The sequence below is a fragment of the Arvicola amphibius genome, chromosome 5 (genome assembly GCF_903992535.2).
Source record: "Arvicola amphibius chromosome 5, mArvAmp1.2, whole genome shotgun sequence".
NCBI lineage: Eukaryota > Metazoa > Chordata > Mammalia > Rodentia > Cricetidae > Arvicola > Arvicola amphibius.
The window spans coordinates 134,958,700-135,082,945 of record NC_052051.1 but is presented as its reverse complement, the minus strand read 5'-3'; the positions used below and the strand labels follow the sequence as shown (position 1 = coordinate 135,082,945).

Sequence of the window (124,246 nt, the reverse complement as noted above, 5' to 3'; positions counted from 1 at the left end):
TAGGGACGAGATCTATAAGGCAGTTGAATCCTGACAGCTGAGAGCAAAGGGTCATGGAACAGAAGAACTCTGGGTGGGTAGGTGAGATTTCAGAAACTTCCCAGAGGACTTGAACCAGATCTCAGAGAAGGAATGGGAGCCCACCAAGGAAAGGAGTGACGAGAGGGTGTTTTTGGCATGTGTTGAGGTGGGAATTTGAAGAGGTAAGGTGTTTTGGAGACGGGAGAGGCTGTGATGGAGTGAGACAGCGGCTCTACTGGGAAAAGGAGGAAGAGGCTAGCGATGGCCTCACTGGTTGCTGTGTGGGGCCCTGGAGTGATGCTGGAAGCAGGAAGTCCACAAGGGGCAAGGCCTAGAAAAGGAGGGGAGAAAAAAGGGGGCTCAGCCAGTGACAGCCTTTACTTTACAGACACAAAGTGGAACTTACACCTTCCCATTCTCCCTGCTGAATAGATCCTAGTTCAAGCGGTGATGGTGTTGTGTGAAAGGGTCTTGGTGGTTCTCTCCATACTGTTCTATAGATGTGGACATCCAGTCTCTAAAATGAGTAGTGTGGAGGGATCAGGGCCCAGCAAGGACTCCGCCCACTCCACTAGCCGAGTTGATGCCTCCTCATTCTGGAACATTGTGGAACAGTGTCGTGTCTTGTGGATTTAGAGTTTAAGTGATTGTGGGGATTGGGGGCACCCCACTAGATTGGCTTTGATTTACTCTGAGTGGCATGAACTTGGGGAAGCCATTTCCCACTGAGCCTCTGCATCACAATCCCTGACTTCACACTCTACTACAGAGCTACAGCACTCAAGACAGTCTGGCATTGGCATAAGAACAGATAGGAGGACCAATGGAACCGAATAGAAGACCCGGATATCAATCCACACATCTTTGAACACCTAATATTTGATAAAGAAGCAAAAAATATCAAATGGAAAAAAGAAAGCATATTTAACAAGTGGTGCTGGCATAACTGGGTATCAACATGTAGAAAAATGAAAACAGACCCATATCTATCACCATGCACAAAACTCAAGTCCAAATGGATCAAAGATCTCAACATAAAGCCAGGCACACTGAACCTTATAGAAGAGAAAGTGGGAAGTACACTTGAATGCATTGGTACAGGAGACCACTTCCTAAATATAACCCCAGCAGCACAGACACTGAGAGAAACAATTAATAAATGGGACCCCCGAAACTGAAAAGCTTCTGTAAAGCAAAGGACACGGTCAACAAGACAAAACGACAGCCTACAGAATGGGAAAAGATCTTCACTAACCCTACATCAGACAGAGGTCTGATCTCCAAAATATACAAAGAACTCAAGAAATTGGACACCAAAAGATTACATAATCCAATAAAAAAATGGAGTACAGACCTAAACAGAGAACTCTCAAAAGAGGAATCTAAAATGGCTGAAAGACACTTGAGGAAATGTTCAACATCCTTAGTCATCAGAGAAATGCAAATCAAAACAACTCTGAGATTCTATCTTACACCTGTAAGAATGGCCAAGATCAAAAACACTGATGACAACTTATGCTGGAGAGGCTGTGGGGTAAAGGGAACACTCCTGCATTGCTGGTGGGAATGCAAGCTGGTACAGCCCCTTTGGATGTCAGTGTGGCGATTTCTCAGAAAATTAGGAAACAACCTTCCTCAAGACCCAGTAATACCACTTTTGGGTATATATCCAAAGGATGCTCAATCGTGCCACAAGGACACATGCTCAACTATGTTCATAGCAGCTTTGTTTGTCATAGCCAGAACCTGGAAAAAACCTAAATGCCCCTTGACCGAAGAATGGATAAGAAAAACGTGGTATATTTACACAATGGAGTACTACACAGCAGAAAAAAATAACGACAGCTTGAATTTTGCAGGAAAATGGATGGAGCTAGAAAACATTATTTTGAGTGAGGTAACCCAGACATACAAAGACAATTATTACATGTACTCACTCATAGGTGGTTTTGAAACATAAAGCAAAAAAAGCCAGCCCACAAATCACAATCCCAGAGAACTTAGACAAACAACGAGGACACTAAGAGAGACTTACATAGATCAAATCTACATGGGAAGTAGAAAGTATAAAAAGACAAGATCTCCTGAGTAAATTGGGAGCATGGGGACCTTGGGGGAAGGCTGAAGGGGGGAAGGGAGAGGCAGGGAGGGGGACAGAGAAAAATGTAGAGCTCAATAAATATCAATAAAAATGTATAAAAAAGATGGAAAGTATAGGAAAAGACACAAAGAACAAAAAACAGCTTGTAACTATTACTAGCAACACTTTCTAGTGGCAATGGCAAACAAGTCATGTGTTGCTCATCTCAGTCAGCGTGGCTGCAGAGGGAAGCTCACAGAACCTGGATAGATGCTTCTGGGTTTGCCTGTGAGGGGTTTTCAGAGAAGCCTCGGGTGCAGGCCAGTGAATTAGGTGAAGACCTGTCTATAATGTGGGTGACACTGTCCAATTAGCTGGGTATCTGGGTGACTGGAAAAGGGGGAAATGGCCTAATTCTTGTTTTACAAGTTACACATGTAAGCTCTGAAGTATAGACTTTAGCTAAAAAAATGGCATCAAATATATTTTAGATTGTGTTGTTTCCTTTACCATGGCTTGTGTAAGAACCACTCAAAATTACCATATATCAAAAGCCTTAGACAAGACAATTTAAAATTTTTTTTTTTTTTTTTTGACAGGGTCTCACTATGTCTTGTTGTCTTAGAACTCACTATGTAGCCCTGGCTAGCCTCAAACTCAAACTCAAAAGAGATCTGCCTGCTTCTGCCCCCACCCCCTGAATGCTAAGATTAAAGGCGTGCACTACCACACTCAGCTTTCTGTCTGTTTTTATTTCAACCCTACTACCAACTTCTTAGTACTAAAAAGGTGGAGTATTTTTACCACCATGGAATGGACAAAAAAAAAAAAAACAAACAAAAAAAAAACAACTTAATCCCAGTCCTCAAGGGACTGATAAGACTAGCCTGAGCTCTATGGAGATTATCTGAAACTGCATGCTGCCCACCTCCTGCCAGATTTAAAAATTCACATGCATATAATTTGTTTCTTTTACCAATTTCAAGTTTAATACCAAAGGTAAAAGAAACAGAAATCCAGGAACATTTGGAAAATTGACCCGTTTTAATTATTTAAAAACAAAAAATACAATACAACATCAAATTTCCCTTACCATCTACAATTCAGTTAAATTCAAACATCCTAAGACTGAACAGTCTCCTGCCCAGAGGCAGCGAATGACGAACGGCTGAAGACACACAGGTGAATGCTGAAGATGCATGTTCCAGCTGCAGGGGCCAGGCTCCGGGGAAACGCACTCCAAGTCTCTTCCTTTCAGTTTGTTGAAGTGTTTTACACCAAGTTCATTAAAACCATTTCATCTCAGGTACCAGGTTTCATCAATGATATGCAGCGCCATAAAATTTGGGTTTCTACCCAATAGGAATAAAATGCAAGTTTTTATTTTTGTCTTTTTCTGACAGTGTGGAGAAGTAAAATTATCAGTTGACTCCTTTAGTAACGTATGAAGTTTTAAAAGCAAAGAAAATATCGGCTGTGCTGAGTTCTGGTCTCTGCTTCTCTCTCTGAGGGTATGACTTCAAATTAGTTAAATCACATTTACGCCACTACAATGATTAGTACTAAATTTTTTTAGATGATGAAAAAGAAAATACCAAGTAGACATAAAAATGGTCAAAAGTTTTTTTTTTCCCCCAAACCTCAGGTCAATTTTTGCCTCCCACCCAAAGAGATACAAAACAAACATATTGGGATAGTAACTCCATTAGTTACTCCAATTCGCCCATGTGCAAGTTCCTCACAAGGGGAAGGGAACAGACACAGGCTATCTTAGTACTGCTCTAGTGGTAAGCAGCTGTGTTCATGGCAGCTTGTTTTGGGCCTGCTGATCCTCTGATACATGTGGGGAAGCATAGCTGTGTTCTCTGGCTGCCCACATCTGAACACATTCAGCTACCATGGAAACTACAAAGCAAGGAAAATTATACTGATCCCAGGAGTCATTTACTGGGATTTTACAGCGCCCTTTCTTCCTCAGAGCCCGAGTGGTGATGCTGTGCTAGGGGCTGCTGTGTTTCCCAGCATGAGCTCCCATCCTTTGAGGGTCCTGAGAAGGGTAGTGGATTGGTCCGGGAGCCCTCATGAAAGGAGGCGGCGGTCCCATTGGGTGGAACATATGTGGTCCAAAACCTGATGTGGAAGAGAAAAAATTAAAACTTGCAGTTCCCTTGACAACCTTCCAAATCCCTGAATCTTTCTAAGATCAAAACCACCTACATATACATCAAGGCTGACATAATGTTAATGGCAGAGCACAGTCCCTGCTTAGGAATATCTATCTATATTCCTTAATTTTTCCTCTCAGCTCAAAAAACTTCAGACCCAACTGTCTGTTACTAATCAAACATAGCAAATCCTACCAGACAGGAGTCAATCAGGTTGTGGGCGACCAGAAAGAAACCAGGTTGATGCCAGGATCCCTTCTGTCATCATTAGCCTCGTTGCTTGACTCCAGAATGGAAAGACTTTCTTCAAACATACAGGCTCATCATCAAAAGAACACCAGCCACCCACTATTCCTACATTGTTCGCACTGTCATGGACAGTCACACGGCACTACTGCTCTCTTGAACTGACATGATAAAGAATGAGCCCAAATGTAACTCAAGTCCATAAACAATTCACGATAGTCTCTTTGTAGCAAGTTTTTTTTTTAAACGAAAGCAGTGTTTACCGATTCCCATCCTGACACAAGGCCCACATCTTGCTGTGGACAGGTAACAGGGCTCTAGGGTGTCAGTACAAAATTTACAATGCGAAACAGACTGGTGGCAGATGGCTGTTATGCATTAACTCTACCCTACGATACCTATGCCCAGGTTTACAGAGTGGTGCCTTTCTTCTCCGAGTCCAGAAGAGTAAAGAATCAGGACTCTCCATCAGAGCAAGCACAAAGGACCCAACTGTCTCAGACTCAACTCAGGTGCAGAACTTTTACAGGGACTTTTCTGGGCCAGGAAGGAAGAAGGTAGTTACCTGGGGGTGGGGGTGGGGCGATTCCAGGGGGTGGGGGCAGGGCAATGTTCACCACTGCTGGAGGGCCACTTGGGGGCAGGTTGAAGTAGTTGGCAGATGCCTCCTCTTCTGCAGCAGGAGGAGGTGGTAGAGCTGGAGAGGAAATAGCAGACACTTAGGAAGACAATCAATACCACATATCCACCATTTATATCCTGGGTTTGCTGCACCCCAGCTGACTGAGTTTCTATCAGCAAGAAGTCTGCACTTACCTCCAGGAAGCCCTGGGACAGGCTCTAGCTTGATCCCGGAGTCTGTGGTTCCGTCCTTCTCTTTTTCTTTTCCTCTGGCTGCTTGGGATCTGGAGACATACACGACAGGACATCAAGAACCCTGTCCAGTCTTCTTTCCTACCACTGCTTAACTCATTCTGTGGTAAAATGAGCCCCATCACTCCTTCCCCTTTTAGCAAACATTCTTTTCCCACAGATGACAAAATGTAGAGTGGTTAAAAGCAAGATTTTTGAAGGTGGCAAGTTTGATTCAAAACTGTCATTGGCCAGACATGGTGGCCCTTGCCTTTAATCGTAGCATCTGGGAGATAGAGGCAGGCAGATCTCTATGAGTTCCAGGATAGCCGGGTCTACACAGTGAGTTCCAGGACACCCAGGCCTACATAGAGAGTCCCTGTGTCAAAAAACTCAAACCCAAACCACGGTCACTGTTGAGCAGACAACATTCACGTGCAGAGCAAGTGCTCAGCACAGAGAAAGGACTGCACTCCACCAAGGGAAGCTGCTCTCAAACTGCTCCTCTCTGCTTCCAAGATGGAGACAGAGTCCCCTTTGAAACTTAGGGCATTTTATTTCTCTCTCTTATTGCAGTCAATTTCAAACTTAAAGCAGACATTCTTCTGTTTGAGGGGAGAATCTAAGTCTAAGTCAGTGGAACCCTTCAACATCTATCTTTGGTAACCTGGCATTATGCTTGGCTCATAGTGCTGGTAAAACATGAAGAATTTCAAAGGAGCAGGTCATAAGAGCAAGACCTTAAACACATTTCTAAAGCAAGACGCTTCCAAGCAGCCATAGAAATCAAATACTAAATAAGGGAGCTGGAGGGATGGCTCAGCAGTTAAGATCATGAGTGCCCTTTCAGAGGACACTGGTTTCATTCCCAGCACCCACACAGTGACTCATAATTAAGCTGTACCTCCAGTCCCAGGGGATCCAATACTCTCTTCTGGCACCAAGCACACAAGTGGTACAGAGACATACATGTATGCAAAATATCCATTCACATAAAGTCACTAAAATAAAAACACTAGAGAAGTAGCTTCTAAAGATGTTTAAAGGTCCTGTCAAACCTGTTTACCCAAGGCTTTCAGTGTCCAGACCAGAACTGTTCAGAATAATCTTATTCCTACCTTCCCCACTTCACATTGAGCCTGCGGCCATTCACGATGAGCTTATTGAAGGACTTCTCAGCAGCCACCTCAGCAGCCTGCCTGGTGGCAAACTGGATGAAGGCACACTGCTGCCTCTGCACAACTGTAATCGTGCGGATCTCTCCGAACTGGTAGAAGTGATTTCTGAAGGAATACAGCCAAGGGAAACAGGTTAGCAACCCAGACACTGCCTTGGGAAATGGAAAGGGCTATAAACTTACAATGTTCTGAGTCACCACTAGGCAGGTGGCCCCATGGACACATGCTTGTCTTTAGGCTTTCCTTGAACTTGGCCCTAATGTAGGGGTTGCTTATTGGAGATAAAAGGAAAATTAAGAAAGAGTTCTCATGTATCTCTGGATTTTTCTTGTGGAGGAGAGGAGGGGTTTTCCTTGGTTACTGAAGAGCCACACTTTCCTACCCCAAGTATAAGGCACTGGCAAACTACAGCTCTTACGGTCCATGAGTCAAGACTTTTTCCATTTGAAATGGAGCCCTGCTGTGTTACACAGGTTAATTTTGAACTCATGGGGTCAAATATCTTTCTGCCTCAGCTGGGACTGCAAGCAAATGCTACAATGCCAAGCCATGAGCAGAAAATGTTTCAAAACGTGTTTACGGGTTGAAGATTGTACGGCCCAGTGGCAGAGAACGCTGGTCTATTATGTGAGAGACCCTCAGTTCAATTCTTAGAACTGGAAAAATAATTTTTATCACTTTATTATTAATTCAATGAAATAAAAAATACTTAAAACTGAAAGAAGGAAAAAAATGGAAAACAAAGGAGAAAGCCAGTCATGGTGGCCCATGCACAGACCCTAGTGTCAAAGAGAGAGGAAGATCTTGAGTTTCAGGCCAATCCACGCTACATGACAAGACCCTGCCTCAAAAATAAATAAATAAATAAAACTAATCGAACAAAAAAGTCAGGTCTGGTACCTAATACGTATCAATGCAATACCTAGGAGAAGAAAGCAAGAGGATCAGGAGTTTAAGGTCATGTAAATTTTCCAAGATAGCCTGAGCTGTAGGAACTCTGTATCAAAACCTAAAACAACAAAAAGGGGAGCAATATCCAGAAGATATCATATGTGCTCCACTAAGCCCAAAGTATTTTCTTGAGCCCTTTCATAAAAAGTTAGCTGGCCCTTGAAGATTACTGGCTCAATGAGATAGGGTTTGATGGAGATAGGCTACCAAGAGCAGGAGTTTCTTCTCTATTTAATCTCACTGGAAAAGCTATATAGTTAAGCACAGAATAAGCCAGAAATACAAATTAAATCAGGACCTCTGCTTAAAAACAAACAAAATGCAATTTAAACCAAAATACATACATACATACATACACATATACATACATACATGCATAGGCTTAGAGCCACAGGGCTTGCTACCATCCATAATAATTGGATGTGTATGAGTATGTGTGTCATCCTTTAAGAATTCATACTAGGGGCTGGTGAAATGGCTCAGAGGTTAAGAGCACATATGTTGCTCTTGCAAAGGACTAAGTTTGATTTCCAGCACCCATGTCGAGGGGCTCACTACTTGTAACTCCAGCTCTAGGAGGCTCTAACACCTGTGGCCTCTTTGGGTACTTGCAGTCACTTGCACAAGCCTACACATACATCACAAACATACACAGTAATTAAAAAAAAATCCAGTCGACCACTAGGCCCATATTTATTTTCTAATGCAAACATGAAAAAGCACCCTTGAGAAATGGAACTACTGGCATCATAAAAAGGACTTTTATAAAACTTTCAGTCATCATTCATACCAATGATAGGCTGGCTAAAAAAAAATTAAACTTGATTTAGAATTATCATGTAAGGCGATGTTTTTTGCAAACTATTCCAACGCAGTTAAAAGCAAAGAAGAGTTCTGTAATGAAGCCCACCAACCTGAGATCTGTTTCAGTAATGGTGTCTCCCAGACCACCCACATATAGTGTGGTAATGGTCTTATCCTCTGGTGGGTCTAGACGAGGCATGGTTGAAGCCCGCTTTAGCAGCTTATCGGCTACAGGGTCATTAATTCCATAGTACCGGTCTTTTATATTCTGATCAGCAAGAGGGTCATCTGGATCGGTAGGCTTCTCATGTCTGAGATTCACAAATGAAAAAAGCACAAAGGTGAAACAAAGGGAAAAATGATCACTCTACAGTAGCTACATGATAAAGTCCCTCAATGCCTTTCAAACTAGAAACCATGTCCATATAAAAATACTGTTAATAAACAGAGCAAATACTAAGGGATTGCTATACCACATAAAGACTTCCTAAGTAATCCTATGTCTAAGTAATCTACTTACACTGCTGGAAGAGAATCTGACTAAAGCTATGGACTTCACTTTAGAAAAAGGGCACATGGTTTGATTTTTTTTTGGGGGGGGGGGGGGGGCAGGTATTACAGTTGACAAATCATTAGTTGGAACCCCTAGTTCTGATGTTTGGCAGTCTTGGTTGAAAAAAAAAGTAGCCTGTAGAAGTCTGGTCTATTTTGATTTTAACTATATGTTGCTATTCAAACTATTTAAATGATGACACTAAGTAATCTTAGAAACTTCAAGTCAGTATGTATTTTATGTGACATAGCAATTTAGTTTCTCTCAGTCATTACGTAGAAAATATAACTTAGCTAGGTTCTTATAAATGTAACAGTTCTAGGACAGGATATACTCTGCGGACCATAAGACCTTTAGACACTAAAGTATGAATTTAAACTGAAGCCTCCCACTAATCAGTTCCCTGAGAGTAAATACAGAAAGTGAGGCTCAGCTCTTACCTATATGGACACTCTTCTCCTCTCTTACACTCTCCTTTCACCCAGAAGGAACAAATGTGGGGCCGATTCCTTTTGTAGTACGGTGTGGTCCGGGCCAATTTGAGCAGCATGTCACTGGTGGATGTAGCTTTCCCCAGCATGCCAACTGGTCGTGTTCCATCAGAGTTAGAAATCTGCATGAAGAGGACAACTTTATAGTTGTCAATTCTTTAGGACTTTTATCAAATACAAACCACACCAATCACGAGGCCCTGGATTCAATTCCCAGAACGACATGTATACAATCTATCCCTGCCAGACAAACAATACATCAACAAAATGGTCAAAGGACCAGAAGTCTGGTATGAGATTGTGTTTCCTAGAAATGGCAGGGAAGCTATACCCATGATATCCTAAATAAAGATAAGAACCGATATACTAATTTGGGTATGTGGCGCATGTTTTTAACCCCAGAACTTAGGAAGAGACAGGTTGATCTCTGAGTTCAAGGTCACCCTGGTCTATAGAGCGAGTTCCAGGACAGTCAGGGACACAGAGAAACCCTCAAAAACATTCTAGATATACTAATTCAGAAAGGGGAAATCTTATGGGTCCTATTCCTAGAGAAAGAACTACAGGCAACTAATGACTGTTGAAAGAGAATTGGTCTCTTCTGGGGATAAACTCCTTAATTAGTTATCTAATAAAAGTGATCAGCCTTGAAATCATATACACATAAGCCACATTAAATGGACTCAGCAGGTTGTATTTATATGTTTGCACTGTGCACATACACAAACCAATAATAATCAAAGAAAAAGATGCCATCAATGGGGGTGTTGGAAGGGGTTGGAGGGAGAAGACATATATGAGGGGTAGGAGAGAGGAAGTGACGTAATTAGATTTTAATTAAAATAAAAAACATACTTCTCTTTCCATATTCTGTGTGTAATATTCTTTGTTGACATCTGATTTGGGCATGTCATCTTTAAATGACAATCCTGCATCACGAACTTGGATGGGTAGGCCTGGTATAAAGAAATGGAGGGGGAAAATCATATAGATTTGAAAAAAAATTCATATTGAATATGTACAAAAGGTACATAAACGACAACATTATCTTTCCCTTCTCTTTCCTACTTGGTGGGGACTAGAGTGCTACCCGTGACTGAGAGTGCACACTGTTCTTGCAGAGGACCAGAGTGCGGTCCTTATAACCGTGCAGGTAGCTCACTGTAACCCCAGCTCCAGAAGGTGACACTCTCTTCTGGACTCTGTTCTGCACTCACACGTGCACCCCACTCCTACATATATACATAATTAAAACAAAAATACATTTTTAAAATAAAAAGATCATCGACACACTTGGTGACAGCTTACATATTTTAAATCAAACTGTTTGTCAGGCTGAGAACTGCTGCAGAGCACCTTAAACTGTCCAAATTCCTGGGCTGTCACAGAATTGGGTGAGGTGAACGTTTTAGAAAATCGTTTCAAAGAATAGACTTTAGCCATGGCCAAATTAAGCTAATAATGTATCTAGCTTTACCAAATGTATTTAAAACACATATAACAAAATGGTTAATTGTTAGATTGGCCTTGAAGGCCCTATGGACAGCCAGTTATGTTAAGGGGTCACTGTACTCCAGGCCCGAACGCTCCTGACAAACATGAATAATATTAAACAATATGTAGTCAGAACAGAGAACAGATTAGCATTAATAACACACATATGCGCACGCATACTCACACACATACTCTCACACACACTTTCCCTTACTGGTAGATGACTTTTTTAAAAAGGAAAGTTTCATTTACATTTAAAAAAAAATCCCAGAAGCAAATGTTTTGAAATAGTAGCAATACCCAGTCCTAACAGTACGGTTAAAACGAAAGTCCACAGCATATACATTAGCCCAGGAACTTCTGGTTGGGACTATAAGAAAAGTTTCAGGCAAAGGAATAGCCTATTACATAGGAGCAATGCCTTTCACCCCAAATGGCTACACAGATGAGGTGCAGGTCAATTCTGGCTTCTTCCCAATTGCTCCTCAAGTTCCTACTGTTGCTCAGGGGGACTCTACAGAAGCCTAATTATAAGTGTATGCCTGGGAAAAGCAAAACCAGTAGGCATTCTACAATGGGATCAGAACCAGAGTAGTGGGAGGCATCGAGTCTAGTGGATGTGGCAAACATACCATACTCGAGGTCTAACAGGCAGGTCTGACAAACGTTCTTCAATTTACTGCAGGTTTGGCACACTTCAGTCTTCTTGAAGCGCATGCGGACCCCAGGGCACCAACGAAACACTGTGAATGGTCTGGCACAGATCTGAACACATCGAGAACCACAGAATGTTAATGGTCCTGACCTGGACTCAACCCAGATTTACTAAGTATGGAGAGCTGACTTTAGCAAGTACCTAATCTATATATGCCAGCTAACCCTCAATTCCATTTATTTTCTCTTTTCTGGTAGTTAAAAAGCTCACAAAATACAGAAATAAATATTCAGAAAATCAAAGTCCTCCCACCTAGAGGCAAACATTAAAAATCTGACTTATCTTTTTGGTGGGGAACAGGGAAAGCAAAGCAGGAAATATTATCTTTGAGAATACCATGACAGCCTCAACCCTTCTCCTCAGCTGAAACGCTCCTGGGTAGTAGCCAGACAACACCTGGCACAGAAACCCATGGCAGTCAGAGCAGATTCAGACACCTGTTAATGAATCTACAGTAGGAGGGTCCTTTTATTTCCCATACTAGTTGTCAGCTACCGACCATACCAACTACACATGAAAGTCATGAGCATGAATTCTGATCCAAGGATCTCAAAACTAAGTACAAAGCTAATCTGGTAGACTAAAGGGTAGAACAAAGATAAAAAAAAAGAAAAAAGAAAAAAAAAGAAATAGCTACTTCTTAACAGACACACTTACTTTGCACTCTTTTCCATATTTTTCTTTGGTCTGAAATAGAAAAGAATTGGAATTACAGCAGAGAAAACAAACAGATAAACAAACAAACAAAAGGGACTGTTTTTTAACCCCCAAACACAAAACAAGCTATATGTCTGGAGATCCCTGGCACTAAACAAAGATAACCAAACCAAACCTAAATCATCTTTAAACTGTTACAATAAGGGGCACTGTGAAGGTTAGATCTAACAGCCAACCTGCCATAACCTAGACTGAACTGGGAAGAGAGTCTTGATGATGGATTGTGTAGACCACATCAGCCTGTGGGCATGTCTATGGGAGTGTATCTTGGTTTCTTTAGGTGATGTGGGAAGAACCAGCCTGATCATGAGTGGCACCATTCCCTGGGTTTGGACCCTAGACCCTGTGAGTAAAGAAGGGGCTCAGCCCTAGCAAGCACACATGCATTCATTCTCTGCTCTTGACCTGAATGTGGTATGACCAGCTGCTTCAAGTTCCTGTTGCCCTGACTGCCCCCAAATGACAGACCGTTAACTATACACTGCAAGGCAAATAAACCTCTTCTCCTAAACTGCTTGTGTCAGGGTCTTTTATCACAGCAAGAGAAATGAAATTAAGACAGATATACCAACAAGGTCATATTCTCCCAAGAGAATGGACCTAATACCAAGCGTCTTCCCAGAGCCACAAATCTTAGATTTACTTCTGATTCCCAAGAACTAAAATTCCTAATGGAAACACTATATGTTTTCTTTTACATGTGAAACCTAGATTTCAGATTGTACTTCTGTGTGTGTAGATCATGAACCTAGAGAAGGGATCCTGAGTGGGAAGTGTGTGTGTGTTTGGAGGCTGGATAAGAAATCAGGTATTAGAAAGAAGGGCAGCTGGGCGTGGTGGCACCCGCCTTTAATCCCAGCACTTGGAAGGCAGGGGCAGGTGATCTCTGCATGCAAGGCCAGCTTGGTCTATAGACTGAGTTCTAGGACAGCCAAGGCTACACAGAGAAACCCTGTCTCCACTCCCCTCTCCCCAAAGAAGGGTATACTGGGGGAAATAAGAAAACTAACCAGAAAGGGGCAGGGAGAAAGGGAGAGGATAGCGGAGGAGGGAACAATTGAAAACAAAGTGTGACAGATGTATGAAAATGACAAAATGAAACCCATTACTTTGTACACTAACCTAAATTTTTTTAAAAATCAGTTCTGGGAGGTGGCTATTTCAAGGGCCACATTGTTTTCCAGGTGAAAACTTCCAATTTCTAGCATGTGTTTCCCTTTGAGGGACTCTTTGAGGAAACTGGTATAAATATCAATCCAACCATCTGGCTGGCCACCAAGCTTACGATTGGTATAGGAGAACCAAGCCTGGAGATGGTGGCACCTGAAACTAGAGCGGCTTTGCAAAGCATCTACTCATGAAATCTGGTTGACAGTCTTTTCTCAGCATAGTTCCCTAGGTCACTGGTTGGGAGGAGGCAGACAGTGGGGGGTGTGATATCTATGTGCGTTAGGAAAAGGACAAGGTCTCACTGCACAGTCCTGGACGGTCTGGAGCTTGATTTGTAGTCTGGAATGCCCCTGAACTCACAGAAATCCACTTGCCTAAAAGGCCGGGATTAAAGGCACGAATCACCATTCACGACTGGCTTAGGAATCTTTGTTTTACAACTAATTATGTCTAGCAATAAAAAAGTAGTCAATATATAAGAACTATTTTATATTAGAACATGGACATGCAACTTAATCTCTCATAATATATGTGTGAACTGATAGGATAAATATCAAATTCTTCCGGCGTGAAAACCGAAATCCCTAACGGTTTTCCCAGACCCCAGATCAAGCAGAATGAAGCCATGGCCAACTTTCTACAGTTTGCTCAGAAGGTAACTGTTCTGATGCACTATATATATCCAACATTCTGTCCCCATGAAACCAGTCAGTCAGCATCTCTGAGGCTGATCCCAACATATAATCTTAAAATAATCATGATGACTGTGGCCACTTTACCCTTTTTGAAAAGGACAGGTGAGCCAGGTGGTGGTGGCACAAGCCTTTAATCCCAGCACTTGGGAGGCAGAGGCAAGCGGATCTCTGGAAGTTCGAGGTCAGTCTGGTCTACAAGAGCTAGTTCCAGGATAGGCACCAAAGCTACAGAGAAACCTTGTCTCGAAACAAACAAACAAACGAAAAGGACAGGTGTATCTTAAACTAGAAAGACTACAAGCTGCAGTGGCTGAAAGACACTGACTGGGAATCAGGGAGTAGAGCCACATAAAGATAGACTCTCCCGTCAACAGACCTACTTTCTAGGAAGATGCTCAACAAGTATTAGCTGTTATGTTACAGCTCCTACATTACAGGATTATTGCTCAGTGTCTAGGAGAGGAAGTACGCATGGCATTACTTTGCAAGTTGCCCTGCTAGTAAAAGAGCATCAATCCTTCTAACGGCCAAGAGAAACACTTCACCATGAGCGTGCAAGGACAATATAATGTACAGTGAACTCCCGCGGCACAGGCAAGCACTCACCATTCGTATGTAAGGGTTTTCTCCAAGACACGTCTGACACAGTATGGGGAAGTCCTAAAGAAAATGGGAAATCTGATTGAAGATCAAGTCCCCAAGACCCTGTTCCCTCAGTCACTTTCTAGGGCGGGTAAGGGTGCAAGGTTGGCAGGAGCCCCAGCTCCGGCACTGACCGCGCGAAGCGGGAAGGGGCGCTGTCTGCATTTCCGGCAAGCGGAAAAAATGAAAGCCTCTGGGAAGTGTGGAGTCTCAGGGTGTACAGCGCTCGTCCCAGGACCCTGGTCCGCCGCACGAGGGCTCTCCTCCGGCTGCCCCGCCGAGCTAGGCCGCAGCGCGGCTCCGGCCGATCCCGCCGCAGCCTGGGACATGGCCTCCCATCGCGCCCGGCCTCGCCGCCCCCGCATCCTTCTCCGGCGCGTACTCACCGCGTCCTCCCAGTTTTGCCTGTTGTAGGTGTTGGAACCCAGAGAGGTCGCCATATCGGGAGTCCCGAGGCAGCACCAGCTTCCGATTCGGGAGCCCGACCGCCACAATCCCGACAGGCTCCGGGCGGGCGCCGCGCTACGTCTAATACACGCGCCTAGGGCGGCCGCGGGGCGGGACTGCGCGTCAGAACTCCGCCCAGCTGCCGTGCGCGCATCCTTGATGCGAAGGATGGAGGAACCGATCGAGGATCGCTAGACGAGGCTGGGGTCGAAAGGCGGTTAGTCGCAGCCAGGCACCGATGCCTGCGTCTCTCATGTTCCCAGTAGCTCTTCCGTTGTTATATTTAGCAAACAAAAGTACAAAACGTCTAGTAAGTTTACCGTAGAAGACAACGAATCCCTTCGGGGAGGTTCTTTATTCTTTATGACAGAAGCGGGGTCACTATTAGGAAATCACATTTAACTAGCTATCCTTTATCATATGTTGCCACCCTACCATTGTGGCTAGGATGTGGATTCCTCTTTTATAGAAAAGGAAATTGAGGTTAAGATGAATAAACCTTTTTTTTTTTTTTTCGGGGGTGGTGGTGGTGTCCTGGAGCTTAAAAACCGATGAAGCCACTGACCCAAGAAGTTAGTTTTTCTAACTTCTGACTGAAAAGGGTCGTGCGAGTCAGAGCTTTCCAGTTTTTAAACTCCTAACCATTCCTCGAATATTTTGAGATAGAGTTACACTATGTAGTTTTAAACTCACAATGTAGACTAGGCTGGCCTGGAACTAAGATCCACCTTCCTTTTGCCTCCCGAGTGCTGAGATTAAAGGCATACACTATAATATCCCTTTCTATATTTTTATTTATCTCTGGTTTGAACTTGAACTATCTCTGTAGCCCAGGAAGGCCCTGTCTGAATTTGTAATATTCTTTCCTCAGTCTCCCACTTAGCTGGGATTATAGGTCTGTGCCATCAGGCCTGATCATTTTAATATTTGACCTAATCAGCCACCAAACTGTTCAAAGATTTTCTTGTATAGTTATTATTTTTCTTACATACATTCACCATATAGTTTTATTATCCCAAAGTTTTGATGTGCTTGTAGGTGGTCAGCTCGGCCCCACATACAGCCTACAGTAATGACTGATTTATGGTCTGTCCCTATACAGATGCTCCTGGATTTAGGACGGATTGTGTCCTGTGGAGGCCCATTGTGTGAAGTTTGAATGATCCAGTTAACTGAACTGGATCTGGATTGTGTTTTGATGGTTCCCTTCAGTGTGTCACGGTTTTCCTATCCTCTGTCATTGTTCTTTAGGTTTCTCAAATGCCCATTCTTTTTTTTTTTTTTTAATTTATTTATTTATTATGTATACAATGTTCTGTCTACATGTATGCCTGCCCACCAGAAGAGGGCATCAGATCTCATAGATGGTTGTGAGCCATCATGTGGTTGCTGGGAATTGAACTCAGGACCTCTGGAAGAGCAGACAGTGCTCTTAACCTCTGAGCCATCTCTCTAGCCCTCAACTGCCCATTCTTCATCCTTAAGCTTATAGCTGTCCTGCCTGTCTGCACAGTAGGGATGTCCTTTTGTACCTTTGCCAAGCTTCCAGAAACTGAAGCATGTTCCTGTTTGCTAGATCGGGAGCACAGAGATAAAGGAGTTCTGTCTCTGTTGTTACAATTCAGTTTGTGTTTAGTAGGCTTTGTGCCTGAGTCTTAGAAACCCTTTTTAAGCATCCTCTTCCTCTTCTTATTCCTTACTTTCTTTATATTTTATTTCACCTCAGCGAATTGTTTCTGAATATTTACTACTCTTATTCCCTAGAAGTTAAAAAAATAATTAAAACTTTTTAATAACTGTCAACCAAGATAGACATTTCTCCAATGTGGAAAACCACCAAAGATCTCAAAAGTCTGGGTCTAGTGAAGACGGTAGGTAATTATCCAGGACACAGTTCTTTCGTTTGATGCTGACATCGTCTGTGTTTAGCTTCCGTGTTGGTAATACTTGGCTTTAGGCATCATATCTCACTTTGACTTATTTATATTGAACCTACATCATCTCCTTTCCAAAGCAGGACTTCTCTGCCCTTTCTGCAGCGGTGAACAGAGGGTGTTGGTGTAGAGTTGTCTCAGAACCGAGTCTTGTCTTTCCAGGGACTTTATGTATTTATTTATCCCTTGCTTCAGCAGCAGTGTGCCTTTACCTGGGGAGACAGATTATTTTTCTGAGTGGCTCAGGCTTTCTGTTCCTTTATGAGAGCCTGGGGAAGGAGGCAAAGTCTTATGTCTCTCCTATATTAAGCCTGCTATATTCCCCTAAACCAAGTAATGCTCTCTCAAAGTTCCCACCTCTGGAGGTTTTAGAACATGTGAGTGCAAAAGAAGTCAATTCTCTTCAAGTCTTAGGATCACAGGGTTACATGCTATCATATTAGCTCTTTTTTGATCTTTGATATTTAAGGCAATTCTTTAATATTTTGGTTGATTTCTTCACTCTTATCCATGTCTGCTAGGCCTTTGCTCCACCATCATGGACTCTAACCCACTGGATAGGCCCAATTAAACACTTATTTTTATTATTATATATACAGTGTTATGCCTGCATGTGTGCCTGCACCCCAGAAGAGGGCACCAGATCTTATCACAGATGGTTGTGAGCCACCTTGTGGTTTCTGGGAATTGAACTCAGGACCTCTGGAAGAACAATGCTTTTAACAGCTGACCCATCTCTCCAGCCCTCCAATTAAACACTTTTTTTTAAAAAATTAAACTTTTTTTTATAAGTCGTCTTGATCATAGTGTTTTATCATAGTGATAGAAAAGGAACTATCACTGCATGTCCTCTGTCTTCTCAGAAAATTACGTCCCTTCTTGGAATCCAGACATTTGGACTGCCCTGCCACTTCAGCTCTGATAGAAGAACATCCCCCCCCTCCCCCCCCAGACAGCGTTTCTCTGTAGCTTTGGAGTCTGTTCTGGAACTAGCTCTTATAGACCAGGCTGGCCTCGAAATCACAAAGATCTGCCTGCCTCTGCCTCCTGAGTGCTGGGATTAAAGGTGTATGCCACCACCGCCCAGCTGAACATTTGATTTTTAAGATTAGTTTAGAAATTTTAAATTATGTGTCTCTGTGTGGATTGTGCACAAGGTACCCAGAGGCCAGAGGCATCGGATCCCCTAGTAGCTGTAATTACTAGTAGCTATGAGCAACCCAGTGGTCCCTTGTAAGAGCAGCACATACAGGCATGACATAGCCAGGACTAAGGTAGCCAAGAAGATAGCAGAAATGGTGGGAGAGTCTCACTGATTATTAGGGGTTTTGTTGCAGTAGGGAGGACTTGGGAGGTGCAAGGGGCCAGGAGGCTTGTGGGGGCTTTGAGATGCAGAATAAGTGTGAGTAAGGCCTGAGGGAGCCTGGAGGTCATTATAGGCATTTGATATGTCAATGGAGAGCCAAATAACCCTTCTTTCAGAGGCAAGGGAGAGGATTCCTTGTGGGAAGAAACTCATTTCACAAGTTCTTGAGGAAGGCTGTTTTTTTTATCTAATTGACAGAAATCCTAGCCTTTAATCCCAGCACTCCGGAGGCAGAGGCAGGTAGATCTCTGTGAGTTTGAGGCCAACCTGGTCTACAGGAGGTAGTTCAAGGACAGCTCCAAAGCCATAGAGAAACCCTGTCTCGGAAAACCAAAAAAAAAAAAAAAAAAAAAAAAAAAAAAAAAAAAAAAAAATTCTTTTATAGTCCAGTTTGAGCTAAGCCAAGACTATAATTTCTGCATATATGCACATTCTGAGACCTAACATAATGGACCTGGATTTGATCTCAGGGAGTTTGCAATCCATTAAAGGGGCTACAGGTGTTCACAAAGTCCCACAATGCAAGGCAGAAAGATGTACCTGCCTTGGAGAGGCGCAGTATTGTGGATTAAAATTACTAATTCATTCATTCATTCCTTCATTTATTTATTTATTATTTTCCGAGATGAGGTTTCTCCTTATGTATCCCTGGCTATCATCAGAGAGGAGGGAGCTCAACTGAGAAAATGCCTCCAAAAGACTTGGCTGTAGGCAAGCCTGTTGGGCATATTCTTAATTAGTGATTCATGGGGGAGGACCCAACCCATTGTGGGTGAGAACACTGCTGGGTTGGTGGTCCTGGGCTCTGTAACAGGTTGAGCAAGCCACGAGAACAAGCCAGTAAGTAGCACTCCTCTTTAGCCTCTGCATCAGTCCTGCCTTAAGGTTCCTGCTGTTTGGAGTTCCTACCCTAGTTTCCTTCAATGATGAAGTGATTTGGAAACACCAAGGTACACCTGGATCTCATTTCTTTCCCTATGTTCAAAAGATGTCACCTGGATCTCCTTTAACCATACTTCAGCTTCCAGGTCCTTGGTTTTCCAAGCTGCTGTTGGGGCAGGAGCCTAGGGAAGAGTCAGAACCCAGGCAAATTGGGTCCCTGAGGGGGCCAGAGGACACTAGTAGGGCAAAGGCCCAGTCAGGAGTGGGTGGAAGGATGCTGAGGCTAGAAAGAGCTCTCCATGAAGGAATCAATGTTAGCTCACCTCTCAAGCACGAGGGATTCGTTCATATCGTATGTGCTGGGTCAATAGAGCAATGCACTGAAAACAGTGCATCTGGAAACATGTACAGAAGCTCAGGCAGCATCCACCTGTATGTTCCAGGGAATTACTTTTTTTTTTTTTTTTTTGAGACAGGGTCTTTGTATAAAGAGTGCTAGAATTCATTAATTTAGACTAGGCTGGCCTTGAACTCACAAAATATCCTCCTGCCTCTGCCTCCCTAGCACCACTGGCAATAAAGGCAGGAGCCACTACTAACCAGGGCTTGGTGAATTACTTGTCAAGTTAATTTACATAAAGAAATGAAGGGAGGGGCAGGAGAGAGCACCTGCAGAGAAGAGTTCAGTTCCCAGCAGGTGGCTCAGAACCACCTGGAACTCCAGCTCCAAATGACCTGCTGTCCTCTCTGGCCTATGTCCTACCAAATAAAAAATAAAAACGAGAGAAACGTGGAAGAGCGCCTACCACTGAGTCTTACCTACCAACTGACCTTGAGGCCCTGAGTTGTGCAGGTTCTAACCAGCATTTGTGAAATCAAACAGAAGACACACTCAAGCTTTGTCTGATTTATTTCACTACATTAAGCAATAAGGCAAAACAGTAACCTGTTATTAATAAGTCAAGGAGTGCCTCTCATCCCCAAAAGGGGCCAACAAAGATGCTTATTACAAAGACGCAATGGCATTTAGTGCAGTATGCCTTTAGCATATACTTGGAACAAAGGAAAATTTTGGTGTGTAAATCAATTCACAAATTCAAAAGTAACTTAACTAAGTTTCCAAATTGTAGTTTCAAGTGCTAAGGACGCCCGACTCTTGTGTCCTGGTGCATACTGACTAGTAATAAGAATCCTGCACCTGATCTAAAACCAGAAGGGTAATTGACAACTCCGAATTCACCAGATGCAGGTGTTGAATCTTTTCTAAGAACACAAGGCCAGCTTGCACTAAACTCATCCTGAAACAGCCAACAGCCGTTATTTGTAAGTTACCTTGACTTCTTAAAGAGAAATTGTATATTCAAAAGTGTTTTTGTGTTTCTCCGTCACCCAGGGGTAGACCCATTATGTCAACATTTCTCTAGGGAATAAGTATCAGTTTCGCTGCATAAAGGCATGCAGACAGCTGTGCCTGCCTCCACAATGTGTGAACTTATGAAGCCATCTGCACTTTGATTCCCCTGACCCCAAGCAGACATTGAGTAGTGGTTTCACAGAAGGCTCTAACTTGAGCCTTCATGAAGTTACAGGAAATCACTTTCTGTAGTTTGAAACTTGTAATTACCCAACTCCCTACTCCAGCTTCTAGGAGATTAAACATTAGTTACTGTTCCCATAATATTAGATCAGTATTTTCTTCTTATACCGTAGTAAATATATTACTATGTGGGAATATTGTTTCATAAAATTGGCTTGATTGTAAAGAACATAGTCTCTCTTTCAACAGCTTCCTAAATAGTTTCCTCTTTTAAGGGAAACTGACAAATACTATTTCCTATCTGTAGTCCAGGTTCTCTACACCTTAAAACAAAATAAAACCAAACAAAAACTTCTAAAGACATAAAATGAAAACCAAAGAAGGGTTTGTAAAGAGGAACTTTTTCTTCCAAGGTCTGTTGACCATGCACTAGGAATACTGTAAAGAAAAGTGGTATAGCTGGTCTACTCTGTCAATTCCTTTTAGAAAACATCACGGAAGTTAAGGTTTGCAACTCAAAAATTAGTATCTGAGAAAAGTGGCATGACTAGGTTAGGCCAGCCTTCTGGCTACTTGCTTACAATTAAATATTCTCACTTGATACAGCAGAAGTCATATACCCACAAAAGGAAAGGTTCCTTTTAACACCCAGTTTTGGATATAAGAGATAGTTAATTTCTCCTTCAACTCAGTGGAAAAAAAAAAAACCATTAGTTTGTATCATGCTAAAAATCCAAAATTTAAAATGTTCTTTGAATACCAGAAATGAGTATGTCCATTTAAAACTGTCTCAGCTCTCTTTTTAATGTCCCCAACATAAGGACAATTCCTTGAATTATAGAACAGAGTGGAGAGCTGGGCGTGATAGTCAAGTGTTTTTAATCACAGCAGGTGAGTTCAAGGCTAGCTTGGTATACAGATGGAGTTACAGGCCCGGGTTACTGGGAGGGAGCCAGTGAAAAAATAAACGGAAAAGAAAAAAAATCTGAAAAACAAAACCACAGTAGAGAAGGGCAGAGGGTGAGACTATAAAGGTCTCCCTGTGGCAGCATTAGCCCCTGGATACTGGGTAATGGTAAGACACATGGGACTTCATGGCAGGTATCGCTTCCATGTCCTACTGTGGAAAATGAAGAGCAACTGTAGGTATGCTGTAGTCCTTTACAAGAGACAAATGGCGCGCCTTAAGGAAGTCACATCTTGGCATCACAAAGTTAGACACCGTGACAATCCTACTTCTCTGTCAAATGGAAATTAATGGTAGAGTGAGAGCCATGGCAAGTGAATGGTTATAATTACTAGTGATCCTTACTGGAATGCAGAAAGCAGCTGGAACACTGAGACCAGTGCTGGGGCATGAACAGCAGGTCTGCTCTGGATTACCATTCTAAGTTTTTTTGGGTCAAACTGTGACAGGTTCATGGCCCATTTCTCAGGGGAGTAAATCTAATGACCCTCCGAGGAAGACCCATTTTACTGGGATGGAGTTAGGCTGTTACTCAACGTGCAGGGCTCATGTGGGAGACACAGACTTACAGGAGTCAACAGAGAGAGCAAGTGGAACAGCAGTCACCCTGTGCTCCGTATCCTGGTCTGGCCTCCACTCCTAGGAACAGGATTCAGTAGTGATGGGTACATCTTTATAAACACGTCTAATGAAGCAGCAGCTTCCACACTGTTACAGAGTTGCGGTGACAGCTGTGGGCAGCATCACCCACCAGATGATTTTGCTTTAAGGAAGAAGAGGGCCAAAGCTCAGTTCCACATGCTGAGTGAGCCAGATGACCTCTGTGCCCTGGTCACTTTCTTCCATCGGGCGGATGGGGGCAGCCAGGTTTTTAAAATCATGTTTCATCTTGAAGCACACGGTCACTTCACCTTCCTCACGCTGTGGGGTGACTTTGATGAAGATGCCCACTTTGTTGGCTTTTCTGAAAGCTACAATGCTATGGGAAGAAAAGCACAGTATTAGGATGAGAAGTCAACTGAATCAACATCAAGTCTCTTACTCATTTCATGGAACAATGGGAATCTCTGCTGTGACCACCATCCTACTGCCCAGCAAAGAAGGGTTTTAGAAAAAGCTGAGCTATTTATACTTTCCTTTAAAAATTTTTATTTATTTAACGTGTATAGGTGTTTTGCCTGCTTATAAGTCTGTGTATCATGTATATGCCTGGTGCCTGCAGAGGCCAGAAAAGGGCATTTGATCCCTTAGAACTGGAGTTACAGAGGTTGTGTGAGCTACCATTTGGGTGCTAGGAATTGAACCTGGGTCCTCTGGAAGAAGAAAGGAAATTCCTAACTGCTGAGTCATTACTCCAGCCCTTTTTAGTAATTATTTCATAATACATGATAGGGAAAAATTAGTTTTAAAACCCAGGCAAAGAAACAGACACCTAAGTGTGCATCCTTAGGATCTGACTCTGAAATAGCTCACAGAAGCTCATGTCTTCAATGTTCAGTTCCTAGCCCGTCGTGCTATTTTGGAGGCCATGGAACTGGAAGATGGAGGGCCTACCTGAAGGAATAAAGGCACACAGTGAAGGATGTCCTCCCATTTCCAGTCCAGTTGTTTTGAGTGTTCTCTGCAACATGTGACTAGCTTGTGGCCTCACCTCATGCATCCACTGTAGAAGCTAATTAACCTTTTCTTCCTAAGTTGCTCCTATCACACATCTGGTCACAGCCAACACAAAAAGGACGAATCCAGGCTTCTGGATCAGCTGACTGTGGTCTGAGGACCACAGAAAGATCACTTACTCAGGGTCATCCTGAAAGTCCTGGGGCTCTGCCAGTTCATCATACTCAGCTGCGGCATCCTTGCCGGCTAAAACGAGTTCTTTGGGAGGCACCACCACCTGAGTACAAAAGGGACAGATCCAGACAGAGGTGAGCATCACGTTTCTGGACAGTTATACTCCCGATAGCCTTAAAACACTGCTGATGAAGCTGAGCATGAGAATGAAGAATGGAAACAAGTCAAGTGAGCACTGGTTTCAGAGGGGCTGAGATAGCTAGTGCTTACCTGGCAGACAACCTATTGGCATGGCTGTGGATGAATTTCTACATTGGGCTCAGTAGGGTGAAGACCTCCCCTAACTGGGTAGCATCGTTCTGTGGACTGAGGGAGGTTTTATTTCGTCTCCCGTTCCTTTACTATAGATGCTAAAAAACACTGTGACCAACTGACTTGAGGCCAGGCACCATGACTGTGTCCTCCGACTGCCAGGCAAAGATTAGATTGTTCTGTGAAGACTTTGTTGTTCCAGTTATTCTGTTGCAGCAAGAAGAAGGAACTAACGAAGGGAATTCAGCCAGGCTCTGACATAGGGCTGCACTGCATCTTTTCTCTTTTTCTTATTTTTTTTAAAGAGTTGTTTTATACACACACACACACACACACACACACACACACACACACGTGTGTGTGTGTGTGTATGTATGTATGTATGTATGTATGTATGTATGTATGCCTGCCTGCAGGCCAGAAGAGGGCACCAGATCTCATTACAGATGGTTGTGAGCCACCATGTGGTTGCTGGGAACTGAACTCAGGACCTTTGGAAGAGCAGCCAGTGCTTTTAACTGCTGAGCCACCTCACCAGCCCTCTTTCTTATTTTAATGTGTTACTTCAAAAGGGGAGTGCATATACCTTTTATTCTATTATTTTTAAGGTAATTCCTGGCATATTTGAGACAAATTACTCTTTTTTCCCTCCTGAAAACACAAGGACTTTCTGACATTGAACCCTGGGTGTATTTATATTTATGCTTGTGGAGCACAGGTTAGATTCTTATATTGTAACTGGTCCATACTTTGTTATCTCAGAGACCAGCAGCACATTAGAGCCTTGGTCAATGCTGCACCCACACTCCAGACTTTTACGTTTTTAGCTCAACTAGACCTACTTATTATTCTTTGTTTTTTTTTGTTTTTGTTTTTCAAGACAGGGTTTCTCTGTAGCTTTGGAACCTGTCCTGGAACTAGCCCTTGTAGACCAGGCTGGTCTCAAACTCACAGAGATCCGCCTGCCTCTGCCTCCCAGTGCTGGGATTAAAGGCGTGAGCCACCACCGCCCGGCCCTACTTATTATTGTTAATCTTAAAACCAAATGTGAGGACATAGGTCATTGCTTTCTGGAGGTGATGCTGGTGAATGAAATCATTAAAAGGCAGAAGAAAAACCCACTGGGAAATTCTCTACTAATATTCTTTGAATAACAACTGGAGGTACAGGCAGTTCTATAAATACTTGCTGAGTATCACACTGAATTATGAGTTGGTACTACATCAAATTCTCTTAAAATTTCCATCAACTTAACTGGTGGGATGGCTCAGTGAATCAAAGTGCTTGCACCAAGCCCAGCAACCCGAGTTAGTTCCTTTGGACCTACATGGTAGAGCAGAGAACGGACTCTAACCTCTAATCTCACAGCGTGCAGACATACAAATAAATACATATATGCAAAACTAAAAGAATCCCATCAACCTCTGAGCAGCAAAATATAAAAAAGCTGCATTTCATTCATTTGGTTAAAATTATCCTAATATTTAGTCACTGCTATTGTGCTCTATATAAATGTGGGAACGTAGTAGAGATGCCAGTTTCCAAAGGGAGACATCTCATGAGTCCTCAAGAATGAGTACTAAACTGAATGGGGAGGGTGCGTACACTGGGGAGACAGAGCAGGAAGGAGGAGCTCCCCAGCAGGAGCATTTAGGCCCATCAGTGCAGCCATCCCTGTAGCAGCACCTGCAAATGCTAAATTTGAGGATCTGGAGGAAGGTCACACTGAAGAACAGAAAGCAGACATGACCAAGAAGCTGTGCCAAAGAAGTTGGACTTCATCCTCAAGTCAGAGAACTGCACATGATCAGCAGGCTGAGCAGCTGATGCAGGACAAAGGGTCTGGTGGCACACAGGTGATGGGCTGAGATGAAGTAGAAGAACTGAAGTACTAAAGTACTAAAGGGAGTGAGGTCAGACAGTAAGATCCTGTCTGAGACCAAGTGAGAATAATGAGACTCGACAGAGAGTGACTGTGTTTGAGGACAAGATAAAATCAGGACACTGTGGATCACACGTAGAAATGAGAGTGTGGATTATTTTAAGCCATGTCCAATGGAGCCACTGAGGCAATGTCAGGGTCTGTCCGAGGAGACAAACACCCTTACCTTAGCAGTGCTGTTGATATTATCAGGGTCCCCTTCTTCACACTCCAACAGAGTCACATGGGTGAGGTTCTCTACTGGATTTGTAAGAGTGAGGAGGACCTGGCTCTCCTGGAGAATAAGAAAAGCATCTTTCAGACAGGTGCCATACTCCCGCGATGGTCCACTTTCTTAGGTGTTACACAGAATGATTCACACTATCACTCCCTTTTCTCCAGAGCAACCAGACCTCTCATTCCCCTACACCAGAGCATCCTAAAAGAATGGTTACTGATCTTTCTATTTCTGTGTTAGCAACATACCTTCTGGAGTGGCTATCCAGTAAAGAAGCTCAGCATATTCTAGTTACTAGGCCTAGAAACTCTGAGAAAGGTTTATTATCTAAATGATTATTTTGAAGTTTGCAGTTCTTGTCCCACTCTAGTTGTTGCTTAGGGATTGAAAAGGAAAAACCCAAAAAACCCAAAATAAAAACACTATAGCCATAGGCAAGTCAGTATATCAAGGGCAGAAGGAAAATGACATATTAAAACTATAAAATCTTTTTTTAAGATTCCTAAAACTTGATAATATGGTCATTTGCTACTTGAGATTGGTAAAATAAAGGGGTTCTGTAACTCTTTCCATGAGCAGCCTGAAGGCAAAGAGTCAAAGTGGCCACTGCAGAACAGTCAACCATTCATCAGTGCACAGAACACAACCCCATGGAAGAACAGGGCTATTGTACAGAAGAACCTAGCCAACTCTTGGCACTGCACAAATATATGAACCAACAGAGAAGCTCCTACTGGCAACAATAGTTGCCTATGGTAACCAGTATCACTGTCTTTCTTTTTCCCACTCTTCTACCTTTACAGAATGTGTAACCCGCTTCTTACACACCCAACATGCTGTTGGCAAGAATCACAGTTTAAAGAGACAAAGTCTCTAAGTCTTTATCATTTCAAACTGCCCTTTCCCTGAACCTTCCCTACAGCATCCCATTCTACACATGCATAGGCCACTGACTCTAATCAAGTCTGTGTGTCGATAAATCCGGTACTAACCTTCATGTAGCGAAGGTTGGGGATTGACATGATTCTCACTTCTGGAATATAATTGCTACCAACAAATAAAAACATGTATTAATATTCACTGAAGTCTCTTGAAATTATTATTTGACCTAAAAAAAAACCCACACATGAACTAGTGCAACTATAATGTTAACTAGAACACATTAAGAGAAAACAAAAACCTGTAGCACCACAGTAAGAGGCACAAAACCAGACTAACAATGATTCTGACTGAAATTTTAGGATTTCAAGCCTGTATATATACAGAGTTGGGTTAGGGTTTATAGTTGCATGTATCACATCATATGTTTTCCATATAAATTTATTTTGAGGGAATCTCATTTATTTCACTTTTAAGGTAGCTTGTTATAAGATCCAATCTCATTAACTAACATTCTGTATTGCTGTAAACACTAATTCATTCTTCATTCCTACCACACACACAGTACTTCCTGTGTGCCAGGCAATATTCTAAGTATTGTACAAATGTTTACCATAGTGTGCACTCCAACTGTGTCATGTAGTGGTATATTATTTGTTTTAATAAATAAATCTTGCCTGAAGACCAGAGGCAAAGCTAAAGCCACTAGAGGTCAGGTAATGGGACACACCTTTAATCCCAGGATTTCGGAGACAGAGGCAGATTAATATCTGTGAGTTCAAGGCCACCCTGGGCTGTGTTAGATCAATGCAGAAACAAATCCAGGTGGTGGTGCCTCACCTTTAATCCCAGTACTAGGGAGTCATGCCTTTAATCCTAGTACTAGAGGGAATATAAAATGCGAGGAAAGAGAGGCTTAGTGGTTAGTTTGCAGTTGCCAAGCCTTAGTAGAGGTTAAGTGGCTTGGCTGATTTGCTCTTCTGATCTTCAGGTTGAACCCAAATATTTGTCTCTGGGTTTTTATTATTCGTGCTACATTTTGGTGCTCAATGTGGGGCCTAAACACACGACCCTGAGATTAAGAGGGTCATGCTCTACTGAGAAGTAGAATGACTATATACAATATATACAGGTAACAAATCCATCAACAGTGTCTAATCCATGCTGGGCAGTGGTGGCTCATGCCTTTAATCCCAGCACTTGGGGGGCAGAGGCAGGTGGATCTCTGTGAGTTTGAGGCCAGCCTGATCTATAAGAACTGGTTCCTGATGTGGGATTCCAGGATGTGCCACAGTTTCAGGCTGCACAGCCTTGGGTCTAAATTTATAGATGTACTTGAGACTTCATGCTGTTCGACTAAATTCAAAACCAGAAGAGGAACAGAAAGACTCTCCTGATGTAATTTTTCTTTTCCTTTTTAGATTTTTTAAAAAAGATAAACCACATTGAAAAAGATTCATAAAACCTCAATCAACAACCCAACATACTTACACAGCAACCAGCTGGATTTTGAATTTGATAGATGTTGGATTAAATTCTGGCTTGCTTAAGTTGTGCTCACATTTCTGAAATAAAAAGTACATGTCAGAGGGAAATAAGAATATACTCTGAAGATCCACAGAACCATTAAATGCAGAAAGAAAGTAGTTACTAGAATTTTATGTTTTGTCCTGCCCAAAGTCTTTAACTATTATAACAGAATTTATGGTACTAATAACCAAAATTTATAGAATACATTTGGGTCATCACAAATTATCACAGTATGTAGTGCTGAGAAACTGTGTAAACAACTTAAGACAAACACTACACTGACTTCATCAGATGAAGTACACAGTTGTTAATTTTCTCTCCTAACAGATGATTAAAATGAAACCCAAGGAGAAATAGCCCAAAGCTACAGAGAAACCCTGTCTCAAAAAACAAAACAAACAAAACAAACAAAAAATGTTTAAGTGGTACAAAGCTTTTTCTGTTATACAGAGTACATTACTAGTGTGTTCCTTGTGTCTCTTTGCAGGGCCAATCTGCACAGGGCAGGCTAGACACATTAGTGCACAAAGCGAAGTCTGTACATTCTCTTGCCCTTTCTATTTTACATTAATCTTGGAATTCTATCCTAGCACACATAGGAACCTCATATTTAGTGCTCCACTGTAATGATTTCTGTAACTTTAACCAGACAACTGAAATATTTAGAATATTTCAATCACTTTGTAACTATAAGTAAAGCAGCAATGAGTACTGGACATGAGTCAATTTCCAATGCATAAACGTGTAAGAAAATTTCCTAAGTGTAGATCAATGGGAAAGCCATTTACTACTTTGATAGATACTCCCAAGCTGCTAATTTCTGCTATCTGCTGACTATCAAATGGCATCTCGAGGCAGTTTTAGTACACATTGCTGTCATTACCATGTAAGTTCAAGTGTCTTTCATGCTCACTAACTACAGGAATTTTCTCTGCCACAGTCACTCGTTATTTTTATATTGGGTTACCCTGTGTTTGGTTTTGGACAGAGGGTCTTAGAATATGCCACTCCCTGCTTTTGTATCCAGAATGGTGGAATCGTAGGATGTGCCCTGTGCTTGCTTTATATTATACACCCCCTTGCTGTGTTCTAGAGTCGGGTATACATCCTACAGAGAGATCCTTCATTATCCGTACACCTTATGAATGGCTCTTCTCAGTCTCTGTACATCTTGTTTACAGATTTTCTGTGGGATATAAGCACAAGTTTTATTGTTACTGTGGTAAAAGATCCAACTGTGCAATGTTTGTTGTTTGCCTGCCTTGTTTGTGAAATCATCCCTTACTTGGAAATCATATATGAACAATTCTAATTTTCTCACCTTCTATTTGCCTTTTATGGTTCCAATTTTCCCAGGCAAAAAAAACCTTTTTTCTTTTTCTTTTCTTTCTTTTTTTTTTGGAGATAATGTCTCACGTACCTGAGCTGGCCTTGAATTTGCTATGTAACTGAGGATGACCCTGAACTTATGAACCTTCTCTTTCTATTTCCTGAATACTGGAATTATAGGCACGTAGTCCACATCCAGTTTTCTGTGGTACTGGGGACTGAACCCATGCACATTAGGCAATTGCACCATCAACTGAACTATTTGCTTACCTGCCACCCAGCAAAATTTCATAATCTAGTCTTTTTCCAGTGATTTGTAAGCCATAATTATCAAACATTAATTTTTTTAAAATTTTTTTATTTTTTTTTTTTTGAGACAGGGTTTCCCGTGCAGCCCTGGTTATCCTGGAACTCACTCTGTAGATGAGGCTGGCCCTTGAACTTACAGAGATACACTTGCCTTTGTTGTGGATTAAAGGCATGCACCACCACTGCCCAACTTACTCTGCCTTTTGTATTTAAAAATATATACCATACTAGTATATTACTTTGAAAAATCAGTATTATGCCATGTGCAAAGTTGATAGGAAAAAAATAACTGCCTATTTTGAGTAGCTATTACTGTATTAGTGGTGTATTCTATATCCAACATCTATGTAAATCTGCACTAATTTACATACTAACATTTACTTTTATTAATGTCTGTTAAAAAAATCAACTTTTGATTTTCTCTTGTATTCTGCATTATTTAATTCCTCAACATAGTTAATATCTGCTTTTACTTCTACTTTGTTGAATTTACTTTGCTGCTATTTTTATAACTTTTGGAAATAGATGCTAAGATATCAATACTTTAACTTCTCTTATGTGTAAATACTATTTCTGTAACTCTGTATAGCTACACAAACATTTATATATCTAAGATGGCTTTACTTATAGCATGTAAGTTTTGCTATATAAACATTACCAATTTAAACTTAATTACATTATGACCAAATGATATACTTTAACAATTTAATCTTCCAAAGATATTAAAATTTATTTTTATTTAATTTTTAATTATGTGCATGGGAGTGTCTGGATATGCGCAGGTAAGTGCAAGTACCCCTGGAGGCCAGAAGAAGATGCTGAATCCTCTGCAGCTGGAATTACAGGTGGTTTTGAGCCGCCTAATATGGGCTCTGGGAAAAAAACTCCTTAGCAAGAGCAGTAAGTGCTCTACAATGCTGAGTCATCTTTCCAGCCCCTGAGATTTTCTTTAGTATCCAGCATATAGTCAATTTTTAGAGTGCTCTGTTTATACTATACAGATGTTAGGTATAACATTTTGTATACACATCTATTTGGTCAGGTTTGCTAGTTAAAGGTCCAAATCTTTCCTTACTGACTTATGTTTGTTCTGTTTCTAAGGTAAATATATGTCAAAATATTCCCAAATTATATGTCTATTTATTTTCTCAAAAATTGCTTTGTGTACTTTGAGTCTATCATCTAGTACTTATAAATTTTGATCATTATATCGTCTGTGAGCTGAGCCTTTGTGAAAGTGAAATACGAGGCTGGGCATAGTGGTGTACACCCTTATATACCAGCACTAGGGAGGCAGACACAGGCAGACCTCTGTGAATTTGATCTGCATGGCAAGTTCCAGGACAATTAAGACTCCATAGAGACCTTATCTTAAAAAAACAAAGACAAAAGAAAGGAAAAAAAAAGTAAAATACTTTTTAAAAAAAGAAATTAGTGTTTGACCAGTCAGGCACACTGGTACATGACTTTAATCCCAGCACTTGGGAGGCAGACCTCTGAGAGTTTAAGGCCAGCCTGGTCTACATGAGTTCCAGGACAGCCAGAGATACATGGTGAGACACTGTCTTGAAAATGAAAAATAGGGGGCTGGAGAGATGGCTCAGAGGTTAAGAGCACTGCCTGCTCTTCCAAAGGTCCTGAGTTCAATTCCCAGTAACCACATGGTGGCTTACAACCATCTGTAATGAGATCTGGTGCCCTCTCCTGGCCTGCACCATACATGCAGTCAGAATACTGTATATATGTATATAACAAATAAATCCTAAAAAAAAAAATAAAAAGAAAATGAAAAATAGAAAAATAAACAGTGTTTGTACAACTCCCACTGTTCCTTCTTCTTTTCTGATGAGAATCAAACCCAGGACCTTGTGTGTGCTATAAGCACTGTTAAATTAACACTGAGCTCTACCCTGAGCCCTTGGCATTTTGAGACAGGGTATCATTGCTGTACAGCTCAGGCTGGCCTTGAAGCGAAGATCCTCAGATGCCCAGGCGCTGGTTATAGGCATGTACCACCATGTCCAGCTCTAGCTGCACTTTAACTCTCTCAATTCTTTTATTTCTGTTGTTTCTAACAGCACAGAAATGAGTTGTGGTGTTTGTTCAATGTATTTAGTTGGACATTCTTTTTCTTATTTAATGAATTAATCAGTGTGAGTATGGGCACTCGTCTCCTTCTACCATGTGGGTTCCAGGGATCAAAGGTTATCATGCTTAATGGCATATGCCTTCACACACTGAACCATCTGAGCCTGATAAGAAGCTTGAGCTATATGCTCATTCTACATTCTTAGTTATTTTTTAAAGATTTATTATGTATACAACCTCCTCCATGTATGCCTGCAGGCCAGAAGAGGGCACCAGATCTCATTACAGATGGTTGTGAGCCACCATGTGGTTGCTGGGAATTGAACTCAGGACCTTTGGAAGAGCAGGCAATGCTCTTAACCGCTGAGCCAACTCTCCAGCCCTTGATTTTTCTTAAATTGTTTAATTTGTATTAGTGTTTTACTTGTATACCCTAAAAGCCATACGTTTTCTGCTATTCTGTTATGGGCTTACATTATGCATTCAATCTTCAGATACTTCAGTCTCCATATCTGTAGAGCAGGAACAACAATGGTAGCTACTTTCAGAGTCATTAGGATTGAATTTATATTGAAACCATTTAAAATAATGTCCAAACATCTGGTGTGCTCTCTGAGCTTTCTGTATTTACTACACTGGCCAGATATCACTCATGTCTACTCTATCTGTTTTTCTCTTGGACAAATGGCGACTCTATAGGAAAGAGTATTTACCCGACAGCGCAGGGACCGTTTGATCAGAAGGTGCTTGTGTCGAGGATAGAGCTGTGAAGCAGAGACTGGCTGGAAGTCAGGCTGTAAGAGGCGCTGCTGAAGGGTGGTCACTAGCAAGAAAGGCAGAAATCAGGCTTAGTTTACAGTCAGTTTTAAAAATCAGACTCTATGCAGGCAACAAAACATGCTACCTGAAGCAATACATCAAAATGAACAGTATTGAAAGATATTTTAAAGTTCTTTAAATGAGTATATCTAATTTATTTTCTATACATCATTTTACTAAAGATTCCATTAAGAATCTCAAGTCCTGAGGCATGCTGGAGTCAAAGCATACACAGCCAGAGAACAGAGCAGGAACAGAAGAATGTATAAAATTACCCTCCGTTAAGTTCACTGGTCGTGTGTAATAGTCTTCAGGCAGAGGTTCCACTTCAGCAACAGCCTGAGCTGGCTCAATCTTTACCTCTTTCTGGTCTTCTCCTTCTCTAAGGCTAAAAAATGAGAAGTCGTAATTTCCCAAGGGTCCATTCAAAGTCCTTATCAAAGACTGAAGTAATCCTCTAACATAAAGTATCTTACAGTTTGGGTCTTTTTTAAGTCTAAGACTCTTTTTCCTATTGGTAACTTAAAAAAAAGATAGCCCTTTAAACATGCATTCTGTTATCTGCTGTTCTCAGTTACTTAATGTCCAAACTTACGAAAGTCCAGCAAGTGTACTAATGGATGCACCAGCTCGTGGTCGCTGAAGCCTGGTTCCAAGACTGTACTTGTCCTAAACAAAGTTCAGAAGTTCCTATTAGAAAGGCCAGTTTATACATCCTATTCATTGAAGGCAAGAAACGGGAGGATAGCATGAGAAGCTTAGGGGAAATAAGCAAAAACTGAAACAAAACCAAAAGTAATAAAACCAAAGAGCTACTCAAAATCTACTTTATTTGTAACCCACATTACTATTCTATTCCTAGAATAGGCAACACAGAGACTAAAACTATAGTAGGACAGTAAAAGTGGACCACACACAAGCTTGTAACACTAGTCTAAGAACGTCCAAGCTATGGTTCAGGCAAGAACTATGTGAAGTATCTAAGACACATAATGACCATCTGCTAACTTCTTCAGGGTTAGCAAGAATCATAAAAGAGAACTTACCACTACATGAATAGTGTGTTGCTGTAGAGCCCCCAAATAGCAGCAGGTTACAACAGAGACAAAAAAAAATGAAGCATAAGATAAAAGCAAATGCATACAGCCGGCAGGTATATGGGAAGGTTAGAAGGATAGAGCAATTAGTTCCAAGTCCTGTCCTAATATGTAAGTGTGGATATGCTGATCAGGCACTGGACTATTTGGGAACATTCACTTACTTTGGTTAAGTGTAGGTGCTTTAGTTAATGTTTAACTAAACTTACATCTATACATTTCTATCTGAACCCTACCAATCATTATGTCTTTAGTGGCTTAACTAATTGTCCAGTAGATACAGTACAACAAGCTATTTAAACTTCCAGATCTCATTTCCTCACGTGTACAATGACAATGGGGGAATACTATCCACCTTACAGGACTGCTGTGGTGATTAAATAAAATGATATACATTATGTATTTAGCACAGTGCTCGACACGTCACACCATGTTATATGTTCAGTGTCAACATGTTAGGGCTCAAGCAGGTACAAGGAAAAGGAACTGTTCTGTGAGAACAAATGAAACTTGGGGGAGAACAAAAAAACCCTCAGAATCCCAATCCTTGTTTCTGTTTAGTAATTATAAACTAGCAGAAAATGACATCCATAAACCATTTCTACCAACAACTCCACTTGTGTGTATCTCTGCTTATTTAACCACACAAACGTACTGTGTAAGGCTTAGGATGCAGTCAGTGAGAGAGTGCTTGCCAACAGAGATCAGGTCCCAAGTTCAACCCATCAGCAACCGTGCCACCACCGCCACTACCACAAATACTGTGCATGTGCCCGTGATTTCCATCTTGAAAAAAATGAGGATGGGGCCAGGCGGTGGTGGCCACGCCTTTAACGTCAACACCTGGGAGGCAGAGACAGGCAAATCTCTGTGAGCTCGAGGCCAGTCTGGTCTAAAGAGCGAGTTCCAGGACTGGCTCCAAAAAGCTACAGAGAAACCTTGTCATGAAAAACAAAAACAAAACAAAACAACAACAACAAAAAAGATGAGGATGGTGTGGTAATTGGTAAGGTGTCAAAATAAAAACAAAGACTAGAACTGGGAACTCAGGATGCCAGAGGAATATTGCAATGGTAGGCAGAATAAAATCTACCACCCCACTGTCTTTTCTATCTTTCTGTAATATGCAAAAGCACTCAACAGTTTGTATAGTCTAAAAAATTAAGCAGTAACTTTTAGTAGGAATAAACATGAAATGGAACAATGAAGGAAGAAAGATAGATGCCCATATTAAAACACAAGGAATTTAAATAAAATTAATGACATACAAAAGCACAGCCGTGGGCTTACATGTCTGTATGTGAGAAACTGTTTTTGATACCAACTACAGAAATCTAGGACACCGGCCATTTTCTGAAATGGCCACTATCCTGATGCCTTACAGGCCTTGCAAAATATCTTTGTGCCAAATTCTCACCGAAAAAGCCATAGGCATGTAGTTCCTACGCCGTGCCAGTTTCTTGCGATCTCGTTCAACCTTTTCCTTCTGAGCAAGTTGCTGGTAATATTCAATCAACTTATTCATCTGTAAGAAATCAAAGACTCTATTTGTCTCATGAAAGACTAACAAAATCAATCAATTGCATTAACTAGAAGTAAAATGAGCCGGGTGGTGGTGGCACATGCTTTTAACCACAGCACTCAGCAGGTGGATCTCTGTGAGTTTGAGGCCAGTCTGATCTACAAATCGAGTTCCAAGACAGCCAGAACTGTTTCACAAAGAAACTCTTTCTCAACAAACAAACAAAAAAAGAAACAAGGAAAGTTATGAAGTGGGCAAGTTTTATTTTTTTCCCTCCTTTTTCTGTAAAGGGAATTTTCCCTCATAACAATGTTTTCAGAACTGAAATGAAATCCTCACATCCGCAAGATGACATGCTCCATACGTCACTCACTGCGTACCACACCCAGCCTTCTGTCACTTTTTAATTCATTTTTTCATCATAAAGCAGTATAAAAATTCAAACACACAAACATAAAGAATAGAACACTACTCTGCCTCATCCTTTGGTTGAGGGTAGCCTTTCCTTTCAACTAGGTACCTGCTATTACCAGTTATGTCTTTCTGACACATTTGAAAAACAAGTATATGATACACTTTAAAACACCCATGTATAGATATAGAACTTGCTCCAAACCACAAAGTGCTTTATTTTTCATGTAAAAGGGAATAAAATGTCTGTTCTTTTTCACTCCAAGTATAATGACTTCCCATACATCTGATCTGCCTCTCTGACCATTACTAACACACCTACCTACCTTGTTCTTTTCAAAGGCTGGACCTCATTGTATAGAACAAATGTTCTAAAAGGTATTTAAACATTTCTTACAAGAGGACACAAATGGTCTTCTAGTGTCGTTCTTGTCCTCTCTAATCAGCAGCAAAAATATTTTTTTTAAAAGAGATTTACTTTATGTCCATGGTTGTTTTAACTACGTGTATGTCTGAATTATATATGTGTAGTGTCTGTGGTGGCCAGAAGAGGGTGGTAGATCCCTTATGTCCTGGTTGGGATAATTTTTGTCTACTAGATACAAGTTAGAGTTATCTTGGAAGAGAGATGTCAACGGAGGAATTGCCTCTACCAGACTGCCTGTAGGCAAGACTGTAGTGCATTTTCTCGATGAACGACTGATGTGGGAGGACCCACACCGTCTTCTCTGATTACAGGGTTTTCAGAACTGGGATGAAATCTTCACATCCAACCAGAGAATGCATGGGCTGTGGAGGAGTCGAGAGGATGTGCTCCATACTTCTCTGCCTACCACACCCAGCTTTCTGGTACTGTGGGTTGTACCACCCTTGAGCAGGTGGTCTTGGGGTATATAAGAAAGCAAAATGAGCAAGCCACAGGGCAAGTCTGCCTTGACTTCCCTCAGTGATAGAGTATGGCCTGAAAGTTTGAAGATGAAACAAACCCTTTCCTCTCTAAGTTGCTTTTGTTATGGCCTTTATCACAGCAATAGACACCAAACTAAGACACCCTGGAACTGGAGTTACAGAGTGTCATTAGTGACCACGTAGATGCTGGGAATTGAACTCAAGTCCTCTGGAAGATCACCCAGTACTCTCAACCACTAAGCTAATTGCCCATGCAATTGATTTTTTTAAAAAAACACTAATGTGATCCTGTCATCTCCTTATTTTTAAACATTTAAGGCTTCTCAAACTTCTTGGTCTACAAGGTCAACCCTCAACACCCTTCTCCATTTGCCGATACCACCCTCCACTTCAACCACTCTCTCAGCTACTATCTGCTTTGTGTCCTCCACCTACAGGCTGCTCACCTGCTTCAACTCTTTCCCCTCTGTCTAGCATCTCCAGACAGCAGCACAATGCTCACGATGACCTCATTAGTTGAAATTTCCAAGAGATGTTGACAAGGCACAATTTCTCCCTCACATTACTTACTTCAGTTTCTACTTTACCCGGAGAGAATTTTTCTCTTCCCTATCAGACACGCTGAAGATTTCATATACATACACGATCACATATATCTATGTGCAAGTACTTGTTCATATATACATGCATTTCTGTAGGTGAGCATCTATGAAGTACACACAACAAAGAATTCTAGAAACCTGTATCAACACATACTACACACTATACATGCGAGAAAACCATTTTCCTACACTGGACACTTTCAGCATTTTTAATTTTTGCTGATGTTATAGGTGAAAACTGTAAATTCCTGTTTAGTTTTCACCTGGACAGTATAGTGTGCATGCTGATAACAGACCATCAGTTCCTCACACTGTTCTAATGCAGGGGTTAAAAAGCCAACTGCAGCACATACTGCAAAAACGCCCTATCATGCTTCTGCAGGAAGTTATTACTGGTCCAAAGGTACCTTCAAAATTATTAGTGTCTCTAGGACTGAAAGGTCTATGTGCTCGTATTTCTAAGAGTATCTGATAGTGAACAAAACTTTTATTAGTTACTGTTGGGCATGTGAAGAAAACAACAAAGTTATTTCAATCCTCTTCTGAAACACAACTGGAACACAGAACCAAAACTACAAGTGTTTTCCACAACTTCAGTCAAGAGAGAAGAAGTGGCACTGACTTAAAGCCTCTTTGTGAGTAACTGACCCACAGCACAGATACAGGCACTTCTAGGAATGGGCCACTCCCACTGCCTTTCTGGTTTCTTCCTCTGTAGCCTATGTTCTTGTACTTACCCGTTGTGTGTGAGGATTTTCTGGTTCTTGCCAACCGCCACTCGCTAGAAAATAAACATTGAACAGTAATTTTATCTTTTTATTTTCAAAATTGTCACCTATAGGACATAAATTAAAAATATAGAATCTCCAGGAAAGAACACTTACGGACCAGCATAACTGAAGAGCAACACACACACCCTTTCTCTTTCTCTATCCCCTTCTCCTTTCCTCTTTCTTTCCAATACTAGGGGCTGAACCTAGGGCTCTGCCCATATTCTACACTGAGCTATATTCCAAGCCCTTAAACAACTCAGGTAGTCAAGTTTGTAGAGCAAGAGCGTCTACCCACTGAGTCATCTCACCAATCTTGTTTCTAAAATGTTTGAGACATAATCTTGTTTAGTTGCCAAAGCTGGCCTTGTTCTGTATCCCAGGCAAACTTAAAGTTTGTAATCCTCCTGTCTCAGCTTCCCAAGTAGCTAGGATCACAGGCTTAGGCTATCAAGCCCAACATAACATTATTTCTTTAAATATAATGAGGGTGATGATGACCCTCAGCAGCACTAAGAATGTAAGCACGGTGTCTGCAACAGGCACCTGGAATGGAGCACGGAGCATATTTTTTTTTCTGTTCTCATAATATGTTCTGAGGTAAGGTATTCTGACTGGTCCCATTTCATAGATGAGAAATTCAAAGCTCAGAATGGCTAACAGATCTAAAGTTACACAGATAGTAAGTAGATAGTAAATAAGTAGATAGTAGATAGATAGATAGTAGATAGTAGAGATAGGAATCAACTCAGGAAGTAGGCAGGATCTGGAAACCCTGTTCTCATCTGTAGCACGATCCAAATTCTGAACAAGTGGTGCTGTAGCAACTGGATCTGCACATGCAAAACAAAATCCCCCAAACTCAAACCCATACAAACTTCAAAACCCTTGACCATTAAAAAATGCACAGAACTTACCTGAGAAATAGACAACAGGCTAAAACCTAAGGGTCAAAACTTGCATGTCTATAAGTATACAGAGTAGCAAAGCTGGATTAGGTTAAAGTCTCTTCAACAGGAAGACAAACTATAAACACACCTGCACACACAAGGAACAATAAGTGGGAAAAGGAACCCGATAAGGTAGTTATGTGTCTATAATACCAGCACTTAAGAGGTGGAGGCGAGATGAACAGGAGTTCAAGACCAGCCTGGGCATGAGCCCCGTCTCTAAAAAAAAGACAAAAGACTTGTAGATATTTTGCTGAGGATGCTGTCTGTATGTGTGAAAGATAATAAAGAAAACACACACTAGCCAGGTGTGGTGGCTCAGATCTGTAATCCCAAAACACTAGAGATTTAGGTTCAAGATTCACCATTTCTTTACATTTTTTTAATAATAAAAAAGTATAATAAGGTAAAGCAAAAACTAACACATCAGAATTGGACAAAACAAATAAGCAGAAGGAAAAGAGCCCAAGAAAAGGCACAATAATCAGAGATCCACTTGTCCGTACACACAGGAATCCTGTAAAAACACTAAACTGATATTCCTAATGCATACTCAGGGGGCCTAGTGCAGACCCAAGAATCAACATTTCAAGATCAGCCTGGCCAGAAAACCAAAATAAAATACAAACTAAAAGATAGTTCAGCAGTTGAGACCATTTGTTGCTCTTGCAGAGGAGCTGGGCTCAGTTCTTAGCACCCATGTGGAGGCTTGCAATTGTCTGTTCTGTAACTCCATTTCTAGAAGATCAAACACCCTCTTTTGGCCTTCATGGGCACCGCATGAATGTGATACATGCAGGCAAAATACCCAAATGCATAACACATAGATAAATAGGGGCTGGAGAAATGGCTCAGCAGTTAGAAGCACTGGCTACTTATTCTTCCAGAGCTTCCAGGTCTGATTTCCAGCACCCACATGGTGGCTCACAACCATCTGTAACTCCAGCTCAGGGGATCTAATCCTTTTCTGCCTCAAAAAGTAAATACATAAGGCTGGCAGGATGGCTCAGCAATTAAAGGCACTTGCCACTAAGCCCAAGGACCTGAGTTCGGGCCCCAGAACCCACACTGGTGAGAGCATCAACTCCCGAGAGTTGTCCTCAGGCCTCCAAACAGGCATGCACACACAAACAAAAAATAAAAGTAAATAGGGGTCATCAAACTGTTCTCCAAGATGATAGTATTTGAGAATTAGCCTGTATCTAACATGATATAATCAGAATCAAAAAAGTATTTGAGGAATAGCATTTTTCTAATTTGTAGCTAAATGAACACCTTTGAAGATGATCACTTTTATCTTCAGCTATGAGACCCGTTCAAATCCTTTGCTGTGTTCCTTCTGACTCTCCTAAAACTTGATCTATAGGGTTCTTCAATTTGGTTAGTCTGTTAGTTAGTTCTGCTTTTCTAAATTTATCATTTTTAATTTTGTCCATGATATTTAAATTTCAGATAAAAAATTGTTTTTGAGGTAGGGTATCACATAGCCCAGGATGGCTTTGAGCTCCACAGGCAGGTGAGAATGACCCAGAATTTTTGATTCTCCTGCCTCTACCTCTGAAATGCTGGGATTACATATACAAGCTAGAATACCTGGTGTATACAGTGCTGGGAATTGAACCCAGGGCCTCATAAACAATATCCCTAGCTCAAGAAATATTTTTTAAATAAATGGTATTAAGTTTGGCTGTAGTATTAGATTCATAAAAGTTACTTTACCAACTCTAAGAAAACAGAATAGTAATAGTCCAAGATGAGAAACTATGATCCACAAATGTGAGGCTATGGGTGCACAGAAGACTTACTGACAACTGTCCTCAACTTAGGTTCTATAGCCCAGCACATACAGAGCCGATAGTCTATGGAGAATTACAGCACCGACAGCAGAGCAAACCCCATGTTCAAGTACACTCACCTACAGATTTGTCTGCCATGCCCACATCTCTAGAAGTCCATCGACAAAATCCACAGGCCAAGTAGTAGGCTTTCTTCATGGTGGTTTTGGCTGGGTCATCTGGAAGCTGTGTGGAGATGCTGGTGGCCCGGGTGGAAAGAGTGTGCATGCACCCAGGACAGTCAAAGCAGTTGGCACATCTGTGACATGGCAAACACAACCATTCATTCAACTAATACTTACAGGCACCTACTATGTGCTAGACATTGATTTAGTTCAAGGTCTCTTAAACTTTTTCTACTTTCGAGAAGTTTTTCACATAATCTCTAGGGTATATTTTAGTAAAACAAGTATACAAATAAAATATTTACTGTTAAATCAAGAAAAACTTAAAAACAATTTATTGTTATACATGTAATTTGCCATTTATTAATGATTGTTATACATGTAATTTGCCATTTATTAATGTTTAAAGCAGCTGGGTGGTGGTGGTACACGCCTTTAATCCCAGCACTCGGGAGGCAGAGGCAGGTGGATCTCTGTGAGTTCAAGGCCAGCCTGGTCTACAGGGTAATTTACAGGGTAGGCTCCAAAGATAGGCTCCAGAGAAACGCTGTCCCGAAAAACCAATTAAAAAAAAAAAGCAAATCTGTCTGCTAATAAAGGTTCTTGTTTATTTTTATATAATGAATTACATCTTTGCTAAACAGTTGATAATACAGGACAGAGAATCTTCAATGCTTTTCAGAGTCGATATTTTATAATTGTCAATACTTTACTTAAATACATAATATAAAATGACCTAAGTGTGTTTAGGGTAATTTCAGAAATTTCTGGAAATTCTGTCCCAAACCCAAGTCAAAATGCATTCAATGAATTTTTTGGTATATATATGAAGTTTTCAAATTTGAGCCTGTAAAGTAGTAGGTTTCCTTAGACTTGGTTTTTCTTTACTCTTCCCTAACTCTATTTAATAATTAAAATAATAATAGTAAATACTGCTTAAGTCAGCAACTCAAATCAACTTTTAAGAGCAAACACTCTTATACAATAGAAACTAAAGAACTATAATCTGATACATGCTGAGGAATGATGGTAGAAAAATGTTTTTGCTGTCTATGATCAAGCTAATATATTTGTATTATAGCAAAGAACTTTGCATGTGTCGAAAAAAACTCCAATTCATCAGCTATAATAGTCTCAACTGTTTTAGGCAGCACCCACTGCGGCACCAGGAGTGCCAAGTCCACACACAGGCTGCGTTCAGAGCCAAGATTATAATGAGGTAGTGCAAAGGGACACGGGCATGCGCCACCATAAACACCTCCTTTACAACATGTCTGACTCTGAATTAGATTTTGTTTCTGAAACCTTTTACCTCTGTCAACTTTTTAAAGTGCTCACATCTAGGTACATGGTCACAATGCACAGTTTAGGAAACCATGGTCCAAATGTTAGGAATTCAAAGACTCTCAAGGGGAAAAATGTAATTTTTTTCTGGGTACTTTTATCAAGCTTAACATTTCAGAAGTACTATATGTTCACTTAAAAACAAAACAAAGTAAGTATCAGCAAGCTTGTAACAAATCAGAACCCAATTCCACCTCCTCTACAGAGAAAAATTACCATTTCTAGGTAGAGTTTACAATTTTTTTATGCCTATATAGGACATAGATTTTTAAGGAAAAGGCATATGGCATAGTTTATGTTGCTAGAGAGGACAGAATACTGTGTGACAGAAAATTCAGTCTCAACAACATAAACAACTGTGAAACTGGATTTGGAAAATTACTGTTTGACTGCTGTGCCAGGGTTCTGAACACACCACCATGGAGGGATGTGGTCAGAGTGGGGCACCAGCAGGGAACAGACACCAGGGAAGGGGCATAGTCAGAGTGGGGCACTAGCTTTCTGTTCTCTCCTGAGATGCATTGTGTAGCATTTCCCTTTGGGAGCTCTAGACCCTGATGTCTTTTGCTGCTTGTTTGAAACAAAGTCTATTTAGCTCAGACTGGTCTTGGATTTGTGATTCTTTGGCTCCTGGCTCTAAGTGCTAGGATTACAGCTGTGAGCAACCACACCTGGTGCATTCAGCACTCCCACAGCCCGAGGATATCAAGATTTCACCTGTAGTCTTCCACAATATTGATTATCTGTTATAATAATAAACTGCTATCTTCAATAAGAGAAATAATACCACCTACCTTACAGATTCACTTGAAAAGCTAAGTGACACATGAATGTACAGAAAGCATACAATGCAGCATCTAATTCTCAGGAGTTACTTCCTGGAGCAGGAAAGACAAATACTAGTGGCTCACAACCACAAATGAACAGGAATAAGGCTGGAAACAAGAATTTTCACACCTAAAAAACCCAGCAGTAGCTAGGAGCAAAGAACACATCTAGCAGCCAGGGTTGTTTTGTGTGTGTGTGTGTGTGTATGTGTGTGTGGTTCTAGCTGTTCTAGCTGTCCTGGAACTCTGTAGACCAAGCTGGCTTCAAACTCACAGAGATCTACCTGCCTCTACCTCCCATGTGCTGGCATTAAAGGCGTGAGCCGGAAAAAAAAAAAAAAAGGCATGTGTTACCATGTCATGCTGGGTTTTAGTTCTTAATATCCTCCAGTAAAAAGAACCAAACTTCTTTAAGAAATAACAAATTATTAGAGGCAGGAAATATACACACTAAAATACCTTATAGCACTATACTGGTAAGAAACTGCTCAAATAAATGGAACAAGACAACACACTCTCTTTTCCAATGACAGAGGCTACAGGGGTTCAGGGGAAAAGTAAGAGTTCCCAGGGGCCAAAGAGAACACACAAGGGAGAAAACCAACAAGATAGAGCAAGTTCACAGTCTAACCAACAAAATAAATATTCATGAGTAATGATTAAATAGAGAAAAGAGGCAGAATATGAAAAAAAGTCCTAAAGCATTTATGTAACTAGACTTTGAGAGGGAGTCTAACCCCTGCTCTTACCCGGTCTCCTGTCTAGTGAGAAAAGCATCGCAGACACTGAAGGGCAGTCCGTGTGACACTGCACCAGGAACCCTCAGTGCTTCTAACGTCACGGCCAGGGAGTCCGAGAGACAGGCAGCCACAGAGGCCTGTGGCGACATAACTAAATGAGTGCTGCTCCTTAGCAAGGGGAGGAGATGGCACTGTTTTCTAACAATTCTTAGAAGTTCTCTGATAAAGGCTCTTTACTAAAGAATAAAACCAATGCTGGGCAGTGGTGGCACACACCTTTAATCGCTGTGCTTGGGAGGCAGAGGCAGGTGTACCTCAGTGAGTTCAAGGCCAGCTTAGTTTATAAAGAGAGTTCTAGGACAGTCAGGATGGTTACAAAGAGAAACTCTGTCTCGAAACTCAACCCGCCCCCCCAACAACAAAATTAAAGTCAGGTAGTGGTGTCCTTTAATCCCAGCACTCAGGAGGCAGAGGCAGGTGGATCTTTAAGTTTAAAGTCAGCCTAGTCTACCGAGTGAGCTCTAGGCTAGCCAGGGCCATACAGAGAAACACTGTCTCAAAAAAAAAAAAAAAAAAACCAAAATTTGAGGTCTGGTATATGAAATAAGACCCTGTTTTGGCCTCAATGCCCACAAAACCAATAACAAATGGGAACAGAAAGATTTGTCCAGTTCTTACCTATTCTTTTTTAATTTGGCTTCAGCTGATGGCATGTTTTCTAAGCAGCTGGGACAATAATGTGAGTCCACCTATGAAGAAACAGAAATATCAGAGAAAAAGAAATTCATTATTAAAATATGCTGCATCTCACCAGAAGGTAAGAAATTACTGACCTGGGGAAAATAGACAAAAACACCCGGACTGTTTCCAACTAAGCAATTACCTGTTTGTTGACGTTTTTCATTTTTTTCTCTCTTAATCCTTTTTCTTTCTCGTATTTTCTGTTCTCTATCACCAAGGTTTATGTGTCAGCTGTCCAAGACTTGTCTATCTGATAGGTCAAGGCTCCCAAATAAATAACTCTATGGTCTAATGAATCAATTAATAATGCAAATGTAAAGCTGTGGTCAACAGCCTCTCATAGAGTTTGGCTTGATTTCACTACAATAACCCAGCAGTCCCTGGGTTAAGAAACATTAAGTTGGGTCTGAAGAGGTGGCTTGTGATGAAGGGCATTTGCTGTTCTTGCAGAGGACTGGGGTTAGATTCTCAGAACCCACATGGTGGCTCACCCTTAGCCTTCTTCTGACCTCCACAGGCAGCAGGAAATGTACATGGTGCACAGACATACATGCAGGCGAAACATTCAACATTATATCTTGTAAAAAAAAAAGTAAGATAACTCTTAGCTGGGCGGTGGTGGCACACACCTTTAATCCCAGCACTGGGGAGACAGAGGCAAGTGGATCTCTGTGAGTTCGAGGTCAGTCTGGTCTACAAGAGCTAGTTCCAGGATAGGCTCCAAAGCTACAGAGAAACCCTGTCTCAAAGAACCAAAACCAAAACCAAACCAAACAAAAACAAAACAAACAAAAAGTAAGATAACCCTTAAAGACATTAAGTTTTCTCATTAGTGATATATTTACTAAGTATATATAAAAATTTACATAGTTATAGCCAGCCAATTAGAGACTTGTTTCTTAATTTTTTTTTTTTTTTTGTATGTGCATGTGTGTGGAGATCAGAGGAAACTCTCAGGTGCTACAACTTCAAGCACTGTGCCCTGGCCACTTCCCCGCTTTTTTATAAGAAAGGGTCTCTCATTGGCCTGGGGTTTACCAAGTAGATAAAGTTGGCTGGCCTGGATTATGTGTCACTGTGCTTAGCTTTATGTATGTGTGTTCTGTGATTCTGGGATTGAACTCATAACCTCAGTCCCCAAAAGAGAGAATTTCATTTATTTATGTTACATTTGTGTCCATGTGATGAGGTAGGTGGCCTGCAGGTAGGCACCACAGCTCATCTCACGGTGTGTGTGTGTGTGTGTGTGTCTGTTTGTGCGCGCACGCGCGCGCGAGTGCACATGTGTGTAGCTCCCAGGAAAGGGTTCTGTCCTTCCACCATGCAGGTTCTGAACCCAACTCAGCCTTTACTTGCTGAGCCACCTCTTCAATTCCCCAGTCACAGACTTTTTCAATAGCAAACTGAACAACACAATAACCTTACTGGATTTTACTCAAAACACAGTCTAAATATTAGATCTGCTCCTTTTAAAAAAGATCTCATAAAAAAGCACTTATGCCAGGTGGTGGCACATGCCTTTAATCCCAGCACTTGGGAGTCAGAGATAGGTGGATCTCTGTGAGTTAGAGGCCAGCCTGGTCTACAGAGGCTAGGCTTCAAAGCTCCACAGACAAACCCTTTCTTGAAATAAATAAATAAATAAAAAAGTACTTTATATAATAAGTGGATTTTATTTGATAATTACACAATTCTAGCCATCACACAAAGCGCTAGTGCAAACTCCAAGAAAAATCACATACATGACATAAATATGTAAGTATGTATAACTAGGACTGGATTTCTTATATTCTTTGTCTTAACCATTCTTAATATTTTGGGAAGCAGCCCCGATAAGATAAGAATCACACTATAGGACATGTTTTCACAAGCATTTCTTCCCAGGATCTTAGTCTCTGATTCAGATCTTCCTTCCCACCCCTAAGCGACTCTGACCTACAGGAAACATTCTGTGTTTGCTTCTGAACCTGTACATTTGGGGGAGGGGTGTGAGCCTTGAGAAAGCTCGTGAGAAGTCACACTGTAGCCGACTGTCCTAGAAATTACCATGCAGCCCATGCCTGCTTTGAATTTACAGTGTTCCTCTTGCTTCAGCCTTCCGAGTGTTAGGATTATAAACCTGGGTCGCCGCAATACGGCTTCTTTTTTTTTTTTTCTTTTTGCAACAACAAGCACCTTCAATAGCTGTTATATTTTTATATTATACATTATTTATATATTATATATATATATTATATTTATAATCCTGGCACTTGGGAGGTGAAGGCAGGAGAATCAGGAGTTAAAGGCCAGCACTTGCTACACAGTAAGCTTGAGGCGAGCTTGGGCTACATGAGACCCTGACTCAACAACCCCCCCACCCCATCCAAAACCTCCTAAACCCAAGCCTCCACCTTCATTATCTGGAAAGATTATGCAAAGCCTTTGTCACACAGCTAAATACAGAATAAAGCTGCCATCATTTCTATGGGCTTTTCCACCAGACTGTAGGATTCCTAACAGCAGTGTAGTAGATAAATAACTTTTGTCAAAAGCTGCAAAAGGTTTGTGACTTGGTTATTAGGTGCCCTTTTATTTTCAAACTAAACAATTCTATTTCAATGGCCATCTGGGCCCGTGAAGAGAACTCTGAGCTGCTTTGACTACAGACTACCCTATGCGTTTTCTACTCAAGCCAACCTATCCCAGCCTTCTCGCTTCAGTCCTTGGCCTGGCTCAGGAAACCGGGTCAGCTGTTTGGACAGGGCCCGGTTCTGGTTAACGGAGGGTCAGGCCTTCCCAGAAGGGAGGGCCACGAGCGAGAACGGCTGCCCTTCTTCCACTAATGATGATAAAAGTTTTCTCTGCTTTTTAGAGGCTTGTGCTAGACAGCTCCCGACCAATCTCTCGGGTCTCAATTCTCAAGTCCCACAGCGGACCCCAGAGTCCAGGGCAAACCGGTCCAGCTACAGGCAGCTCTAGAACAAGAGGATCTGCTCAGCCCCACCCGGGGCCGCCCCTTTCCTAAGTGACAATTTTCAAGCAAATGAAATCGCAAACTCAGATGAATGATGGGGCACTTAGCCAATCGGAAAGCTAGATACAAGATTTCCCCGCCTCTCCCGGCGGAACTTCCCGCCAGCCGCAGTGACAGGGAAGAGCACCCCCGCCCCGGCGCGCAGTCCCCGCGGAATGGACCAGTTACCTCGTGCGACACACATTCCAGCGATCGCAGCTCGCTGCAGTAGCGGCAGAAGTAGAGCTGCGAGAGCGGGGCCCGAACCTTCTTTTCTCCTTGGACGAGATAGAGAACCCGCTCCGACTGCAGCAGGGACGCCATCTTCGGGAGGGAGGAGCCAACGCCCGGAGCACATGTCACGTGATTCAACCCGTCGTCTCTCACCCTGCGTTCCTTACGTCTTCCACGTAGACGTTGACGTAAGGTAGCCGACCCAGAGGGGCTTTGCGGCTTCAGTGCGCGTGCGCTTCTCCGGGTTTGGGCCCACCCATTTCCGGGCTCTGACCGCTGCCATCCTCCTCGAGACGCTCTGGCCTGGTCCTAGTCCAGGCAGGCTCAGTGCTCTTTGCATCTTCCAGAAAGTAAGGCTACCGTTTCATCTTCTCACATCGGTTCCCTCCTACCCCACCGTCCAGGCTCATATTCCATCCTAACTGGAAAGCAGAGTTACAGCAGCGCATTTATTCTTCTGACGCTCTTGCCACGGACCTCAGGAAACATCCACATTATCTCTTTTCAACCTTCTTTGTTAAGATCCGCGCTTTGGCCGTACCATTCATTTCTAAGTTTAAGGAGTTAGCGATAGGTCTACGTGCTGGGAACAGTTAGTGTCAATAGTTGACAGGAGGTCAGTGAATCAACTGTATTCTCCTGTATACATCAAGGCGTGGATGCGTAAAGTGATATGTGTCCCAGAGCGTTTTGACAGGCCCATGTAGTCTGGCACCATGTGCTTGTCCTAGTGTATTCAGTGTTTGACATTAGGGCTTGAAGAAATGGCTCAGAGGTTAGGAACACTGGCTGTTCTTCCAGAGGTCCTGAGTTCAAGTTCCAGCAATCACGTGGTGGCTCACAATTCATCCGTAATGAGATCTGGTGCCCTCTTCTGGCCTGCAAGCATACATACAGACAGAACACTGTATACATAATAAATATATAAATGAAAAAAAAAGTCTGACTTTAGAGCCCATGATGGGAGCAGAAAAGGAACCAATCTATTAATATTGAGAATGGGAATGGAGGAAATGGAAAACATACACTGCCTCAGTTCTCACGAAACTTCAAAGGTAGAAACTAGCATTATTTCTGTTTTAGGGAGCAGAAAACCTGGGCTTAGGGAAGCACAGTGATTTGCTTTCCATTTTCTCTTGTGTTTGACTCCGGAGCTTGTATATGTTTACCCCCATATGAAACGTCTTGAGCCTATTCTCCAAGATGATAGTAACTTGCTTTATATATGGTTTTCAGTTATACAGTATTTGATCCGTATTATCCCATAAATTATGTCACATTAATAGTTTAAGTCTAAAATTTATCAAATTACATTTACTCTTTTTATTTTAAGGCAGGGAGGAATTTTATCCAGAGAACAAACTACAGAGCAGGTATGATGCTTAGTAGGCTGCCGGAGCTAGCGTGCTCAAAGACTCTTTACTCCTCTTGGCAGGCAAACAGCCTGGCACTAGATTCCATAGATCGGTTTCTTTGGCTTCATGGATTATCATGTAGCTTTTAGTGAGTTTGAGTCTCCTTTCCTACACTACTCCCATAGAGTCCCATAGCCTAATGATGCAGAGAGGCTACAGATTTGAGCTGACCCCATTTGAAACACGTTTTTTAGAGGATTGGTTCTGAACAACTCCCAGGTGCCTGGATGTGCCCAGTATTGAATAGGGAACCAGGGAGTGACATATGTTTTCCCCTCTCGGGGCTCAGGGTCTAGGTCCAGGGCCAGTGCCTTTCAAGTGTGCTTCTGGATCACCTACAGAAAAATTGCTTGAGGGATTTAAAGTTGGAAATCTAGGTTTATTTAGGTAGATTATTATATGGACACAAATTGGAATTTCTAGGTGGGGCCCAGGAATTTCACTTTATGGTGGATTCTCAGATGAATCCTATAATTAGAACAGTTGAGAAGAACTGGATTTTTTTTTTTCAAGATTTATTTATTATATATACAGACTTCTCAGTATTCTACCTGCATGTATGCCCGCAGGCCAGAAGAGGGCACTAGATCTCATTACAGATGGTTGTGAGCCACCATGTGGTTGCTGGGAATTGAACTCAGGGCCTTTGGAAGAGCAGGCAGTGCTCTTAGCCCCTGAGCCATCTCTCCAGCCCGAAGAACTGCATTTTTGATAATCATTTGCTTTTTGCTCTCTTCAGACTTGATGCTGGGCACAGAGAGCCTTCTCTGTTGTTCTCTGTTGTCCTGCCCCAAAGAATATCTGGCATTATGAGGTCATTGTGATATGGAACAGGGAAAGTCTCCTATGGCAGAGAATCAAAACACCTCATTAATTTATTGATAAGTTAGATAGGTTAATTTTGATAATTTTTAAATAATTGGTTAATTTATTTATAGGTTCCCTTCGAACCTCCAAGGGGTCTGGATCCCGTTCTTGTTAATTCCATAGAGCTATAGCTTCTAGATTCTGAAAACTGGATTTTTCAGAGATCTGTGTTCCAGTGACAACACCAGCATCGTCCCACGTTACCTCTAACCTTATTTTTAACTACGTAGCTGATGTGTGAATACATTTTGGGATACTTCTGGGAACACATTTGGTAAGCCATGAAAAATGAGTTAACCATCTGTATTGAAAGTAATGTAGGTGAGAGCCGATGAATACATCCCCTCCTCTGTCTTCCAGAATTCTCTGTGTTCCTTAGAGCGTTCCAGGAGGATCAGATCCTCTTTGCACACTATGGGGGCAGTTTGGTGATGTGTCCTTGTATGTCCTTTTCACTCTTCCCTAATTCCACTAGGGTCACATTTTAATGTTGGATTCACTTCGAGCTTTGCATTTTAGGATGAGCATAGGTTAGCACAGAGACCCAGAATATGAACTGCCAGATGAAAGGCCAACCACATTTTAAAAACACTGACAATGTGTTATGAAAAGCTAGCTCAATTTGTATTCTCATCCAGAGTAAGATATCCACTTCCCTATTGTTTCGCCAACATAAAATATCTAATTTAGGTCAGTGGTTTTGGCACTTCCTACCTATGCACTTCTGAAAAAAAAAATCCACTTATAGCTCCCAAGTATTGTTTGAAAATGCATAGATTGGGAAGAATGCTACATGTCTTGGTGAAAAAAAAGTTACCATAAGTATAAGCATTTTGTAAACTGTGAAGTGCTGGGCACATGAAAGGAAGGTCCCAAACCCCAAATGTGAAAATCCTATTATGAGTTCAGAACAAATTCACAACAGAAAGAGCTTGGAGTTAGCCTTCGGCCCAGTGAGCTCTCAAGCAACTTCTGAGATCCCAGGAACTGTGCCAACCATGATTGGCCGTCTGCCAAGGCTGCTTTCCCCACTTTGGGCTTCCTGCTTGAACTCTACACTGATCACAGGCTTTCCTGTTTATAGCCTGCCGTTTTATCCAAACATCATAGCAGGTACACAGAAGGGAAAGAAAAAAAAAATCATGTCTCAACAGCTCTCCTTTCCTGGCCCTCCTGGGAGCCCCTCCCAGGAAGTGTGCTGCTGCCACCTAGAGGCTATTTCCCAAAAGTAAACAGCAAAGGGCAGCAGGGTGCTCCATCCTAGCAAACCTCCACAGCCTGAACTGTGTGTTTGTCTCAGAGCTTATGTTCCTCACATGCCTGCCCCTCTGATTGTACTAGAAGCTTCACCAGCACCTACCGGCCTTAGCCGCAAACCTGGGCGCTTCAATTCAGAGTTGGATTGTTTTCTTCCTGGGCTCACTGCTTTCTCCCAACAGCCACCTATCTGTTCTCTGCACTGAGATAGATTGAACTGCATGGCAATGCACAGTGGAGGCGGAGACAGGTGGATCTCTGTGAGTGTGGTCAGTATTTCGAGTTCCAGGCCAGCCAGAACTAGATAGGAGGACCTTGTTTTTGACCTGCAGCTCACAAATTACAACATGGAGACTTCTTATTAATTATGAAAATTTGGCCTTAACTTAGGCTTGCCCCACTAGCTCTTAAAACTTAAACTAACACATTTCTATTAGTCTATATTTTGCCTTGTGACTTTTTATCTTTCTTTCATTCTGTATGTCTGACTCCCTTCATGTCTTGTTGGTGTCTCACTGTGCCTTGATTATCTCCTACTTCCTCTCTTTGTGTTCAGAAGTTCTGCCTGTACCTCTTGCCTAACTATTGGTCGTTCAGCTTCTTATTACAGCAATCACAGCAATATGTTTTCACAATGTACAGCTATCACATAACAACCTTGTCTCAAAACAACAAAAAAACCAAAATATTGGGTTAGACTAGTCTTTATAAAAACCAAACTTCAGTTCTATTTATTTATGTTCTATTGTTTATCTTCCTTCATTGGCTCTCTGTTACCTACAAGCCAAACTCCCAAACTCTTAGGATAATGGATAAGCCCGTTAGGATCTGGAAGCTGCCTGGCTCTTTGGTTTCATATCCCCAGCCTCACTTGCTTTCCTGTCCTATGTAACTCCAACTCTGACCCAGGAATGAGGTTATTCCGGGCTCTTTTATCCCTTTGGGACTCTGTAAATTTAGTTTCCTCAGCCTGGAACTTTTTTTCTACTTGTTAGTTCCAGGGTATTTTCCTCTATGAAAACTTGCCAAACATTAAAATAGAGGAATTGACCATGCTCTTCCTATTTCCTACAACTGTGACCTGTTAGGGCAACTTGCATGTGGCATTGCCTCCATTTTTAAAACAAAGATGTCTTCTTTCTAAAGCATGGGCTCTGTGGAGGCAGACCTGACAAAGGCTTGCTCCAGAGTAGGTAGACAGTCCTGACAAAAGGCTTGGTCCAGAGTAGATAGACAGTCAATTGTATTCAATGACTTTTGCATCTGAACATTTTACACACATGCTGCTATATTTGCTAACATTGTCTGACAGGTATGTATACACAAAACCCCACAAGGCAGAGTCAGCTCAGCTTTTTTCTCAATGCTCTTCTGTTTGCTTATAGTGCGTGACTGTTTCCATTTGATAGACTGAGTTTCTACTGAAGTTGCCTACCAGACTCCATCTCTGGATGGCAGAGTCTGAAGTGGTGGATGCAAGAGTGGCATCAGACACGGGACACTTCTTAGCTTCGTTTTATAGGAGATGGACAGAGAGGAAGCTCATCTGGTTATCACTTGACCTACTCTGACAGTCTGCATCTTTCACAAGCTTTATTTATACACAAAATCATTTCATCATAGACTTTAATCATTCATTGCAGTCTTTTCATGGTATATACTTCTAAAGTCTTCCTTGATTACATAAACATATCAAAGTAAAAAAAAACCAAAACGAGCAAAGAGCAAATTTTATGAGAACTAAAATCTAACGTTATGATAAAATCAATTCTTTTAACTCAGTTTCTTTTTTCCTTAAAATTGGTGTCATAAAGCCTTGCAGTTACAGAAATAGTAGACAGGATGTCTCTATTTAAGTTTGACTAAGTTAATAGATCAAGAGTCATTTCCTCCTCCTGTTATACTAAGCTTCTCCTGTATTAGTCTATTAATCTATTATAATGAATATTTGATCTTTCTATGGAAATCTAATTCTTCAGTCCCTTGTTTAAATTCTTTGTTTTGTATCTGACTTAAGTCCACCATCCTTTCCCTTGACCTCTGAAATGCTGACCTCTTCTCTTTGTTCCTCCTACAGTCAGAGATCTGCAAGTCTGCTCACAAAGCCAGGGAGTTCACTGAGCCAACATGTTTTTTTTTGTGTGTGTGTCTCTGTCATAAGCTCTTGTCTCAATATGGTCTCTGTTTTTATTACAATCCTGCAAAAAGTAGAAGAGCATCAAGGTTCCTAAAACTGCTTACTTTACCAAGGCCTGTCATTAATTTTATAATCAAAATATTTTTCTTGTCTATGCTAGTTCTGTGTTTTTGTGGCAGAACATGAAAATCTAATGAGTCAGTTATAGTTTGTCAGGTTCTAAAATTTCCCTGTTTTTCTTCTTTAAAGATTTTTTCCAAATTATTGTCTCATGCTTACTAATACCACTTTAAGCAATGAGTTTTATAGAAGACTCAATTTCTTGCATAGCTAATTCTCCCAGGGAATCACCATAAGTTATTTTCTTATTATCCTCAGCTTTCTTAAGAATTGTTACATTATTCCAGTTCTAGCCTTCAGTGAGAGACCCTTAACAGCAAGGAATTCAAACATTAGACATGTCAAAGACATAGAGTTGTGCAGCAGTTTCTACCAGGGGCAGTGATGGGTCGGTCAGTCCAAGTTGTCCTAGCACTGTGAGCTTTGTCAAGCAGCACCTTCAGGACATTTGGCATCACCAGCTGCCAACAGTGGAATTCCCTGAATGTAGATGGCAACTAGCATGAGCCCTTGTCAGCAGTGAAGCCTCGGCCCAGCAAAGAAGCAGAGGGAGAAACAGACCTTGAAGACATTTGGCTTGGTGTCTGAGACTCTGCAGGGCCAGCTTCTTCAGTGGTATTTTCAGGCTGCACAGACCAAGTCAGTTGTTGCATTGTCTCTGAATTTGGAGTTGGTAGATGCCCACTCTAGTCTTCTGGTATAGTAGGATGGATGTGATTAAGAATCAATATGAACTCTCAAGAGTTTTGTTCACATCCCTGTATTTTTCAGATGGAACACAAAACAACAAGCAAAGGACATTTCCATGGGTTGGTTTGTTTTTGAGAGAGTCTCTCTAGTCTAGGCTAGCCTCAAACTTAAGATCGTTTTGTCTCTGATGTTAGTGCTGATGTTAGAGTTGTGTGGCCCACTTGCTTCCCATAGGTTTCTTGTTTCGGTTTATGTTTTCTAATCCTATAAACTCCCAAGTTCATGGCAACTGGCTAATCAATGTCTGTAACAGAGTGAAACATATATTTTCTCTCTCTTTTTTTTTGGTTTTTCAAGACAGGGTTTCGCTGTAGTTTCTAGAGCCTGTCCTGGAACTAGCTCTTGTAGACCAGACTGGCCTCGAACTCAGAAATCCACCTTCCTTAAGGTGTGCGCCACCACGGCCCGGACATATATTTTCTCTTAACATTTAAAAAGAAAAACAAGGACTGGAGAGATGGCTCAGAGGTTAAGAGCACTGACTGCTCTTCCGGAGGTCCAGCAACCCACATGGTGGCTCACAAACATCTGCAATGAGATCTGGCGCCCTCTTCTGGCCTGCAGGCATACATGGAGGCTGAACACTGTGTACATAATAAATAAATAAATCTTAAAAAAAAAAAAGAAAAACAAGCCAATGCAAGAGAAAGCCAGTGATAGCAGAGAGCCTGTTCATTTTGCCATGGAAATGTGTTGGGTAATCTCCTTCCCACTCTGGACACACGAGTTTCACATTTCTAGAATGCTCCCACTTTGTCCTCAACAGGAGTCTCTCAAGCACACCTGCAGCCTCTCCAAGTGTTTCCCCTCATGTCCTCCTGCTAGACTTAACATGAACCCAGTACCAGTTCTGTGGTGCTTTGGAGAATGCTTCCTCCTGTTTCTGTCAAGGCAGCAGGGATGTGTCTCAGCATCCCCTTTCAGTAGAGGGATGCATAGCATCCTCAAGCTAACCATGGCAGCTGCCATCTAACAGCTGCTTACATTTAGGGTAGGATCCTGTCTTCTCAAATGATGTATCTTGGATGATATCCCATGGGCATACATCCTCTGTTCTTTTTTAGCCTGTGATTTCACACGGACTCTGACCCAGCAAATGATACTTACTTTTCATCTTTAAGGAGTTCTTATTTTCTGTAGAAGGTAGAGCAAGAAATGGAAGGAAGAAACCTCAAAATTTATATAGAGTGACAAGATAGACCTTCGGAAAAGGTTAGATTTGAACAAAGGTAGAAGAAAATAGGGAGTTGAGACAAGTAGATAACAGGGAAAGGGTGTTCTATACAGAGGCTGATCCAAATCTCCAAAGTCCAAAGGAACAATAGTAAAGAGGTAAGAGAACTATTACAGTGTAATGGGGGAGAGCCCTTGGGAATGGGGCACTAGAAGTAATGAGGACAGCTTTTGTGAGATCTTGAAAAGCATTTAAGAAATTGGATTTTGCTGTATGGGACATGGGGGCCATTGTATGTGTCTTCATTTGCTTTTTCTTGCTGTGATAAACACCCTGATCAAAAGCAACTTGGGGTAGGAAAGGGTTGATTTGACTTACAGGTCACAGTCTGTCATCAGAGGAAGCCAAGACAGGAACTCAAGCAGGACAGGAACCTGGAGGCAGGAACTGAAAGACACCATGGGGTAATGCTGCTTTATGGGTCTGCTCTCTATGGCTTGCTCAGACTTCTCTCTTGTATAACATAGGACCACCTTGTCCAGGGATGGCACCATTCACAGTGTGCTAGGTACTCCCGCATCAATCAAGAAAATACCCTACAGGAATGCTGCCTACAGTCCAGGTGTTTTCTCAATTGAGGCTCCTTTCACTGATGATTCTACCTTGTGTCAAGTTGACATAAAACCTACTAGGACAGTGTGTTTTGAAAAGGAGCAGTGATCTATGTTTTAAAGTGTCACTCTGTGAAGTTTTTAGGAAGGCAACACAGAAAAGGAGAGAAGCAGAGGTTGGCTAATAGATTGCTACAGTGATGTAGAGAAAGGGTGCAGTACCAGGAATAGTGATCCTGACATATTTTGAAAGTTGAGCCTGTGGGTTTTCTTTAGGCAGTATGCATATCACAGGGAGGGTGTAGCTTGGAAAACATGCATTGAGGCTCTGGATAGGCCATGGGATGATTTGTTTAATGCCTTGACTGAATTCACTCACTGCAAGTTTATTTCCTCATAAACAACTAGTAATACTAGACAGGGAGAAAATGAGAGTTTTTAATGTATAAGAGAATGGGTTGGAGCTGTCTTGTTCAGCTTTGGGTTTACTTTGTTCCAACTCACAAAGCATGATGGTTACCAGACAGGAAAGCGTATTTCACAAGAGGCTGGAAAGAGCCAGTCGCTTGTTAAACACATTAATCAGATCTTCCGAGCTCCAGCTTGGGTTGAGAGTTTGCTGCTGCTGTGTGAGAACCCAGTCTATTTGTAATGGTGCCAAAGGCTCTTCCAAATAAGCTTTACTCTTTGCCATGTCAGTAAGATGAGTTCAGGGAAGAACCCTGGAAAAACCAGCATACTGTCAGTGCTCTCTGTGTGCTCCAGGCTCCTCGTTGCCAGCAGAGAAGGAGTTCAGAGGGAGAAGTGCCCTGTGTGAAGTTAGACTCATCCCCAGCTTACTTTGGGATGTTTTGTTCACTTCTTTGGTTACGTCAGGTGATTGACATTTCCTAAGTGTTTATATTCCCATTTGTTCATTTTGGTTTCTCTTACTATTCATTTCTAGAAAGTTCTTTTGAACTTTGAACTATGTTATCTTGAAAGGAAATGTATCGGCTCAGGACCCCCAATACCAAGTTCTCAGCACCAAGGAGATTTGTTTTCCCCATAGGGCAGAGGGCAGGGAATAGGAGACAAATGTAGTGGGAAGCGGCGGGCTGCGTTCCCGCCGCCCAGTTCCCAGCAACCGGCTAGCTTTATCCGAAATAATTACACGGAAACTGTATTCTTTTAAACACTGCCTGGCCCATAGTTTCAGCCTCTTATTGGTTAATTCTCACATCTTCCTTTAACCCATATTTAGTAATCTGGGTAGCACCATGAGGTGTGCCTTACCAGGAGAGATCTTAACCTGCGTCCATCTCGGAGAGGAGCAGCATGGAGACTCCTATCGCGACTGCCTGAAGCGTCTCTCCCTAACTCCACTTCCTTGTTCCCACAATTCTGTTCTGTCTACTCCACCTACCTAATTTTCTGTTCTTAAAGGGCCAAGGCAGTTTTCTTTATTAATTAACCAATGAAAGAAACATAGACAGATAACTCTCCTCCATCATTTCCCCTTTTTCTGTTTAAACAAAAAAGAAAGGCTTCAACTTTAGCATAGCAAAATTACATATAACAAAACAGTTATCAAGCAAGTATTACAGTTACAATATTTAAATCTATTTTATCTTTTATCATAACTAAGGAAAGCTATAACTATCTATTTATTCTTCAACTCCATCAAAGACTCCAGAAGGATATAATGCTACCTAAGTAAACAAGAAATAAGTAACTTATAAAACTCTAGAAATGACAGAGACAACTCGCTGCCTGGACAGTCACCCAAAGTTCCTCTGTACCGTTGGGGCATCTATCTTCAGCCTTCAGGCCCATAGTATCCAGCAGACATTTCCATGAAGCAGAAAAATTCCAAAGACAGTTCAGTCACTTTCTGCTGTGTCCTGCAGAACGTCTCGCAGACTCTTTCACGAATCAGGAACCCCGAAAGATCATCTCACCTTTAGGCAAGTTCAGCAGTCCTCTCTCTCTGCGGGTTTTTTGTGTCCAGTTTATGGAACAGTCCAGCCAAGAGCAGTTTCTTGCCCAAATGGCTAACAAACTCCATAAGTAGCCTCTTCGATGCCCATCTTCCTCTCGAAGTAGATTGGTGCTGCCAGGAGCAGACGTGTCTCATTGTCATGAAAAACCCTAAGTTATTAAAACATTAAATGCCATATTCTGCAGTCTTTGAAAGATATGAAGAATGTCTATCAAACTGAAATATATCTCTACATATCTATAAAATCTAATAACATGACTACAAGCTTAACTATTATCAATGATTATCCATTAACAACCTATATTTCCTAATTATACATTACATTTTTAAATGAACTACACAATTACAATACCTTAATCAAGATCAGAAATACATATACATATAACAAAATTGACCTTAAAATCTATACCAATGCAAATTCATATCTATATCATCTCCCCCTTTAAATGTAAAAGAACATTTATAAGCAATATTTGGGAAAATGGGCGCAGTTATTTCTCTCCAAACTGCTTCCTGCTGAATGGGGGCGCTGTTATTTAGGTCTTTTATGGTATAACCTGTGTGCTAGGTTCCTCTCAGCTGGCAGTTGAGTGAAGTAATTTTTTGAAGATGTTCACAGCAACCTTTCAGGAGGGCGTGGTCTATCATACCATATTGGGATAGAAGCAATCCACAGAGTCTCGTCCTCTGTGAAAACAAAAGAAGAAACTCTTTTCCAAAGCATCATGTTCTTAGATCCAAATCCTGAAGTCATACCATTAAAATGTCCATTCTGGTCTAGACTGGCAGCCCATATAATGAAATGTCTCTCTGTATTTAGCTCCTTTACAGTCAAAAAAATCAAAGAAAACACAACAAAATACATAATCCAGACTCTCTGTGAATTTTCCATTTTTACGTGGCTTATTTTTACTCTATCACTTTACTTCTTTTAATCTATAACTATCTGTACTCTGTCTCTTTAAAGACTTTAACCTTTTTTTTTTTAAGGCATTAACTTTATTCTCTATATTTTCTTTTTCTCTCTTTTAAGCCTACGTGAGCCATTTAAAGGCCTTCTATGTCTGAATCTTTTCTATTGTGAATCTGTAATTTTTTACTATCCAGGAGCATTTCTTAAAAGGTTAACCACTTCTTAAAATAATACGGTACTGCCTGTTTATAGCCAAGTCTAAACCTTAACTGCGCTGTTATCATGGTAATTACGATAGTTCCTGCCTGAGGTCAGCACAATTCAGCATGGCGGAGCAGAGCCAAAGCCGCTCCTGCCTCAGTCATTTGGTGCCCCTGGGCCGCACACAGTTCCAGGCACACAGCAGTCGACATTGGAGCCGCACTCAGCAGTTTAATTCTGAGACTGAGCGTGCAGCACAGAAACTCTTTTAATCCAAGTCACAGCCGAATCTGAGGCGCAGAGCAGTCTGAAAACACCTCTCTCTCTATTGCGGCAGGAATCCGCAAATGCTGTCCCGCTCGCCTAAGCCTGATTCCGCCATCTGCCCAGGTGCAGGAAGGGAGCAGTGAGCCATTGGCATGGTCTCAGAGAACTTTCTTTCCGATCCCAAGCGGGCAAGGTTTTTAAGTGGATTTAGTCACCACGTTGGAGCGCCAATCTGTAGTGAGAAGCGGCGGGGCTGCGTCCCGCCACCCGCCGCCGGCTAGCTTTGCCCAAAATAATTACACGGAAACTGTATTCTTTTAAACACTGCCTGGCCCATAGTTTCAGCCTCTTATTGGTTAATTCTCACATCTTCCTTTAACCCATATTTAGTAATCTGGGTAGCACCATGAGGTGTGCCTTACCAGGAGAGATCTTAACCTGCGTCCATCTCGGAGAGGAGCAGCATGGAGACTCCTATCGCGACTGCCTGAAGCGTCTCTCCCTAACTCCACTTCCTTGTTCCCACAATTCTGTTCTGTCTACTCCACCTACCTAATTTTCTGTTCTTAAAGGGCCAAGGCAGTTTTCTTTATTAATTAACCAATGAAAGAAACATAGACAGATAACTCTCCTCCATCAGACAAAGACAGGAGATAGAGGACAAGGGAGAAGGGGAGATGAAGAAAGGAAAAGGAACAGGAATAACTGCCTCTGGATAGAGAAAGAGACAGGCATGGCACATAGGAATATGGCCGTTTATAAAGGTACAAGGGGAAACCCATGGTAGGATGAAGTGTTTATTTGTAACTGAGCTTGTTAATTAGCTGAGCCAAAGGGGGCTTTTTTTTTTGATTGCTGGTCTTCAGTACTTTGATAGTTGGACCATGGTAGTCAGCTTTGGGAGGAAGAAGTGGCCAAATAAGGGAATAGACTTTGGTGGCTAACTTTAACAGTTTTTAGCAAGGTAGAGGGAATTGGGAAGAAGAGCAAGGCTTGGTAGAGCCAAGCTATCATGCTCAGGCTTGCCAGAGTCCCTTCATGTCTGAGCAACTTTCTGCCCTCACAGGGAAGTTCAGCCTGATGTTTGGTTACTACTGAGCCAGTCTGTGAAACCAGTCTCCATGTTTTCTCTGGTGGTCAATACTCATTAGTATTCACAGCCTGGTAACTAGGAGCCTTTGATAGAAGTTGTGGGATAATGCCCTTGTACCCTGTAAAAAAAATTGTACCTTGTATTGGTTTAATAAAACACCGATTGGCCTACTAGCTCAGGTGTATTGTTAGCTAGTTCTTACATCACTTTAGCGTCTTATCAAACCAATACAAGTGACAACTTTTTACAGGGCACAAGGGCATTATCCCACAGCAGACAAGTGATAAGATGACACTCCCAAAAGTGATTATGAAAATGTTAATTTTCAAGAAATTGGATGGACTTAGAATGCTTAATATTAAGTGAGATCACATGTTTTCTCTCAACTGTAGCATCTAGCCAATAATATAATACATGTATAGATATAAACAAATGTACATGGGGGTATAGTATATTATGAAGAAACATGAAGATAACAAAAATAGCTAAATATTAGGGGATAATGATTGGATTCAATAATGAACATGAATTATGAAATAGTATATAATTGTTTTTTAGTTCTAACTCATAGATTTTTTAATTTTTGGTGATAGGTAAATGAATAAAAATGTATTTTATGGTGAAAGTACAAAATCTAATGTGAAGGTCTACAGCTTCTGTTCCAAAAGGTTACTCTAACTATATAGATGTTCACTAAGTTCTATAGTTTTTGGATCAAGTTAATTTTGGCTTGTGACCTTTTTTTAAAGAGTAAAGTTTGAAATGAAAAAAAAAGTTACTTTTATGACCCCTGTTTGTAATGCTAGTATTTGTGAGGCTGAGGCAGGAGAATTGCCTTGAGTTTCAGACCAGCTTGGGCTATTAGACAATAAAACCAAAACTAAACCAAACCAAAATAAAATAGAAGCACACCCCTCCCCCAGCTGGATCTTAGGAGTGCTAGCTATGTGATGAGGCCTATTGTGGAAAGAAGTTGATGTCTTTGGCTGGTAGCTAGAAAGTGAGCTAAAAATAGAGGCTCCAACTCTATTCCAGCATTGAGTTAATCTAAATTGGCCTATCAATCACCTGGTCAGGGAAATGCCCCCTCAGGGAAGCTGTCTATTCTAGAACCTTGAGAAACAGTAAAGCCTACCTGAAATGTATGTAGGCAGAGTGGTTTCATTTGATTTCCTGGGAGATGCTGGCCTGACCCACCCAGGCAAGAACTTCCTGTAGAATGTTTTATGACCCACCTGTAGCCAGCACAACACCTTCCCTCCGGTGACTGGTGCCGTGACTGGTGACTTCTGTCACTCTGTCTGCTTCACCTTGTGCTCCTAGTTTTCTTGGTTTCCTGTCCTCTTCAACTATCCTCTCTAAGGCCAGTGTTCCTGTGATGTCCATTGAAAGAATTCAGACAAGACTTGTGGCGCATGGTGCAGAAGATAGGTCATGTTTATTACAGCGTGAAGTGAAACACTTTCAAAGAGTGAGAGTGGCCGATAGCCAAAGGGGTCATTCTTTGTAGAGTATACTCTCTAGTTGTAAGAGTGGACATTGGCCAAAGGACCTTTGTGCTCTCGTACATTTTAGGTAGGCTTTTTGCTGTTTCTTAAATTTCTAGACTAGACAGCTTCCCCAGTGGGGCATTTCCCTGTTCAGGTAATTGGCAGGCCTGTTTGGATTAATTTTAAAGAAAAGGGTACTGTGTGTCTTCATTCTTTATGAGAAAGCCTCCCTGCAAATAGGAACCTTAGGATCTTTTGGGCAGTTCAGAATGAAATATCTCTACCCAGGGCCCAAAACATAACTCAGATCTCATTCTTTTTGGCTAGCACTTAGGGTCTTGTAGCTCCAGTTCCTGGTTTTACAAGCTGCTGATTCTGAAGGTGTGTGTAGGGGTCCCTCCTTAAGCCTCTACTATCTTACTGGTTACCTAACCAGAGTTGATAGCCTGAGAAAAGCTGCTTTGGGAGTTGTTCAAACGTGTGTGTGTGTGTGTGTGTGTGTGTGTGTGTGTGTGTCTGTCTGTCTGTCTGTCTGTCTGTCTGCTTGTCTGTCTGTGTATCTAAAGGAACATTATGGCACTCCATGGCTAGTGAAGGTGTGGTGCTTTGTGAAGCCTGAGACCTGAAGTCTCAGGGGAAGAATCAGTTGCCGAGCCAGCCATTACCATCAGGAACTTCTGGGGATGACGGGGAGGCTGAGGGTAGAATGAAAGCCCTGAGCTCTTGCCAGAGCTTCTTTGTAAGCTGAACCTGAAAGAAGCCAGACATGAAGGAAGCAGAAAATGAGACAAGAGTGGGGAGTTGAGAGGTTCAGGGTATGCCAGTAGAGAGTGTTCCTGAAAGACGAGTAAGCTGGTTCTCAGACCTAGGTCCACAGAGACACTCTGGGAAACAATATAACATGCTTCTCAGAAATTATTCTGCCAATTATAATTGGTAGGGAGTTGGGGATATTTATATCCCTGAAGACTTGGAGACAGAGAGAGAGAGAGAGAGAGAGAGAGAGAGAGAGAGAGAGAGAGAGAGAGAGAATGTGTGTGTGTATGTGTTAATTACTGGGTACTTTGGCTGACAGACCACTTTTCTATGGCTCTGAGAAAACCTATAGATACAAAGGTGCTGGCAACCGGAAATCTGTGAGGTCCTGAAAAGGGGCATTGGAAGGGGGCATTGGAAGGGAGCACTGATAGTCTTCTCTGGGGATTAGTGGTGTAGTAAACACAGAAGTACTTCCATCCTCATAGCAAGAAGGAAATACAGATATAACTTGTCTGCATATTTTTCCTTTTTTATTTATTGTTTTTATCGAGCTATATATTTTTCTCTGCTCCTCTTCCTTCCTCCCCCTCCCCTTCTATCCTTTCCCATGATCCCCATGCTCCCAGTTTACTCAGGAGATCTTGTCTTTTTATACTTCCCATGTAGATTAGATCCATGTATGTCTCTCTTAGGGTCCTCATTGTTGTCTGACTTTTATGAGATTATGAATTGTAGGCTGGTTTTTCTTTGCTTTATGTCTAAAAGCCACTTAGGAGTGAGTATGTATGATATTTGTCTTTCTTGGTCTGGGTTACCTCACTCAATACGATGTTTCTAGATCTATCCATTTGCCTACAATTTTCAAGATGTCATTATTTTTTTCTGCTGTGTAGTTCTTCATTGTGTAAATGTACCATATTTTCCTTATCCATTCTTCAGCCAAGGGGCATCTAGGTTGTTTCCAGGTTCTGGCTAGGACAAACAGTGCTTTAGCTATATATTTTAAGGAAACAAGTTGACAACTGTGCTTTAACATTAGACAGGCACAATGATTGTTCCTCTTCATTCCCATGGTGACACTCCTCTGCCTTCTTCCATAGCTAGGATTTGAACTGTCAAAGCTGCATTGTACTTGTTTGCTGCATTCTGATTGTGTTTCTCGGCTGTGGTTCGCCAGGCAGGAAGGAGCCCGTTTCACAGAGCTTTTAAGAAGCAGAGGCAGAAAGAGGAGAACTGGCTTGGTAGAAGGCAGTTAGATGGGCACAGGACACTTTTTTTTTTTTTTTTTGGTTTTTCGAGACAGGGTTTCCCTGTAGTTTCTAGAGCCTGTCCTGGATCTAGCTCTTGTAGACCAGGCTGGCCTCGAACTCAGAGATCTGCCTGCCTCTGCCTCCCCAGTGCTGGGATTAAATGCATGCGCTACCACCGCCTGGCTCGGGCACAGGACACTTAACCAGCTACTTGGGAGGGTAAAACAGGAAGTTTTCAAGTTAAAGAGCTGCCCAGGCAGCTCAGTGAGGCCCTGTCTTAAAATAAAAATGTCAAGAGAGGGGGTGTAGCTCAATGGTAGAGTGCTTATTTAGCATGCGGAAGGCTCTGGGCTCAACTCCCATTACCACACCAACCAACCAACCAGCAAATAAGCGCTGACCATATAGAGTGGGCGATCCTGGGCAAGACAAATTAAGAAATAAGAAGTTATTTTTATTATATTTTGTTCAATCTCTCAGTTGGTTTAGAGGATTATAGGTGTGAGCCACCAAGCCCTGCTAAGAAATGTCCATAAAGCCAGGCATGGTGACACAGGTCTGTAATCCCAGCAGACACAGGTGGATCTTGGTGACTTCGAGACTAGCCTGGTCTACAGTGAGTTCCAGGACAGCTAGAGCTTCATAGTGAAACCATGTCTGAAAAATCCATAAAAACAAAAGAAGAATATTCTTTGAAAAAGTAAATAGAAGTGTTCTTATTTTAGTGTCACAGTTTTCTTGAAAAATTAGAAAGGCAAACAGACAATGTGCCGGTGACAGTCTTTCTGTCCTCCTAGTTCTACAACTGTGCGATCGAACACTTTGAAATTAAGCAATGAGAGTGCATTCAAAGAATTACATTAACGATACCGTGTGACCATCTCTGCATTTCTGACTTAGAAGATGGAATCTTCCCATTTCCTTTTCAGCATCTTGTTTCCTCTCAAATCCTTCCTAATTGTTAACTGGATGGAGTATTTTAGCCACAAAACAAAGTTTCAGTTAAAGTAAATTTCTGCATGCAGCTTTCAGGCAAGAAGCGATGTCCTTTGAGAGTAGAAGAGGACATTTTGCCCGAGGGTCTGTGGGGCAAAGGAAGTCCAGGGTGAGACAGGAAGAGAGGAGACTCTTGGGAGTTCTAAGGCCGGCTCTCTGACTCTGTTGGAAGAATGATGGTGGAAGAAGCTGATGTCTGAACCAGGATGGAGCTGTCAGTAGGTGTGGTATTTGAAGGCTAGGTCCCCCATAGGTGTCTGTTTGGATCACTGTTTGCATAGGCTTAGGAATTATGTCCCTGCTGGAGGATTTGTGTCACTGGGGAGGGCTTTGAGAGTTAGAAGACTCGCCAGTTCTAGTTTGAGCTTGTGGTTCCTGCTTGGAGTTCAGTATGTGAGCCCTCAGCTTCCTGATCCTGACGCTCTTCCTTCCCCACACCATCATGGACTCTAACCCTCTCAAAGCTTAAGTCCAGATAAGTTGCCTTGGTTGTTGGATCACAGCAATAGAAAAGTAACCAATACAGTGGGTTAGTGGGACAAGATGGATCACTGTCCACAGATGGTAAACTCAAGACTGGAGCAATGGCTCAATAATTCAGAGCCTAGACTTCTCTTCCCAAGGACCTGAGTCTGACCCCCAGCACCTAAATGGCAGCTTACAACTGTCTATGACTCCAGTCCCAGGGGATCTGATGCCCTCTTTTGGTCCTGCAGTCATGTGGCACACCAATACACATATAGCCCCCATAATAAAAATAATTGTAACAATCTTAAGACCCTTGAGCCTTAACTTTAAGCTTAGAAAAGGGAAGAGATTTAGTCAGTGTCACAGCAAACTAGAGACAAAGGAGTCATGGGTTGGTACTGTTTAGGGTCATGTATTGTGCAGTATTACAAGCTTGCATAACTTCCGTAGCAGGGAACCCGTGGCAGAGAACCTAGGCCAGCCCAGGAAAGCCCATTCTGCATTTTCAGGGGTAGTCCTGAATGTTTTTCATCCAGTCATCTGCCCCTCTTCCACTGACCTGGTTCTAATTGTCCCTTTCTGCTCAGAGCACACCCACACAGGATTGCTTAGAGTTTAGAAACTGGTATGACTCCCACCCCCACTTTAGATCCAACATCCTACTTCCTTACGACTCTATAAGTTCTGTCCTGTTTCTTCTTCTTGTAGAGGCACTTTGTGTTCTAGCCAACATGGAGTATTTTAGTTAACTTTGTGTGTTCATTTTGCTAGACCACAGTACTGAATGTATGTGGTTAAACATGACTAGATATTTCTGTGAAAGTTATTTCTGAGATGAAATTAAGATTTAAATTGGCTTAAAGTAATCTAGATTACCCTCCTGAATCTGGCTGTCTCAGTCAATCAGCTCCAGGCTGGAAAAGGATCAGGGTGTTCTGCCAACAGGTTGCATTTGGATTCCAGTGTAACACAAGCTCTTTTTGTGTTTCTAGTCTACTTGGCCTCTCCTGCCAGCCTTCACATTCATGGGATCCAGTTCTTCAGTTCCTTAAACTCTTTTCCCCTTTCTCCCTTCCTAAACATATATCTATCTAATTCATTCTCTGAAGAACTCTGATTTAATATGATAGGTTTATAAGCATCTAACTTTCCCTTAGACAGAAATTCAAAGTTAGAAAGAAAAGTCTTAGATGACTTCTCCTTTAATTAATTAATTAATTAATTAATGGACTAGAGCTTATTTTGCTCCTCAGAAAATGTAATTATTTTTGCGTGGATGTGTTTGGGAAAAGGTCTCTATCTATAGCCTGTCTTGCCTGGAATTTTCTATGAAACCAAGGCTGGCCTTGAACTTGCAATCCTCTTGCCTTAGCTTTGCTAGTGCTGAAATCACAGGTGTACATCACTGTGCCTGGATAAAAAGAGGGTTTTGGATTAGACTTTAATTTTCCCTTTAGTTTTGGACAAATAGTTGCTATAATCTTACTATGTAAAGTTAACACTTTACTTTTTAATTAGATGAGAAGGGGGAAATGCTGCGTAATAACCCTTTTGTACACTGTGAAGATTTGTCACATGGATTGGTTTAATAAAAATCTGATTGGCCTGTAGCCAGGTAAGAATTATAGGTGGGACAACCAAACTAGGAGAATAATGGGAAGAAGAAGGGTGGAGTCAGAAGAGAGGCTCGCCAGTCACTAAGCAAGCAGGATGTGCAGAAAATGAGGTAACAAGCCACGAACCATGTGACAAAGCATAGATAAGAACTATGGGTTAATTTGAATATGAGAGTTTGCTAGTAATAAGCCTAATCTATTGGCCCAGCATTTATAATTTATATTAAGTCTCCAAGTCAGTTATTTGGGAAATGGCTGCTGGTTATTGGAGCAGACAGTCAGGACAGGAAAACTCCACCTACAAGCAGGGTTTCAATTTAGTGAAAATTCAGGTAGAGAAGAATTGTACATAGTATACAGATCTACTTCAGGGCTGTTATTCATATGTACTATGTCCACCTGTAAATAATATTTTCTAGCTATGCACTCTTTTTTCTTCTTTTTTTCTTTTTCCATTCAATTATTTACACTTCCTTCCCTCCTCCCAATCCCCTCCGGCTCCCCATACTCCCTCCTACCTCTCCCACCCTGCTTGAGAGAGGGCAGGGAACTCTGCCCTGTGGAAATTCCAAGGCCCTCCCCCCTACATGCAGGCCTAGGGAGCTGTGCATCCATATAGACTAGGGTTCCAAAAAGCCAGAACATGCCGTAAAAACAAGTCTCAGTGCCTTTATCAATGGCTTCTCAGTCAGCCCCTATTGTCTGCCACAATCAGAGAGTCCAGATGGATCACATGCTCATTCAGACCCGGTCCAGCTGGATTTGGTGAGCTCCCATTGGAACAGGTGCACTGCCTCAGTTCGTGGACCAACCCCTCGCGGTCCTGACTTCTTTGCTTGTCTTCTACCTCCTTCTGCCTTTCAACTGGACCTTGGGAGCTCAGTCCGTTCCTCTGATGAGGGTCTCTGTCTCTATCTCCATCTGTCACCGGACAAAGATTCTATGGTGATATTCGAGATAATCAGCAGCGTGATAGTGGGGCAAGGACCTTTCAGGCACCCTCTCCTCTGCTGTCCAAGGACCTAGTTGGGGACATCCCCATGGACACCTGGGATCCCCTCTAGAGCCAAGTCTCTTGCCAACCCTGTGGTTTCACTGACCTTCTTTTGTCCTATTACAACCCCCTAGATAGACATTAACATTCACATTTTACAGAAGGAAAAACTGAGGCTCACAGACATCAAGTATGTGTCTATGGCAGTGAGGTAAATGTGGAAGAAGCATTCAGAAATCACTTTTCGAAAATTCTGAATCACACCTTTGTTTTGTGTTTATTTAGAGATTTTTGACATTTGTGGAAAAATGGCCTGAGTTCAGAGCAATAGGAACATAACTCTTGGTGATTTTTGGTATCTGACAGAAATCATCTGTATCTTTACTGGAAAGAACAGACAAAAATCTACTTGTACTGCCCTCAGCTGTCTACAAGTTAGCAGCTAACTTTATGGGGCTGTAAATTGTCTGACTCTTAATTGATAGTAAATGGTAAATAGCAAAAGCTGTCTTTCTAGAGTCAGATGGTCTTTATGACATGCTTTAGTATGAGGTAGATGGGACAGCTGGTTATCCTCTGGTTTATTTCTGAATGTTTTCTCTTAATGGTATACTTCTATAATGACAAACTTCAAAAGTTATTTGTGAGCCAGGCCTGGTAGTACATGCTTGTAATCTGAACACTTGGGAGGTAGTAGTAGGTGGATCAAAGAGTTCAAGAACAGTCTTGGTCTCATAAGACCCTGTCCCAAATCTTTAAACATATGATCACAAAGGGCCATTGAGATGACGCAGGAGGGAAAGGCACCTGCTGCCAATTCTGACAACACAGTTCAATCCCCAGGACCCAGAGTAGGAGAGAACTGGTTGCTGAAAGTTGTCCTCTGTCCTACCTTTATGCCTTTTCATGCTTTCTCCTATATACAAAGCACAGGTGCATAGAATGCATTTTTAAAATATAACAACATTGAACCATACAATAGAAGTGATGAACCCCTTTCCATTACTTCCAGGTTAAATGGCCAAACTCAGAACTGAATAAAAGAGGAAAGAGGTATAAGAAAATCTGCTGGACACCAGTATTTCTCTGTTTCCTGGCTGTGGATGCAGCGTGACTAATTGCCTGTCCCTGCTGCCACAGCTTTGTGCCATGGTTCCCTCCAGGGCTGGATGGAAAGATATTGTTGGACTAGCTGGATCTTCAAGCAGTGAGCCCAAAGAAGCCCTTAGATTGCCAGGTATCTGGTCATAACAATAAGAAAAGTAAGCAAATCTTAAGTACTCACTTCTGTCTTTTGGAAAAACTGATATATCATAGTATTTTATATGAATCAGAGTTGAAGTTTATTGAGGGACATTTTAATATAGTTTTAATCAGAGGGATTAATAAGATGAAAGAGGGCTGAGGGAAAGAATGAAGCATATCCAAGGGTCACCTAGCATAGTAATTTTTCAAATGTTTAGTAGATTGGCCTGTGAAGTCATCTGGTCCTGGACTTTTTAAAAATTTAATTTTATGTTTATGTTTGTTTGTGTGTGCTTGAGTGCATATATTTGCACCAAGTGTGTGCAGGAAGGAGTCCAAGGTGGTCGGAAGAGGGATCTCCTGGAAATGGAGTTACCCATGGTTGTGGGCCACTATCTGGGTGCTGGGAACTGAACTCAGGTTCTTACAAAAGCAGTAATTGCTCTTAACCACTGTGGTGGCTATTCTTGGTTGTCAACTCTCCTCTGTTTGGAATTAGCTAAGACCCAGGAGACTGGGTACACCTGCAAGGGATTTTTCTTGGTTGAATTTTTTGGAGTGAGAAGACCCACCCTAAGCCTGGATCTTTTGAGGTGGCACAATCCTTAAATCTGGGCCACATCTTTTAGTAGCAGCCTATATAAAGGACATGGGAGAAAGAAGTGCTTGCCCTTTGCCTGCTTGCCTTCACTCTTGATGGCAAGTTCATCCTGCCCTGCCATTAGAGCATACTGATCGCCATTAAGTCTTGTATTACGTCTCTAAAAGTGAGTGGATTTCTCTTTTCTCTGGCTTCTCACCATCTGCTAATACTGCTGGCTCTTTAGCGAATGGACTTCACGACTGTCCGCTGGTGCCTGCTGGAACCTTATATAAACGGCAGGAAAGACACTGGAGTTATTTCCCTGGAGGTCTCTGTAGCCTTGCTTCCACATTAGAAGTGCAATTGTTCCTTAGGGATTAAGTGATAATACCCAATAAAGTGACATTTATTCAGGTATAAAAGTCTGTGGAGGCTTTGATTATAAAATAAATTTGCCCACTATATACTGATAGAGAGAACAGAATCTCATCTCTGAGTTTATTCAGGCAGCAATATATCCAGGAACTCAGTAAACTCATCAATTCTGAGTTTAGTGAGCATGGTTATTAAAATGTCAGATGCTCCCCTGCAATCTGCTTTGTGTACTACTCACCTACACACAGCAGGAGGTGCCCTGCTACCTCTAACGTATTTGGACCAAGGCTGAAGAGGCTGTCAAGAAGCTGTAGTTCAGGTTCAGGAAGATTGCAGTCCTGGACCTGTCTGTGGAAGTTTGGCAGGGCAAGTTTCCCACCAAAGAAACTTTTGTGAGTTTGTTTCTTACAAGTCAACTTGACATGAACCTAGACATATCTTGGAAGAGGGACTTTTAATTAAGAAAATGCATCCTCCAGATTGGTCTGTAGACAAGTCTGTGCGGGGTATTGTCTAGTTCAATGATTGATGTGTTAGAGCCCAGCTTACTGTAGAAGGTGCCAGCCTTGAGCAAGTGCTCCTAGGTTGTCTAAATAAGCAAACTGAACAAGCCATGGAGAGAAGCCAGTAAACAGCGTTCCTTCATGTCTTCTGCTTTAGTTTCTGCCTCTAGGCTCCTGCACTGCTTGAGTTCCTGCCATTGCTTGCCTGAATGATGGACTGTGGCTGGGACATGGAAGCCAAATAAACCCTTACCTCTCAAAGGTGCTTTCGGTCATGGTGTTTACCATAGCAACAGAAAAGTAATGAAGACTCTGGGTGAGGCCCTGCTCAGGGGAGGCCTGTTGAGAAGCCCTCTAGATAACTGCTGATGGCCAGAGTATTGAAGGGAAGAAAAAGGCATCTTGGAACCTCAGTGTCTGGTTTTTCTTTGTAAGAAACAAGGCCAGGGACATCGTCATGGACAGTTCAATTTGTGGAATGTGATTATTGACTCATACAATCCAATAATAGAAAGCACCTCCCTAAAGCTTATCACAGTAAATGGACCAAGACTTTCATCTTTAACTTGCAGACCCAGCTGGGCAGGATGAGCCCATTTTCCTCAGACATACTCCATAGCTATTGATCAATATATGTCTGCGGATTGTTATATTGACCCAAAGTTTTGAAGTTGTTAATGTTACCTTTCATAAATTGTTGGATGTAGTGGGGAAAGTGCAATAAATTTTCTTAAGACTTGTGTATGGAAAGGGTGATCAGTTATGAAGAAGGGAAAACTTTGGCAGAATCTAGAAATGCTGCTTTTTTTGAGTCCTCTGCTAAAAAATCCAAAAAAAGGCAGCTGTTGATGTGTTTAAAGGGGGACTGCAGGAGCCCAGTGTTTGTGTGATACTTCTGTATGGGTGCTAGTGCAGGAGCCCAGTGTTTGTGTGATGCTTCTGTAAGGGTGCTAGTGGAAGTGGAAAGGATGGATACACAGCCCCGTGGGGAAAGTCTTCATGCTGCTGAACTCAAGGATGTGACACTAAATTCCACCTGGAGAGCAAACTCTGCTCAGCCTCGAAAGTAACTGTGTCTCTTTTCCCTCTTCAGATCTGAGTGATGGCACCTGGGTCAGAGCCTCCTCCCTTTCAGATTAGGTTAATGTCCAACTCTGTCCAAATGGGTTTACTTGAATTTTCAAATTTTATTTCATTAAAAATTTAATTTTTACTTATCGTTATTGTGTGTGTGTGTGTGTGTGAGAGAGAGAGAGAGAGAGAGAGAGAGAGAGACAGAGACAGAGACAGAGACAGAGAGACAGAGAGTCTTGGTACACGTGTGACTTGACATTGTGCAGAGGTCAGAGGACAAATTTTGGGAGTTGATTCTTTCCTTCCCCTCTGGAATCCTGTGACCCAGCGCAGGTCATCAGATTTGTGAAGCAAGAACCTTTACCTGCTAAGCCATTTCACCAGCCCTATTTTCAGATTTTAAAAGAATCATATCTTAAATTTGTATATTTAGTATCTTGACCAAGAATGTTATCAGTATAGATTTTCAGTGTCATTTCTTATTTAAAATAAGGCAGTGTCAAGACGATGCATATTTTATACTACCGTTAGCCAAGCTCCAACACGTCAGTGTTTATTTCATTGTATCAAATGTATAGTTATACAGGAAGTAGCTAAAAACCTCAAAATGTCTCATTTTTTCAAATTAGTATTCAGTTTGAATACTCATAACTAGTTAAAGTGTATGAAAAAGAACAGTACCTTATGTACATGGAAAAGCATTTCAAAACAAATCTAGCAGTATTCCAAAACAGCTATCATTTGATTTCTCTCATTGGCTTACCAGGCATATGTGATTTATGCTTTCTTCATATATTAGCGGTGTGCTTCTGACTTAGCAATCCTGATGTAGTCCTGTGTTTTAGTTCATGGATGTCTGCTTTTGACCACAATACTGAGAAACTTAACTCTTAAGTCTATTCCAGTGAAAAGTGCTACCAAGACCCTGAGGTTGTTTTCCCCGTTGAAGACTATTTAGCATGTAGCTTTGATGTTCAGGATAGTAGGGGAAGCGACTGAAAGCCATCTGGTTTGACCAAACTAAAAGTTCGATAGTTTATGTCAAGAGACAACTATATTAGACAAAAGAGGATGACATTCTCTATTGGGTTGTAGAATTTGACAGTGTTTGCTTAAGGACAAGAACATACTACAGAGTTGAGGACAATGATAACTTCAAAGAGTAACATAGGGGCCAGGATATGTAGCTTAGTAATAGAGTACTTGCCTAGCATGTGTGAGGTTCTGTGGGCTCATTCAGTCTCTACTACATACACATACACAAAAGTAACATAGGGAGAGCAAATTTACTTCTTTAGTTGGATGGATTATACCATCTCATGTGATTAATACATAATGTCATTCTGGGATTATTAAGCTAATAAATGAATATTAATATATATCAAACATACGTGATAAATTTCAGCATTGCTCCTGCTTGTGAGTTATATAGCATATGGTAGAAATACCAAGTACTTAATTGCATTTTTTTTATTCTTTTGGCTTTTTGCTCTTTGGGGGACCTACTACCCAGCTCCCAAATAAATATATACACGGAGACTTATTCTTACTTATGAATGCCTGGCCTTAGCTTGGCTTGTTTCTAGCCAGTTTTTCTTAACTTAAATTATCTCATTTATCTTTTTCCTCTGAGCTTTTATCTTTCTCTTTTTCTGCATAGCTTTCTTTACTTCTTACTCCATGGCTTACTGTGTAACTGGGTGGCTGGCCCCTGGAGTTCTCCTCTCCTTTTCTTGCTCCTTGGTCTTTCTTTTCCCAGATTTCTCCTTCTGTTGATTTTCTCTGCCTGCCAGCTCTGCCTGTTCTTTCTCTTGCCTCACTATTGGCTTTTCGGTTCTTAATTAGCCCAATCAGGTGTTTTCGACAGGCAAAGTAACACAGCTTCGCAGAGTTAAACAAATGCAACATAAAAGAATGCAATACATCTTTGTATTATTAAACAGATTTTACACAGCATAAATAAATGTAACACATCTTAAATTAATATTCCACAACACTTAGTAATTTATTCATCCAGGAAGGAAGCTGCAAAGATAGCTGGCATATAAAAACACATTCACAATTATGTCTTTCTAAATTCTGCAACTGATCTTGGGCATTGAGGGTTTTTTATTTTTTTTGTAGTATTTGGGTTGAATCCAGGGCAACATGCATGCTAGACAAGTGCTCTGCCACCGAGCAACACCTTTACCCAGGAGCTGATCTTGGGAAAGCAGCATAGAATAGTTTTCAGAAGAGAATAGTCACCACTGCGAGACAGAAGCATGAATGCCTGGGAACAAAGAATGGCTGCAGCTACAGAAACTGTTAATAGGACTAATGACACCCTATTGTTAGACTGAAATGTGACTGAAGCGGTAATTATAAGAGCATCAATTATTTCTGAAATGAGGGACCTGGGCTGCTGTTTCTGATGTTTGTTTTAAATAGTCAAAGGCCTGACAAAGTCAGCAGAAAGAGCACAAACTTACTCCTATTTGACTGGATTGTGTGGAGTGTAAAGAACAGTCTTTACTGTCTCTTGTTAATAGCAAGGTGAACAGCACAGGATCTCTTTCTCTCTCTTTCTGTATTCCTTTGATTTTTTAGTTTTTAGGGATGAACTCAATAGCCCAGCTTGGTACCCAGCTCTTGGCACTCCTCCTGCTTCAACCACATGAGCACTATGTTATAGGACATGCATTGCCATATCAAGTTTGTCATTTTAATACAGAGAAAAAACATCCTTCTCTTACATTAATATAGCAATTGACAATAAAGAATTCACTTCCTTTAAAGTTTTTAGTTTTTAGTTTTTTTTTTCTTTTTGAGACATGGTCTTTGTTTGTGTTTTTGACTGTATAGATCAGACTGGCCTTGAACTCACAGAAATCTTCCTAACTCTGTTGGCATTAAAGGTGTGCACCTCTAGGTCCAACTAAAGATCTTAAAAGCTAATTAGTAGAAACAGAATTTTCTTTTTCTCAAGCTTCTACAAGTCACTCATTCAGTTTTTGTCTTTTACTTATCATTCACATTATGACATATTCATATACAAAATTACTGATGGTTTAATTGATAAATCAAACTATACTCATCACATATACAAATACAATATTTATGTTTCCATTCTTAGTTTGGCTCACTAATTCATATAAAGCACAAAACCAGTGAGTGTCTCTAGCTCTTGTTTCCTCACAGAGCTAACTCTGGGCAAGCAATGAGTATGGAATATGGAAACATTTAGTTGGCTAGCAAAAGTTAAAAACAACTGTACAACTATAATAAAACTTCCTATGGTGACATGTTCCTTCTGCATTTTATAAGGTGGTAAATAGAACAGATACATAGAAAAAAAGCTTAAAGATTTGTCAAGCATACAAAAACAGTATACAAAGATGTGTGTGTGTGCATGTGCTTTGCTTGTTGAACAATGTTTTTGTATTTTAGTTTCCTAAGAAATAAATGAATGGGATGTTATCAGTTTGTGAAACCACAAAGATGATAAAACAAGATGATGTGACAGCAGCATTCCGCCGTGGAGATTGCATTTGATCTGTTTCTTAGCAAGATGTATGCAAAGAGTTTATCTTCTTTATGTCTAGAGTGTTGAGATAGTCAAGTCTTAAGTAAAGAGATACATGAATAGATTCTTTATTCATATCTGTATCAGACAGGATAGATGGGTAGTTCTTATTTTATTACTTTACAAGTGGAGAAAGCAAGCAAGACATTTAATATCCTTTAGCTACAGAGTGACATACTCAGAAATCGAGTTTTCTAATTTCCAAACAAACATACCTTGTTATCCCCACAATGGAGTATTCGTGTGTGTATGTGAAAGGGTGCAGTGTTATTTAGAGCAGTTATTTAACTGTTATTCAAGAGCAGTTCAGATGGGCAACAGACATGCCATATGCCTCTGGTACAGAATTCAAGACTTTTTCTTTTTTAACCCTCTGTTTGGGTCTCAGGACAAATAAATATTAAAGATTCAGATACTCTGCTAACCACCTGATTGCTGGCTCCAGCCCTGTCTCAAAGAGTGAAGCCAACAGTCATGGCAGGACACATTCAGTTACTAGTTGCCCACCTGAAGGATCACCCCATCCTGTTCCAGTAATAAGGGAACATTCTGTATTATGACTTCCTTTAGCACTTAGAATTGGACTGCACTCTTAGAATTTTCCTCCAGTTATTTTCCGTGCTTATCCGCTTCGTCCTCATGGTGCTGGCTCTAAAGCTTCTGGTAATGACTTGTTTCTGCTGACCTCATCTCTGAGTGGGAGGAAACAGTGTGTATGTGTGGGGAGATAAAAGGCAAGGCTTACACCAGATCAAATGTCAGCCTGGGCAAGTCAGCATGGCTGCTATATGCCTTAGAAAAGGGGAGAAACACAACTTTTTTAAGGTGCTAGTAGCCTCTGCCTGTGAGCCCCACTCCATAAGAGTTAGATGGAAGGAAATGCTATGCAATTAGACGAATGGAAATGCGACGTCTTTAATCCCGGGCAGAGGCCAGCTGGTATATACAGCAACAGAGGACAGTCAGTGTAGAGGAACCCTGTCTCACAAACAAATAAATTTAAAAAAAAAGATGAATGGAGGTCCCCCTTCATCCCATTGTAGAGTCGGGCAGGAGACTGCGGAGTTGGCACTGCGCTAGTGGAAAGTGGATCACTAACAAAGAGGGAGTGGCAGCCTCTCAGATCTGAATTCTAATGGGGTGTTGATCACCTTGGACTTTCATGTTATCACAAAATAAACAATACATGGAGGTGTGTTATGGCAGGCCACCAACTAGCTTCACACTGGACCTTTTAAGTCTGCCTTCACAAAGAGGGCTAGTGCTGTTATCCCAGTTTAACACAGAGGCAAGCAAAGATCTTACTTAAGATCTTTGTACAGGACATGGTACGGCCTGAATCCAAACATTGTTGGAAAGGATCTTGGGGACATGCTGTAGGCTCGCCCCTCTGTTTATCTCAGAGGGCGGAAGTCCTCCCCCTCCCCCGAACGAAGAGACTTGTTGAAGGCTACAGGTTGAGAGTACTGATCCGGGGGAGCCGCACATTTCTTGAGTCTGTCCGGGTTCATTTCTTCACAGCAGTCCTGGGGAGGCTGGGAGGAGCAGAGCACGCTTTGCGCTGAGGCTGGGGGCTCAGTCTTTCCGGGGCGGTCCCTAGCGGCTGTGCATTCCAGATTCATCCGTGTGCGGCGCGCGGGGCTCTCAGAGCTCAGCACGCATCCCTGCCGCTCCTGCGCGCTCCCGGACTCGGAGCCGGAGCCCGTTCCCAACGCTAGCAGGGCTGAGGTTCCAGAGCTGGGGTAGCTTGAAGCTGCTCGGGACCCGGAAAAGCACCGGTTGCTGCTATAAAGTCTAAACGCGGATCGGGATCGGATCGAGGGTGAGTGAAACCGAAGGGCGTCTTTTGTTGTGGGGCTCCAGCTGAGCGGGGCTGTCCCGATTGGAGACTACCCTACTAGCCCTTACCCCTTGCCGTCTCCTGCCTTGCTACTTTGGAGTTTTCTTTTTCCCATCCTTGTCTTTTACCTCAACTGTCAGCCACTTAAGTTCTAGCCACCTTCTGCCCACAGTCTTGGGCCTCTCAGCAGGCCGTGGTGAACCCCCGCTCACTCGCAGATGGGCTTCTCTACTATTTCTCTACTTCTGCCTTTCCGTTCTCCCTCAGACTTCGCGGCTCCTGCCCTCCGGGCTGGGTGTCCCAGCTCAGCTCCTGAACCCCGGTGCGCCCGAGCACAGCGCAGGGGTTGGGCATCCACAGAAACAACAGGTCATCAGAGTCCGGAATATCTGGAGCCGGCAGTTTGTCCTGAAGACTGCTGGCTTCTAACCTAGGTGCTGCCTCCAGTTACTTCATCATCGTCTCAATGAACTGTTTAGTCACAGTGGAATGGGGAAAATATCCTTTCAGACTAGAAATGGAAACACCGTGGAAGCATCCACTTCTCCAGGTTATTTGTTGTTAGAACTTAGTTTCTGCCTTACTGGTTCCTTTGGACCCCTCAGCCCCTCTTCAGTTCTTTGTAGGGACAGCCCATCTGTCCTCGTTTCTGAGGCGTGCCCAGGACCTGGCACAGGGTCTGGTAGATAGTAGGTGCTCCGGATAGTTCACCGAGTAAAGGATGGAAGGTGAACCATCAAAATCTGTGCAAATGTCAGGGAGTTTTCTGATCCAGCAGTCTGGATGGGCTTTTATGTAGCCGTCCCCCCCCCCTTTTTTTTTCGTGACTAGCAGAACCCTGTGGCTGGCAGTTCTCTGGTCTGTGGGCAGACAGTGAATACCAAATTACTCAAAGCCCAGGGCTGTTATGGTAGAGCTGCTGTTATTCACCAGTGAAAGATCACCAGAGCATCCGAGCATCCGCTGTGATCTGCTGTGCCATTCAGGAGAGAAATCGTCTGGGGGAGAGCAAGGCCTCCCAGAGTGGAATGGGAAGAACATTTCTGGGGAGTAGGAGATCTCAGAGCTGCCATGACTGGGGCATTTCCCTTCTCTGTACCCAGTCTTCCTCATATGTAAAATAAGGAAGTAGAGTGGGACAGACGCCTATTTGTCTGTGGTAACCATAGCGTGTGTTCTTTGGGTTGTGCAAGACACTCACCACTGTCTGAATGCACACAAGAAAGCCCAGCTGAGTTTTAGGCCATTACAGACTTCTGTGGTGAGAACTGAAAAAGCCACAAGTGTTTCTCTGTTGCAGCCACCCTGGGGTTGTGAGTCACCCATAGGGTGACAAGTCAAGCTATCTGGAGTTCCTGAAGCTGACCCCTAAGAACCTCAGAACCCTAGGCTCTGTTGTACAGAAAGTCTGGGGATTCCCCCTCCTTCCTGTGGTGTAGCTGGAGAACTCTGTGAAAAGCTGTGGCAAGGTGTCCGAGACACGAACCGAAGTGCAAACTCTGTGGCTGGGTCAGATGCTGGTCCCTAGTGGGGGACATGACAAGGTGATGAGGGGCCAAGGCAACCTCAGCTGCTTTCCCAACTGTGCTCTGATCTTGTCTTAAAACATGCTTCTGTTTCTTCCTTATGGATTAAAACATACAAATGAATCGGATATCTCCAAAGAAACAGGATCTTTGCTTTGCCTGGCCTTACACTGGGTTTGCTTCTATCACATTATAAAGATAGACACCAGTGCACTCCCCATTCCCGTGGTTTATAGGAGTGTGGTGGTTTGAAGAGAATGGCCACCGTAGGCTCATATATTTGAATACTTAGTCACCAGGGAGTTGAACAGTTTGCAAAGGATTAGAAGGATTAAGATGATTGGAGTAGGTGTGGCCTTGTTGGAGGAAGTGTGTCACTGGGAGTGGGCTTTGAGGTTGCAAAAGACACTCCTCCAGCTGCCTGTGGATTAGAATATAAAGCTCTCAGCATGCCTGCCTGCTTCCCACCGTGGTGACTATGGACTAATCCTCTGAAACTGTAAGCCAGCCCCCAATTAAAAGGTTTCTTTCTTTCTTTCTTTCCTTCCTTCCTTCCTTCCTTCCTTCCTTCCTTCCTTCCTTCCTTCCTTCCTTCCTTTTTTATAAGAGTTGCCTTGGTCATGGTGTCTCTTCCCAACAATAGAACAGTGACTAAGACAAGGATAGATGCTGGCATCACTGCACCTTGTGATACCCCAGCCCCGCATCCTGGCCACATGTTCTGAATGATAATTCTACTTGATGTTGATTGGTGCTTCCTGTGATACAGGCATAATTCTGAGCGTTTACACGCACTGTTTCATCTAGTCTCTACTCTAATCCTATTAGGGAAGGACTGTCATTTCTTCCACTTAATAAGTGAGCGAACTGAGCTCTGGAGAAAATAACTCATCCATGGTCACACAGGAAGTCAGTGGCAGGGTACAGTCTGGCTTCAGTATATAGCCTTCAAACTTCTCCAAATCCTGCAGAAATGGGATCAAATCTTGTATAAGCTGCAGGATGACATGGGAGAGATTAAGTGAGACTTCATCAGCCACTATGCTTGTGGATCATCAGGGACCCCCAGATCCCTTAAAGTACTTTTTAAAGGTAGAAGGTGATCCTCAAGAAGGACCAGGATGTTAAAGGCTAAGTGCAAGGTAGCCAAGAGATGGGGCGGGGGGGGGGGAGCAGATCAGAATTAGAACTGCCTGCACATTAGATACTGGCAAGCCTGATTCAAACTGTATGCTTACAATTTTTGTTGTATATAGATATAGCTTCATTATCCATTGATTTGGATTCTGATTGCCTGACTGGATATGACTTGCTGGTGACCCGTTATAAATGGATTAGCAGAGGGAGGGGGAGAGAGGAAAGAAGTAAACTCCATACTTCCTGAATTAGTTTGAATCAATAATGACAAGGGCCTGGTAGGTGTTGCTACTCGTGATGCCTGCCCCAGGCAGACATTGCTAACAGCATGTTGTACTTCTCCTTCTCAGGTCCCCAAAACCTTAACTCAGTGGTGGGACTTCCTTTTTGTCCTAGACTTCATTTAATTGCTCTGAGGTGCGGCTAGGGATGTTGGAAGTGACAGAACAAAAGCCCGGTCTGTCTGTCACCTTCGGAAATAAGCACGGGACTTCTGAAATGATCACCCTTTGTTTCTTTAATTTTATTTTTAACATTTAAAAATTGCGGAAAGTTTTACATTGGGTTAGATAAAGCTATTTTTATGCAAGTGTGTATTCTCTCCCACACTCACTATCCTGTCCTTACACACGCCCCCCTCCCCCCGCCGTTTCCTTTGCTGCCTTAGGTAGCTTCGCTTCTGCTTTCATAGCGTCTGTGCACGTGTAATGTATAGAGTCTAGTATCCACACAGGAGAGAAAACATGCAATTTTGTCTTTAAAATACTTAACTTTTTTATTTATATATGTGTCTTTGTGCCCTTATATGTGGGTACCTTGGAGCTGGAGTTATAGGTGGTTTTGAGCAGCCTGATGTGGGTGCTGGGAACTGAACTCAGGTTCCCTGCAAGAACAGCATAACAACAACAAAACCCCAACAGAACCCAAATTCTCCAAACCCAATTTATCAGACTTCAATTTGGCAGCTTTGATACTTTTATTCTGGGAGAGCACCACAGATCAGCATCTGGCATAAGAGTAAAATCAGACATTGTGGAGTTGCTGTTCTCGAGGCTGGAGTGTAGAAATGTTTCCTTCTTTGAGTTGTTGGCAGAATTCATTCCCTTTGGTTGTGGGCCCAAGGTTACTATTTTCTTTTGGGCTGTAAACAGAGGGCCACCTTCTGCTCCTGACCTGTGCTGTAGTCTTTGGCTATCAGCTGCCTTTCTCATTCAAATCAGCAATGAATCAATCCTTCCCACAGCCTTTTAACTCAGTAGTTCCCAACCTGTGGGTTGCAAACCCAGGATGACTGACCCTTTCACAGTGGTCATTGGAAATAACAAATATTTACATTACAATTCATAACAGTAGCAAAAATACAGTTATGAAGTAACAATGAAAATGATTTTATGGTTAGGGGTCACCACAACATGAACTGTATTGAAGGGTCACAGCATTAGGGAGGCTGAGAACCACCCCTTCTTTAACCCTTCCACTTGAGTTTTAGAGGTTCCTGTGGTGGGCTAGATCTAGCTGAATATTCCAGGGTGCTCTCCCTGTAGAAGTACCCTTAACATGAACCACATCTGAAAAACTTTTTAACCTGTGTTCTCTTGGTCTTACCCTGTGAGTCACGATTCCTTTCCAAGGGGACCAAGACATGGATATCTTTTGGGGCCATTTTTCTGCAGGCCACACATGTGAAGCAATCTTTGGGAGAATGGCTTGTTTACTATTATGGGGAGGCAGAGGCTTAGCACCTTCATTCTGTGCTCTGTGGCTGTCTGAGAGTCCCTGCATCTGTGGGAAATCTCCTTTGTCAGCTAGCACACAGTATCCAAGCCACTGGTGAGTAATGATGGATGGTACTGCCTTAAACAGGATGCTGTGGATTTGGCCTGTGTTTTCTCTTCTGCTGGCTTGCTGCTGGTTTCTGAAATTGTGTGATTGGCCAGTCAGACGCCGTCTACATGCAGTCTCAAAGGGCTCTGGCTACTTTTCTGATGTCTGAAATAAATAGCTTGTGTTTTTCCATTTTCTAGCCACAGAGGAACAGAAACTCAAGCAATGAACAAGTCTGTATCCATTAGGAATTTTGAAGAAGTAAGATCAGTCAGGGTGAGATGAGAACAGAGTGCCCCTTCAGTATCTTGGGACATTAGAGAAAGGTTTCTGATTTAATTCATATCACATTTTTGATATTTTGTCTGCTGTGTTCATTTCTTCTTTTGGCCCATTTATTTGGAATATATTTCCCTTGTGAAATGATTATGCCAGGCTGGCAAATGTTTGAGGCTGTTATACAATGGGAAGGGAGCTGGCATTTCTAAGACTTAATGGGTGGCTGGAATTCCTCATGCTGGACATGGCATCAGGAACTCCTCTTCTTTGACCAGCCTCCCTGTTCTTTTCTGAGAGCAGAGAAAGGCTCACACCATGGGTACCCTCCAGTCGTACCTACCTACTGTTACAAATGGAATTAAACTGGAATTTATGCTCATCAGTCTAAGCATGTCAACAAGAGGAAATCCTACAGGACTTGATTCTAAAAGACCAATCCTGTGTTGGGTACAAGGTGAACTGGGAGAGAAAGGAGCCCCCTGTAATCCTTAAATTCACAGAGCCCAGAAAATGGTGAAATCAGAGGCTGAATTTTATTCTGGAGACAGTCCAACTTTGATGGTTATTGAGACTTCTGCAGGAGTCAGGGTTCTTTCTCGACCCTTCTGCTAATTCCATGGATTGGGGCCAAATGTGACATGTCCAGCATTCTCATTCTGTTCTCTCTTCTGTCTTCCATTATTGGTACTGTGATGTGCTGGGTCCTGTGGTAGACATTGAAGATGAGGCAATAGACAAAACTCAGGGCTTCTATTCTCACAGGCTTTCATTTGAGGGGATCAAAGGAATAACTCTTTTAGCCTGTTAGGTATAAAAGTCAATAAAAAAATCAGTAAATGCTAAACAAGCTTATTTTAGATTGTGAAACATCTGTAGATCAGTTGGTAGAGGGCCTGTCTACCATACACCAACCCCTGGTTCAGTCCCCATGTACTGGCTGGTTTTGTGTGTCAATGTCACAAGCTAGAGTCATCAGAGAGGATGGAGCCTCAGCCGAGGAAATGCCTTCATGAGGTCCAGCTGTAAGGCATTTTCTCAATTAGTGATCAACAGGAGAGGACTCAGCCCATTGTGGGTGGCATTATCTGGGCTAGTGGTCCTGGTTTCTATAAGAAAGCAGGCTGAGGAAGTCAGGGGAAGCAAGCCAGTAAGTAACATCCCTCCATGACTTCTGCATTGGCTCGTGCCTCTAAGATCCTGCCCTTCTTGAGTTCTTGTCCTGACTTTCTTCAATGGTGAATAGCAATGTGGGCATGTAAGCCCTCCCCAACTTGCTTTGTGGTCATGGTGTTTTGTTGCAGCTATAGAAGCCCTAAGATACCCTAGTAACACATAAACTAGGTTTAGTGGCACTTGCCTGTAATCCTAGCACTAAGGAGGCGGAGGCAGAAGGATGACCTTGAAAAAGGCCAGTGAGTTTAAGACCAGGCTATGTGAGACCCTGTCTCACAAAAACAACACAAGGCTTCTGGGATGGTTTGTTGATTAAGTGAGCTTGTTGGGCATGCCTTGCAGTCTGAGTTCAGTTCCTGGAACCTGCATAAGTTGGAAGGAGAGAACAGACTCCACCAAGTTTTTCTGTGATCTCCATGTGATCACCAAGGCACACGAAACAACCAGCCAACCAAACAGCCTCTCCAGAAGTTGTGTGAAGAAAATAAAACATGATGAGGTAGAAGAAGAATGGCCGGTGGATGTAAGTGGTATTTTAATAAAGTAAGTCTAGAAAAAACTCCAGGGCATTTCCATAGAAACCAGGATCGAGCATTCTAAGAAGAGAGGAATGAGACCTGCAAGTGGGTTAAGTTGGTGGGTCTCAGGCATTTGGTGCTTTAGGCTGAAGGCAGTGGTGGTAAACCTCCTGGTAGCTGGGTTGCTTTCTCCATTTTAGATACTGCATTCTTCCATGATAATCTCAACTTCGATAGAGGATAGAGCCTTAGAGGTCTTGTAGAAGGTATGATCTGTCGCCCCAGAATAAAGGGTTGGGAAAAAAATTTTCCAATCAAATGGACCTAAGAAACAAGCTGGTGTAGCTATCCTAATATCTAACAAAATAGACTTTAAACTAAAATCAATCAAAAGAGACAAAGAAGGACATTTCATATTAGTCACAGGAAGAATCCATCAAGAGGAAATCTTAATACTGATCATCTATGCCCCAAATACAAGGGTACCCTTATATGTAAAAGAAGCATTTCTAAAGCTTAATTCATACATTAAACCCCACACACTAATAGTGGGTGACTTCAACACTCCACTCTCACCACTGGACAGGTCAGTCAGACAAAAAAATGAACAGAGAAATAAGGGAACTAATAGATGTTATGACTCAAATGGGCTTAACAGACATCTATAAACTATTCCATCCAAACAGAAAAGAATATACCTTCTTCTCAGCACCTCATGGAACCTTCTCAAAAGTTGACCACATACTCAGTAACAAAACAAACCTCAACAGATACAAAAAAATTGAAATAACCCCATGTACCTTATCAGATCACCGTGGCTTAAAACTAGAATTCAACAGCAATACAAATCCAGAAAGCCCACAAATATATGGAAATTAAACAATGCTCAGCTGAATCATCAATGGGTCAAGGAAAAAATAAAGGGAGAAATGAAAGACTTCCTAAAATTCAATGAAAATGACCATACAACATACCCTAATTTATTGGACACAATAAAAGCTGTATTAAGGGGAAAGTTCATAGCAATAAATGCCTACATAAAGAAGCTGGAAAAATCCCACACTAGTAAATTAACAGAACATTTGAAAACTTTAGAACAAAAAGAAGCAAACTCACCCAAGACAACTAGATGGCAGGAAATAATCAAATTGTGAGCTGAAATTAACAAAATAGAAACAAAGAAAACAACACAAAGGATCAATGAGACAAAGAGTTGGTTCTTTGAGAAAGTCAACAAAATAGACAAACCTTTATCCAAACTAACCAAAAGGCAGAGAGAATATCTAAATTAACAAAATCAAAAATGAAAAGGGGGACATAACAACAGACATGGAGGAAATACAGAGAATCATTAGGTCATATTTCAAAAACCTGTACTCCACAAAATTGGAAAACTTAAAGGAAATGATCAACTTTCTGGATAAATATCACTTACCATAATTAAATCAAGACCAGATAAGCAAATTAAACAGACCTATAACTGCTGAAAAAATAGAAACAGTCATCGAAAGTCTCCCAACCAAAAAAATCCCAGGACCAGATGGTTTTAGCACAGAATTCTACAAAATTTTCAGAGAACTAATATCAATACTTCTCAAATTGTTCCACACAATAGAAACAGAAGGAACACTGCCAAACTCTTTTTATGAGGCTACAATTATCCTGATACCCAAACCACATAAAGACATTACTAAGAAAGAGAATTGCAGACCAATCTCACTCAAGAACATTGATGTAAAAATACTAAATAAAATACTGGCAAATCGAATCCAAGAACACATCACTATCATCATCTACCATGATCAAGTCGGCTTCATCCCAGAGATTCAGGGATGGTTCAACATATGAAAATCTGTCAACATAATCTACCATATAAATAAACTGAATAATAAAAAACACATAATCATCTCATTAGATGCTGCAAAAGCTTTCGACAAAATACAACATCCCTTGATGATAAAGGTCTTGGCGAGAGCAGGGATACAAGGAACATACCTAAACATAATAAAGGCAATATACAGCAAGCCAACAGCCAACATCAAACTAAATGGAGAGAAACTCATAGTAATCCCACTGAAATCAGGAACAAGACAAGGCTGTCCACTCTCTCCATATCTATTCAATATAGTTCTTGAGGTCCTAGCTAGGGCAATAAGACAACAAAAGGAGATCAAGGGGATACAAATCAGAAAAGAAGTCAAATTCTCACCATTTGCTGATGATTTGATAGTTTACATAAGCGACTCCAAAAATTCTACCAAGGAACTTCATAAACAACTCATAAACACTTTCAGTAATGTAGCAGGATACAATATTAAATAAAAAAAAATTAGAAGCCCTCCTGTACACAGATGATAAATGGGCTGGGAAAGAAATCAGAGAAACATCACCTTTCACAGTAGCCACAAATAGCATAGAATTTCTTGGAGTAACTCTAACCAAACAAGAGGAAGACTTGTGTGACAAGAACTTTAAATCTTTGAAGAAAGAAATTAAAAGAAGACACCAGAAAGTGGAAAGATCTCCCATGCTCTTGGATAAGTAGAATTAACATAATAAAAATGGCAATTTAACCAAAAGCAATCTACAGATTCAATGCAATGTCCATCAAAATCCCAGCAAAATTCTTCAAAGACCTTGAAAGAACAATACTCAGCTTCATATGGAAAAGCAAAAAACCCAGGATAGCCAAAAAAAAAAAAAAATCCTGTACAATAAAAGAATTTCTGGAGGCATCACAATCCCTGACTTCAAACTCTACTACAGAGCTACAGTACCGAAAACAGCCTGGTATTGGCATAAAAGCAGATAGGAGGACCAATGGACCGAATAGAAGACCCGGATATCAATCCACACACTTTTGAACACCTGATTTTTGACAAAGAAGCAAAAAATATCAAATGGAAAAAAGAAAGCATATTTAACAAGTGGTGCTGGTATAACTGGATGTCAACATGTAGAAGAATGAAAATAGACCCCTATCTATCACCATGCACAAAACTCAAGTCCAAATGGATCAAAGACCTCAACATAAAGCCAGCCACACTGAACCTCATAGAAGAGAAAGTGGGAAGTACACTTGAACGCATTGGTACAGGAGACCACTCCCTAAAAATAACCTCAGTAGCACAGACTCTGAGAGAAACAATTAATAAATGGGACCTCCTGAAATGAGAAGGTTCTGTAAAGCAAAGGACACGGTCAACAAGACAAAATGACAGCCTACAGAAAGGGAATAGATCTTCACTAACCCCACATCAGACAGAGGTCTGATCTCCAAAATTTACAAAGAACTCAAGAAATTGGTCATCAAAAGAACAAATAATCCAATAAAAATATGGAGTACAGACCTAAACAGAGAAATTACATTGCTGGTGGGAATGCAAGCTGGTATAGCCCCTTTGGATATCAGTGTGGTGATATCTTAGAAAATTAGGAAACAATCTTCCTCAAGACCCAACAATACAACTTTTGGGTATATATCCAAAGGATGCTCAATCGTGCCACAAGGACATGTGCTCAGCTATGTTTATAGCAGCATTGTTTGTCATAGCCAGAACCTGGAAACAACCTAAATGCCCTTTGACCAAAGAATGGATAAGGAAAATGTGGTACATTTACACAATGGAGTACTACACAGCAGAAAAGAATAATGACATCTTGAAATTCGCAGGCAAGTGGATGGAGCTAGAAAGCATAATTTTGAGGGAGGTAACCCAGACCCAGAAAGACAATTATCACATGTACTTACTCATAGTTGGTTTTTAAACATAAAGCAAAGAAAACTAGCCTACGAATCACAATCCCAGAGAACATAGGCAACAATGAGGACTCTAAGAGAGAAATACATGGATCTAATCTACATGGGAATTAAAAAAAGACAAGATCTCCTGAGTAAATTGGGAGCATGGGGACCTTGGGAGAGGGTTTATGTGGAGGGGAGAGGCAGGGAGGGGAGCAAAGAAGAGACATGATACTGGCAAGTCATTGTGTTGGTTTTCTGGTTCCCTGCCTTTATGGTTCACTTTCTGTTTTGTGTGTTTTTTCTTTTGACTGGGTCTCTCTACCCTTTTCTGTCCTGGGACTCACTATTATAAACCAGGTTAGCCACAGATTAAGATAGATCCACCTGTGTCTGCCTTCCAAGTGCTGGGACTTAAGGCATGTGCTACCATGCCTGCCATGATTCACTTTCTGGAAGATATTTGCAGTCATACATCTTCAGACACCCACAGTGCCCATGACTCAGAGCTGTCTCCTCTCTGCCCTGTATCTGTAGAGGTAGCAGCCCCACTATCTGCTCAGATTGCTGGCAGAGCTGGATAAGGGCCACACCTGCAGGATGCCACCTGCCTCTGTCTTTTCTCCTGCTGTGGCGTAATTAAGCCTGCCTGCTAGCAGGAAGTCATTTCTTTTATTGCCTCCTTCCTCAGTAGGTCCTTGTGGTAAAACCAGTTGGATGACCTCTTAAACCCTAACTCTTCCCTTCAGTTCTGGTGTTGAGGGTGAGCTGTTTTAGAGGAAGGTCAAAGCTTGGGACAGACCATGGTTATCAAAGGCTATCAAAGTTACCACTGTGGTTGCCTCCACTGGATTCAGATCAGTTTAGACCACTAATGCCTCCTAGTTGTTAGGGCTTCTGACCTCTTTTTTTTAAAAGAGTGTCCCCCCCCTCCCATGTTCATTTGATCAATTCAATTCTATGGCACTGTGCACTGCTTTAATAATGACACAGATACTTATTAATTATGAAACCTTGGCCTTTAGCTTAGGTTTGTTCTCAACTAGCTCTTATAACTCAAACTAACCTGTTTCTATAATCTCTATTAATCCAAGTTCTGCCATAATATTATTATTTTAAAAACTTTTATTTTATTCTGCATCTCCGACTTGCTCTGTGTCTCTCTGGTACTTACATCCTCCTGAGTTTCTCTCTTTGTTCAGAAGTCCTGACTAATTGCTCCTGCCTAGCTATTAGCCATTCAGCTCTTTATTAAACCAACCAGAAGGTGCCTTTCACACAGTGTGATCAAATATACCACAACAAACTAAATATCCCACAACAAAGTGCAGTGCTATTTTAGGCCCACTTGTTCATTTGACTCCCACAGGTGTTGTGCCACACCCCCTTCTGCAAGTGGAACTGATGCTGGGAGAGACTAAGCCTTTGCTGAAGATGCCAGGACTCCACGTGTCCCAGTACAGCCTGCAGCTCAGCACTTTGGGGCTTTGTGATCTGCTCTGCTCAGCCCACTTCTCTTCTTTCCTTTCTCTTGAATCTCCACCTGTCCTTCCAACCCATATAAAAATCCCTTGCCGTCTGTAGTCCTCTTTTTCTTAGGCAGAGTGGAAGGATGAGGGCCACTACCTTTTTATGCACCTGTTTGTTCTAGGAGTCTCTCTGTAGCTTCCCTGTATTCTCATGTAAAGATGACATGGAGTAGTGCATCCCAGCACCATCACCTTGTTATAAGTGTGTGTGTGTGTGTGTGTGTTTGCTATGGGGTGTGCATGTGTGGAGATCAGAGGACAACTTTGTCATTTCTTTTCTTTTACCTTTATGTGGGTTCCATGGATTGAACTCAGGTTACCAGGTTTGTGTGGCAAATGAACTTTACCTGATGAGCCATCTTGCCACCCCCATCTTGTTTTGTTGAGACAGCATCTCTCGATGGCCTGGAACTTGCCCAATAGGCTAGGCTGACTGGAACCAGCCTCAGGCATCCTCTTGCCACCATCTCCAAAGCAATGGGAGTACAAGCAAGTGCCACCATGCTTGGCTTTTTTTTTCTGAGTACTGGGGATTGAACTTGGGTCTTCATGCTTATGAAACAAGTACTTATTAAACTATTTCTCAGCCTGCTTTCTTTCTTAATTGCAGTACTAGAATTGAATCTAGGGTCTAATATGCTAGGCAAGTGCTCTACCACTGACCTACACACCCAGTCTGATTTTTTTTTTTTTTTTTTTTTTTTTTTTTTTTTTGAGATTGGGTCTTACTGTGTATCCCTGGCTGGCCTGAGACTCACAGAGATTCACCCACCTCTTCCATTTAACTGGGGATTAAAAGTGTGTGTCAAATATGTCTAACTTGACAGCTTGCCTCCTTAAGGGCAAAAACTTTTATTTGTTGATATATCTAGTCATACTCCCTTGTCTCTAGTGGTAGTAAGAGTGCCATCTCTATTTATCTAGTCAGACTGAATGACTATCAACTTCGTCGTTGGACCAGAGTAAGCTTATTAACTGTATCAGTTGATTTAAAAAATTTTTGGTTTGGATTATCATCTGTCTTAGAAGGCTTTATATTGATAAAATATTCAAGGCTGTATTGGTTTTAAAAGAGGTTTATTGGGATTACTGCTCTAGAGGTTTGAGAGCACGACACTGGTTTCTGATGAGGGCTTCATGGTGACACATGACTCATGGTAAAGGAGAAACAGAGATGTGTGTACCAAGAGGCTAATAAAGAAGCATGTGGTATGACCTTGCTATGTAATAACCTGGTTTCATGGCAGGAACCCATTCTGGAACACTGGCCTAATCACTCAAAGGTGGTCTCCCGTGACCTTATTTATTATATGCCCCCAGGCAGTACCACCTCTCAGTGCTGTTCCCCTGAGGAACCTTGGGAGGCAGACTCCATCTGAACGCAACGCCATTTGTTGTCTTTGTTTACAAAGTAGAATTTCTTTCCTAGTCTAGGATGCTAGCAGACTTTAGCTGAAGGAGGGGAAGATGTTTGCTTAGGTTAATGTTCTTTACAGACAGGAATTTCCAATCATGATAAGAGTTAGTATTTGTAGAGCTCTTACTTTGGGAGAGCAGTATTATGTGCTGTGTGTGATTATCTCAGATAATTCTCTTAATCCTGAGGCAGATACTTTCCCCCCATATTTGGTTTTGTTTTCAGCTAAGTAAATAGAAGCATGAGGAAGTTCAATTAGCATACTTAAGGTTGCTTAGCCAGAAGGTAGTGGGCCTGCATTTTAAACACATGCTTCCTGGCCTCAGAGTCTGGGTTTTTAACATTCATCTGTAGTGTAAAAATAAAGAAAAGGGTCTTTCTATATTCCCTTTGCTGTTAAAGTATTCCCTGCACTTGGAAGAGTTCCCATAGCTTCATCTAAATAGAAAATCTTGTGACTTTGTTCAGTCAAATGTTTATTCAATATCTATTGAGTAGTGGAGATTTTATTTTTTTGAGACTGTTTTGCTATGTAGCTTTGACTATCCTGGAACTGGAACTTGCTAAATAGACAAGACTGACTTGGACTTTCTATAATCTTCCTGCTTTTGCCACTGAGTGCTGAAATTACAAGCATGAACAACCAGGCTGGGCCCATTTAATTTCTTCAGCTATTAGTTTGCCCTGTGTGAAATGGATGATAGGTTATGTGTTTCATACAGTGTGGTATCTAAAGTCTGTGCACATGTCTAGAACCCATTCATTTCATTTCTAGAGAACAATCTGGTGGATGTGGTATTACCATATTGGTTTTCTATTGATATATAACAGATTATTACAAACTTGGTGTTGAAAAGGAGCAAATTTATTATCTTAGCTTCAATAGGTTAGTAATCCAAGCTGTCTTTGGTGATTAGAAATAATGCCTTGCCTCAAAGAAATCCTGAACCTTCTTACAATCTTTCTACTCGCTCTGTGCTCTTCCTTGACCTTAGGAGTAGGGGTGGCACTGTAGATGTATCAGTGGAGGCTGGGGACACTTTGGTTACTTATTCTCTTCATTTTTACCAATTGTAGCTCTCTGTAATAGTTTCCTCCCTTTTTCTTTCAAAAAGCAGCTTATTTGATGAGGGTAAGAGTTCGGCTTATCTGTGAGTATAAGGATTAATATTTAGAATATAGTTAGAGATTACATTGGTTAGGAAAATGGCAGAGTTGTTCGTCAGGGGAATCCAGTAGACTCCCCAAACAATATAGGCTATGGCCATTGACCTTGGTTGCCTCCCAGAACTTGAAGATCAGACTCTGATAAAGACACCACATGCTTTGGACACAAGACTTTGAGGAATTGATCTGGAACCGACCTGGAAGCCTTTTTCCTGAGGATTAACTCTCATAGGATCTGAAGGTGCTATGCAAACTCCAAGAGAGAAAAACAGTCGATAATTCTACCCAGCTATAAAGTTCATGAACCACAAGTGACCAGCATGACACAATATCCCTAAGGGGAGGTATGTGCTGGAGAGATGGCTCAGCAGTTAAGAGTTCTTGCTGCTCTTCTAGAGGACCTGAGCTTTGTTCTCAGCACTTCCATGGTAGTTTATAACTTCAATTCCAGGAGATCTGATGCCCTCTTCTGGTCTCTGTGTGCACCTGGCATGCACTTGGTACTCATACATACACATAAAATTAAATCTATCTATCTATCTATCTATCTATCTATCTATCTATCTATCTATCTATAATCTAATCTATCCTCTCTCTCTCTCTCTCTCTCTCTCTCTCTCTCTCTCTCTCTCTCTCTCCTCTCTCTCTCCCCAGTGGTGTAATAGTGGCACTTTTATCTTGGGGGTAACCAACAGTATTTAATTAGACTTAAGAATCATTCATTAGGAAGGAATTTGTGCCTTGTAACAGCCAACTATCCATGGCTGGAGAGGTCGTAGGCCCTAGAGGAGAGCCTCCTCTTGGCGGTTGTCCTAAACCTTATTTTTAAAGGGCTTCTTATTGACTGTATTAAGCTCACTGTGATAATTTTATTAGCCCCAAGTCCTCTAGAGCCTTACTTAAATGAAAATGAATAACCTTCAAGGTTTACCTATTTATTGTCTTCATTAACTTTGTTTGCATCTGGGACTAAAGCCAAAGGGCTGAAATAGCAAGGACAGGATTGCATTCATCACTGATGCTGATGGAACCTTAGGTCACATTGCTGCGTCATTGGGATGCTCTTAGGCGATAGAATTTGTGGAGATCAATTTAGAATTCTCTTTGGGATGACTACCTTGTAGCAACATCCTATTTATAATTGTATATATTGTATTTTCTTGTTTTCTAATGCAATTATTCAGTTATTTTCCCTCTCCTTCCTGCCTTCCCCCTTTTCCTTCCAACCCCCCCCCCCCTTTATTTCTGTGCTAGGAATAGAACCTGGGCTCCATGCAGGCCAACCACTCTACAGCCGAGCAGTGCTCCAGCCTTATTTTCCTCTTAGAAATAATACATTATAGAAAGCTAATAACAGGGGGCTGGAGAGATGGCTCAGAGGTTAAGAGCACTGTCTGCTCTTCCGGAGGTCCTGAGTTCAATTCCCAGCAACCACATGGTGGCTCACAACCATCTGTAATGAAATCTGGCTGCAGGCATACATGGAGGCTGAATACTGTGTACATAATAAATAAATTTAAAAAAAAAAGAAAGCTAATAACATCTGTCCCACAGTTAGTTCTTAGAAATAATACATTATAGAAAGCTAATAACATCTGTCCCACAGTTAGTTCTTAGAAATAATACATTATAGAAAGCTAATAACATCTGTCCCACAGTTAGTTCTTAGAAATAATACATTATAGAAAGCTAATAACATCTGTCCCACAGTTAGTTCTTAGAAATAATACATTATAGAAAGCTAATAACATCTGTCCCACAGTTAGTTCTTAGAAATAATACATTATAGAAAGCTAATAACATCTGTCCCACAGTTAGTTCAAAATTCCTTGGTTTTATCATTGATTGGGAGAGCTGTGTTATAACCTCCCACTCTATGAATTTGGCTATTTCTTCTTAAAATTCTGAGATTATGTACATAGAAATTAAAAACTGTTTTATCTTTATGGTATTTGCCCTCCTGCTTTTTGCCTGGAAGTCTACTTTGTCTGATAATATATATGAACTTTAATTTACTGACACTGTTTGGGGAAGAGAAAAATGAAGTAGTGTCTTCCCCTCCCCCCCCCAATATACTTAAATTTCCTTAATGGCTGCTCCAAGGATGGCATTTATTCTTGATTAAAGCCAAGTCTACTATTGTTTTTCTTTTTTTCTTTCCTAGACAGTGTCAGAAAATCAAAGTACATTACTTTGGTTTCTTTTGCTGTTCATTATTGCTGTTGAATATTTTATTTCTGTATTTTTGTCTGGAAATATCCTGCTTCACCATCAGTCATGGGAGTTATGTCTTTCACCTGTTTAAGCCCTCACTGTTTCTAAATGTTGTTTCTATTTCAAAGCTGGCAACCAGTCAACTGTTTCTCATTTGACGATATTTTTCTTTATTTTTGAATTTCAGCAGATTCTCTGTAACACACTTTATTTTACTTGTCTTCATGGGGTCTCAGGAGCTTTAGTTTGTGAACTGATGTCTTTCCTCAGCCTTATTGTTTATTCCAGCCTTGTTTCTGCACTCTACCCCCACATCTTCAGTTACCTGTGCTTTGTAGTCTTTGTATCTTGTCACAGTGACCCGAGTGTGTCCTGAGTCACTTACTGGCTTGGTGTTGTCCATCCTTAGGTTTTGCTCTGCTCCATTTTAAGTAATTTTCCCTGATGATGAATCTTCAGTCACCTCTTCAACTGTGTGTGCTGCTGCCTTTTCGTTCCTAACAGTGTGTTAGGTCCAGTATTCCGATATGGAAATCTAGTATGTTCTTTCTCTTTCATTTTCTCCGGCAAACTTACAATCTTGAATTTTTTAAAAAACGTAGTAATGAGCAGTGTTAGTGTATCTCATGGAGCCCAGGCTGGCCTGAACATACATTGGTAAAACGACTCTTGAACACTTGCCCCTCCTGCCTTGTCTCTCAAGTGCTGGGTTATAGGCAAGCCACCACGCCTGACCTGGCTCTCTGTTTTCTGTTGTTTTGATAGTTTTGTTCGTGCTATACTGTCTCTTTTGCATTCCTGGTCATTTTGGTTTTATGCTGTATGTTTTTGGTTTTTTGTATGTTAATGACAACCCGAAACTCAGCATGTTTGATGCTCTTGCCTCCAAGAAGACACATTTTCTTGGGCCAGGTACTTGGAGATGCTTGAAACCCAGATTTGCAGGAATTTTATTTTAGGGACTTTGCTAACTCACAGAGGCCATGGTGTACTGGGAGACCTGGTGTACTTCCAACACATCAGTAGCACTGAGTGCTCTAGTTCCAAATCCAAGGCCCGTTCCCCCTGTCCATCGTGGCAGTCTTGGCTCCCTTACCCTCTCGCGTCTGCCAGAAGCACTGCTCAGTCTCCATTTTCCATGAGGGAAAATGCTGCCCCTAATTGCCAAGCTCGCCTCCTTTGATTTCTGTCCTCTCCCAGACGGTCTCCTGTAACGCTTCATTGTTTGTTTGTTTTTAACACCTTTGAGCTGATGCTTCCCTGCCTTTCTAGAAAAACGATTGGTTCATTGTTTGCTTTACCATCATCAGAACTGGAACTCTGGATAGTTTTAGCTTACACATATCTTCACTCTCTACATCTGAAAAGACCTTTGGTCAGAAACAGTAAGAATCTGCCCTCTCTGGGAAGAGAGTGGTGGGACTGACGTGGGCCAGCTTTCTAGCTGGGCAGTACTGGCTTATACCGCTGGGCCACGCCAGCTTGTGTGCAAGGCTGTGTGGATTCTGAAAGGAGCTTTAGTGCAATAGTGACTACAGGAGTGGGGACCAATGTGGGGATTCTGCTGTCTTCTAAGTGTGTTGATCCTAATTGCACATTTTGGAACTACGGAAATAATCCCAGGATGAGTGTAGGGACCCACTGGACCTACTGCGAGTCAGATGTTAGCCAGAACTCCATTAATCACCTGACCTCCATAAGCCAAGCCCCAACTTTAAAAGGAAGGCCACATGCTTCTTGGGGTCTCCTGGAATCAGTGTTAATTCTGAACTAGTATCCAGCAGACCCCGGAAAGTCTGTTTCCTTTCCCCCTGTGTACAGTTACCCTTGGAAAAGGCTGTATGTCCCTCTGTGGAAGGACTGGAGAAAGGTTAGCTGTAAAACTTCTAGGTATTTTAGCAAAATCCTTCATACTTCAGAGCTTCGAGACCCTTCCTGGTTAACTTCTGCTTTCCACAGCAGGAAGCAGATACATCCTGTACAGGATTGTTGGGGAGCTTTTGTGAACATATGGGGCCAGGTTAGATAAAACTCAATATTTGCATTCACTAAGCAAATACAAACACTATATAAACTTGCTATTTTTTTTAAACAAATGCAGTTTGTTACACAAGTATAAGGTTTATGATTATATGTTTGAGAAGTCTGAAGGGAAACCTCACCTCTCCATGCTTCTTGGGGGTGAAAGAATCATAAAGAGTAATTAAGTTATTTCAAAAGCAGCATTTAAAAATAAATTTTATTTTTTGTGTTTTACCTGTACATAGGTCTGTGCACCACATTAGTACTTGGTGCCTGTGGAGGCCAGAAGAGGGCATCAGTTCCCCTAGAAATGGAGTTACAGATGGTTGTAAGATGCCATGTTGGGTGCTGGGAATTGAACCTGAGTCCTCTGCAGGAACAGCCAAAGCCGTTTTTTTTTTTAATTGTTTTTATCTTGTCCATTTTAAACTAAAGGAAAAAAGCCATTTGACAGTCAACATCTGAGAAATTTTAATTTATGAAAATTAGGTCACTTAAATGTGCTGTGTTATTAGTTGAGCACATTGATCCTGTCTTTTGTCAAAGAACTTGGTTGCTTAAGAAAATAGTTCTGCTGGGCTCTTGTAGACCAGGCTGGCCTTGAACTCACAGAGATCCACCTGTCTCTGCCTCCTGAGTGCTGGGATTAAAGGTGTGCGCCACCACCGCCTGGCTAAGGAAATTTTTTTTCATACAATATACTTTGACCACTATTTCCCTTCTTTCATCTCCCCCCAGATCCAGATCCTCTCCTCCTCCCACCCATCCAGCTCCATGCCTTCTTTCTCTCTGTGCAAAATAAACAAGAGAAACTACATTTAAAAAAAAAGCTGTAAGTTACTCTTGTTAATGAACACAAAATTCAGTAGTTATTTTGAGATTATTGACTTTCAGTAAATTGGCTAAATCAATTCAGTCCTCCTACCATCCCACACCTAGGAGCTGCAGGCCTGGGGAGGAGTTATGCCATTTCCTCCTCCTTCCCCTCCTTTTCCTTCTCTCCCCACTCCTTTTCTCTGTCTGTCAGTCTGTATTAGTGTGTCTGTGTGATGGTGTATGTATTGCATGCATGTGATGTGCACACATGTGCATGTGAGGCTGGAGGAGGATGCTGAATCATCTGCTCTGTTCCTCTGCACCTTATCCCCTGAGACAGGATCATTAACTGAGAGCCAGGACGGCAGCCGGCAAGTTCCGGCAATTCCCTTCTGTCTGTTCCCCACAGCGCTGCGATTGTAGCTGTGTGCATTGCCTTGCTTGGCTTTTTATTCTTAAATATAACCTGTTGAGTTCATATAATGCTAATGTTACCTGCACATGTGTTTTCAGAGCTGACTTTTTGGCACTGGACAACTAATTGGTGTTCTCTTCCCTTCCCGACTTTCCTCACTTGCCTGTAGTCCTCTGTGTAGGCCCTGTGGGCCTTCTCTGTCCAATTAGGCATATGCATTGATTGGTGTCATCCTTGTCCAGCTCACCCTTGGGCTGGTATGTTGTTTAGACTCAATGAATATAGCTTCTCACAGCAAACTCTCTGATCCCCTGGCTCTTAGTTTTCCTGCCCCCTTCCACATATTGAGCCTTGGAATGTGTGATGTGGGAATGTGTTGTAGTTGTCTTCATAAATCTTAAATCCATTTCTTTGTTCTACATGTTCCTTCCACAGTGCATTTAATTTTAACTACTTATACATAGGCAAAAGATGGTAAATGGAGAATTCCCTCTAAATATTCTCTTAGAGGACACAGTTTACTTTACTGCATATGCACCCTAATCAGTTCAGGCTGGATCACCCCTCCTGCTTTCTTACCTAGATGTATTGGGAATATGTTTGACTGCATATTGTCCAAGGGGGAAACTTATCCCATTGTCCAGTGTGTATAGCTCGATGCAGGTAGGAGTCCTAGGCTGAAAGCAGGTTGTCAGGTGCCTTTTTGCAGAAGGGTGTACATAGTAAGTGCAGGCAAGGGTCTCAGACTATCAAATATATTATTAGAAGAGTGCTGTGTGCAGTCAGCTCTGGTCTCTGTGCTTGTCTGTTTCACCCCCTTCTGAGTTTCTGAGATAGGCTTTCATGTTTCCTAGGCTGACTTTGAACTTCTAATCCTCCAGCCTCTGTCTCCAGTGCAGGCATTGTAGTTGTGTGCCACTGTGCTTGGCTGGTAATACAACTCTGGAATGCATGTTGAAGTTTATTGTTCAGTCATGAGGTAAATCAAGTGTGCTAGTTCAAAATGACAGCAGTTCAGACTGACTGCTGTTTACTGCCTGTAGTCATAGAAACTTCATATTTTTATCAATGGTAGGATTAAAATTATGACGTAAATGGTTGGGGCCAAATTCCAACATGAACAGTTAATCAGAAATTACCAGCAGTTTGTCTGTGAAGTCAGTGATAAGGAGGTTGATTTATTACTATTCATTAGATGTGCCAAGATACACCTTTTTATGTAGTGATAAGGGACCGATGCACCCGGATGTTAAAATGAGGCCAAACAGAAGCCAGCCTCAGAGGGTGAGGGCCCTGCTTTTCTTCAAGTTTTTAAACCATGAAATCAAAGATGCTGAACATGATTTGTTTAGTTCTTATTCAGGGGACAAAGTTTTCCTTCCATTGTATTTGGAGCTTGTTACCTGGGAAGAAACAGCCTGCTGAAGGCCAGAGAGGAGTGAAATGTAGACAGAGCTGACCCTGCCCATGCGTTTGCCTGAGATTCCTCCAACAGTTGCTCAGGAAATGGACAGGCTCAGGGAGAACATGGCAGAGTTTTTATTAGAAGGAGAAAAACCTTTAATTTTAGAACATGTAAATTTTGCATTTTGTTTTAGTATAGCTTTTTTGTTTTTTATTTATTTATTTATTTATTTATTTATTTTTTGAGAGAGGTTTTTTTCTGTGTAGCCCTGGCTGTCCTGGAACTTGCTCTGTAGACCAAGCTGGCCTCGAACTCACAGAGATCTGTCTGCCTCTGCCTTCCGAGTGCTGGAGTTAAAGTCATGTGCCAGTACTGCTTTGCTAGAATCACTTTTAATTTATATTGTGTTTATATGCTTAGGGTCTCAAGGATATTTATTCAACCCTTCAGAGTGGACAGAAACTTAAGTTGCTCATCCTTCTCTGTCTTCTATTGAAGCGTTTTCTCTGTTCTGTTTCCACCCTTCTTTTTGTTTGTTTTTGTTTTGAGACAGTGTTTCATGTAACCTAGGCTTCTAATTCACTTGCCCTGTAAGACAAGGGGCTTCTGACTCTCCTGTCTCCCACTCTGAAGAGCTGAGACTGCAGGCATCTCCTCAGTACCCAGTTTATGCTGGGGTCAAACAGGGCTTTGCTCTCACAAGGCAGGGACTCCAGCAGAGCCACATCTCCCACCCACACTGAAACTATTTAAAAACACTTTCATTTGTGCTGGGGAGAAGGTTCATTGGCTAAAGTGCTTGCCACAGAAGTGTGAGGATCTGAGTTCAGATCCCTAATGCCTAGGCAAAATTGTTGGGTGTGGCATTGCATGTGTATAATCCCAGAGCCAAGAGGTGGAGCCAGGAGGATCTGGAAGCCTATTGGCCAGACCGTCTAGCCAAAATTGTGAGCTCCAATTTTAGTGAGAGACCTTGTTTTAAAAAATAAGATGGAGACTGGTAGAAGAAGATGTCTGACATGGACCGCTAGCCTCTATGTGCACAGTTGGGGGCTCATGAACACTGCCTCCCCCACATACATGTGTACACATGTACTCAAATGGACACAAATCCCATAACCCATTCATTTGCACCAGAACAGTGCTGGTATAGTCTTGGATGTGGGTTATAACAAGTGTTTATTTACACATCTTGCTTGCTTAGTTTTGTAGGAGCAGGGGTATGATGAGAATATGTGTTTAACTGAGGATACAATACCAGAATACACAGGTTTCTCCGCTGTGGAGTGGGATTCAATGCTTACTTCAGAAGGGTAGGAGCCAAAGTGCTGAAGGCCTCCTACTTCACAGGTTCTGTGACACAGGACTGACTTAAGCTTTCATGTCCATGATTTCTTAGTGTGGATGAGCCCCAAAGCCTATTTTACTGTAAATGACAGGCTTTGCTTAGGAAAGATCTGTCAGGGAAGTTGTGTTCCCGGCATCTGAAGTTCCAGAGACTGTTTGATGTTAATGGACTTCCTGGAAGACTTTTGTGGGGTTCCTCAGGCCTGAGGCAGGCTAGCTGTTGATGCAATCAGGAGACCACAGAGCGATTTCTCCCGCCCCCTTGTGTCCTGAACAGTTTGTGTCTGCTGTGAGTCAAGATTCTGTGTCTTTGACTTTGGAGAAAGTGACGACATCTCTAGGGCTGAGTCAAGCAGCCTGTGCCTCTCCCTTCTCTGCAGGCCCTGGCCTGACCGTCCTGGTGCTGGGCCCCCTGCCAGAGGCTCCCCATCAAGTCTGAGCAGCCTGGCACACTGGCACTGATTCTCAAATCTTAGTGCTAGAAAAGGCCTAAGACTCCAGAGACTGAGGCCAGGCCCTCCCAAACCTGGCTGTGTATTCACATCACCTGGGGAACAGGACGAGCTGTCTCCATCGTTCTTGAATCTTTCTGTCATCAAGGTTGAGGCCCAAGAAGCAGTGTTCTTGTTGTTTTATCCCAAGGTGATTCTTACTTCCCACAGTGTATAAAATTTGATGACTCTTGATCGTCTCAAATCTTAATTTTATTTAAAAATTATAGATGTAGTGATCCTTTTCAATACAGAAAAGCATAAAGGACTTCCCCTCCAATTCTATTTTCCCCTCTACTTAGTCAAGATAAAGAGGTTATAATAATGCTCTTCTTTAGAAAATTCAGATGGCCTAATAGCACAAAAAATAAAAAGCAAAAGCATCTTGAATTGTTGGTGAACTCTACCGGAAGGTGACTCCTATTAACCCTTTCTTTGGATGAATCACTCTTGCAGATATTTTCCACAGCTGTGCCCTTACTTTCCTATCTACTCAATCCACAAAATCCGAACTGAAGGAATTATTCTATGCACACTATCTTGTACTTTATTTGTCCTTTTTTCCCCACTTAAATTACTTTGGTGGGGGCTGAGGATGTAGCTCAGCAGGTCAGTGTTTGCCTAGCAAGCCTGAAACCCTGGGTTTGTTTTCTAGCACGGCATGAATTGAGCATCGTGCACACCTGTGAGCCCAGCACTTGGGAGGTGGAGGCAAGAGGATCAGAAGTTCATGGTCATCTTTGGCTACATAGTAGGTTCAAGACCAGCCTAGGTCACTGAGAGACCTTCTCATTTTAAGAAAATATTGGCAGCAGGTGGGGGTGGGTGGAGCTGGATAGATGGCTCCTCAGTTAAGAGCACTTGTTGCTCTTAGAGGACCTGGGTTTGATTTCGCCAGCATCCATGTGGTGGCTCACAACTGCCTGTAACTCCAGTTCAGGGGATCCCACTCTGTCTTCTGACCTCCATGGGCACTGCACACATGTGGTACACAGACATACATGCAACCAGAACACTCACACACATAAAATTAAAAAAAATCTTAAAAAATATTTTGGAGTTCACCAGTGTCAGATTATTGCACCCTTCCTTCCTTATCTCTTTCTCCCTCTTTTCCAACCCCTCTCTCAAATAATTTCTCTATGTTGCTTAGGCTGGCTTCAAACTTGGGTTCCTCTTGTGTTTGTCTCCAAAATACTGAATTACAGGCCTGTGCTTACATGCCCAGCTGTCAAGGGCTCCACTTCAAATCACCACCATTTAATTAACTTTCTTCCTTCTGAATATCTTGAAATGGAGATTAGCTTAAACAGGGATTCATGGAGGACACACTCAATCTGTATCTAAACCACAGCATATGGATATTTCTCGTTTATCTTATTATTAGTGGACAGTTTAATTGTATCCATCGCTACAGCAGAGAATGCAGAAATGTGCTGTATGTATGTGCTGGGTACTCCACTGGTCCTGGGTGTGATGGCTGCTAACTTAGAGTGCTAGCAGAGACACCGAATCAAAGGCATTAGGAAAAACCAAAAAAAAAAAAAAAAAAAGAAAAAAAAGAAAAGCTGGTGGTTAGGGAAAGGAAATAAGAATGGAATTGGGAATTTTACTGGGATGTAGGGTCATAGATGCTAGGTTAGATGGGCTATAGGAGTTGTGCCAGCCTCATGTTGCCTGGACACAGAATGTACTGCATTGTGAGGTGACCTGGGAGTCATATTCAACTCACTGGAGGTGCTGTAGGTTCCTTAATATATTTCTGTGCACATGTTAGACATTATTTTGTTTTTATTATAATCATATATAATCATACATAATAATAGGTTTAATTATTGCATTCTCATATATATGTTTAATCTGTTTTGATCATATTTCTTATTACTCTCTTGTTTCCCTCTTGCTTCCTTTGATCCTCTTCCTAACTAACCCCTATTTTTTACATTCATGTCTTTAAGAAAAAAAAAAAACCGCTTACTTTGTGTGTGTGTGTGTGTGTGTGTGTGTGTGTGTGCACTTGATGATACCATTTATGTGGAGGTCAGATGACAACTTAGGTGACTCATTTCTCTCCTTCCACTGTGTGAATCCCAAGGACTGAACTCAGATGGTCAGGGGTGAGGGCAAGTTCCTTTACCTGCTGAGCCACCCCACCACACCCCTCTATTTTCAGTGACCCATCGAGCTTCATTGCAGCTGTTTAGGGGACATGGGTGAAAAGTTATTTTCAGGAGCATAGGCTTCTTATTAATGGCCACACCACTGAAGAAAGTGTTTTTCCTGCAGCCATTGACTGCCCAGTGATTCTCTGGGAAGGGGGAGACTCCATGAACTCCCACTTATCCATGGCAGGATGTTGATGGGCCTAGTGTCATGTATGTAATGACAGCTGCTTTGATATTAAGAGTGAGAAGGCCATGGTGTATCCAGAAGGCAGCATTCCACCACAATCTTCAGCGTTCTCTGGCTCTCACGTTCTTTCTGCCACTTCTTCTGCAGTGTTTTCTGAACCTTCGTAGGAAGGTGACATAAATGTTTTATTTTTTTATGTTTTTATTTATATTGAGTGATGTTCAGTAGTCACTCTCAGCACTTTGACCAGTTATGAGTCTCTGTAGCTAGTGCGGCCCACTGTAAAAATAAGTTTCTCTGAGAGCAGCAGTAATTTATGGGTATAAACTTAATTATTTAGAAGGCAGTTTCATGGACACATCATGTTAATTTAGCATAACAGCAGTAGCTTCCCCACTGGGGCCCATGAACTCTCCATCCCCATGAGCTTTGGATGGAATTTATAGTATCAGATGTGAATTCCCTACTGTGGAGTGGTCTTTAAGTCCAATCAGAAACCCTTTGGCTATTCCTATACCAGATTTGCCACTACTGCACTAATGGGCACATCTTGCTTGACTGTTGGGCAGTGTTGCTTGCACTCGGGATCTTTGGCTCAGTAAGACTGTCAATGACAGTTCTCCCCAGCATAGAGCCTTCAGCACTATGAAGACTAGACAGAGGGAAGGAGCTTCATCCCAGTTCTGCATTGAGTTCTGTCTGTCCCATCCGGATCAGGGGCATCTTTAGCAGTGAGGTCTTAACTATGTCTGATGGGAAACCAACAGCAGGCACACTTTGCTTGCATGTTTTGGGAGTGTTGAGGGCGTTCGTGACTAACAACTTGTAGGGAGGTCGCCCACTCTCTGTCACTGAGATTTCATTTAATAATTTGGCTTCTGAGAATAGCTTTATCCTCCCATGAAGGGTATCTCTACTCAAATGCTTAAAAATATTTTAAACTCAGCTTTCCTTTTGGCCCTTTCACGCATCTTTAATTTGACCTTTAATTGTAGTCTTCCCAGTCCCCTACTCCACCTCATCCCCTGGCTCCCTCCTTGCCTAAACATTTTACCCCGTATTCCTATCAAATGTCTTCTCCAACCCTCACCCCTTAAAGCCTCTTTCCTCCTTCCCACAGGTTATTTTGTAGTTTTCTGGTGTCTACATAAATGCAAATGTATAAAAATTGGAAGCTAGGATCTTCGTATTAAGAGAATGCATATTTTTCTGGTTTCATACATATCTCTGCAAATATCATAGCTTTTTCTTTATCACTGAATGCAATTCCATTGTGTTTGTGTACTATGTAATTATTATCCATTCATCAGTTGATGGGCACTTAGGCTGGTTCCATTTCCTTGCTGCTATGAGTAGCATAGCAACAAACATGGATGATATGCAAGAATCTCTGTGGTTGAGTACAGAATACTTTGTATATATGCTCTGGAGTGGTATAGCTGGGTCATATGATTGTTTGTTTTGGAGACAGACTCTCTCTGTGTATCCCTGACTGGCCTGGGATTCATTATGTAGATCAGGCTGGTCTCTAAGTCACAGAGATTTGCCTGCTTTGTATCTGTCTGTCTATCTATCTATCTATCTATCTATCTATCTATCTATCTATCTATCTATCTATCTAATCTATCTGAAGCCTCTAGACCGAGTTTCATGACAGCCACACTTCCCACCAATAGTGAGTGAATAAGGACTTTCTTTCCTATACATCCTTGTCCTCTCAGCATCTCTCTCTCTCTCTCTCTCTCTCTCTCTCTCTCTCTCTCTCTCTCTCTCTCTCTCTCTCTCTCTCTTTCTCTCTCGTAGCCAATCTAACTAGGGTGAGATGGAATCTCAAAGTAGATGTAATTTGTATTTCCTTGATGCCTATGGATATTTTCTACTTAGAAAATATTTATTGGCCATTTGTATTTCACCTTTCAGAACTCTGCTTGCTTCCACAGGACGTTTTTGACTAATACATGTTTTCTTGTTGTTTACTTTTTCTTCTGAGTTCCTTGTGTATTCTAGATATTAATCTTTGTCAAATTTATAGCTGACAAGGATTTCCTCCTATTCTGTAGGTGGTATCTTTACTCAATTTCCACTGCCATCCTAAACTTTGAAGATTCATGAGGTCTTATTTGTCAGTTGTTGGCCCCTTTTCCCTATCAGTAACATTTTTGACAGAAATAATGATGTTGAAAATCTTCCAGGCTGCTTAACTGCTGGATCAAGTTTAACACTGAGTTTTCTATGTTGTTTTTGGAGGTGGTATCTCATGCAGTTCTTTCTGATGGTTGTTAGGATATGTTAGTTCTGGACAAAAATTAATATAGACTAGGAAAAGAAGATGGCATTGTGTAGTCATGTCCTAAAGTGTAAAAAGTTTCACAGGGGCTGGAGAGATGGCATGGCAGTTGATAGCACGTCTTGATCTTCCAGGGGACCAGAGTTTGATTCACGAAACCAACATCTAGGGGGAGTCCATACCTCTAGCATCTGAGAGAACCTGCACTTGTATGTACATACCCACACACAGACACATGCAGCATTGCTCAACAGGTACATGCATAATAACTTGTTAGAACAGAAATACTTATTAAATTGTTGGAACCTAACTACTTAGTACATGGAATGTAAGATACTTCTTTGGCCTGTGGTGCTTTGAAAACAACTACCAAGACACTGAGAACACTATGAACCAGAATATCTTACCCATCTGAATTTAGTTATATTTTTTGGCATGGTCTTGATAATGTAGCTCAGGCTGGCCTCAAACTTCTGATGTTTTTACCTATCTTCTCAAGCCCTTGTATTACAGGCATGTTGAAAAATATTTTTTTAAGATGCAAAGGAGAGATACCAAACGGACATTGGTTTAAGCAGAACCTGGAAATTATTGGCTCATATGCGTGGCGTGTCTAGGGTTGCAAAAATGGCATCAAACTTGGCTGGGTTCAGGTACTCACTATCAAGTGATATCAGGTGATAACTGTCAAGGCTCCACCTGTGTTTAACTCTAAGCCAGGTGCTCTGCCTGTGAACAAAACAGCCTTACCCTTTCCAGATATACATCCTTTCAATAGCCACCCTGACCCTTTCCCAAGAGCTTGTGCATAAAAGTACTGGAGAAGACTTTGGTGGACTGGTCTGAGTAACTTGTAGATTCCCAGTGTGGCTATTGATATTCACCATGCTATGCCTAAGTCAAATCCCATCCTTGTGCATAGTGGGTGTCCCGAGGAACCCACAAGGAATAAGTAGGCAGGCTTTCTCTAGAAAAAAGGAACTTGCCTCATTTGGTAGAGTGCTTGCCACGAACAACAGGGCCCTAGTTGAATCCCCAGTGTCTGTGTAAAAAACTGGGCGTGGTGGTGCACACTTATAATTCCAGAGCCAGGGAGCAGAGGCAGGCAGAGCCCTGGAATTGGCTGGCAGTCTGCCAAACTGAATCTACAAGCCCTAGGTCCCAGCGAGAGACCCCGACTCAGAAACCAGGTTGCACACTGGAACTGAGTGGTTACGGTGATTATGGATATGCACTTGCCATCTGTACCACAGAGCTTGGTGTGCCACCTTTTCTTGCTTGTGTTTCTCCATCACCATGTGATTGTCAATAATTTTAAGAAGCAGGAATGAAAGTGGTGTTTTTCCTGCCCTAGGGTTCCAGAGCACAATACACTAGGTTCTGTAGCGATAGAGGCTGTGAGGGGCCACAGTATACAAATCCAGGGGTCACCTAGATCTTTCCTTAAGGAATATCTTGTTTTCCTTAACCCCGTAGAACCCAAAGATGCCTTGAATAAGGCCCAGTATAGGGTCTTTCTTTTCTACTTCCCACCCAATTAAAAAACCATGGCTATGTATTAAAAAAAACTACCCTAATGCAAGATGGATAATACCTGAGGAATGACATCATGCATGTTCATGTGCATTTGTACACACATGTTCCCTCACATCCTCTCCCCCCTCCAAAAAAAGAATAAGCAATGGGACACAGAGCAAAAAATAGTGAATTATCCCTTTATGGACGAGGGAAACAGAGTGGTAGTTTAAACAATAAGCATAAAAAGTCCCCATCTATCTGGGTTTATTTCCTAGGCCTACTTCATGACACCTACATGGTTTGATTTTCATTTTAAATCAATGGAATATGGGAATCATGGGGATAACTGAAGATAAACACTAAGAAACATTAAATGAACAGTTATTGGACTCCCTCTTCATTGGATTGGTGGTTAATGGGCTAGAATGAGTTAATAGATACAAAGTGACCTGCTTAATGGGCAGGAAAGATAACTGTGGTTAAGAGCATTTGCTGCTCTTGCAGAGGACACAGAATACAGGTCAGGCAGCCCATAACCACTTATAACTCCAGCTGCAGGGAACCTGACATCATCTTTTGGTATCTGCAGGCAACCATATGAGTGTAGAGGTGTGCACTTGTATGCACACACATGTAATAAAATATTAAAAAGAGTTCTTGGTAATAGGACTCCCCAGCAAATGATGCCATTATCACCACTAATGATCGATCACAGTAACTCTGACTCCTGGAGATCTCCTTCCTAGGAGGAAGGCAGGGAGAGGGTGCACACAACTGACTCTTCTTTCCTGTCCATTCCAGGGCCAACATGGATGCGATCAGTCAGTCACCTGTGGATGTCCTGCTTCCCAAGCACATCCTGGATATCTGGGCCATTGTCCTCATCATCCTGGCTACCGTTGTCATCATGACCTCCTTGTTTCTGTGCCCCGCCACTGCAGTCATCATCTATCGAATGCGGACTCATCCCGTTCTCAATGGGGCTGTCTGAGACCCTTGAGAGTGGATGGCACCTGATAAGGACACAAGTCTCCCCCAGATTGTTCTCAGAAAGACTCAGGAGTTGGACTTGCATTTTAGTTTTGATTCTGCAGCTGGCCAACAGTGTGGATTTGATCAAGAGACCTAACCCTGTGGGTACTAGGCTCCTTAGCTTTCAACTAGTGGTCATGATCCCTCCATCCTACTTCACAGGGTTAAGAACTGTGTGACTTAGTGGAGGTGACAGGTGTTTGTGAGCAGTGAAGCCACGCAGATGTTGTGCCGTGCAATAAGAAGCTTTGAAGAACCAAAGACCCTTGGAGCTGCTGACGGTGAAGGAGGTGAGGGAGACTGGGAAAGAGCAGCTTTGGCCAGTCCGTGCCTCTCACGCCGAACGATGCAAAGTGTATCCCATCCTCAGCAAACCAAACTTTTTTCGTTTTGTGACACTTCTTCCGTTTTTCTCAGTTGGGGAGAGGGAGCTAGTATGGCAGGGGAAAGAGATGAGCACAAGTTTCAAAAACCTCTCTGCCAATTTCTGCCCTGTGTAACCCGAAGGAGAGCTTTGCCATAATTTAACAATGCCAAAAGAGGTGAGTGATGACCTGCTTTCTGCATGGAGCCTCACGTCTGTTAGCTTTGACACTCAAGCAGTGTTGGAAGTGCAGGGTGGCTGAGTTTTCTGCCCAGCATTCCAGCCCCTTTATGTATCACACAGTAGAGAATTTTCCCCTCTCTGAACTTTGTTATCATTAGCTTCATATTTTTGTTAATTTCTTGTGTCAATGAAGAACATAGGGCCATGCCCTGCCACTGAGCTATGTCCCCAACCCTTGTAGTTCCAGCAGCCATCTAAAGTACTTATTATTTGACGAGATTTCCCAGGACTCTTGAACCCGACTCAAAACAGCGATGATTATTTTAGATGCTATGGTTTATATTTATATGGAGATATTTCTAGACCATTAAAGCTTGCCCTTTGATACCCAAGTCAGGGGCATCTTGGGATTTGTTATGTAAGAAGATAGCATAGATATTAGGATGTTATTGTGTCAAATGATGCTTACTTTGATTTTACTTCATTGATGTATGCATCCAATTTCCAATAAAGTGCCTCACTGAGCATGTCTGAATTTTTCTTTGAAGAACATCTACCTGAACCTAGAACTAGAGGAAAGGATTCAATTCAACTGTATTTTACTTTTTCTGGTATCAATTCAGGGTTTTGTTCATGTTAGGCAACAGCTTTCCCACAGAGCTCTGGGCCCTTCCTTCAGGATGCAGTTTCTTGGAAGGATTTTTGCAGTTGTAGTTATGGTTTAGAAGACATGAAGTGTGATCCTGTCCTCCGCATCCTGGCTACCGTTGTCATCATGACCTCCTTGTTTCTGCGCCCGGCCTCTGCAGTCAGCATCTCTCGAATGCGGGCTCATCCGGTTCTCAGTGTAGTGGCCAGGATCACTCTACACAGTGTGGAGTGAGGTCTAGAGGCTGAAGGTTGCTAAGTAGGAGTGTAAGGGGAGGAGAAGAGGACAGAATCAAGGAGATGGAAAGACCCATGCACTATGAAGGAAGGGTCCAGTCACACGGGCTGAGGACTGAGCAGGCTTTACCAGGAAGCCAAAGCAGAGAGAACAAAGCTTCCCAGGGAGAGCACTGTAGTAAAGAGGCAAAGGCCGAAGGGGTGGGGAGACTGGCAGGGGAATGTATGTGTCTTGTCCACTTGGGCTGGGTGTTGGGTACTGTTACACTCCTGTCACCAAAGCACCTGACCCAGCAGGAAGGAGGACAGGTTTCTTTTGGCTCAGTTTCAGCTCATCATCAGGGAAAATGTGGAAGAGTTGGTTTCAAATGTTGTAGGGGGACCATCAGGGACAGCTGTTCCCATGGCTTTGATGAGGAAGCAGGGAACAGAGGAGTTCTGCCACCCTAAGACATTGTGTGCTCTTTCTGACTGTAGAATCGCCTGTCTTCCTGATTCAGAGCTACCACCGATCTGTTCTCGGACAGTGTAGTTTGGCCTTTTCTGGAATGCTAGGTCAGTATTGGAGTGTGTGTGTGTCTCTGAGGCTTGTTTCTTTGAAAGCATATGCATTCAGATGTACTTTATTCTGTGTATCTACTCGTTTCTGTTCTGTTACAGGCTTGTGCCACATCCTGCTTACCCAAAAGATATGTATTTGGATTGCTTTCAAATTCTTCTTTTGAATTAAGGAATGTATGACCATTACATATGCAGAGGTTTTTAAAATTGTGTGTGTGTGTGTGTTGTATTTGTGTATGGTGCATGCGAGTATGTGTGAATATTCAGGGGGCAGAGAAGGCTTGGTGTATTCGTCCTCTATCATTCTCTAACTTATTGCCCTGACACAGTGTCTCTTAATGATCTGCTTTCCATTTTAGACAGGCTGGCTGTCCAGCAAGTTTCTGGGCTCTGCCTATCCCTTCCCTGGAATTCTCAGTAAGGGGTTACCAGCACACACTTGAGATTTGAATGCAGGTCCGTATGCCCCACTGAACCATCTCTCCAGCCCTCTGTATAATGTTTTATATGAATGCTGCGTTTCATCTCTTAATTTATGTGAGTGCATATTAGTGCACATAGGTGGAGGCGAGAGGACAACCTGCTAAAATTCGTTCTCTCCTTACCGTGTGGTTCCCAGAGACTGAACTGAGGTGTCTAGGTTTGGCCGCAAATATCGTTACCAGCTGAGCCGTCTCACTGGCCTTGTTTGATTTTTCTTTGGTAAGTACCTAGCATCAGGAATGCTGGGTAATGTGGAATTTATGTTATCAAAGACTGGCAAACTATTTCCCAGCAGTGTGAGGCAAGGTTCTGCTTGCTAAGTGTCTTAAATCACATTTGGAATCCTTCCCCATCTAGTAGATATGTGAACTTTTAATTTGAATTTCCTCAATGGTGACTGTATCGTCAAAAGTGCTTAGTTGACATCGGTGTTTCTTTTTGCTAATGTGTCTATTTAAGTTTTAGCCCTGTTTAGAAAATCAAGTTGTTTGTTTTCTTACTATTGAGTTTTAGGAAATCTTTAGATGTTGTGCATAAGGTCTGATTCTTTTTTTTTTGATGTAAGATTTTTTTTAATACAATCTTTTCTCGTTTTATATAGTTATTCCTGTTCCCACTCCTCCTCTCCTCCTGCCCAACCTCTCCTCTGCCCTCCTATCCACTCCTCATTAAGGGTAAGGCTTCCCATGGGGAATAAACAAAGTCTGACATCACTCTGAGACAGGACCAAGGCCCTCCCCCCTATATCTTGGCTGAGCAAGGTCTCCCTTCAAAGAGAATGTGCTCCAAGATGTCAGTTCAAGCATTAGGGATAAATCCTGGTCCCACTGCCAGTGACCGCACAGACTGTCCAAGCCTCAGTGGATGCAGGTTCCCCCAGCTTTCAGTTCAGAGTCAGTGAGCTCTCATTAGCTCAGGTCAGCTGTTTCTGTGGGTATCACCACCACCATCTTGCCCCCTTTGCTCATATTATCGCTTCTCCCTCTTTTGGTCTGGTCTCTGGAAGCTTGACCTAGTGCTTTGCTTGGAAGTCTCTATCTGCTTCCATCAGTTGCTGGATGAAGGTTCTAGCTTCTCTGGGATAGTGGACTATAGGCTGATTATCCTTTGTTTTATGTCTTATATCCACTTATGAGGGAGTACATACCGTGCTCGTCTATCTGGATCTGGGTTATCTCACTCAGAATGTTTTTTTTCTAGTTCCATCCATTTGCATGCAAATTTCAAGGGTCATTGTTTTTAATCACTGAGTAGTACTCCATTGTGTAAATGTACCACATTTTCTTTATCCATTCTTTGGTTGAGGGGCGCCTAGGTTGTTTCCAGGTTCTGGCTATTACAAATAATGCTGCTATGAGCACAATTGAGCAAAAGTCCCTGTTAGGGTCCAAGAGAAGCCTCCAAAGAAGACCAGCAGTCACTTATGCAATAATAAGAGCATTTATTAATTCCACTGTTAGGGTGGCAACTTGGCAACCCCCAAAGAAGATCAGAAGCTCCTTTTAAGTGGAGTTAGGGGAATTCCACAGGGAAGGGATTAATCTGGGGCTGATTGGTGGAGGAAAGATTAGTATGGGGACTGATTGATGGATGCTCCTAGTGGTTAGGGACCTTCCTGCTAGGCTAGGGAAAACTTTTTAGTTATCAGGAGACTGGTGGGGGGGGGGGGGGGCGCCTGCTGAGCCAGCAGAAGGCTGAGGTTTTTCCGGAGGGTTGTCGTTTAGCTCTGTCCCGTTTTAGTCAATGGAAACTAAGGCTTAGATTTCTGTCAGGTTACTAGGAGAGCCTGGTCCGCTTCCCTCTCCCCCCCGCCCCCCGAGTTCTCTCAGTAACATAGGTCTGATTCTTTAATTTGTAAATATTTTCTCCAAGTCAGTAACATGTTTTTTTCATTTTACCAACTTTTTTTTTAAAAGCAAAATTTGACAGGTCTATTAACTCACTGTTTCTCTGAGAGATGTTCTGATTGTCCTTGCTATGTCTTCATGAGAATGGCAGTTTTGAATGGTCTTCTGGAAGTTTTGATTATTATGCCCCTATGGAAAACACTAATTTCTTTTGGACCTGATGAGGTCACCCATATTTTTTTGTTTTGCTTTGTTTTTTTCTTTTCCTTTTCCTCTTCTGCCTGATGTCTGCTATTTGGTGCCGGCAGAATCACTATTTCCCAAGCCTAGTCCGTGCTAGTGAAAGCTGGTTCAAGCTTGCTCCATCTAGTGGACAGCTTTATACCAGTGCTGCCAGCCTATTCCACACTTTTCAAAGCTTTGGTATGTACATCCTGTTTATGGAAAGAGCGGGAGCATCTAGCTTGGGGCTGAGCCCCGCTGGCCTCAGACGACCTTCTGGAACTTTTTCCTTCAACCCCCTTTTCATGACTGGTTCCGAAACACCTTCTTTTGCCCGGTGCCCCTTTCCTGGTTCTAGAAATAGAAACAAAGTCTTAAGCATCTGGACTTAATAGGGACTTGGGAAAGGAAAAAAACGGGGCTTCCTGCTGTTTGTGCTCAGTTCTGTGGCCAGAGACAAATGCTGCTTGCTCCCTCAGCTTAGGTGCCTGGCGCAGCTTTTTGGAACTAAATAAAGGGCTTCTGTTGGAACAATGCCAGCTCCAAAAAGCAGGAAGTGCCTCTGTGTTAAACAGCAAGAAGCTTTTATTCTTTCTCTTCCCCTTGTGACAAAGGAAAGGGGCAAGGAAAGAGAAACATTTGAGAAACAGAGTTAAATAAATGAAGGGACAATGGAGAGAGTGAAGCCATGGAGGGGAAGAGAGAAGAGCAAGAGACTAGAAAAAAAACTAAAAAGTTTCCTAACCATGGCAAAACTCATAACCAAATCAGATAAATATTAATAGGATAAAATAATGACACTTAAAAAATATAAAATGGAAAAAGAAATCATTCAACAAATGGTACTGGCATAACTGGATGTCAACATGTAGAAGAATGAAAATAGATCCATATCTGTCCCCATGCACAAAACTCAAGTCCAAATGGGTCAAAAATCTTAAAATAAAACCAACCTCACTGATCCTTATTGAAGAGAAAGTAGGAAGTACACTTGAACACATTGGCACAGGAGACTACTGTAAGAAACAATTAATAAATGTGACCTGAAACTGAGAAGCTTCTGTAAAGCAAAGGACACAGTCAACAAGACAAAATGGAAGTCTACAGAATGCGGAAAAAAATATCTTCACCAACCCCACATCGGACAGAGGGCTGATCTTCAAAATATAGAAAGAACTCAAGAAATTGGTTATCAAAATAACAAATAGTCCAACAAAAAATGGAGTACAGACCTAAACAGAGAACTCTCAACAGAGGAATCTTAAATGGCTAAAAGACACTTAAGGAAATGCTCAATATCCTTAGCCATCAGAGAAATGCAAATCAAAACAACTCTGAGATTCTGTCTTACACTTGTAAGAATGGCCAAGATCAAAAGCACTGATGACAACTTATGCTGGAGAGGATGTGGGGTAAAGGGAACACTCCTGCATTGCTGGTGGGAGTGCAAACTGGTATAACTGCTTTGGATTTCATTATGATGATTTCTCAGAAAATTAGGAAACAACCTACCTCAAGACCCAGCAATAGCACTTTTGGATATTTACCCAAAGGATTCTCAACCACACCACAAGGACATGTGCTCGACTATATTCATAGCAGCATTGTTTGTCATAGCCAGAACCTGGAAACAACCTAATGCCTCTCAATTGAGGAATGGATAAGGAAAATGTGGTACATTTACACAATGGAGTTCTACACAGCAGTAAAAAAAAAAAACAATGACACCTTGAAATTTGCAGGCAATGGATGGAGCTTGAAATTATAATTTTGAGTGAGGTAACCCAGACTCAGAAAGACAAACATCATATGTACTCTCTCATAAGTAGCTTTTAGATATAAAGCAATCAAGAACCAACCTAAAAATCATAATCCCAGGGAACCTAGACAACAATGAGGACCCTAAGAGAGACATACATGGATCTAATCTACATGGGAAGTATAAAAAGACAAGATCTCCTGAGTAAATTGGGAGCTTGGTGACCATGGGAGAGGGTAGAAGGGGAGGTGAGTGGAACGATGGGGAGTGGAGAAAAATATATAGCTCACTAAAAACAATAAATTAAATTATATAGAGTCAGTGTTCTTCTAACAAGCAATGTGAGATATGAGTACTCACACCATCTCACTCAGTGAGTACAAGCAAAGCCCTGAACAGATGCCCAGAGCAGCTGACAGAAGCTCTGACAGAAGGTAACAGTGGGGTGTCCAGCCTTAAATAGGACATCTGTACCATACAACTTTCACCCACAAAGCCTAAAGAGCACAGCAAAGTAGAGGAAGCAAAAAACGTCAAAGCCAGAGATCAGATAAGCTGTGCACTAGTGTCTCCCTTACATGGCAGGGCAGTTGTGGTTATGAGCTCCCAGTAGCAGTGGTTGCTGGTACCAATCCACACACATTCAAGCTAGTTAACACCTCATTATTGAAGGGAAAGAGAAATAGAACCCCTCCTTTTACTTGAGGAGTCATAGGTAGTTGATGGATGCTGAGGGAGGAGAGTAGTTTTTTTTTTTTTAGTGGGATGGCCCATGGTAGTCACCCATATTCCCATGAATTCTACCTTCACCCATGGGCATATGGGAAGCACTAGTTTGACTTAGTGGGCTATTGTCTCACTGCCTAGATGTGATCTGAGAAAGGATGACCTATGAGCATGTCAAACTTGACAAGGAAAAGTCTTTGAGGACTCAACCCTACACGAAAAATTATAGCCAAAGATGAAAACTGAGAGCCGATCTTTCCAGACAGAGCACACCTATTGGTTATCCAGTACCAAATGGTCAGTCATGAGAGCTTATGTACAACTAATAGGCTGAATAGGTTACATTTATGAATATATGTATGTATGTATATATATGCATGCATGTGATGTGATTAAACTTAACCAAATGCAACCTAGGGAGGAAATGATTTCATTGACTGGTTACAGTCCACCATCAAGGGAAGTCGAGGCAGGAACTGAAGTAGACTGGGAAGGAACACTGCTTACTGCCTTGCTCTCCACGGCTCTCTCACCCTGCTTTCTTACCCAGGACCACATTTCTAGGGATGGGACTCACCACAGTGGGCTGGCTCCTCCTATATCAATTAACCAATTAAGACATATGAACAACCAGGTCTGATGGAGGCAATTCCAAATTGAGAGTTCCTCTTCCAAGTGAGTCAATGTGGATCATGCCTCTAATCCCAGCACTCTAGTGATTCCCCCATTACTAGATATGATTGTGTTCCTGTCAAAGCCTTCCTGGCCTAAGTCACCACCATATGTCCTAGGTTATTCCAGTTCCCCATATATTCACTACATTCTGCCGTTCAGTCATTCTTCTAGTATTGAAAGTCCCAGTACAACTGGGATGGAAACTCCAGCTAGGCAGATGTGTTTAGAGCTGCAGATGTGAGTGTCCTTGGCTCAGGGTCTGTGTCACATAGGACCCAGGTTCATATTTATTCTTGTGGCACAGGAGAGTGCAGATCTCATATAGATTTACACACACACACACACACACACACACACACACACACACACACACACACAACATCTTGGACTTTGAAAAATGACTCAGTAGCTCATTTCCAGGAGAAGGGATGTGGCAATAACTTTATTCCCATGGAACAGAACACAGCACTGGCATGGCTCTAACAGGAAAGGGATGCTCCAGAGACTCACACTTGGTAGAACAGGACTCTATTCCAACATGAGTCATCACTGCTAATAAGACAGCATTTTGGACCCACAGTGGCAGGCATGCTGCAACTGTGACTGCACACTGAGATGAAAGGACAAGGCAGTCACTCATCTCTGTAAAGCCAAGTATAGGGTAGGGGAAGTAAGCCAGAAATGGCAGAACTGGGCCTTGGGTCTTGAGGTCATGGGACAGTAGTCAACTTAGATGCCAAGATTTCTGCAGGAGAGGAATGTAATTATTCTTCCCATGGGGACTGAACTTGGAAAAAAGCCAGGGGTCACTCAGGTAAGAATACTGATGACCGTTCTCCCTCAGCAGCCTGCACAGGACTCTCCAACGCTGAGTGCTTGTTAGAAGGCAGGAAGCTTTCTGGTCAGTACCAACAGTTCTATTTATCCTGTCACCAACGTGTATGGTGTCTTCAGCAATAGAATCTTACTACTGGGTTCTGGTGAATCAAGAGAAATAGTTGTAGCCTGTATTGTTTAGGATCTCTGGGACCTCTGATCACCATGTCACGGGTGGGTATGCCACATCTTGCACTCAGCTTCCATTTGATAACCTATATCTTCCTGAATGAGCATTACTGACTCATTCCTACACACAGTAACTCCAGTTAAGCTCCTTAAGCATACATAAAATAATAGGATTCAGTACAGTGTTTTCAGACATGCTCAGTTAGTGATTCCTTCCCCCACTCTCTCCTCCTCTGCCCTCCCACCCTCCTCCCCACTTAAACCCATCTCCATTATTCACCTCCACTCTTCATACCACTGTTGCTCTTCCAACCCCCTTGGTATTAGTCAGGGTTCTCTGAAGAATGAGATTCAGTGGAGTGAATATATGTATAATATGTACTTAATATACAATAATATATTAGACAGCTTGCATTGAAATGGTATCAACAGCCGAGTTCCAGCTAAGAGGCTGAGAACTTACTAACTGCTCAATACTTGAGGGGGTGTGCCTCAGCAGTCAGGGGAGCCCCACAATGACTCCCCTGCAATCACATGATTGCTCAGGCACAAGGCAGAGTACCTCCACAGGCCCAGTCTGGCACAGAAAATTGGAAAGTTTTCTGCAGAGTCCAGAGTCCAGGAGGGATTCCTGGAAATGCTTGTTCTGATAACAGTGAAGGAACCAGCATCAGAGACAGAGTTAATCAACCTGCAGTTGTTAGAGGAAAAGCCAAGCCAGCACAAGGCAAGTGATTGATCCCCCTGCTGTATCCTTGTCATCTGGGTGGGTCTTCCATCATCAACCAAGAAAATCAGAAAACTTCTTCAACTGAGGTTTCCTATGCAGTGATTCTAATTTGTGGCCAGTTGACATTAAAATCGACCACAATACCCTCCATTAAGATGTTTCTTCACTTCTTGTGGGACTCCTAACAGTGGGAGTCGGGGGTGTCTCTGACTCTTTTGCCTGCACTTGGAACCCTTTTACTCCTGCTGGGCAGCCTCATCTATCAATCATTGATATGAGGGGTTGTATCTAGTTTTACTGTAATTTGCTATTTATGTTCGGCTTAATATCCCTAAAAGGCCTGTTTTGTTTTGTTTTTGGCATTTGGAGACGGGAAGGGAAAGGTGAAGATCAACAGTTAGCCCACCTGCTTCCCTGGCCAGTCTTGTGTATTTTCTTTTCTCTTTTCCCTATACAAATTCAACAAATTATTTAGTTTATTTAATATATATTTAACTATATATATATTAATTAAGAATTTTAAAATACAATTTTTTCTTGTTTTTCATAGCTATCCCCATTTCCACTCCCTCCCCTTCCCCTGCCTTTCCCTTCCTTCCACTCCCCCATCCACTCCTCAGAAATGATAAGGCTTCCCATGGGGAGTCAACAAAGTCTGACCAAGGCACTTTCCCCTATATCTAGGCTGAGCAAGGTATCCCTCCAAAGAGAAAGTGCCCCAAGAGGCTAGTTCAAGCACTAGGGATAAATCCTGGTCCCACTGTCAGTGACCCCACTGACTGCCCAACCATACAACTGTTACCCACATTCAGTGGACCAAGTTTGGTCCTATGCAGGTTCCCCTGCTATCAGTCCAGAGTCAGTGAGCTCTCATAACTCAGGTCTGCTGTTTCTGTGCATATCACCATCATGGTCTTGACCCCATTGCTCATATTATCACTCCTTCCTCCATTGGACTGGTCTCCAGAAGCTCGGCCCAGTGCTTCGCTGTATCTGCTTCCATCAGTTGCTGGATGAAGGTGCTATTCTGATTCAGGTTCAATGAAAACTCAAAATAGTTTTAATTTGAGGTTTCCTGATGACTAGGATGTTGATCACTCTTCATTATTTCTTGCTTGTGTTTCTCCTTTTGGGAATGCTCTGGTCAGTGCCGTAATCAATTTTAATTGAGTTGCTTTCTTAGAGGTCTTTTTATGTTTTTGCATATTATATACAGCGATCCATAACTAATTTAATGATTTTAAAGATTTTTCTCCCTATCACAAAGGCTGTTACACTAGAATAAAAGTTGCTTTCACTCTTTGTAAGCATTTTAACTTCATGAAGTTGCACTTCTTGATTGATGACTGCATTCCCTGTGTAGAGAGGTTCCATACAGAAAGATCATAACTGAGCCTATATTCTGAAATGTACTCCTTAGATATTGCAATAGAAGGTGCAGAATTTTAGTGTAACTTTGAAGTCTTTGATTAATTTGAAAGTGAATTTTGGACAAGGTGAGTGATAGCAACTTCTTCACATTAAAGATCCAGTTTTCACAACACAGTTTCTTAGAGACAGTATATATTCTCCAGTATTTATCTTTGTCATACATGTCAAAAATCAGGTGATTGTAGGTCCTAGTCCACTAATTATTATGTGTTTTTGATAGGACCATGCTATTTTTACTAGTATAACTTAAAATCGGTGTCTTAGATTATTATCTTTGACTGTGAATAGACACCATGACCAAGGCAGCATATTTAAAAAAGACATTTAATTGGGTGCTTGCTTAGAGAATCAGAGGGTCAGTCCACGAACATCATGGCTATGGCAGCAAGCAGGCAAATAATCTGCTGGAGAATATAAGAGTTGGGAACTGTACACTCCTCTCAACATCCTTCCACAGAGGGATGCTTGATATGCACATATCGTCAATAAACTGTAGACTGACTCCCCAAATTATAAAGAAGTTTTCTGAGCCCTGTGGATATGTAGAAAGGAGAGCACCCAGTCACTGCTGGTGGGAGGGCAAACTGGAAAAACACTGAGGTTATTTGTGAGGAAGCTCCACAGACAGTGAAAACAGATTTAACACAAGATGCAGCTGTGTCACTCCAGGGCAGATTCATGAAGTCTCTATCCAACTACAGAGCTACTTGCACATCTGTGTTCATTCAAGCTCTATCCACAATAGATATTTCTAGATGGGGAATGGGAATAGCCTAGACAGGGATAATGACAATGTGGCCCCACTACAGAATCAAATATTTCTCATCTATTAAGCAAAATGAAACTTCAAAACTTAAGGGAAAGTGGATGGAGCTGGAATCATCATTCTGAGTGAGGTAAAACTGGTCCAGGAAGATAAACATCATCTCATTCTTCTCATTTGTGGATGTTCGCTATCACCGTTCAAATATGAGTGCTCCACTGGGAACACCCACAGAGGTTTTGTATTACTATGTGGCCATGGGGTGGGGCAGGCAAGAGAGGAGTGATAGTATGCACTGGAGAAAGGGTTAAAAGAAAATTATGTTTTCAAGAAAGGTTAAGGTGGGGAGTGAGGAGGTAGAGGATAAAGTAGAGGAAGGAAAATGGGAGGGATAAAGAAAACTGAAGGATTTTCCAGTAGTCATAGAAATCTGCCACTGCAGACATTTCCTAAAATAATCTATGGGGTTGGAGAGATGGCTCAGTGGTTAAGAGCATTGCCTGCTCTTCCAAAGGTCCTGAGTTCAATTCCCGGCAACCACATGGTAGCTCACAACCATCTGTAATGTGGTCTGGTGCCCTCTTCTGGCCTGCAGACATACATGCAGACAGACTATTGTATACATAATAAAAAAATAAAATAATCTATGCACATGTATGAAAGAGTTAAGATGGAGTTGCCCTCTACTAGGACAACAATGTCCCCTCTAGACACCACAGGGTAACAAATAAAAAGCCCTGTCCCAGGACATAGTTTGATTTTTTTTTTTGAGGTGTTTTCCAGTGAGTTCCCTCAGCATTACAGATCATTGTCAGTGCTAACCCCACACTCCACTCTTTTACTATTTTAAGACTGTCCAATATTTGCTGCCAAAACCAAAGAGAGAACACAATGAAAAACAACTGATAGTTTCATTTTCTCTTTCTTCTTCTTGGAAATGCAGGAGATTCTGGAAAACAGCAAGACCCATACGCTTTGATGATTGGCCAAAACACACTGAGAAGGAAGGGGCAAAAGTCAGAAGAGTGTATAAGTCCCACCCTGCAGCCTTGAACCAGATGTTTTCCACAGAGAAGCAGAGGTGGGCTGCAAGTGGAGAGACTGGAGCGCAGTGGAGAGTGGTTCCTGCAGCTGAACTACAGTTAAGTGCATCCACTGGACACAGGACAGTTTGGGCAGTGGGCAGGAGTCTTCAGATCTGTCTTTCAACCCTCACCATCTCTTTTCTCATCAGAGCTGACAGGTAACAAGACATTCAGGAACATACCCTTTGAGTGAGGGGCCTCAGTTTGGAAGCTAAGGAGCTTTGGTGGGAGACAGGCAGAACTGGCTTGTGGATGGTCTTAGTCAATTATGAAAGTTGAATTAGACCTAAAGATAATGATCTTGATACTGGTTTTTTTAGCAAAAACACACAAGTTGTTTTGGATTGTCTTGTATTTCTTCTCCCTAATATGGTTGTAAATAGATAGTTTTCAGGTAATGGAATGTCTCTGCCGTGTGCATGAGGTTGTCCTATCTCACGCTCATCTTGCTTTCTAGTTCATGGTCAGTATTTAATCTCTTACATCCAGGGGCCTCTGGCTTGTGGAGAAGGATTCTCTCCATATGCTGCTTCCGCTGTAGCTGGCTGTGGAAATCTGAGCCTGAAGAATCTTCTTCATGGTGATTTTCTTTATTGTCAAGCAGGAGTGTTAAGGATCTTCTCTCCATCTGTGAGGAATATGAACTGTGTCAGAATGTGGTGACATTAAATTAGGCATCAGCTTATAATGCCTGCTGTGTCACAGTCTTCTTGTTCCCTGTGTTCATATTCAGTGGAAAGACCTTGCAGACAACTGTCACACTGGAGTCTGCATCACAGATACAGGAGCTAGAGCTGAAAAAATGAGAAGGGAAAACTGAAAAGACAGAACAGCTTGTGTGCTTCATGGACATTCTGTCTGTGTCCTGTGGGTGACTGTCCCCTTCAACAGTAAATCTGGCTACAGTGTTTATACCATATTCTAGCTTCTCTTTCTGGACATTCTCTTAACCGCCCCCCCCCTTCTTTTTGTCCTGTGCCTGCAGCCAGGCTGAATAATTTTCTGCAGCTCTGGTTTCCTGCACAGCTGCCCCCATTTGTCCTGTAGATTGGACAGTCGCTTGCTCTGAAGTGAGTCTGTATGTGCTTACGCAGGCCCATATGCTCAGAATGATCCTATGGAGATCCCTGGCTTGTATAAGACTGTTTTTGATTTGGCCAATTTGGTTATCTATGTTGTTACAACAATAATTGAAGCTGAAATTGAGGAGGTCCTGAGGAAGATAATGTAGGAGGGATGATCAATTGTGATTGGATTTGGAAATAGAGATTAAGTCTGAGAACTGATTTGATGCTGGTGAGACAGACAGAGGAGGCTCCAGGGTGACAGTGGGGATTTGCTGCCTCCTTAACTGTTGGTGAGGCCCATTGTGCTGCCATGGGAGGTCTTGTAGGCAGGTTTGTGGAGAACAAAAGTCAGAAATATGAGATTGAAGTAGTTAAATACTCAACAATCTAGCTCAGGTGTTTAGGCCTGACAGCAAGTGTATTTACCTGCTCAGCCATCTTGCTGGACTTTCTATTCATTTTTTTTTGAGATAGGGTCTTACATAGCCCAGGCTAGCCTCTAACTCACTATGTACCAAGGATAACCTGGAAGTACTGACCTTCTTGCCTCTACTTCCTGAACACCAGAATTACAGAGATCTGCAAACGCCTGTATTTGATGAGGTATTGGGGATTGAACCCAAAGCCTTATCCATGGTGGGAAGGCTCTCTACCAATTGACCAGTGCCTCTAGTGCACAGTTATATTGCTTTCATAAAATACAATGTTAAGAGAAAACAGTGAATTGAAATAATTTCTTGAGAACACTGAAATGTTTTATTGAAGAAATGGATTTGAACATGGACTTTAAGTGTAAAGAATTTTATATTATTGCAAGTTTATATTCTTCATGCGGATGAGTTCTAAGTCATGAAAAAGACATAGGGAAAGTAAATCTAGGCAAATAAAGAATTATTTCAACAAAATCCAATAGCTGACATTACTGAAATCTTTTGAAAACAAAAATGAAACAGACAAATTAGATTTATGTGATCATTAGAGAGATTTGTCATTGATTAAATACTGGTGTCAAGTACCATTCATTGTTACTTATTTTTCAGAGTGTAAAACCAGACATATGCTGATTAAATTTCCATTAATTTTGGGGCTGGAGAGATGGCTCAGAGGTTAAGAGCATTGCCTGCTCTTCCAAAGGTCCTGAGTTCAATTCCCAGCAACCACATGGTGGCTCACAGCCATCTGTAATGGGGTCTGGTGCCCTCTTCTGGCCTGCGGGCATACACACAGACAGAATATTGTATACATAATAAATAAATATTTAAAAAAAAATTTCCATTAATTTTGAAGGCACACACTGAAGGAAGTGTGCGCAGATGGAGAAAACATATGATTTCATATAGAATTTTGCAGTTAGTTTATACACTACAAAGATGTTCATGTTTTTATACTTGTTGAAGCTGGCTAAAGGACTTGTGTATATTTTTATATTATTTTCCCTTGCTTTACTTAAGTTTTTATTTTTCCATATTTGAGGGTTTAACTGAGAGCTAGTAGAAATTTTTCTACTTTCCTTTCTATTTCTTTTATAAACACCGTGGCCAAAAGCATTTTGAAAAGAAAACAGTTTTGGGGGCTTACACATTCTGAACACAGTCCATTGTTGAAAAAAGCCAGGGCAGAAACCCTGAGGAATACAGGCAGGAACAATAGGAGAATGTTGTTTACTGGCTTGCTCTCCATAGTTCAAAGTTGTGGAATAATTTTTTTTGTACACTGTAAAGATGTATCTTTGCAAGGTGCCTTCTGATTGGTTTAATGAAAAGCTACATGGCCATTAATTAGGCAGGAGAGATAGCTAGGACAGCCAGAGAAACAGAGAGAGAGAGAGAGAGAGAGAGAGAGAGAGAGAGAGAGAGAGAGAGAGAGAGAGAGAGAGAGAGAGAGAGAGAGAACTCTGGGAGGAAGAAAGGAAGAGCCACCAGCAGATAAAAGGAAGCAGCATGACAGTAAAGAGTAAAGGTAACTGAGCCACATAAAAGAATGTAGATAAAAGATATGGGGTTAACTTAAGGTATAAGAGCTAGTTACAAACAAGCCTAAGCTATTGGATGAACTTTTATAATTAATAATAAGTCCCCATGTCATAATTGGGGAGGTGGTAGTCTCCATGAAAAAGTCCAACTACAGTTAAATAATGCTTTCTTAAATTACCCAGGAAAAAAAAAAAAAAAAAATAAATTACCCAGGACCACCTGTCCAGGGGTGTGCCACCCACCTTGGACCAGGAAATCCCATATCAATCCTCAGTATAGAAAATGCCCCATAGGCGTGCCCCCAGTTCAGTCTGATGGAGGCAATTCCTCAGATGAGGATTTCTCCTCCAGAAGGACTATACTTTGTATCTTGTTGACAAAAAAGAAAGCATAAATACACGGGAACTGGATAACATCAAAACATGACTGAAGCTGCAGCATGGAGAACGCAGAGCTAAGCTCAAAGGCATCTTCAGTCTCTTGCAACTTACTCTCCCCTATTTCTTT

General features: G+C 41.9%; 4 protein-coding genes across 10 annotated transcripts in view; 2 read left to right on the top strand and 2 right to left on the bottom strand.

Annotated features, from left to right (window-relative positions):
• Positions 1–3,126: 3,126 nt before the first annotated feature.
• Rbm22 (RNA binding motif protein 22) lies at positions 3,127–15,289 on the bottom strand. Its single transcript, XM_038330361.1, has 11 exons — positions 15,161–15,289; positions 14,739–14,792; positions 12,208–12,237; positions 11,468–11,600; positions 10,197–10,297; positions 9,291–9,463; positions 8,408–8,608; positions 6,483–6,647; positions 5,329–5,417; positions 5,078–5,209; positions 3,127–4,231 (listed from the first exon to the last, which is right to left on the bottom strand). The coding sequence occupies exons 1-11, from the start codon at positions 15,212–15,214 to the stop codon at positions 4,101–4,103; spliced, it is 1,263 nt and encodes a 420-aa protein (XP_038186289.1). The 5' UTR covers positions 15,215–15,289; the 3' UTR covers positions 3,127–4,100.
• A 5,006-nt stretch (positions 15,290–20,295) lies between these two features.
• On the bottom strand, positions 20,296–48,359 carry Dctn4 (dynactin subunit 4). Its single transcript, XM_038330270.1, has 13 exons — positions 48,181–48,359; positions 44,934–45,004; positions 41,300–41,478; positions 38,402–38,445; positions 35,638–35,745; positions 33,719–33,792; positions 33,399–33,511; positions 33,018–33,127; positions 28,540–28,613; positions 27,162–27,216; positions 26,119–26,226; positions 23,704–23,801; positions 20,296–22,886 (listed from the first exon to the last, which is right to left on the bottom strand). Exons 1-13 carry the CDS (start codon positions 48,313–48,315, stop codon positions 22,673–22,675), a joined length of 1,383 nt encoding a protein of 460 aa, XP_038186198.1. The 5' UTR covers positions 48,316–48,359; the 3' UTR covers positions 20,296–22,672.
• On the top strand, positions 48,169–109,054 carry Smim3 (small integral membrane protein 3). 5 transcript variants are annotated; one of them, XM_038330273.1, is made up of 3 exons: positions 48,169–48,418; positions 69,597–69,846; positions 107,750–109,054. In XM_038330273.1, exon 3 carries the CDS (start codon positions 107,757–107,759, stop codon positions 107,937–107,939), a length of 183 nt encoding a protein of 60 aa, XP_038186201.1. In that variant the 5' UTR covers positions 48,169–48,418; positions 69,597–69,846; positions 107,750–107,756; the 3' UTR covers positions 107,940–109,054. The 5 variants fall into 5 exon arrangements, with proteins under 5 accessions (XP_038186201.1, XP_038186199.1, XP_038186202.1 ...); XM_038330275.1 differs by lacking the exons at positions 48,169–48,418; positions 69,597–69,846 and adding exons at positions 77,270–77,751; positions 101,447–101,542; XM_038330271.1 differs by lacking the exon at positions 69,597–69,846.
• Positions 109,055–120,591: 11,537 nt separating this feature from the next.
• Positions 120,592–124,246, top strand: part of LOC119815416 (interferon-inducible GTPase 1-like) — an 8,104-nt gene continuing 4,449 nt past the window's right edge. The window contains exon 1 of one of the 3 annotated variants that reach the window (XM_042055103.1): positions 120,592–120,755. In XM_042055103.1, coding sequence (XP_041911037.1) covers positions 120,673–120,755 — 83 coding nt within the window. In that variant the 5' untranslated portion in view covers positions 120,592–120,672. Of the gene's footprint in view, positions 120,858–124,246 lie in introns of all 3 variants that reach the window. The other 2 variants (XM_038331542.1, XM_038331541.1) reach the window with 2 other exon arrangements.

Bases quoted from the DNA above. Each gene is read 5' to 3' on its own strand.
- Dctn4 (XM_038330270.1), bottom strand. From the start codon at position 48,315: ATGGCGTCCCTGCTGCAGTCGGAGCGGGTTCTCTATCTCGTCCAAGGA. The intron at 45,005-48,180 runs GTAACTGGTCCA...GTTTCTTCATAG, and splicing joins TGGAATGTGTGTCGCACGAG to GTGGACTCACATTATTGTCC. The intron at 23,802-26,118 runs GTAAGGGTGTTT...TTTTGTACTCAG, and splicing joins ATATCAACAGCACTGCTAAG to GTGGTGGTGCCTCCCAAAGA.
- Smim3 (XM_038330271.1), top strand. From the start codon at position 48,348: ATGTCACGTGATTCAACCCGTCGTCTCTCACCCTGCGTTCCTTACGTC. The intron at 48,419-107,749 runs GTAGCCGACCCA...TGTCCATTCCAG, and splicing joins CACGTAGACGTTGACGTAAG to GGCCAACATGGATGCGATCA.
- Rbm22 (XM_038330361.1), bottom strand. From the start codon at position 15,214: ATGGCGACCTCTCTGGGTTCCAACACCTACAACAGGCAAAACTGGGAG. The intron at 9,464-10,196 runs GTATGTTTTTTA...CTCTTCATGCAG, and splicing joins CACAGAATATGGAAAGAGAA to ATTTCTAACTCTGATGGAAC. The intron at 4,232-5,077 runs GTAACTACCTTC...CTTCCACATCAG, and splicing joins CGCCCCACCCCCACCCCCAG to GTTTTGGACCACATATGTTC.